The sequence below is a fragment of the Pelmatolapia mariae genome, linkage group LG16_19 (assembly GCF_036321145.2).
Source record: "Pelmatolapia mariae isolate MD_Pm_ZW linkage group LG16_19, Pm_UMD_F_2, whole genome shotgun sequence".
Lineage (NCBI taxonomy): Eukaryota > Metazoa > Chordata > Actinopteri > Cichliformes > Cichlidae > Pelmatolapia > Pelmatolapia mariae.
The window spans coordinates 30,348,628-30,492,806 of NC_086241.1; the positions used below are offsets into that span (position 1 = coordinate 30,348,628).

A 144,179-nucleotide genomic window follows, 5' to 3' on the forward strand; every position below is an offset into this window, starting at 1 on the left:
AAAGCATGGCGGCGGAAACTGGAGACGGAGGGAGTCAATGGACAGACTTGATTAGCATATGGGAAGACAATTCTATTCAATCTAAACTTGAAGGGTCCTATCGTATCCGGGCTGTGTTCAAGTGCATTGCTAAAGAAGTGGTTGAACGAGGGCACAGGCGAACGTGGCTACAGTGTCAGAGGAAAGTGAAGAGCCTCAGAGCCAAGTTTAAAGAAGCTAAAGATATAAACAAACAGGTGGTCGGGACGTAGTTGAGTCACCTGCCCGTTTTATGATGAGTTTGACCGTGTTTTGGGCGACAAACCCAGCTGTCAGCCAGCTGTCACCCAGCTGTGACATCTTCTTTTGCGCATGGGGGCTGCTTTGAGGGCCGTCAACCGTTAACACTAGAGCACGTTTGCTGTCACATTTTATTTGTAGTGTGAACAACCAGACAAGAAAAATCGGATTTGAGCAAAAAATCGGAATTGAGCATTAAGACCTGCAGTGTGAATGTAGCCATAGATACTTTTGAGTGCATCAAAATTGGCACCCCCTGACAGCCCTGCTAAACACCTCATGATATTAAGAACCTTTTTACTTTTCTCCACAATGTGCTCTACATGAGTGTTCCAAGTTAACTTCCTATCAAAAACTACTCCCAAAAAACAAAACTCTTCACCCTTTCTAACCCTTCCCTATACAAGAAAAACTGCTTATCTTCCCCCATTTTCCTATTTTTGAAAAACATCACTTTAGTTTACTTAATCAAAAATTTAAAACCCCTCTCCATTCCCCACTTTTCCACCTTATCTATCCCCTCTTGAAGTTTCTTAATGAGATTGTCAAAATTCCTCCCTCTTACCCATAGGTGGACTGGCCATCAGGGGGCCGATGGTGATTTTTCGTATTTATAGGCCGCTCTTTTTTTTTTTGTAACAGTGTAAACAATGAAAGGTGGTGGATTGGCCAGATGCTGGCAGATGTGTAAAAATAACTCAGTTGTTTGGTGGTGGCTATGGTGGAGCTTCAACAAAGGCCAGCAGGTAGATGAGGGAAAGGGGAGGCAGGAGGAGGAGAGACCCGAGGCGGCCGCCGGTCCGAGTGTCAGGTGAACTGAACTTCAGGTAAGAAGTTATGAACAGTCTATCTGTGTCAGATATAAACCAAGTTTACGTGTAGTTTATTTTTGTTATGCTAACTTTTTACAGTCAGTTACTATAACTCGTACTGTGTACTAGCTAACATGACAGAGTTTCTATACAGTTGGGTGGGTGCTATGTTACTGATAGTAACTTTATTTTATTCATAAGGTTAGTTAGTAGAGTTGCCAACCATCCCATAAAAAACGGAATCCTCTCGTATTCAGAAAAAATATTTTGCGTTTTGTATTGAGGTTAAAAGGAAGCGATTTGTCCCGTACTTCAGCTAGAATGAAAAAGACACAAAGCTGGAGTTATTCTGTGTCTTTGCTGCACAGCTTTGTCTTCTTCTCTCATTCTCTCCCCCTCCCTCTCCTGTTGCTACTTCAATCATGAAACTGATCAATGATCAGCTGATCGGCTTTTCTCTCTTGTTTGTTTATCACCCACTTTACGCCAGAAAGAGGAAAACAGCGGATATTGCGCTAAACAACAGCGGCACTTTTGAGCTTGATCAGCTGTTGTTAGAATGATTTAATATTACTTTCTAGTATCAGCTGATGTTTGCTGGAGCCACAGCTGTAAAAGCTGCTGGTCATGATATTGGTTTGTATATCTGGTGAGAGGGAAACATGAAGATGCAACCAGGAGATGTCCTTACTGAATCATCAGAGCTGAACAGGTGGTGGAGAAACAGGTTTACCTTTTAGGTGACATGAATGAGTTGAAGGGAAGTTATGAACTGGGCTGGTCTCTAGTCAAAATGCCGGGCTGATTTTTTCTCCCAGTCTCCCAGCCCTGCTCTTACCCATAACACTCCGTCATCAGCGAAAAGTGATTTACCATAACTATCAGATATCTCTTTAAAAATATCATTCATTATAACCGAAAACAATGTTGGACTTATTACACTTCCCTGTGGGGTTCCATTTTCTGTTTTGCATGGCTCTGACACATGTGTGCCTAACTTGAATGGTTCTGCTACATAAGAAATCCCATATCCAATTAAACATCCGTCCTCCTATTCCTAAACCATACAATTTAATCATTAAACCCTCTCTCCAGAGCATATCATATGCCTTTTCTACGTCAAAGAACACAGCCACTACCACTTCTTTATAAATCTGTGCCTTCCTAATTTCATCCTCCAGACATAAAAACGGATCCATAACCCCTCTTCCCTATGAAAGCCAATCTGCTACGATGCTAACATATTTTTTGACTCTAAGAAGTGAACCAACCCATCATTCACCATCTTTTCCATCACTTTACTCACATTAGAAGTCAGAGCAATGGGCCTATAGTTCCCAGGATAACTATGGTCCTTCCCAGATTTCTTTACTGGCATAATTATTGCTTCTTTCCAAATACTTTGGAGACGCCCTACTTGCCACACCTATTAAATAACATTAACACTTTATTTAGCGCTTCATCGCTTAACTGCTTCAACATGATATAACACACCTCGTCTTTCCCTGGAGCACTATTCCTTGCTCTACCCAGGGCCCTTTTCAGCTCTCCAATAGAAAAAGGACAGTCCATTATCTGTTCTGTACTCTCTTTCCTCCCTAGCGCCTCAAGATTCCTTCTTTTTGTCCTATTTCTTCCCCGTTTACCCTCATCTGTTGAATTTCTCCCACTGTGTATTTTTCCAAAAGTAGAGAAATACACAATAATTCCACCTTTTCCCAATCAGTTACCACTAGTTGATTCTTCATATTAAGTATCAGGTAATCCCGCTCTCTTCTTTCTCCCCCCATTTTCCTAATCATCCCCCACACGTCTCCCATTTGCGTACTACTACCGTTGTATTAAAGAAAGCCCTCCAGTATGTTCTCCAACTACCCCTTCCTTCCAGTTTTCCTATATGGTATGTCTCTTTGATCATCTTACTGTACTCCTCACTTTTGCCTGTGCTTTTTTATATTCAATTAAATGTTGAAAATTATGAGATCTTTTCACCAACTTAAATGCTCTATTCCTTTCTCTTACTGCCAGCTTACACTCATTTAGTTGAATTCCTGCGTATTAGTGATACTGACCTGTTAGCATACTTGGTACTTTGTTATGGTCCTATAATATTTAATTATATTTAATTTTTATAATATTTTTGTCTTATTTTCTGTCTTTTATGTGAAGCACTTTGGCATACCGCTGGTTTTTAAATGTGCTCTATAAATAAAGTTGTATTGTATTGTATCGTTCCACAACAGGACTGCTCTCTCCCTGACTTCCCCTGATGTCAGATAGTCTCCTCAGCAGCACTTAAAATACTTTTTCTTCCAGCTTACTTATTTCCAGCTTTTTACAAGGATTGTAGAAATTAATAATCACCTTCCTTCCCAACCATACCTCAACCCCAACGTACTCCAACTCCCCCTTCCTTCCAAATTTCCTATATGGTATGCCTTCCTTAATCAATGTCAGACACCCCCCTCCATTTCCCTCTTCCCTATCATATCTAACTACTATATATCCATACACCCTAAAGTCCAAACAAGGCTTTAACCATATTTCCTGAACACAGATGATGTCAGGCTTTTCCATTTGGTCATATACAAACTTCTTAAAATCTTGGCCATTCTCCAAAAGACTCCTTGCATTCCACAACAAGATTAAGATGGTTACAAGAAAAGTTAACCACCACACTATCCCCCCTGGCTCACCTGACCAGTAAGTTCCCCTCTAATATCCTCCCATCTGATATTCTTTATGTCCAAACTATGACATGCTGCTTAAACAATAATCCGAATCTTCCTTGACTTTGACTTTACATCTGATGTTGTATTTATTACCCCTGCAATGAATGTCACCATCTTCTTCTTCTCTTCCTCCATTTTCCTTTCTACCATCCCCATAACCTTTTCCAGCACATTCTTCTCCACCAGCCTGGGATTCCCAGTCTGCCTCTCTTTCTCAGCCATTTTACACGCTTCTGCATATGTCACTTTTTGCACGACCCTCGTCATTTGAACAATAGTCTGCTGTTTCATCCCTTCACACCCTCAAAAAGCAACACTATGTTCTCCACCATAACAACAACATTTTGGCTTAACTTCCATGCCACACTTTCCATGCTCATGGTCCTCAGAACATCGAGCACACCTTCTCTTCCCTTTGTACACCTTGGCAATATGTCCAAATTCCTGGCAATTAAAACATCTCAGTGGCTTGGGTACAAATTCCCTCACACTGAGCCTTAGAAACCCATACAAGTCTCAGACTCCACCACCACAGTTTCTCTTTCCACTTTCTCTGGACCTCTAGTCATTCTCCTTACCCTTTTAACCTCACCATTTCTTAACTTTAAGTTCTCCACCAGGTCCTTCATACTTACAGTTACCAGTACTTCCACAATGACTCCTTTACTTCCATTGACTCCCCTTTCCCCAACCCTTGCTGTATTTTTCACTTTAACTTTACACACACCCATCAGTTTCCTTGCTTTTTCCACTTGCACTTCTGTATTACAGCCAATCAGTAGATTACCATCTCTAAGTACCTTAGCATACTCAATTTCCCCCACTTGTGCTCTAAGCACTCTTGTCAACTTAAGTGTATCTATTCTTTTTACTCCCTCCTCCTCAAACCTCAAGATGACATTCATGGTTAGATTTGCTCCCTCCCCTTTACATTCACTATCAGATCTTTCTGAACTACCCTCACCTCTCTTTTTCCTTTTCCTTTCACTAGCCCTGCCCGCCACCCCTCTTCATTCTCTTCACACTGTCCGCCAACCTCCTCCTCTTCACGAATCATCCATACTACTCCACTCACTCCTTCTTCCCTCTATCATTACCTTGCCTCGGTCTATGAGAGGTGATCCGCAGGAGATTGTTACCGGGCCTGTCCAGGCCATCGGCCAACTCTGTGAGTGCTGGTCTTTAATGCCAGTGATTTAACTGCAGTCAGGTGTGAAGGTTATTTAGAGTCTCAGCTCAAAGGTGGGGCCCAGTGCTGTGGGAAAAACCCGCACTAACCCGGACCATGACACAGCATGTCTACCATCTGTTGGAGTAATAAAATATTGAGAGCTATGCAGTTATTAGTCATCTTTTATCAAACTACAGTCTCAAGGTCAGTGGATTAATCCCTGAGTCATACAGTCCACCTGATGAAGTATCCTTAGGCAAGATACTCCAGCCGAGTGTGAGTGTGTGTAAATGTTAGAAAGTGCTGAACAAATGTGCGTGCACGATTGCTTGAATGAGACTTGCAGAAGAAAGTTGATTAATAACTCAGCTAAGTAGAAAGATGCTAAGTACCAGTCTATTAAATTTCTATTGGGTCTAGGTATGAGTTGTCATATTTCTTTCCTTTTGTTGCCACACTCCAATATTAACTAAATGATGAATAAACTCTCTAGCACGCCTCTCCACTTTAGGCACCCCAGCACACCAGGCTGCCGTAGTGTTCCCTCTGCTCAAGCCATCAGTCTGCAGAACAAACAGGAGAGAGAAGTTAGGCGCTGGAAAGTAGCTGGGCAAATTAAAAGGAAGGGTGATGAATTATTACAAACCATACAAAGTGGGAAACGTGTTTTCCTTAGACTCTGTAGACAAGGGAATCTGCCAGTAAACCTTGGTCAAATCAAGTGTTATTAAAAAGCAAGCAGTGCCCAACCAGTCCAGGAAGTCGTTGACCTGTGGCGTGATTCACTGTGCAGGAGTCTGCACAGAACTGTATAAACCAATCTTTCTTCACCAAAAGCACTACTAGGCTACAACATGCACTGTCAGACTTTACTATTACTCATATCATCAGGATAGCAGCTAATTGCTTTTCAGCTATTTGCCTTTTGTGTTCAGGTAACCTATAAGGTTGACAGCACGTGCTGTGAGCACAAAGATGTGCTGTATGAGGGTGGTGGAACTAAGCAAGGGGAAAATGCATCTGCAAAACCAGCAAGTTCTGCTCTCTGGGCCGGCATGAGATGGTTATCACAATGGAGTGAGGTGGCAATGATTGAATTTTGCACCTCATGCCCCAGCTCATCTCTATCTTTCACCAACCTCACCACAGAAACCGAGCCTGCCTCTCCCCATGCTTCTAGAAGGTTGAGGTGATATATCTGTGTGGCTCCACCTGTCTCCACTGCATTATTTCATAATCAAAATCCCCCACTTGCCATGTGACCACAAGGGAGAAAATTCTGTGAACAGAGGGTCTAGCCAGCTGTAACAGGGATCCAACACACACAGTTATTGCCAACTTGCACAGGCAAAAATACATAGTCTGGTCAGAGCTGGTCACGGCAAACCTGGTCTCTCACCTCACTATAAAGGAAAAAGAGAGGTTCCCATCAGTATAATCGCCACCACCTGTGGCCTCATTTGCCTACTCGGCACAGCCCTCCTTGAGCTCACTGCACCATCCCTCCCCTGCAGCTGAGCCAGGGACGAAAGCTCCGCCACACCAGCAATACCAATTGCATTTATCCTCTTGAATGAATTTACAAATTAAGGACTTTAAGGTCTTATTCAGGCCCTGCACAAGCCAGCTGAATCTGGTTTTTATTTTCCAGTTCTTATGAAACAGAATAACAGTGGTAGATTATTATAAACAACAGATAAACATAAAGCACTTAAGTTAACATTCTTTCTCAAGAATTCTCAACTTCTCAAGAAACCAGAAATTAGAAAAAAAAATTGAATGAGCTATAGTCATCCCTTATAACACAGTAATACGGGCAGAAACAAAGTAGAAACACAACTACAAAACTCCCAAGAGTCCTGGCTGCTTTCAACTCAGATTTGTTTTTTTCAGTCAGTGAACGCTGAAGTGTGACAGCTGTAACATGAGAGCGCATGGCACGAGCCTCATATACAGAAGTATGATGACAGTAACTGGAACACAAAAAGATAAAAATAAGGTCAGCAGTTCCTGTAATATCATTGATGACAAATACACACTCTCCATAGTAGGAATTATACCTGGCTGTTTTAATTAGTAAGTCTTTTAGGGGAAGAGTGATGTAAAACATATAGTAAAACCAGCACAGACAAACACTGACTTTTACTTTCACCGAAGTCATTCTGGTAGGATAATGCAGAGGGTCCTAAATAGCCACATAGCGGTCAACTGATATTAGAACTATGTTCCCTATTGAAGAACAGGTAATGCTGCTAGTTAGATACCAATAAACAGAACACATATGCAGGATGGCGGTCCTCCCGTGGTCTGTGACGTTTCCTATTTCATGACTCCGCCCATGTGTATTTACATCCAGGGGTCCGGGCCTCTGTTAAAATCGTGAGCTCCAAGTTTGTTTGGCTGGGCCTTTGCAAGTCTGTTAGGGAATGGGCTGTGGCGTCCATTCCAGGCCAGCATGCAAAGGTCCATAAGCACTCTAAAGCACCTCTTCAGCCGTTTCTCATCTCTGACAAACGTTTTGATCACATGCACATTGATCTGATGCGTCCCCTACTGCAGTTACAAGGTTTCACATGCCTTTTGACTGTGGTTGATCACAGGATCTTGGCGCCTCTCCAGCCAAACTGGTCCTCGATCATCCTCTATATGTTCTTGTCGGAGATCCCCTCCCTGTGCTTCCGCTCACCTGTGTTGTCTCCTCACGCTCAAATGGACGCGTTTCACATTCTGGGTCAAGTGCACCATTCCCTGGCTGACACCTTAGTCCCAAAGACTTTAGAGACTTCTAAGTTTGGTTTTGTCTGGCACAATGCACATAAGACACTACTGCATCCACTGTATGACGGGCCGTTTAGGGTCCTCAAATCGGCCCAGAAGAACTTTGTTTTGAACTTCGACGGTCATAGAGAGACTGTATGTGTTGACAGACTTAAACCAGCTCATGCTCTTGTGGATGATCAAGTAGTGCCGGCCTAGGCCCCCCACCACGGCCGACCACCTTCCGCAGGCTTAATGGACTCTGGTTTTCCCTCTAGAAGCACCCCTCGACCGCCGGAGCTCAAGTTTTCTTCAGCCTTTCCTGGCCACCCACCCCAGCCTCATCCTAAGGCTAGGACTCCCTCTACAAGTTCTCTGCCTCCTAGGATTAGCCATTCTGGCCGTTTGCTTAAGTCCAGTGTACTGGACTAGTAAGACTGGGTGTTGGGAGGAGGGGGTAATGTTTTTGGGTTGTAGTAGTTGTGAGTTCAGTTGTGTGCAGCTAAGATTAAAGTTTGAGTAAAACGTGTTAAGCTCTTGTGTCATCCTTACATACTTCCACAGTTCATTTTGATGACCCCAGTTTGTGTTTTTGAGTTTCAGAAGAACAATTTGCATCATACATAAGTCTCAATACACACATGAACCCTTTTGTGAGATACTTCAATTAAATTAAATGTTATTTATGTCATAGCAATAGTTGACAATGTGCAAGCAAAAGGTGGTCTCAAAAGAAAGAGAAGGAACTGGGGGGCGGGAGGAGGGTGAGCAAAAGCTGATATAAAAGTTCTCTGAGTCAAAGCTCTCATCAGAGAGCTGCAGTATCTGCAGTTATGTGATAATGGAGATACAGAAAGGAGCAGAGCTTTGTTTTCAACAACTACTCAACAATTCCTGCAGGAAGCCGACACTTCACTGGTCCAAAGCTGTGCTTCTGTACATTGTGCTGTTCTGCATCTCTCTGATCACTGTTGCTCTGAACCTACTGGTCATCATCTCAGTCTCCCACTTCAGGCAGAGATTAACTTTTTAACTAAAGCTAGAGTTTCAACTTTTCAGTTGAAACTGCAGTTAAAATTTTAGAAATGTGAAAACTTAATTTTTCATCAATGAATGAAGCAAGAGACAAATATCTTTAATGGCTGTTGACTAAACTTAATCATGTTTTAACTAAGGAAACATTTTCACTAAAAACATTTTGGCATGATTAGTACATGACTCAACTGTCTTAATTTCTTTACAATCTCTCTCTACAAGCACAGATGAACTTTTGAGCTGAAATCACAGTTTACATTTTAGAAGGTTCAGTGCATGAATGAAATTAATTTGGTGCATTCTTCATGCATTTTAACCATTGTACTTTTTTATTATCTTAGATTGAATCAAGTCTTATTGATATAAACATTTTTACTAATAGAATTTTCACCAAAGATATTTTGATATTCTTAATTTGTATTATTGTTAGAGTGAATTGATAAACGTTTGTCATTTTTATGCTTGACCATCCATCTCTATATAGTTTAACTGTGGGATGAAAACAATTCCACTCTCCCCCTCCCCAGATTCTCGAGGTTCTGGGTGCGAGGTTGAAGTGTGTTATCACAGGTCTTTTGATGTAAGCTTCCTGCGGTTACGACCCTTTGGTCAGCAGGAGGACACACACACACACACACACACACACACACACACACACACACATTCCTACTTACATATAGAAATTCACACATGGCATACAAAGCTTTGTCTTAGAACTATGTGGGCGTTACTTCTTGTGTGTCTCAATAAAAGGCAGCAGGAGGAGGTCATCGTCGGGGGTCATTTTCGTGTGAGACACAAGACGATACTTCCCTTGCAAGTGAAAACGATCGATTGCTGTTGACTTGTATTTCTTTCACGGGAATAAGTCTCTAGAATTAGTGGGGTCTGAGTTAGACCCAACAATTATATTCTTTTCTCTCTTGTTGCAGGCAGCTGCACACACCCACTAACATCCTCCTCCTCTCTCTGGCTGTCTCAGACTTTCTTGTGGGTCTCCTGTTGATGCCTTTAGAAATCTTTAGAAACACGACCTGCTGGGTATTTGGTGATGTTATATGTTCTGTTTATTGGTATCTGACCGGCAACATTACCTGTGCTTCAACAGGAATCATAGTTCTAATATCAGTTGACCGCTATGTAGCTATTTGTGACCCTCTGCATTACCCCAGCAGAATTACTGTGGCGAGAGTGAAACTCAGTGTTTGTCTGTGTTGGTTTTATGTTATTTTTTACGTCACTCTTTACCTAAAAGACTTCCTGATTAAACCAGGCAGGTATAACTCCTGCTATGGAGAGTGTGTACTTGTCATCAATGATATTGCAGGAACTGCTGACCTTGTTTTATCTTTTTTTGTTCCCATCACTGTTATCATAGTTCTGTATATGAGAGTATTTGTAGTGGCTGTGTCTCAGGCTCGTGCACTGCACTCTTATGTTACAGCAGTTGGACTTCAGCGTTCACTGAATCAAACAAACAAATCTGAGTTGAAAGCAGCCAGGACTCTGGGGGTTCTAGTAGTTGTGTTTCTTGCAAGCTACTGTCCATTTTACTGTTACACCCTTGTTGAAGAAAATGTTGTCAATGATTCATCTGCATTTTTTGTGGTCATTGCCTTTTATTTTAACTCTTTTCTAAACCCAATGATCTATGCCTTGTTTTATCCCTGGTTTAGAAAGTCTGTTAAGCTTATCATCACTCTGCAGATCTTTAAGCTTCACAGCAGTGATACTAACATATTATAAACAACAAACAAAAAAAACCCCTTTTGATTATACGTGAGTGAATTCAAATTCATCTAGTAATCTGGAGAAAAGAAATTGCATTTAAATGTTTCAAGAAAGTAGATAGGGAAAAGATGTTTTATTTTACTAACAACAGCTTTACTCATACACTTGTATTTTGTATATAAATTGAATTCCTTTTGTGTAAAAATGTTAAAAATGCTAATTTGTTTAAGTGTGAGCACCTTTATCTATCACAGAAAAGAAATCATTAAAATGTACAGATATAATTTTTCTAATTTCTGATTACATTATTATCTAATGATACAATGAGACGTTAGAGGGTCACAGCAACAGTTCCTGCATTAATTTCCGTTGTACAACAACAACTGTCACCTCAAGGTGCTTTCTTTTAAACCGTAAATTCCATATAATAAAAGAGAAAAAACCCCAACAATCAGGAGACCCCTCTATTAGCACCAGTTGTTGAAAGTAGATATCAAAAACTCCTTTATACTCTCAGAAAAATTATGGTTCTTAAATGGTTCTTCAGATGTCTTCATGGTTCTTTAAAGAACCATCATACGTCAAAGAACCTTTCTATTTTGTAGATGGTTCTTTAGGTATTACAAATGGTTCTTTAAAGAACAAAAGGTTCTTCATCCTTAGCAATCTAAGTTTGATGGTGTAAAATGGCATAAATATTTGTTCACTATAATTAGAGTGTGAATTATACTGTGTGTTTTGTTTGTGTGCATGTGTGTGCAAAGGGGGAGGGCGGGTTACCTGGCAATTACCTTTTAAGAGCAGATCGTAGGAAACTGAATATTCAAATAAGAGTTAAAAATACTTGCTTAAAAATATATTGGTGGCAGGGGTGGGGGGCAAAGCCTAAAGACCCTACCCCCAACACCCCCAACCCCGCAAACCCATTGATCACAAATAATGTGGTAATAGAATATGGAATTTATTATTAAGACGTTTATGAATATGGTGAGTTAACAAACAGTAGACAAAATGCACACATCCAATAGTTTTAAATTTTAATAAAGTATTACTATTTTCTACTTCAAGGCATTACTTTTGAGATTATTATATATTTTTGAAAATATAGCATAATGATAATACTAGTTATTGTAAACTTTACAAACCACCCAGCAGTATGTAAAGTCAAATTATAAAATACATTTAAATAACAATTGCACAACAGAATGTCAATGTAATGAACACACTTATGTGTAGTGAACACACTTATGTGTTCATTACCGACACACTTACTTAGTTTTGACAAAACACACTGCTTAGGTAAATGATCTCAGTACTTGTTTATTATGGCGTTATTTTTGTGCCACTATTCTGAGCGCACGTAAAAAAAAATTTGAGCGCACGTAAAACAAAGTTTGCAGGTGCAAGTGTTGCATTTTCAGGAGAAATTTATTTTGAGCGAAGAAAAGCTGAATTTGAGTGAACAAAATTCATTTCTGCGTGCAAAAAGTGTATTTCCGTGTTTGCTATTATCCATACACACACACAATAGCAGCCCCTCTAGCTCAGTTTTTGCATTTGCGCTCGCTCACAATGCGTTGCTCGTGCTCTCAACATTTCTGCCCGTGCACGCTCAACTCTTTCTGTACACCGTTATATTTGTGCCACAAAACCAGCCAATCACAGACTTGGATGCAAAAAAATCTCATTGGCTTTTCTGGTCTCCAATCAGCTCGAAATGACGAAATGCAATATCCCAGAATCCATTTTGTCCAAAACTCAAACAAGGCAGTGGCGGAGGAACAGAGTGGCGGAGTTTGAAATAGTAGAACCAGGATTAGGGAGGGGCAGCTATCTGTTGCAATCAGTTAGAGATGAGGAGAAGAAGACAGGACTGTGGAAGAGTGCCAGATATTAACAACATCTAATAATTAAAGACAGAGTGGTGAGTAAATATGTAAACATGCAATTGATAAAAAAGAGAAGAGGATACAGAAGAGACTAAAGACTTTATGAAAAAGGTAGTTTTAAACCTAATCTTGAAAGTAGAGAGGGTATCTCTCATCCAAATCCAAAGTGGTCTCGCGGAAGAGAGGCCTGAATGCTAAAGGCTGTCCCTCCCACTTCTCAACATAGCAAAGTGCTCTGTTGAGCTGATTATGACATCTTTAAGATAAGATGAGGTCTGGCAATTCAAGAACTTGTATGAAGAGTTTAAATTTGATTTTTGATTTAACAGGAGACATGGGGGAAAATACTCTTTCTTTGTTGTTCCTGCGAGTACTCTGGTTGCAGCTTTTTGGATCAACCAAAATATTTTCAGGGAACTTTTTTTTCGATTCCTTGGCCAGATTTTTGGGAATACAATAACCTGAATTTTTTTTAATTCAGAATCAAGAAATTAGAGGTCCTCCATACCATTATGTCATAAGACATTCATCAGTTTAATTGGTGTGTAACTGGTAAAATAATTGGTGTGTCTTCTGGCTTCTGGTACAGATAAAGCCACATATTACCAGCTGCACAGCAATAAAAATGGATGATGTGCCTTCTAATAGTACTACCTAAGGGAAGCATGTGAAATTTAAAAAGAATTAGTCCTAGCATGGAGTCCTGTGAAACTCTATAGCCAACCTTAGTGTGTGAAGAAGACAAGACAGGAAGACAAGAAATAAGTTCAAGAGTATCCCAACAATAATCTATAGGTCACAAAAAAACCTAAAGAATGTGACGAGGTAAAGTACATAGCATTCCATAAAGGAGATAAGAGAAGCCCACAGAGTTATTGGAGCAGAAATAAAAAAGGCTAAGCTCAAATATTAAAACTGTCCCGAGGAAAAATTGATCACTAATAACCTTTAAAGAGCAAACTAATGGCTAAAACAGAAACAGAACACAGTGTCGTCCCTCTGCCGTTCCTGTTCCATTGACTCTCCTCAAGGATGTGTCCTGTTGCCTACTAAATAGTGATGAAACTCAGAATTTGGCAGTCTCATCAATGATACATATTGGTTTGATTTGTCACTGCAGAGAATACATGTCTACTGCTCTAGAGTCCAGCAGCAACATGCGCGATACCACTGCATCTGATCCGCTGCATTGCACTTGATGATGTAAAACTTAGAGGCAGCTGCTTGGCCCTGAAAAACCCATTCCAAGAAGCTCTCTAGACACTCTTCCTGAGGAAATCTGAAGGCCACATGAAGTTTGGTGGTCTGTAGCAAATAACTCTGCAGAAAGTTGGCCACTTCTGTATACTACGCACCTCAATATCCGCTGACCTTGATTTGTGATTCTACATGGCCTGCTTCTGTCATTCCCAACCACTAAATGTATTTTGCTTCCTCAGCGCAGAGCTGCCGGAGTTTGTGTTTCCCCTCAGACAGAAACACTGATCTGGGTTAAAGTTGACAAATGGGATTTAAAAGGATGTGAGATGAACACTGAGATAATTACAGAGCACTTTATAAGTGAACCCACTTTATCAGCAGCTATTATCCAGTCACCAGCACAAAGCTGAGTTTTAGTTCTCAGTAGAGTTTAAACACTGGATTTAATTCACTCAGGTTCTGTCTGTCGGGTGACGTTTACTGCACTGTTTTATTTGTTCCTGAGTAATCAGGCTGAAGACTCCAGCTTGTCCAGAAATTATTACATTATCTGTTTTTAATATTTATTCAACTGTATTCTAAACACCAGCTGTATATTAGAATTTGGAAATGGTTATTTGTCAGCTTGTGCAGCTAGTTTTTCAGCAGGGACCTGCTGGAATACGTTTTCATTTGAAAACACATCTTTTTCTCTCTGTTTTGGCCTTCTGCCCACAATGACAGCAGCATTTTGCTGAAAACAGATCTGCAAAACACTGTCGTAGTGCAGCAAGTTCTGCTCTCTGGGCTAGCATGAAATGGTTATCACGCATGCACAGTACTGACACGTAAGCATTTTCGGCCGTTTCAATGTGGACGCACAACTCTGTGAAAACGACTGAAAACTATAGTGTAGACCGAGCGTTTTTAGACAAAAACGCAGTTTTCAAATTTATCCGGGCTAGTGTAGACGTAGTCTCTCTTTTTCCTTTATAGTGAGGTAAGAGACCAGGGCAGCGGTGCCAAGACCAGCTCCGAGCCCAATGTGTGTTTTTGCCTGTGCAAGTTGGCAATTAAAGGAAAAACTGTAATTACAACCATTGTGTGTTGGATCCCTGTTACAGCTGGCTAGACCCTCTGTTCACCGAATTTTCTCCCTTGTAATGCAGTGGAGACAGGTGGAGCCACACAGATATATCACCTCAACTTCCTAGAAGCATGGGGAGAGGCAGGCTCGGTTTCTGTGGTGAGGTTGGTGAGAGATAGAGATGAGCTGGGGCATGAGGTGCAAAATTCATTCATTGCCACCTCACTCCATTGTGAAAACCATCTCATGTCGGCCCAGAGAGCAGAACTTGCTGCACTACAACAGCGTTTTGCAGATGTGTTTTCCACTTTGCCTAGTTCCACCACCCCCATACAGCACATCTTTGTGCTCACAGCACGTGCTGTCAACCCTATAGTTTACCTGAACACAAAAGGCAAATAGCTGAAAAGCAATTAGCTGCTATCCTGATGATATGAGTAATAGTAAAGTCTGACAGTGCATGTTGTAGCCTAGTAGTTTTTGTGGTGAAGAAAGATGGGTCTATGCAGTTCTGTGCAGACTCCTGCACAGTGAATCAGATGTCACAGTTTGATGCTTATCCCACGCTACAGGTCAATGACTTGAAAGTGATCAGAATGTGAGATGTGCTACTGCACCATAGAAGAGGACTGAATAGGTGTTTGGGGGGCAATTGACTCTCTCTGTTACTTATTGGGACATTCATACATCCTCTGCTCAAACCACACCCCACTACAGTAACTTCATCAGATGAAAGATGACAGAACCCAGTTCACTCGCTGGTTTCTATCCTTATAACAATTTTGGTTCAAGGTGATCCATAGGCTGGATCCACTCACCTTCAATATACTGAAGGTGAGTAGATTAAACCAGATGGCTCCATGGTCTAAGTCCAGCAATGGGGGTATGAGGTGGTAAGGTGTAGTTTGTGGCTTAGAGGAGGGGTGGTGCAGTTTGTTGAGGGGCAGTGCCAGAATAGGCTGGCTGGCACAGCTGCCAGCCATCGTCTAATTATTCCTTTTATATTTCAAGCATTAGCATGCCAGGACCGAGGTGCTGTAGCTGGAAGTCAGGAAGCAGTGAACTATGGCTGGGCAGCACTGGTGAAGCAAATAACTATGCAAAGTCTGTGTGACTAAAGAAATGTGTAGTAATTTCGGAACAGCCTGTTCTTTTGGGGTGCCTAAAATGGAAAGGCGTGCTAGAGAATATATTCATCATATTCATAGTTAATATTGGAGTGTGTCAAATAAAAAGGAAAGAAATATGACAACTCATATCTCAACCCAATAGAAATTTAATAGACTGGTACTCGTATACCACCTTTCTAATTAGTTGAGTTATCAATCAACTTTCTTCTGCAAGTCTCATTCAAGCAATCATGCAGGCACATTTGTTCAGCACTTTCTAACATTTACACACACTCACACTCGGCTGGAGTATCTTGCCTAAGGATACTTCATCAGGTGGACTGGACGACTCAGGGATTAATCCACTGACCTGGAGACTGTAGTTTGATAAAAGATGACTAATAATTGCACAGCTCTCAGTATTTTATTACCCCAAAAGATTGTATCAAGAAAAGAGACAGGCTCTTTTTCATTTCATTTTCAAAACAGTGAATGACCTTCTAGGTGCTTCTAACATGTATTGAATTTAAATATCCTTAATTTATATCACACTCTTACCATATGTGATTTAAACTCTCTACAACTAATCCCAAGTCATGAAATTTGGATTTCATGAAATTATCTTTCTCTTTCATGAGAATATCCTGGCTTTATTGCACAGTGCATAATTTACTATTCCGTATTCCCAATAGGCCGTGCATGTGTTGTGCGTGAAGGCATGCATATCCTCTGTATAAGGTCCCTTTGCTAGTTCATGAGGAAGGTGGCACTCAAAACAGGAGGTAAAGGGGGCCATTTCAGGATATAAAGCCACAGCCTTGCAAGGGTGTTAAATCTTGCCTTCAAAGGGATTTCAAGGTTCAAGGTTCTTTTTTCGCCGCATGCATAGTTATACAGGTATAACACACAAAAAACCCTTACTTTTTCATGTTTTTTGTATAATTATGTATGTGCAATTTATAGCACAGCATACTGATCCCATGGATGACTAATATATCTTTTCTTGCCATGAGCTGAAACCACTGCAGTAACATTAGGTGAATGTGCAGTAGTAGCATGTATGCAGCAAGCAGGTGAATTCTGTACATTAAGTGAATTAAATAAGAATAGACAATCTGACTATTTTACAGAATAGACAATATGAACATATTTAAAATTAAAGGAATTTGAAATGTAAATTGTGCCAGTGGGTTAAGAGTGTCTGGAAGAGAGTCCTGTCTCAGTCACTTATGGATGATGTGAGAGGGCGGGTGTCTGTGTGCATTTTTTATTTTATTTATTTATTTATTTTTTTTATTTTTTTTTTGGGGGGGGGGGGTTGATTTAGGGCCCGGATGGCTTGGGGGTAGAAGCTCCTCTTGAGTCTCTCTGTCCTTGCCAGGATGGGACGGGTCCTTCAGTATCTTCGCTGCTCTAGTCCGGCATCTCCTGGTGTAGATGTCCTGAAGCGGGGGGAGAGCAATCCTGCAGCAGCGTCCTGCTGTACGGATCACTCTCTGAAGAGCTTTTTGGTCCTTCACACAGCTGTTCCCAAACCAGGATGTGATGTTCTGTGTGAGGATGCTCTCCACAGCGCCTGTATAGAAAATCCTAAGGATCTCTGGAGAGACCCTGAACTTCCTCAGTTGTCGTAGGTGGTACAGGCGCTGCCTAGCCTTTTTGGATTAACAATGAGAGTTTCAGGTCCAAAAGATAATTTAAAAATAATCCATATCATGGGTCTCAAACAACTGCTAAATTATGAATCAACTCTGTGTGAGACAGTTAGTGTGAAACAGTAAAAGTAAAACATTGTTTAGAGAGAAAGAGGGACATCAGTCTGTAGAACAGGAAAGAGTTAAGGGGGTGGAGTGAAGGCAGAAAGAGATAAGTTGTTTCTGTGTGAGGTCTTGGTCAAAAAGCTGTGGGTAGTGCAGCTGTCTAATGATGGAGAAAGGAGCTGAGCTCTGCTTTCCACAACTCCTCAACAGTTCCTGCGGGAAGCCGACACTTCACTCGCTGTGCTTCTGTACATTGTGCTGTTCTGCATCTCTCTGATCACTGTTGCTCTGAACCTCTGGTTAAAATCTCAGTCTCCCACTTCAGGCAGAGATTAACCTTTTAACTAAAGCTACAATTTAAGTTGTAGATATTTGAAAGCTCAGATTCACATCTATGAATGAACAAATTGCAAGAGATGACTGCTGATTAAGCTTAATCATGTTTTCACTAAAGACATTTTGACATTATTAAAACAAGACATGTACTTTTGAGGTGAAATCACAGTTTGTAATGTTTTGTTTGCTTAGATTCCTATCTTATCAACATAAAAAATTTTACTAATAGAATTTTCACTAAAGATATTTTGACATTTTTGATTTGTAATATATTCTTTTCTCTCTTGGTGCAGGCAGCTTCACACACCCACTAACATCCTGCCTCTCTCTCTGGCTGTCTCAGACTTTCTTGTTGGTCTCCTGTTGATGCCATTAGAAGTCCTTAGAAGCACAGCCTGCTGGGTACTTGGTGATGTAATATGCTCTGTTTATTGGTATCTGAGTGGCAACATTATCTGTGCTTCAATAGGGAACATAGTTCTAATATCAGCTGACCGCTATGTAGCTATTTGTGACCCCCTTCATTATCCCACCAGAATGACTGTGGCAAGAGTCAAACTGAGAGTATGTATTTGTTGGTTTTTTTAAATTTTCTAAATCAGTCTCTATACAAAGGATATCCTAACTAAACCAGGCAGGTATAATTCCTGTTACGGAGAGTGTGTGTTTGTCATCAGTGATATTGCAGGGATTGTTGACATTGTTTTACTTTTTATTGTTCCAGTTTCTGTCATCATAGTTCTGTATATGAGAGTATTTGTGGTGGCTGTGTCTCAGGCTCGTGCCATGCGTTCTCTAGTTACAGCAATAACATTTGAGCGTTCATTGAATCAAGCAAACAAATCTGAGTTGAAAGCAGCCAGGACTCTGGGGGTTCTTGTAATTGTGTTTCTAGCATGCTACTGTCCATTTTTCTGTTACACCCTTGTTGAAGAAAAAGTGGTCAATGATTCATTTGTGTTTTTTCTGATCATTGTCGTTTATTTTAACTCTTTTCTAAACCCAGTGATCTATGCCTTCTTTTACCCCTGGTTTAGAAATGCTGTTAAGCTTATCATCACTCTGCAGATCTTTAAGCATCACAGCAGTGATGCTAACATATTATAAACAACAAAAACAACAAAAATCAAAGATTTTATAGCAGTAAATTCGTACATTTAGTCATTTGGAAAAGAGAAAAATAACTTTTGACTGTTTCAAGAAATGACAGTTAATTAAATTTTAACATGTGAGTGCTCATACAGTTCCATAATTTTTATGCTATTTATGGCAACAATTTTGTTGAAGTTAAAAATGCTGATTTGTTTTAGTGATAGATAAAATCTAAAAATGTTTCACTAAATTTAGAGAAATAATTTTTCAGATTTCTTTTTTTCTGTGTAAAAACCACAACAAATTTCTTTGTAGTAATTATGTTATGAAGGAAATTCCTTTCCTTCAGTTATTATTGTACACTATTGCTGTTTTTTCATATGTTAGCAAACATGTTATTTTAGCAGCCTATACAAAGAGATACAAAGAGATATTAGGACTGAACAGCACAGCAATTCATTTTTTTTTTTTTTTTTTTTAGCTCCAAATTACAATAGAAGTCACCTTAAGGCAGTTTCTTTAGTAAAGACCCTGCAGTAACAGACAGACATAGACCCACTCAACTCCTCTTAAAAAGGAGGGGTTTAGGGACCAGCAGGTAAATGCCATAACCAGTATAAACTGAGGCAAGAGAGACGGGACCCATTGTGGAAGAGAGCCAGAGATTATTAATTACCAATTATTAACCCTTTAAGACTTACCATAGAACCAAGTACGCCAGAGCTTATATTATATTTTTACATGCTGTAGTGACATTTTTGGGAGCATTTCAAGTTGCTATACATCAATACAACCATTATAGCCCAAATTTTAATAATATGTATGCATTAAGTGCATAGTAATTACATAAATTGCAAAAAAGTGCAATAAACTACAAAAAAATTCAAAATCGTTTTTGTTTTTTTAACATAGATTTCTAGTTAGAGAAATTTAAGAGGCTTATCCCTCAAAACTGCAAATACAAAACAGTTGCACAAAATAGTTTCCCACCACAGGAAATTTATTTTGAGTGTCTTCATAGTTTTATTTTTCAGATACACCAATTTTTATATACTGCAGGAAAAACGAAAATAAATATTATAGTGCAAATTTGCAAAAAAAACAGCATGTGCATCAAAATAAACTATTTCCAGCAGTGCAATATGAGTTCTAAGCATCCCAGAAACGGCACAGAAAGTCATAAAGTCAAAGATAACTTTTAAAAACACCAGTATAGGCTCATGAGGCCCTGATAGTAAAAAAACTACATTTCCGCGAAAATGACATCACTTCCGGTTTCGGGCAGGTAATGGCGGACATGCGATAGTTCGCGCTGACGTCTATTCTGACGTAGGAAGTGTTATGAACAGCTGATCGGATCGGCAAAGCGTGTTTCTGGAATATTATGTTTTTGTTGCTGCAAGCGCTTTTTATGCAGTTTTTGCAAAGCTATATGTGGAAGGAAACCATGACCTAGGACAAGCTGATGGAATAAGATGTAAGTACAACTCCTCCGGTTTCATATGCAAGAGAAATTATTGCTCTAGCTTACGTGGTTGCAGAGCTACCGGGATTTAAAAATAGTTACGCAAAACAGAGCGTGCCCGCTCCGACCGGTTTTAAAGGGTTAAAGGCAGAGTGGGGGATAAACACATAGTGAGTGAAAAACAAAGGTGAGTGAAGAAGAAACAGTGCCTCATGGGAAGCCCCTGGCAGCCTATGCCAATTACTGTTTAACTAGTTGAGGGTTCAGGATCACCTGATAGAGTCCTAACTATTTGCCTTGTCAAAAAGGAAGGTTTTAAGGCTAATCTTTAAAGTAAACATGGTGTCTGTTTCTGAACTGAAACTGAACTGGGAGTTGGCTCCACAGAAGATGGGTCTGAAAGCTGAAGGCTCTGGCTCACATCATACATTTCAATAAAGCAAAGTGCTCTATTAAGATGACTATGATGTCTTTAGGATAAGATGGGGGTGTCAGTATTCAAGACCTTGTATGTGAGGAAAATGCACAATTTCTCCCAGAATATTGTTACAATTACAAATGTTTTAGTATACACATGTTTATTTCTTTCATGTGCAGTGGATCAACACATAAAACTGAGGGGAGAAAGCCAAATCTGACAGCATTTCACACAGAACTCCAAAAAGTGGCTGGACAAAATTATTGTCACCTTTTCAAAATTGTTGGTAAATTGTTTTATGTCAAGCATTTGATGCTCGTTTGAATTCACTGTGGCAAGGAACAGGTGCTGGCAATATAGAAATCATACCTGAAGCCAGTGAAAATGGAGAAAAGTTCACTCAGCCTTTTTGTAGTGTGTTTGAGTGTGCCACACTTAGCATGGAGAACAGAAAGAAGAGCAGAGAATTGTCTGAGGACTTGAGTACAAGATTTGTAGAAAAATATCAACAATCTCAAGACTACATTTCGAGAGATCTTCATGTTCACAACAAGTTCGCAACACATGGCACTGTTGCTGATCTCATTAGATGTGGATGGAAAAGAAAAATTGATAAAAGACTGCCTGCAATGAAGGATAATCCACATAGTGGATAAACAGCCTCATCCAACTTCCAAACAAATATAAGCTGTTCTCCAGACTCAGCGTGCAAAAGTGTCAGTTCGAATTATCGATTGACATCTGAACCAAATAAAATGCTATGCCAGGAGAGTGAGGAGCACCCCACTGCTGACACAGAAGCAGTGAGGTGCTCTTGCCAAAATATACTTGAGGAAGCCAAAATCCTGGAAGAACATGTTGTGGACAGATGAGACCAAGGTAGAGATTTTTGGTAAAGCTCATCGTTTTACGGTTTAATGAAAATTGAATGAGGCCTATGCAGAAAAGAACACAGTACCTACAATCAAACATGGTAGAGGTTCTATGATGGTTTTGAGGTGTTTTGCTGCCTCTGCCACTAGATGCCTTGTCTGTGTGCAAGGCATCATAAAATCTGAAGACTACCAAAACATTTTGGGTTGCAATGTAGGGCCCAATATCAGAAAGCTGGGGCTGCATCAGAGATCATGGGTGTTCCCACAGGACAATGACCTCAAACATACCTCTAAAAGCACCCAGAAATTAATGAAGCCAAAGTGCTGGAGAGTGCTCATTACTTTCTGCCAGTAATGAGTCCAGATCTTAATTCGGCATCCTTCAAATCTGAAAGACCTTGAGCAGCTTGCAAGAAGAGTGGTCAAAAATTCCACTTGAGAGGTGTAACAAGCTTGTTAATGGTTATTGAAAGCAGAGAATGAATAATTGAATTGAATACAGTTATTTTTTCCAAAGGGCATGCAACCAAATATTAAGTTGAGGGTGCCAATAACTTTGTCCAGCCCAGTTTTTGAGTTTTGTGTGAAATGCTGTCAAATTTGGCTTTTTTTATTCTTTGTTTGTTTGTGTTGTTTTATTCTTTACCAAAGCATACTACACCTGGTGGATCACTACCACAGATTTATCATCAAGTTTTTCATAACAGCTTTTAAATTTCAGGAACTGTTTAGGGTCATAGATAGCAAAAGAATTGCCTATCTATGACTCCTGGGATTCTTCTTCGCCCACCTCTTCCACCGACAACTGCCGGCTGCTGTGAGAGCCAGCCTTGCCAAATCTCCTCTTCTGGCCGCAAAGGATTATCGCTCCCTGGCTGAGGAAGCAGACTGCATCCTCCTGGGATGGCTTTGCGGTGACACCACGGAAAAAGTCTTTGTTTCTACCACCAGCGTTTTGGAGCCAGAGTACGTCGCTGCCTGCCACGTTGCACTTTCACAGCCCAGGGAAGAGCACCGGCCTGCGCGTCGTAGGGCGCATTTTCCGCACAGCAAAACCTGCGTTTTCAAATATACCCATGTAGGTGTGTACGTAACGTAAAATAGTTAGTAGTTTATTTTTTTGCTACTTGTAATTTATTGTAGTTTACTTTTACTTGTTTAATTGTTTACTAAATGTTTAAGGTGTGAAATAAACTGCACAGGAGTTTCTTGATGCATTCTCAATCATCCAGGCAAGTAAATCTCCAAAAGTTTATTCTGTTCATCTGGACGTAGCGTTTTCATTAGGAGAAATGTTTCGTCACTCATCCAAGTGACTTCTTCAGTCTCAGCTGACTGCAGGTTTCCCCAATCTTATAAACAGTACATTTGCATAATGACTGAAACCAGCCCACTGAAGGAACAATGGGCTGGGAGGTCAGTTCTTTCATACTAATTATGCAAATTCTCATGACCGTTGATCAACAACCACTGATCAAGGCCCACTGATCAAAGACCACTGATTAATGGCCATGAGTACCATTCACAAAGAGTTGGGGAATGGCTGCAATCACAGCATTGTAAGATGGTGAAAGATGTACCCTTCCCACATAGCAAAATTGGTATGGCCCAGATCTGCCCACACAGTGTGCTAACCCATGGCCCACATATCGCAAAGAATGACGGCCCTTTGGTGGCCCAGATCTGGTTTGCCAGAGGTGGCCCACACATGGGCCAGCACAAGGCCAGTTGCAGACACACTGGTGGTCCTGTGCTGGCCCATGTGTGGACTACCTCTGGCAAACCTGATCTGGGCCACCAAAGGGCCGTCATTCTTTACGCTATGTGGGCCATGGGTAAGTTGTGTGCAGCCATGGGCCAGTTGCAGACACACTGCTGGCCCTGTGCTGGCCCAGAACAGTTTCAGTTCTGGCTCAGAACAGTTTCAGCTCTGGCCCCCGATGTCAGTCTAATGTGTACCTTAATTAACCCTATAAAGCCAGTCGGAGCGGGCACGCTCCGTTTTGCGTTACTATTTTTAAATCCCCGTAGAACCGGAACCACGTAAGCTAGCGCTATAATTTTCTTTACATATGAAACCGGAGGAATTGTACTTACATCTTATGCCATCAGCTTGTCCTAGGTCACGGTTTCCTTCCACATATAGCTTTGTGAAAATTGCATAAAAAGCGCTTGCAGCAACAAAAACATAATATTCCAGAAACACGCTTTGCCAATCCGATCAGCTGTTCATAACACTTCCTACATTGAAATAGACGTCAGCGCGAACGACCGCATGTCCGCCATTACCTGCCCGAAACCGGAAGTGACATATTTTTCGCAGAAAATGTAGTTTTTTACTTGTAGGCCTTATAAGCCTATACTGGTGTTTTTAAAAGTTATGTTTGACTTTATGCTTTTCTGAATAGTTTCTGGGATGCTTAGAACTCAAATTGCACTGCTTTAAATAGTTTATTTTCATGCACATGCTGTTTTCTTTGCAAATTTGAATTACAGGATTGTTTTTCGTTTTTCCTGCAGTATATAAAAATTGGTGTATCTCAAAAATAAAACTATGAAGACACTCAAAATAAATTTCCTGTTCTTGTAAACTATTTTTTGCAACTTTTTTGTATTTAAAGTTATTAGGGATAAACCTCTTAAATTTCTCCAAGTAGAAATATATTTAAAAAACAAAAACGATTTTCAATTTTTTTGTAGTTTATTGCACTTTTTTGCAATTTATGTAGTTACTATGGACTTAATCCATACATATTATTAAAATTTGGGCTATAAGGATTGTATTGATGTATAGCAACTTGAAATGCTCCCAAAAATAGCACTACAGCATGTAAAAATATAAAGCTCTGGCGGACTTGGTTCTATGGTAGGTCTTAAAGGGTTAAGCCATGTAATAACAACATGTGCATAATCGTGCAAAAGTAATATGACAAAACTCTGTTCAGACAGTGAATGGACTGATTCTTATATAACATTTTTCAACCCTCCCAGATTACTCAAAGTGCTCTATACAACATGCCACATTCACCCAACCACACACTTTCTCTTAACTGAGTGCTTCCTAACTACATTCATACACATTCACACTAGAGGAGCCAGGGATCGAACCACTAACCTTCAGATCAATAGGTGACCTGCTCTACCACTTGAGCTACAGCCACCCACTGGCAAAGACGAGTAAACCCTCACTAGGTTTTGGATAAAGTGTAAACTCACAAACCTGTCAAACCTGCATTTGAAACGTTGGCCACCATAGCAGTATAGTATTGCAACATGGCATTTGGGACTTCTAACTAAAATAGGAAAATAGGAACATAAATAGTGCATCATTGCCAGACCTGGCCCACATCTAGTTGACATACACCCTGCCATAACACTGGTCAGTCAGAAGTGCCAGCTTGATGCCGGATCCCGGCCAGATCTGTTTTCTGTGGGCCTGGGCCACATAAACCAAACCTTAATCGGGCCAGATATGGCATGCCATTGCATAGACAGTGGCGTCATTGCCAGACCTGGCGCACATCTGGTTGACATACACTCTGCCATGACACAGTCAGTCAGAATTGCCAGCTTGATGCCAGATCCGGGCCAGGCCTGTTTTCTATGAGACTGGGCCACATAAACCAAACCACAATCGAGCCAGATGTGGCATGCCATAACATAGACAGTGCCATCTATGCCAGGCCTGGCCCATATCTGGATGACATACGTCTTATCATGCCAGATGTCAGCCAGCAGTGCCGGCTTGATACCAGATCTGGGCCAGACCAGCTTGCTATGTGGGTTAGGCCCCCTCCTCGATTCAGAGATGGTCTTTCCCTTTTCACCTAAATGGCCTCCTTGACTCCGTGCTCAAACCAGCGTTCCTCCCTTTCCAGGATGTTATCCTCATCATTGAAAGAGTGTCCACTGGCCTGTAGGTGTAAATAGACTGCAGAGTCCTGGCCTGACAAGGTAGCTCTTCTGTGTTGTGCCATCCGCTTCGCCAGAGGTTGTTTGGTTTCCCCAATGTATAAATCCTGGCAATCCTCCTGGCACTTAACAGCGTACACTATGTTACTCTGTTTGTGTCGGGGGACCCAATCCGTGGGGTGGACCAATTTTTTGGCGCAGCGTTTTTTTGGGGTTTGAAAGCCACAGAGACACGGTGTTTCGAAAAAATGTGTCTCTGCTGTTCTGATACTCCTGACACATACGGGATCATTACAGGTTTTCGCTTAGGCAGCGGTTGTCCTTCTCTCCTGGATCGGCTGGAGCTTTCTTTTGGCACCTTCCCAGCTTTGACGAAGATTTTCTTGTTAAATTAAAGGGGGCCTAGCAAAAAAAAGTTTGGGAACAGGTGGTGTGCCTAGACGATATGTTGGCAGCCAGCTGCTCGGAAAGTCAGCACGCATCCTATCTGTGTTAGGGTTTTCAGCGCTTGGCGGCACATGGCCTGATATTCAACCCTTCCAACTGTCAGTTCAGGTTGCCGGTTCTGGATTACCTAGGGCACCGCATTTCTGCTGACAGTGTGGTTCTGTTCCCGGACAGGGTTCTTTTTTTCCTTTTTAAGGCGCCGCAGGAGTTCTTGGGGATGATGAATTTTTACAACCGCTTTTTCCTTAGAGCTGCTCACCTGCTGCAGCCACTGTACACACAGTTGAGGGGTAAAACTGCTAAAGACCCTGTCAACTGGTCCCCAGAATGCATCCAGACATTTTCCACGGCTGAGTCAGCGTTGGCTAATGCCATCCTGCTGGCCCACCCGTTTCTGTCAGTGAAGATCACATTTACCACTGACACATCAGATGTGGCAGTGGGTGCCGTGTTGGAACAGAAGGTCTCCGGTGGCAACCGCTTGCCTTTTTTAGTTGTACGCTTAGGGACTGCGAGTGCAAATACAGTGTTTTTGACAGGGGGTTGTTGGCCCTACACCTGGCGATGCAACATTTTAGTTTTTTCCTCGAGGGTTGTAGCTCTGCTGTGTACGTCGATCACAAGCCCTTGACATTTGCAATGTCTAAGGTCTCAGACCCTTGGAGCACACGCCAGCATTGCCAGTTGACGGCCATTTCTGAGTTTATGACAGACATTCAGCATGTGGCCGGTAAGACCAATTCACGTGGCTGACTGTCTGTCATGTATGCTAGTTTCTCCCATTTATGGCCCGATGTCCTGGCTCTTCAGTCCGGGTAAACAGACCTCGTGCTGGTAGACAGGTCTGTGTGGGATGACGTCCCTCGCCTGCTTTGCGATGTTTCCACCGGCTTACCACATCCGGTGGTTCCCCTTTTGTGCCATTGTCGCATTTTCGACTCTGTGCATGCCCACTCTCCTCTCATGTCCCCCCGCTGACATCACCTCAGACAGGGGCCCCCAGTTTGTTTCAGAGCTTTGGTCGGCCACGGCTGACAGCCTGGGGATCAAGGTCCACCACTGCGTACCACCCACAGGCCAACGGGATGTGAAAGGGGTTTCACAGGTCACTTAAGGCCGCTCTCCAGGCTTTGCTTACAGCTGGCAACTGGGTCGACCGCCTTCCGTGGGTTTTACTAGGATTGATTAAAGAAGACCTCGGGGTTTCTCCTGCTGAACTGGTCCTCGGCCAGCCCTCCAGGCTGGGGGGCCTGGAAAGGCTGGCTCGTTTTCAGGTCATGGCCCGTACTCGTTTTCTGGTCAATGGTCAAACTAAGAACCAAATCAAGACTATCAAATAAATAGGAATTTAATTTCCAACGCTCAAAACTCTGGTTCCAAGATCAAATACTGTGATCTTAGTAGAATGGGAGGGAGAGCCTTCAGTTTTCAGGCCCCTCTTCTGTGGAACAAGCTTCCAGCTTGGATTTGGGAGACAGACACTATCTCTACTTTTAACATTAGGCTTAAAACTTTCCTTTTTGGTAAAGCATATAGTTAGGGCTGGACCAGGTGACCCTGAATCCTCCCTGAGTTATGCTGCAATAGACGTAGGCTGCCGGGAGATTCCCATGATGCATTGAGTTTTTCCTTTCTCACTCACTATGTGTTAATAAAATATTAATCTCTGTCTCTCTTCCACAGCATGTCTTTTATCCTGTCTTCCTTCTCTCACCCCAACCGGTCGCAGCAGATGGCTGCCGCCCCTCCCTGAGCCCGTTTCTGCTGGAGGTTTCTTCCTGTTAAAGGGGAGTTTTTCCTTCCCACTGTCGCCAAAGTGCTTGCTCATAGGGGGGTCATATGATTGTTGGGTTCTTCTCTGTATCTACTGTACAATATAAAGCGCCTTGAGGTGACTGCTGTTGTGATTTGGCGCTATATAAATAAAATTGAATTGATAATAATCTAGCAATAACTAGCATCATGAAACCCAGATTAATAGCAAGCTAATAACCAAAGTACCAGAGTACTTTGTTTATCCCAGAGGAAACTGTGTTGTAAGAAAAAGAGAGGAGGGTCATTATGTTTTTGACTGAAAGAGAATAGTGGGAGGGGAGAGATAAATCAGCTTTATGAGAAAAAGTTCTGATCACAGAGCTGCAGCTGCGTGATGATGGAGATACAGATAGGAGCCGAGCTCTGCTTTCCACAACTCCTCAACAGTTCCTGCAGGAAGCCGTCACTTCTCTGGTCCTTCTCTGGAGCTGTGCTCCTGAACATTGTGCTCCAGGGCTGGACTGGGACAAAAAAATCGGCCCGGGGATTTTGACTAGAGACCGGCCCACCAGGATAGAGATTGAAAATGTGACGTCATTCAGGGGTAAAACCGCAAAGGATTCTGGGAACTTGAGGCAAGAGGTACTAGCGCACGCAGGCTTTCAATTGAACTCAGTTACACAGCGATAAAAAGAAACAAAAAATGGCAAGAAGCTGTTGTATTATTAACTGCAATAGCCGGTCGCATGACAGCCACGGGAAGCCGACGGGTAAAGAGATCGTTTTTTTTTATCGGATTACGTCGTTGAAGAGAAATTTTTTAAGCCATGTTTCCGAAGTAAGAGCCGACGGATGGTCTGGATATACCAAATATAACGTCTCAGAACACTCCAGCTCACATGTTAGTCTGCTCCAAGCATTCCCACAAAGGTCAGTGTTTTGTAGTAGTTAATACGTCATTTTTCTTAACATAATTGGTGATATAGGTTACAAGCAAGTCTGGCGCTGAACAGAAATTGTCGCGCTATGCTCCTTTGTTTATTGTGCATAAATAGTGAATTGTCCTGACACAATATTGCGTTTCGCTTCTGTTATTACCATGGTACATTGACAAAAACATATACTTTTATTCACAGGATAAAACAGTTGTTTTGTATCACTAATTGTCCAGTGCGATTACAACATACAATATTATTGCCACTGCTACATTTCTGTAATGCCTACCAGAAATTATTTCCACTACTAATTAATTACCGTTGAGCTCAAAGGTTATATTAAAAAACGGTTAACGAATGTGTATTTATGACCACGATTTGTGAGACTGGTAAACTTACCTTTGTTTGTACGATGGTCTTTCGTTCTACACGGTGCATTTCAATGTCCTGTACCCATCCGTCGGTAAACTGTACTTGGGCTTGTTGCAGTGACCTGAAGTTACTAAACTTCATGAGTGTATGCACTCACTCCAAGAACCATATAATTATAAATCTGAGCGTGGTGAAAGTTGGGCAGCACGCAAACATCTTTTGTCCACTCTGTGTGCTCGTAAGGGTCTGACCCTTTCACTCCTTTGATTTTTTCCTCGTATCTTTTCTTTGCCTTTTCGTCAAGTCTGTCTTTGTACGGTCCGGCATTGTTCTCCTTAGTTTTGTACATTCCTTTTTTGTGCGGCAAAGAAAAACCAAGAAGATATTGGAACCGGAGAATAAACGTTTTGCGGTGCCGCAAATGCTTGCATTTGATGCGGTACTTGGATTGTTTTGTCTCGAGTTCCCGGCATGCAATGCGCGAAAGTCACGTGATCTGTCAATCGCTATAGGAAAAACCTTAACTTAAGACCAAGAACACTAGAGGTGAGACATGATCATTAATTAATATTAAAATTAATAAATGACAGATTTAGTGATATTTTCATAAACACCTCCTTTCCTTTTTTTGTTCTCCATTTTCTTTAGTTCGTCTATAAGATTGCTAAACAAGGGGGAGGGTGCATCCGGCCTCCTCGGCTGTAATTGGTCCAGCCCAGAGTCGATCATGACCAATTGGCCAATCCAACACCTTTCATTATATATACCCTTTCTAAAAAATAAAAAAAAATCCATCGGCCCATAAAAACAAAAAATCGCCAGCGGCCCACCGGGCAAATGCCCGGTATGCCCGATGGCCAGTCCAGCTATGTTGTGCTCTCATGTATTTCTCTGATCACTGCTGCTCTAAACCTTCTCGTCATCGTCTCAGTCTCTTACTTCAGGCAGCAATAAATTTTTTAATTATAAATACAGTTTAACTTTTAGACATGTGAAAACTTAGATTTACATGTTATGAATTAGCATATTCACTAGGGGTGCAACGATACACAAAATTCACGGTTCGGTTCGGTTCGATACTTTGGTGTCACGGTTCGATATTTTTTCAATACAAAAAAATGTTTATGCCTTTTTAATTTGTCATTTATTAAAATTATAAATATATATTTTAACACAAAAGTACAGTTTTTAAATTTAATGTTGCTGAAACAAGAAAGTAATAAAAAAATAAATCTATCTGATCGAGAAATCACTCATCTTTGGAAAAGAGAGTTTATTACAGAGAAATGACTCTTTCCAAAATAAAAGCTATACTATACGCTTTTTCTGGGGTATATTCTCAGCAGGATATCAAACATATCACGTCCCCATAAGGAGAATCATGTGCTAACGGCTGTCTAAATGATGCGGGTAAAGTTTGTAGCATGCGTGCTTGTTGTTTTTGTCTGCTTCCACTTGTCTTTGCACTAGGATGATGTCGGCGTAAATGTGCAGTCATATTCGTTGTGTTCCCACTAGTGCTGTCAGCGTTAATCTCGTTAAAATGACATTAACGCCATAACGTGGCAAGTCTCCGTTAACGAGCTACCGCGGATCGCCCCGTGTGTGGGGCTAGACGGCGTCAACACGTTAACAAGCTAACTGCGCTAACGCACTAGTTCCCACCAATTGAGCATTGCGTGGCACATCGGACATACTGTTTTACTTTTGTTCATGACGCGCTTACCTTCAGGATCATACTTCACATGAAAACCAAGATAGTTCCAAAGGCCAGATCTGAATGAGGGTGGGGGAGGTTCAATTTTGGGTAGCGTTGAGGCAGTGGCCATGTTGCAACGAGCTTAGCTTCTGTCTTGCTAGCTTGCGCTGCGCCCAGTGGATCTGCACTCAACAGTGCAGCCTAGGCGGAGTAGTCGAACGCAGATTTACTGAGCGCTCAACACAGACAGCATTGTCAGAAGAAAAGTTGATAAAATAAATAAAAAAATTTGTATTGTTCGATACATATGCGTACCAAACTGAAAGCACTGTATCGAACGGTTCAATATCGATACGAGTATTGTTGCATCCCTAATATTCACATATTCACTGAAGACATTTTAACATTATTAATGTGCATTATATTCTTTTCTGTCTCCCTAAAGGCTGCTGCACACACCCAGTAATATCCTCCTCCTCTCTTTGGTTGTCTCAGACTTTCTTGTGGGTCTCCTGTTGATGCCTTTAGAAATCCTTAGAAACACGACATGCTGGGTACTTGGTGATCTTATGTGTTCTGTTTATTGGTATCTGACTTGCAACATTACCTGTGCTTCAATAGGGAATATAGTTCTAATATCAGTTGACCGCTATGTGGCTATTTGTGACCCTCTGCATTATCCCACCAGAATGACTGTGGCAAGAGTCAAACAGAGTGTTTGTCTTTGTTGGGTTTTTTCAATTATCTACGACAGTCTCTATACAAAGGATATCCTAACTAAACCAGGCAGGTATAATTCCTGCTATGGAGAGTGTGTGTTTGTCATCAATGATATTGCAGGGATTGTTGACATCGTTTTACTTTTTATTGTTCCAGTTTCTGTCATCATAGTTCTGTATATGAGAGTATTTGTGGTGGCTGTGTCTCAGGCTCACGCCATGCGCTCTCATGTCACAGCTGTCACACTTCAGAGGTCACTGACTCAAACAAACAAATCAGAGTTGAAAGCAGCCAGGACTCTTGGAGTTCTTGTAGTTGTGTTTCTCGCATGCTACTGTCCATTTTACTGTTACTCCCTTGTGGAAGAAAACATTGTAAATAATTCATCTGTTTCTACTGTGGTCATTATCTTTTACTTTAACTCTTGTCTAAACCCTTTGATATATGCCTTGTTTTACCCCTGGTTTAGAAACGCTGTCAAGCTTCTTGTCACATTTCAGATCTTCAAGTATGACACAAATGAAGTCAAGATATTATAAAAAGGCTTTAAACTTGCTCTGTTAAAATATAAAAGCAATTGTCCCAAAGCCTTCTTGCCTCACAGCAAGGTTTGACTGCAGCCTGCAACCTTTCTTTGTGTGGAATTTGCATGTTTTCCTGTTCTCTCTGTGGCTACTCTGGCTTCCTCTCACAGTCTAAAGACTTAGATAAGGTTAGGTTAAGTGATTTCAAGTCGACTGTTGGTGTAATGGTTGTCTGTCTCTATTTGTTGGCCTTTAAAAGGCTGGACACCTGTCCAGGGTGTATCCTGCCTCTGCAGTCAAGTCAAGGAGACTTTCACTGTATTAATAACACTGACTTTGAATTATGGATGTATATAATGATAGATAAAATATACGAGCTGTCACTGTAGCTTATATATTAGAGACGAAGGCTCTTAGGGTCCTGTTGATCTTCGAGATTATATATCTATATCTATATATATATATATATATATATATATATATATATATATATATATATATATATATATATATATATATATATATGGATAGCGTAGTTCGATTCCCGCCTGGGGCATCTGTATCCAGTAAGGGTCCTAAGGCTAGCCCCCCTATGCTAAGCGAGCCTACCGCAGATAAATATGAAGGCATGCTGAGGAACCAGGGCACCCTGACGACAAGTGGGCTACTGGAACAAGAAGGCATCGGTGGGCAAGAGACGAAAACAGGGCGTTGTTGGAATGCTACTATGCAAGTAACCCTGGCGGAAGGGGTTACATGAATAGGATGAGGGACTTATGGATTCTTCGATACCCAACATCCACAACGAAACAACTAGTACCTCAGTGTTCCAACATTCGAAAGAAGGGACTGCTCTCACAGCTAGAGATTGACGAGGTACAACATAAATGCTACGGCAAGGAGGAGTCAGGACGCCAGGTCAGGGGGGAGATATCATCACCCCCACCCGAGATTGGGTACATAGCCCCAAGTGCGATAAGAGAAGGATTGTTGAGTGCGAGAGGAACTGACCTGAAAGATAGGATCATGGCCAAGCTTGAAACCTCGATCCCCCGTAGCCGGTTACCAAGATTACGTGAAGTACCCTCAGAAGGTCTGCTAGATGATGTTAATGCAGCACTACGGATGATACCTACAACCACGATTACCGACACTAACAAGCTGATCTACAATACGGCAGCAGTGATCAGTGAGATGCTTGGCTACAAGTTGAACAGCCACAAGGGGCAGTACCCTCCATGGAGAAGGAGGCTAGAGGGCAAGATCAAAGTAGCACGAAGGGAGGTTAGCCAACTAACGGAGTTGCAGAAAGGCGCGACAAAGAAGGTGCATAAGAAATACAGTAAGCTGTCCATACCTGAGGCCTTGGAAACTGCCAAACAAAGACTTGAGAAGGTACACCAGAGAGATAGAAGGCAGGAGACCTGACGGGTAAGACGGAAGTGACGGGTAAGGTAAGCGACCCATGTTGTAGGTGACGTCAGACGCCGGAGATTTGGCGGAAAAAAAGCGAATGGTAGCGTAGAATTTAACAAAGTTTCTTTATCTTCACTATTACCAAATATACTAATCGAATTGTCATATAACTAACTACATCTGTCATATCACCTCTAACACCCTGGAGGACAACGGGGAGAGTTTAGACGCTCTCCAGGATTAGATCGACCGCTGTTTCCAAGATATAGTAATGAAGAAGGCCCAGAGTGCATCTTCCCCGGCCAAAATTGAGACGCCGTCATCGAAGAGATGTCGCCCGGCAGACTCCCCCGGAACAACATCGCCTGCCGGCAAAGACATTGCAGACATCCTGGAGTCAATCGACAGGCGATTGTCCAGTTTCGATCTGAGGCTGTCTCTGGTGGAGATTTTACACCGGGAATTTAAATCTCTGAGAGAATCCCTGGAATTCAGTCAGCAGCAGGTGGAAACGCTTGCCGCTGAAAATGCCACGCTACGGGAGTCGGTCAAATCTCTCACCAATAACGTGACCCAGCTAAACATAGAAAATAAAAAAATAAAAGAGTCCGTTATCGATCTACAAGCCCGTAGCATGAGAGATAATCTTGTGTTTTCTGGTATTCCAGAATCTCCCGGAGAGGACGCGGAGGCAACGGTGAAAAGCTTCATTAAAATCCACCTGAAGCTGCCGGAGGACACCGTAAAGAACATCGCCTTCGATAGAGTGCATCGCTTGGGGGGCGTGAGGTCGCTGGCCGGGAGACCACGTCCTATTGTGGCCAAATTCGGCCAATTCAAACAGAAGGAGCAGGTGAAGAGTCGCGGCAGGGAGCTGAAAGGAACGGACTTCAGCGTGAACGACCAGTTCCCCAAAGAAATCCTGGAACGACGCAAGGTCCTGTTTCCAGTTCGACGTAACTTCATCCAGAGAGGCTCCCGTGCTGTCATCGCCGTGGACCGGCTCTACGTGGACGGACAGCTCTACCGCGATCCCGGCACCACTCCGTGGTTATATTGACTGCACTCCAGATAAGAACCCGCTACACTCTTTTCTTATTCACTCACACTCTCTTCTTTAACATGTGTTTAACCTAGTAATATCAGTATGATGTCATAGCAGATATAACACCGTCACCCTCCGTCATTGCTTTAATTGGAATGTTTCCTTTTCTTTTCTTTTTTTTGTTGTCGCTCACAGTTCACGTGGTTTCTTTCTTTCTCTTTTCTTTCACTGCTGTGATCACCTACTTCCCCACTCACCTACAAACAACACCCTCTATTTCTGCATATTCACACACCACGATCACGCAAACACATGCGCTCAACGGCAGCACATTTACAACAGCCTCACAGCGCGCACAGACTTACAGGACACATAAGCAAGCCACGCCTGTTCATATTAGTGAATATTCACACACATAGTCAGACTTATGGAGCCTCTCACCACACTTTTTTTCTCTTTCTATTTACAAACAAGTGATGTTTCCACATTCTCTTCACCCGTCTAAAGGAAACACCCAGCGCACATCATTAGACATACACACACAATTATGGGCACGCTGAGGTTTATCACATGGAATGTAAATGGAGCTGGCACCAGAGGAAAGAGGTTAAAGATATTTAACCAGCTTAAAAAACTACAGGCAGATGTTGTTTTATTACAAGAAACTCACAGACCTGTCACAGGTTTAAATGAACTTAAAACACCTGAGTTTCCTACTGTGTTTGCAGCCTGTTATAATTCTAGACAAAGGGGAGTAGCAATTTTAATACATAAAAATGTTAATTTTACAGTACTCGATACAGTTATAGATCCAGAGGGTAGAATCCTAATTATTAAATTATCAATATTGAACAAAAAGCTATGTATTGTAAGTATATACGGTCCAAATGTTGATGATCCCTCATTCTTCCACGGTTTTTTTAGTGCACTCTCTGAACATCTTGATTGCACACTTATTCTTGGAGGCGACCTCAACCTTGGACTAAATGAAGAAATGGATAGGCTCAATACAGCAGGAACTCAGCGTAATTGGCAGTCCACAAATATAATCAAACAGTATATGAGCGACTATGGCCTTTGCGATGCATGGCGCTCCCTCCACCCCAACAGTAAGGAATATTCTTTCTTCTCACATGTTCATCACTCCTACTCTCGTCTGGATTATTTTTTGGTCAGCAGCTCACTGCTGAGTGACATTTCAGACACTGAGATTCACCCTATAGCGGTCAGCGATCATGCTCCTGTATCTTTAACACTAATGCACAAGAATAATACTACGCCAAGTAAAAACTGGAGATTTAACACATCACTGCTCAAAGATGAAGAGTTTATCAAATACTTTAAAAAAGAGTGGACTTCATATTTAGACTTTAATGACACTCCCGGAACATCAGCTTCTGTTCTATGGGAAGCAGGGAAAGCTGTGATGAGAGGTAAAATAATTTCTTTCTCATCACATAAAAAGAAAGAAGAAAACAAAAATATTCAGGAATTAGAAAAAACCATCAAATCCTTAGAAGAAGCCTACGCGTCCGACCAAGATCAAGAAATAATGAACAAAATATGCAAAACAAAACTAGCATTAAATGAAATTATTAATAAAAAAACAGAATTCCTAGTATAAAGACTTCGCTTGCAGAATTTTGAACACAGTAACAAATCCGGTCGACTTCTAGCTAACCAGTTAAAAATAAATAAAGAAAAAACAACTATATGTGCTGTTAAAGATCTATCGGGGAACACAATATATGACCCTGGAAGAATAAACAACATTTTTAGGGATTTCTATGAAACTTTATACTCACCACAAATAAACCCGTCTAAAAATGAAATTGATCAGTTTCTTGACAACGTAACTCTTCCAAAATTACTAGACAGTCAAGCAATGGCACTGGATTCGCCACTGATGCCAGGTGAACTCCAGGAAGCCCTGACAAGTATGCCCAATAATAAGGCTCCAGGTCCAGACGGCTTTCCTGCAGAATTCTACAAAGAATTCTGGACAATTTTGGCACCAGTATTCCACAGAATGTTGCAGGAAATCAAGGAAAATGGCAGACTACCACCAAATATGAATTCTGCCAACATTAGTCTCCTACTAAAACCAGGCAAGGACCCTTTATTTCCCTCAAGCTATCGTCCAATATCTCTTATAAATGTAGACCTCAAAATAATCTGCAAAGCTCTCTCAAAAAGATTACAGAAAATAACCCCCCTCTTAATTCATCCTGACCAAACTGGTTTCATAAAAGGTAGGCACTCATCAACAAACACTCGTAGATTACTTAATTTAATAGACTACTCATGCAGTAAAAACATTGAAACCATAAAATTATCTCTAGATGCAGAAAAAGCATTTGACAGAGTTAACTGGAAATTTTTATTTGCAACTTTACACAAATTTGGTTTTGGAAACTCTTTCATAAACTGGATAAGAATATTATACAATTCCCCAACAGCTTGTATCAGGACAAATGACCAGACATCCTCCAGCTTCTGTCTCCTGAGGGGCACCAGACAGGGATGCCCACTCTCCCCTTCACTTTTTGCAATTTTTATCGAACCACTAGCGGCAGCATTTAGACAGGCTACAACAATTAAGGGCATAAAATGTAAGAACATAGAACATAAAATCAGTCTCTATGCGGATGATGTGTTGCTTTTTCTGCAAAACTCACAAACCAACCTTTCTGAGGTAATTACTCTAATAAACTGGTTTTCAAGAGTTTCAGATTATTCAATTAACTGGCCAAAATCTACAGTTCTTCCCATTAACTGCTCCTTCCATAATTCTTCTTCTGCCCCACTACAATCTGGAAATATTAAATATTTAGGTATTAATGTTTCTCCTAAGCTTTCAGACTTAACTAAATTAAACCACATCCCACTTCTAAAGAAAGTAGAAGGCGATCTGACTAGATGGAAATCTTTACCCATATCACTCATGGGAAGGGTCGCCACTATAAAAATGATGATCTTGCCAAAAATAAATTACTTATTTTTAATGATCCCTAACAAACCATCACAAGATTGGTTCAGATCTCTGGATTCATATATTTCTAAATTCCTTTGGAAAGATAAACCCCCGCGTATCAGCTTAAAAACGCTACAAAGAACCAAGGATAGAGGAGGATTAGATCTGCCTAATTTTCAACAATACTTCTTAGCCAACAGGCTTCAGTTCATTTCAGAATGGTTAAAACATACCTTCTTAGATGAACCTTGGCTAGATGTTGAACAGGCACTATGCAATGATCTAGAGATTTCAGACCTACCATTTATCAGCTCAAACATCAAAAGACATGAATGCTTTAAAAGCATCAACATCAGCTCTTCTCTGACAGCATGGTGGGAGTTTCTAAAAATAACGGAGTCTTCATTAATCCCATGCAAACGTACACCTATCTGGAATAACCCTGACATATTACAAAACAATAATATGATTAATTTTCCAGAATGGAGTTGTAAAGGAATTAAATACTTAGAACATATATTAGAGGGAACAGAATTTATTCCATTTGACAGACTAGTTACACAATATGGGATCAACAAGAAAAGATTTTTAGAATATCAACAAATTAAATCCATAGTAAAAAAGAAATTTTACCTCAGTCAAGCTGAATTACAAACACCACCAAGTGCGGTACACTTTCTTACTCTTAAATCCCCTAAATTATTATCTAAAATATACAGAACACTTTCTAAAATAGATGAATCAATATCCCTTCCTATTGCAAAGTGGGAAGCAGATTTATCAGTAAGCTTAGACCAAAACTTCTGGTCTCAGGTATGCTTAAAAACCTTTAAATTGATTAAAAATCCCAGTCTGCAATTAATACAATACAAAATACTACATAGAGTGCACTATACTGGTTATCAGATGTTCAAGATGGGCTTTACATCTTCCAACAACTGCTCACACTGTCAAGGCAATACACCAGACAATTACATCCACGCTCTTTGGTTCTGTCCACCAGTGCAGAAGTTTTGGCGTGAGATATGTGAAGACTTATCAAAGTGTCTGAAATGTAACATTCCAGCCTCCCCTTTAGTATGCTTGTTGGGAAAATTGGATGATGTCACTACAGAAACTAATACAGTCCACATGGTTTTTACTGCCCTATGCATTGCCAAGAAAACGGTCCTCATGAACTGGAAAAATAAAAATAATCTTAATCCTAATCAATATAAAAACCATCTAATAGATCACATTAGTCTCGATACAACCTCTGCCACCACATTAGATCAATCCCTCTGGGCTCCTTTGATCGGTTCCATCACCTAGCGGGGGTGGGGGGTCGTGGTTTGGTCCCGCCTTAGCTATTGTGGTTGATGTGGAGGTTGGGACGGGCTTAGGGCGCCTGGAGAACCCCTAGAGACGTTATCCCTGGAGGGCTCAACCCGGGGGGTTGTGGTCATAACCTGGTTAGTGGCTCTGGTTGCTCTTAGAGGGTGTTCTCCTCGTGGCTGCGTGCAGCGGGGCTGGGGGATGGTCTGTACTGGCGGACGTAGGTTACTGGCCTGGTAGCCTGGCTGCCCCTGAGTGGATCCGGGGCAGGCGGGGGGGCTTGGGGTTCGGGGGTGCTTTGTCTCCGTGATGGGGCTCTGGCTGGGCCTTGGGGGCTTCGGTCCTCATCGGTGTGTCGCCGAGGTTGTGGGCGGGTGGGCGCACAGGGGCTCAGCCCTGGCGCAGGGGGCCTCTGGTGCATCGGCCTAACTGGGGGGCTCTTCAACTGGCAGGGAGGTTGTTCCATCCTTGCAGAAGTCCACTCTGCAGGTGGGGGAGAGACATAGGAGAGGTGGAGAATAAACCTAACCTGGGTGTCTGTTGTCTTGTGTAGTCTGGGAGATGATTGAATGTTGGGGTGGGTACAGTTTCCTCTGCGGTGGGGTAGGGTGGGCTTCCCTGGGTCCTGTGGGGCTTGGCGGTGCTGCTACCGTAGGCCCCGGTCTGGATGGGCCTGGGCTCCCTTGCCTTGGTGGGTACCAGAGGACGGGGGTGCCTACTGGGGTCAGCGGGGGAGCTGGCCCTAGGGAGGGGCATCTTGCCCCTCCCTTCTTTTCCTCCGCATCCCCGGCTACCTCCCTCTTCCCGCTCCACCACACCCACCCACACAGGTAGGGCCTTGGGGTGCGGGTGTGTCACCAGGGTGCAGGGGAGGCATTCCCCCCCCCCTCTGTCCCCTTCTGGCCACCTGTGCCTCAATTTTATTCCACAACTTAGACATCCACATTCCTCACACTCTCATAACACACACATATATATAGGGCCTTGAGGGTGACCACGTTAACGGCGTCCAGTGGACGGTCTGTGTATTCAACCTTACCTCTGGCACCGGTGCCCACCTCTCAATTTTAAATCCATGTAGACATTGAGGGTTCTCGGGAGGGGCCGTGCTAACACCTGCTGCTCTCTGGCAGCAGCACCATGCCCTCCCTTGTTTTAAATGCACTTTAGAACAACACGCAGCAACACTACACATGAGCGGGAGGAGGGAGGCATGGGGTCTTCACACACCCCCGTTCTCTACTAGCCATCGGGGCAGGGGGCTGGGAGGAGGTGTTGGCTGTTCGATGGGCCTCCCTGCTGCCGCAGAGCCTGGGGCGGTCTGCTTGCCTCCACCCCGGGGGAAAGGGTCACATCTCTTGGGTCTGGGTGCCGTTTCCCCCTCTGGGGGTGAGGGTACCTGGACCCGGGGTATAGAGTATGTTTGGGGAGTGTGATTGTGTGTACATGTCCATGTATGTCTATTACTACGTTGGGTGAGTGCTGAGTGTTTGTATATGTGTGCATGAGGGTGAGAATGCATGTTTGTGTCTGTGTGTGCCTGTTTGTCTGTGTCTATATGTCAGGTCGGGTCTTAGACTCCACCTCTCTGGGAACACCCAGGCCCTCCAAAGTGTGGAGGTCTATCTCCCCTCACCACACTCCCTGCCAGTGACTGATGCCCTCAGGGGTTGGTGCATTGGTGGTTCTTGGTGTTCGGGGCTGGGCGCTCAGGTATGCACCAGCTCACTCCCGGTGGCTACTTGGCGGGGCCTGGTGCCTGTTGCTCGGTCAGGCCTCTTCCGGGGCAAAGGGGACCCCCCGGGCCTCCGGCCTCGGGGTCTGCGGCTCGGTTCACTCTGGCACAGCCAGTGCAGCCCCCTCTGGCTTCTGCTCCGTGGCTACTGGGTGACCCCTCGTCTGGGGATCTCCTCAGCCCTTCCCAGGAGGGTGGCACGGATGCCCCTCCGGTGGTCCACCTTGGGCTCTCGCACTCTGGGGCCTCTGGATGTCTGAAGCCTGGATCTTCTCCATGCCTGCTTCATGCCCTGGGGGACGGGGCTATGGCCCCCCACACCCTCTAGATGACCGTTACATGGAGAAACCTTTTGTATACAAGCGCGCTGAGCCACACAGGTATGCACACGGGTGTTCACTGTTCGTAGACATAAACTACACCTTTCTTAGCTGCTACTTCAAAGCACATTGTGCGCTGTCTGTCCTGTGTGCTGCACAACAACATTCAATATTTAGTATTTACTGCTGTTCACACTTAGCTAGATTAACGGGATGGTGTTGTGTTTAGTATGTTGCTTTGTTTTTTTTTGCTTGTTTTCTCTTCTTTTTCTCTCAACAGGTGATCCAGGAGATTTTTTTTTTTCTTTTTCTCTTTGTCTTTGTAAGTGCCCTTTCTCACTGTCCCTCTTCCCTTCTGTTTTTCTTTTCCTTCCTCTCTTTCCTATCCCCCAGTCATGTCTGTCCCATCTGTAACAACTGAAAATAAAATAAATAATAACAACAAAGGTTGATCAAATGGACCAATACGGCAATGCCATGATGATCCATTTGGCAAAATAAATCCATTTGTTATCCTTGTTGGTCTTCAGACAACAATTCTGACGGCTAAAGAACCAAATGGGACAGACAAAAAAAAAAAAAAAAAAAAAAAAAAGAAGGCAGGAGAATAAACCAGCTGTTCTCCACAGAACCAGCAAAGGTGTACTCTCAGTGGCAAGGGAACAATAAGAGAACAGCACCACCAAGGCTGGAGACGGAGCAATACTGGAAGAGCATATGGGAGAAGGACGCAACCCATAACGGCAATGCTCAGTGGCTAGTGGATCTGAGGGCAGACCATAGCAACCTCCCTGAACAGGGTCCAGTAACCATCACAGTGGCAGATATCCAAGAAAGTGTCTCCAGTATGAAGGGTTGGACAGCACCAGGGCCCGACATGGTTCACGCCTACTGGCTGAAGAAGCTGACTGCACTCCACGAGCGTCTGGCAGCACAAATGAACCAGCTGCTAGTTAACGAGAGACACCCAGAATGGCTAACCGAAGGTCGGACGGTCCTGATCCCCAAGGACCCCAAGAAGGGACCGGTCCCATCCAACTACCGACCAATAACAGTCAGCCGAGACTGCAAGACCAGACTGACCAACCTGTGCACAGCCTGGATTGATTACAAGAAGGCCTATGACTCAATGCCCCACAGCTGGATACTGGAATGCCTAGAATTGTACAAGATCAACAGGACCCTAAGAGCCTTCATCAGGAACTCAATGGGGATGTGGCGTACAACACTAGAGGCCAACTCCAAGCCCATAGCACAAGTCACCATCAAGTGCGGGATCTACCAAGGAGATGCTCTGTCCCCACTGCTGTTCTGCATAGGCCTGAACCCCCTCAGTGAGATCATTAACAAGACTGGCTACGGATACCGACTACGAAACGGAGCGGTTGTCAGCCACCTCCTGTACATGGATGACATCAAGCTGTATGCCAAGAGTGAATGAGACATCGATTCCACACTACCAGGCTATACAGCAATGACATTGGAATGTCGTTCGGACTGGAGAAGTGTAGTCGGATGGTAACAAAGAGAGGGAAGGTAGTCAGAACTGAGGGGATTGAACTACCAGAAGGCAACATTGCAGACATAGAGGACAGTTACAAGTAGCTGGGGATCCCGCAGGCAAATGGGAACCATGAAGAGGCTGCTAGGAAAGCTGCAACCACCAAGTACCTGCAGAGGGTCAGGCAAGTCCTGAGGAGTCAGCTGAACGGTAAGAACAAGATCCGGGCCATCAACACCTAAGCCCTGCCCGTGATCAGGTACCCTGCTGGGGTAATAGGCTGGCCAAAGGAGGAGATAGAAGCCACTGACATAAAGACAAGAAAGCTCCTGACCAATCATGCAGGGTTTCACCCCAAGTCCAGCACCCTGAGGCTGTACGCTAAGCGGAAGGAAGGAGGCCGGGGACTGGTGAGTGTCAGCACCACAGTCCAGGATGAGACAAGAAACATCCACGAATACATCACGAAGATGGCCCCAACTGACAGCGTGCTCAGTGAATACCTCAGGCAGCAGAAACCCAAGAAAGAGGAGGAAGGCGAGGAACCATCATGGAAGGACAGGCCCCTGCACGGTATGTACCACCGGCAGATAGAGGAGGTGGCTGATATCCAGAAATCCTACCAGTGGCTGGACAAAGCTGGACTGAAAGACAGCACAGAGGCACTAATCATGGCAGCACAAGAACAAGCTCTGAGTACAAGATCCATGGAGGCTGGGGTCTATCACACCAGGCAAGACCCCAGGTGCAGGCTGTGTAAAGATGCCCCAGAGACAATCCAGCACATAACAGCAGGGTGCAAGATGCTAGCAGGCAAGGCATACATGGAACGCCATAACCAAGTGGCCGGCATAGTGTACAGGAACATCTGTGCCGAGTATAACCTGGAAGTCCCGAGGTCAAAATGGGAGATGCTCCCAAGGGTGATGGAGAATGACCGAGCTAAGATCCTGTGGGACTTCCAGATACAGACGGACAAAATGGTGGTGGCTAACCAACCGGACATAGTGGTGGTAGACAAACAGAAGAAGACGGCTGTAGTGATCGATGTAGCGGTTCCGAATGACAGCAATATCAGGAAGAAGGAACACGAGAAGCTGGAGAAATACCAAGGGCTCAGAGAAGAGCTCGAGAGGATGTGGAGGGTGAAGGTAACGGTGGTCCCCGTGGTAATCAGAGCATTAGGTGCGGTGACTCCCAAGCTAGGCGAGTGGCTCCAGCAGATCCTGGGAACAACATCGGAGATCTCTGTCGAGAAGAGCGCAGTCCTGGGAACAGCTAAGATACTGCGCAGGACCCACAAGCTCCCAGGCCTCTGGTAGAGGACCCGAGCTTGAAGGATAAACCGCCCGCAGGGGCGAGATGGGTGTTTATATATATATATATATATATATATATATATATATATATTTTAAAAATCCCCCTCTCGCCCCTGCTGGCAGTCTATCCTTCAAGGTCGGGTCTTAGGAGCTTGAGGGTCCTGTGCAGTATCTCAGCTGTTCCTAGAACTGCACTCTTCTAGACAGTGATCTCGGATGTTTTTCCTGAGATCTGTTGGAAAAACTTGCCTAACTTGGGAGACCCTCCACATCTTCTCAAGCTCTTCTCTGAGCCCTTGGTACTTCTCAAGGTTCTTGTGTTTCTTCCTTCTGATGTTGCTGTCATTCGATATCGCTACATCTATCACTACAGCCGTTTTCATCTGCTTGTCTACCACCACTATGATGACAACTGAAAAACTGTCTGGCCAGAGTCAGAAACAAGAAACTGTTAACTGTAAATAAAACTTTTCGCAAGCACACTGTGCCTCATGAGTAATGAAATGAGGTTTACAGCATCTTTGAGAAAAAATTATCTAAAAAGAACTTTTTTTATTTTAGTCTGACCCCAGTCCCATCTGAGAAGGAAGAATGTGTTGAAGCTGCAACCCTAAAAAACAAAAAAAATTAAATGGAAAATTTTCAGCTTTATTCTAATAGACAGCAGACCAAAGTACTGGAACACATTAATGAAATGTCGAAGGTGCTGTAGGAAAAGGATGTAGACATTCCAAATACCAGATGTCTCCTGCAAAGCACAATCAAGGCCCTGTCTCCATTCTGAAATGACTAGAACAAGTCAAGTATACAATTCTTGCAAACAGATGGGAAGCGCAGTGCAAATTCATTGAAATAATCAAGACACATGAAATGCCACTTTGATTAAATTTTTTGAGGATAAAAGGCTGAGTGATGGGGATAGCTATTTCCAGATCAAGCCTAGAGTGCGAGCCTAAACATCATCATCATCATCATAATCACTCAGCTCTCACAAAGGTTCATTTTAAAGTATGAAATTAATCTGATCTATATTATACACTCAGATGTGAATGTCATACATGTGTTTTACACTCTGATGTTCTTTACCAAACCATGCTACACCTGGTGGACCAATACCACAGAGATTTATCACCAAGTTTTTCAAAAAAGCTTTTACATTTCAGGAACTGTTTCGGGTCATAGATAGCAAAAGAATTCCCTGTGAAAGATCTTGTCAGTATGCTCATTGTCAACAACAGCTGAATGTGCAAGTGCAGAACATTAATTTTCTACACGTTTATTGACAAAGACTCAGTGGAGTCGCAATAGAGAACAACAGAGCCAGAATTTTGAATTGAAAAATATTTACCACTCATATGTTGAAAATAATATCATGTGTGTGAGATATATGTAGAATCTCATCTTTTGGAATTTTTTGTTGAATAAAATTTCATAAAGGAGTGTTCTTGTTTGGTATTCACTTTGTGATGGTGTGTGGCTAATGGGCTTATTTCATTTGTTCAGTGTTTATATGTATTGCATTTGTCTTTATGTTACTTTAGCAACACTAAATCTGTTTTGGGCTTGTCGTAGCCTAGTTAAAGAATGTGTGAGTTTATCACTTTGCTGAAGAAATGCTGGAATTATGGTATTAATATCACAGATTAATTCCAAAAGGGTCATAGTGTGTGAGAGAGAAAATGTGATATTGCATGTTTGCTTGGGAATTTCATAGTGTTAAAACAAATACAAAGCAAACATAGGCACTGCGGCATGTGAAAGAATTGTTAAGCCTGCAACATACAAAAAACTTACCTTGGATGAAGGTCAAAAGAAGAGGGTGAGAAAATAAAAAAGAAGGCTTCAGACAAGGAAGCGGAAATGCACATGTTAGGAAAACAGACGCTCAGACAAAGAATAAAGACAAGGGCAGGGCTACTCAGAGACACAATGAGGCCTGATGTGGCCATGAGACACAGCTGGAGAGATAAGGCACATGTGAAACTAATCAAAACAAGGAGTACAAGCAAACACAAGATACAATAGACAATTATCAAAATAAAACAGAAATATTACATAAATAAAAAATGAAATATAATAAATTATTATTAACAAAAACTAGAGCTAATAACTCCATTAATTTTCTTCAACTTATCCAATTCAGACTCAGGGGAAAGGGCTGGAGCCTATCCCAGTTGATAAGGTGAGTGGCAGTCTACACCCTGGACAGGTCACAAGACTGTCACAGAGCAAAAAAAGAGACAGCCCACTCAGTCATACATTAAAAATATGACAGAAAAAAACATGCAGATAATAATTTAACCCACCCCCTCCCCCCGCCCCACTGTGACCACCACCACCAAAACAATGAATAAATAAAATAAACAAAGAACCAAATCAAGAATATTAAATAAAGAGGAATTTCATTTCCAACACTCAAATCTCTGGTTCCAAGATCCAATACTGTGATAATAATCTAGCAATAACTAGCATCATGAAACCCAGATTAATAGCAAACTATTAACCAAATGTGTTTGAGATAGTGAGTGTGAAAAATACCAGGTATTATGATGAATTTGGAATCAAAACCAGAGTACTTTGTTTATCCCAGAGGAAACTGTGCTGTAAGAAAAAGAGAGGAGGGTCATTATGTTTTTCACTGAAAGAGAATAGTGGGAGGGGAGAGATAAATCAGCTTCATGAGAAAAAGTTCTGATCGCAGAGCTGCCTGATGATGGAGATACAGAAAGGAGCCGAGCTCTGCTTTCCACAACTCCTCAACAATTCCTGCAGGAAGCCGTCACTTCTCTGGTCCAAAGCTGTCCTCCTGAACATTGTGCTCTCATGTATCTCTGTGATCACTGCTGCTCTAAACCTTCTCGTCATCGTCTCAGTCTCTTACTTCAGGCAGCAATAAATTTTTTAATTATAAATACAGTTTAACTTTTAGCCATATGACAACTTCAATTTACAAATTATGAATTAGTGATGAAAGAGTTAAATTAATTTTGCTCAGTTTATTTTAACCATGACTGTAATGTTTTATTTACTTAGACTTAATCATGCTTTTCCAACACAGCATATTCACTGAAGACATTTTAACATTATTAATGTGAATTATATTTTTTTCTGTTCCTCTGCAGGCAACTTCACACACCCAGTAATATCCTCCTCCTCTCTCTGGCTGTCTCAGACTTTCTTGTGGGTCTCCTGTTGATGCCTTTAGAAATCTTTAGAAACACGACATGCTGGGTACTTGGTGATCTTATGTGTTCTGTTTATTGGTATCTGACTGGCAACATTACCTGTGCTTCAATAGGGAATATAGTTCTAATATCAGTTGACCGCTATGTGGCTATTTGTGACCCTCTGCATTACCCCTCTAGAATGACTGTGGCAAGAGTCAAACAGAGTGTTTGTCTTTGTTGGGTTTTTTCAATTTTTTACATCACTCTTTACACAAAGGATATCCTAATTGAACCAGGCAGGTATAATTCCTGTTATGGAGAGTGTATGTTTGTCAACAGTGATATTGTAGGGTTTGTTGACCTTGTTTTATGCTTCATTGTTCCAGTTTCTGTCATCATAGTTCTGTATATGAGAGTATTTGTGGTGGCTGTGTCTCAGGCTCGTACCATGCGCTCTCATGTCACAGCTGTCACACTTCAGAGGTCACTGACTCAAACAAACAAATCAGAGTTGAAAGCAGCCAGGACTCTTGGAGTTCTTGTAGTTGTGTTTCTCGCATGCTACTGTCCATTTTACTGTTACACTCTTGTGGAAGAAAACACTGTAAATAATCCATCTGTATCTACTGTGGTCATTATCTTTTACTTTAACTCTTGTCTAAACCCTTTGATATATGCCTTGTTTTACCCCTGGTTTAGAAACGCTGTCAAGCTTCTTGTCACATTTCAGATCTTTAGGTATGACATAAATGAAGTCAACATATTATAAAAAGACTTTAAACCTGCTCTGTTAAGATATAAAATCAGTGGTCCATTGGTTCTTGCTGTTGCCTCATAACAAGAAGGCTCTGAGTTTGACTGCAGCCTGCAACCTTTTGCAAGTTGCAGTTGAAAATTACTGGTAAAATTTACAGAAGTACTTTTGATAATTTTTAAATACAAATTATGACAAATTCCTATGTGGAAATTGTTATCAAGTAAATCTTTTTTTTTCAGTGTGTTCAGCTTTTGTTTCAAAGTAATGAACTAACATTAACTTCAGTGGTTCATTTTTTCCCCTGGTTATTACATACTTTTATCTTTGTACGTTATATGCATCATAATATTATATAAACATAACATTTTTTTATGTCCATCTCATGTTTATGCCGATATTACATAATGACACAATAACAAGTTAGAGGCCCACGCTTCTAAATACATTTCTTAAAACAGGAACTGTGTGAAAGCAATGTCATGTGGTGATTTTACCACATTGTTAGGACCACATACCTTAACAAAAAAAATGTTAGTAATTTTAGAAAAAGCAACCCTATACCTTGATTAATAATAACAACAAATAAATAATAATCACAATAATCACAAAAGCCCCCTCTCAGCTGAATTAAAAGACTTGAGCAATTTCTGTCAGCATTTCAAAATGAAGTTATATAAGTTAAATAAGAACTTTATTAATTGTGAGGGAAATTATTTTGTCTTTTGGAGTTGATACGGGTTAATCTTAATCTTACTGATATTCAGCTGTAAATGGTTTAGATCACACCACTCCATAAAACTATCCACCACCATTCTGAGTTCATCCTCCTCATCATCAATAATATAGCTAATAATAGCAGTTATCCGAAAGCCTCTGTAGGTGGTACGATTCTGATCTATTCCCCAAGTTTGTCAGGTGGTTTGTAATCCAGGTTATAAACGGAGCATCAACCTGCATGTTTCTTGTTTTATTAAACAAGGGAAGCGAAGGAGTCTCCATCATCAAGGTTTTCCTGGCTAAAGAAACATAGTTAGCCAGTGGTAGTCATTAAAGGTATTCTATTATCACACATGTTAGGGTGGTTAATAAGAAGAAACTTATCTGTTAAGATAATAAACTACAGAAAGCTTGCTTAGCTTTTAGTTTTAGCTCACTTTCCACAAAAGCATAGATTATAATGGATTTCATAGCAATAAAAACAGAGCCAATGGCAGTTTAGCACATTAGCCCGCAGTTTATTGTCAAAGACCACACATTATTTACAACACACAGTGCGATAAAGCCTTCTTCCATAGACATTAACAAACTACAGCCACAAAGATGTTTGTAATTTAAAAGACGCGTCTAACGGGAACAAGAGAAGAATGTTATGGAACAGAACACTAAGATGCAACAAACTGTTTACGTTGGTTTTAGTGATGTCTACTTTTAGATTTCAGGTTGCCCTAATGGAATGAATCCATGAAATATACGTATACAGGGTGTGTGTGTACAGTTTCTAACTATCTTGGTGGGGATCAAAATCTGAAATCGCAAATGCGACCAAATTTTTCAATGGTGCAACTAAAAAAAATCTTTGGTCGCACTGTTCGGGTAACAAAAAAAAAATCTCTGCAACTCTCTGTGTGGTCAACAACAGACACACATTATGCCCCTATCATGGACTAAACCAATCAGAGATAGTCAGGGGCAGTGCCTCTCTGATTGGCCGTGGTCCAGTTGAAAGTGCAGGTGGATAGAGAGGTGAGTAGCTTGAATAAAGCAATATCCTGAATCGACTTTTAAATATAAATGTATTTTGCCAGAAACGCCAGATTCTCAGATTAAAGCTCACAAAACTATTTCAATAACCACCAAACAGCAAACGAGAGCAGCTAAACTGACTCCTCACAAAGACGTAAATACAGAGCGGACCCGACACATCAGAATCAGCTTTGTCTTTCTTGGCTTTCTCACCCGATGGCACGTAGACGGACACGCCGTCGGAGCTCACCGATTCTGATGCGTCGGGTCCACTCTGTGTTTACGTCTTTTTGCGCTGATTCTAAGCTGCAGGTTTTGTCTCTCTCCAACCAAAATTCACCGAGCCAGCAGCAAAAGAAGCAGCAAACTACGCTTCATATTTGATAAATGTCGTCATTAATTCCCTCTGACTTTTGCTGTTTTGCTTTCACCACGATAAAAATCACACTTCATGCACAGCTCTCTCTCTCTCTCTCTGTACTTCAAGAACAGTTTCCCATCTCAAATCTCTGTTTTCTGCATTATTCATTCGCTTATTACCCACCACCAGTACCCACCATTTTTTACAGTTCTGTCGGCCGCTGTTTTTTTTTTTCTTCTTTTTTTTTTACTTAAATGACCTCGGACAAGAAAGCCTAATTTCTGCTGTTCAATACAGAAGAATTTTAAACTTTTTAAAATTATGCAAAATTGCAGAATATTGCAGAATATTTTTAAGGTTATCTGCTATAAAAAGCCAGACCAGAAAAATCTCCTTCATGTTTTTTCTGTGTTTTATTCTCAGTTACTTTCACACAAAGGCATCTGCTGTGATGTTCACAATTCTGATGAAGTCTCACACGTATCAGTACTGATAAATGATCAGAATTATAGTATTTCTGACTGTCTGAGGCTAAATTGAATAGAATCAGGACTTTAAGAACCGGAATTATTACCGGGAATATAGAAATCAGTGATGATACCCAGCCCTAGTGAGTAGCCTAGGCCCGACAGAAGTGGATGTAGCTGTGGGTAATGAGAAAAGATGAAAAGAACTATTGATAACTTTTTTGTTAAGTTAAGGCCTGATCCATCTGAAATTCATAGCCAGTGCTCTGACACGGAGCCATCAATCTTTGAATGCTGAAAAAGCACAGTGTATCCAGAATACAAATTATATGCTGCAATAAATGCACTGCCCAAGTGTCCCCTCTCCCCACTGCCTTTCAGCGACAGGCTACAGCAAACTGGTCGTCAGAGGAGGCCGAGATGATGATTACGTTTAACATTTTCTACAATATTGCCAAAGAGTGCCAAAGCACTTTAAGTACAAGATTGTTAGTTAATCATTTACAAATCAACATTGTCTCACATGTAAAACTGCGGTGTTAAACGATGTGGTTGAAAAATTTGAGTGCGCCTAACTTTTGTGCCTAATGCAAATTCACATGACCATTGATCAACAACCACTGACCAAAACCCACTGATCAAAGACCACTGATCAATGGTCATGAGTACCATTCACAGAGAGTTGGGGAATGGCTGCAATCACAGCATTGTAAGATGGCGAAAGATGTACCCTACATAATTTGCATAATTATGATTAAGTAACTGACCTCCCAGCCCATTGTTCCTTGAGTGGGCTGGTTTCAGTCATTATGCAAATGTACTATTTATAAGATTGGGGAAACCTGCAGTCAGCTGAGACTGAAGAAGTCACTTGGATGAGTGACGAAACGTTTCTCCCACAAAACGCTACGTCCAGATGAACAGAATCAATTTTTGGAGATTTCATTCATAATGTTGTCAGTCCAAACCCATTATGTATTAATTATTTTTCTTTGGGTTATGTGAAATCCCAGGGGAAAAAAACCTATAAAAACCAAATCTGTGCACTGAGGTGTAGGTCTATTAGTTTATGTTGTGGGGTTGGGTGTTGATACTGGAGTCCAAAAATACTGATGGAAGATGGACAAGAAAAGGTCAAAGCCATCAGGTCTTCAGAAATAAGCACAAGATACAGGTAAGCAGATGTGTCTTTGGATAATGGCAGGTGTTATATATGACATGTATCCTAAAACAAGATAGCATTCATTAGTAGGGACTGGGAAAACTTCTGTTTACCATTGTTAGCCACTTGGCTATGATAGCAAACAGTAGACAGACAGTAGACACTTATGTGGCTTATGAATCTTTTGGACCGTGTTCAGCACAATATTAATTAGCCATTAACTGGAAGAGCTGTATTGTTGATTTGTCTGCTATTCTTAATGTTAGCTATTTGCATACTGTCTCTCTCACTATATAAAGTATTTATCTGGTTAAATTGAGCATGGTTCAACAGTTTACACAATAAGATATGTTAATGTACAATGAAGACAACATTTTTATCATCACAGAGCATGCCGCGAGGAAAGCTCTGTTGTGCTGAACACCAGAAAAGCAGCAGGACCAATCCCTGGTCGGGTCCTGAGAGCCTGCGCTGCCCAGCTAACACCGGTGTTCACGGAGATCTCTAGCTCACGTAAAGTAAATAAAGTGATTATTGGCAGCATCAAGCAGTCTTTGAACAAAAAAATGTGACATCAGTAGAATGACCAAAACTTGATGTATGTTTTTAAAACACAGGCACAGAGCAACATTCAGGTTTCCTTTTTCCTTCACTTACTCCGATAGACAATGTTGCACAACATCCATCCATCCATTTTCCCCATTTTTCTCTCCATTTTTATCCGGGGCCGGGTCCCTGGGGCCGCAGCCCGAGCAGAGAAGCCCAGACCTCCCTTTCCCCAGCCACCTCCTCCAGCTTCTCCGGGGGAACACCTAGGCGTTCCCATGCCAGCCGAGAGATATAATCTCTTGAGCGTGTCCTGGGTCTGCCCCAGGGCCTCCTCCCAGTGGAACATGCTGGAACACCTCACCCAGGAGGTGAGGTGTGACCAGGAGGCATCCTTCTCACATGCCCGATCCACCTCAACTGTCTCCTTTCGATGTGGAGGAGCAGCGGCTCTACTCTGAGCCCCTCCCAAATATCTAAACTTCTCACCCTATCTCTAAAGGAGAGGCCAGCCACCCTTCGGAGGAAGCCCATCTGCACCGCTTGTAGCCACGATCTTGTTCTTTCGGTCAGTACCCACAGCTCGTGACCATAGGTGAGGGTAGGGACGTAGATCGACCTGTAAATTGAGAGCTTCACTTTTACACTCAGTTCTCTCTTCACCACAACAGACCGGTAGAGCGTCCAGATCACTGTGGCCGCCGCACCAATCCATCTGTTAATCTCCCACTCCTTTCTCCCGTCTCTCACTCGTGAACAAGAGCCCAAGGTACTCCTCGACTTGGGGCAGGAACTCATCCTTGACCCGGAGTGGGCACTCCACCCTTTTCCGGCTGAGGACCATGGCCGCAGATTTGGAGGTGCTGATTCTCATTCCCACCGCTTCACACTCAGCTGCAAACCTTTCCAAGGTGAGCTGGAGGCCATCACCCAATGAAGCCAACAGAAACACATCATCCGCAAAAAGCAGAGTTGACTGCCAAATGGCTACGCTTAGAAATTCTGTCCATAAAAATTATGAACAGAATGGGTGACAAAGGGCAGCCTTGGCAGAGCCCATCACCCACCAGGAACGAGTGCGACTTATTGCCGGCTATCCGGACCAAGTTCTTGCAACGGTTGTATACGCCTGGAGCACCCCCCACAGGACCCCCCAAGGGACACGGTCGAATGCCTTCTCCAAGTCCACAAAACACATGTAGACTGGTTGGGCAAACTCCCATGCACCCTGAAGTATCCTTGTGAGGATGAAGAGCTGATCCAGTGTTGCACAGCCAGGACGAAAACCGCATTGTTCCTCCTGTATCCGAGGTCCAACTAACACACTGACTCTCCTCTCCAGCACTCTCCAGCATAGACTTTCCCAGGGAGGCTGAGGAGTGTGATTCCCCTGTGGATGGAACACACCCTCTGGTCCCCTATCTTAAAGATGGGAACCACCATCCCGGTCTGCCAATCCGGGGTACTGGCCCCGATCTCCACGCAACATTGTAGAGGTGTGTCAACCAAGACAGCCCTACAACATCCAGACCCTTCAGGAACTCGGGTCGGACCTCATCCACCCCAGGGGCTCTGCCACCAAGGAGTTGTTTAACTGCCTCAGTGACCTCGCCCCCAGAGATTGGCGGGTCATCCCCTTCGTCCCCAGACTCTACTTCCTCCACGAAGACGTGCCAGTGGGTGTTGCACAACATTTGTGTCAAAATGCTGTTTTTAATGCGATTGTGTCAACAGTTTAGCATGATGTCCAAATGTTACAAAATATTAGGGTTAGTCAAAGCTGGGGATCAGCCTGCCAGGGGCTCTGCTCCTGGCTGCTGCCAAGCACACATTGCACCCAACCCCTATGGTACCTCCTGCTGGTGGTGGGCCTAGAGGAGGATGGACCCATGTTCCTATATCAGACTGTGCCCGGCCAGGCTCAATAGACTAAGGCCTGGCCACAAAAGCTCACCCTCAGTCACCCTCTCCAGAGCTGGCTCCAGGCCGGGGCCCCGCTAACCCTATCTCCGGCAGGGTGAACTGTATCCTTGGTCTTCTTCTCATTGGTGTCCTTTGAATCGATCTTTGTATGGTCCCTCACCCAGGACCATTTTGCCATGGGAGACCTACCAGGCGGCAGAAGCCCCTCAACAACGTAGATCCTGGGATCCCTGGGACACACAAACCCCTCCACCACGATAAGCTAGCAATTCATGTATAACCAAATACTTAAACATATATTTTAATTCCCAAATGTAAACATAAATGGTAATAATTGCAGTGTGCAATTAAAAAGTACCATTTATCATCATTACCTTTTTAAACTCCAAATGTAACTTAATTATAGTGCAAAAATGTCCAAAAATGTGGGATTTGCAAGTTCTACTCAGACTGAACCATTTTAATAAAAACTGAGAAAGTGCCTATATTTGAATACCCCCCTCTGTTGTGCTATAGCTTGGGGAGTTTGGCAAACTTCAACTACCAGCTAGCATCAGACAGCACTCCCATGCCCACCTACACACTAGTGGGATAGCAGATGTTGGCTCTGACACACCAGGTCAGGTTTCAGCAAAATTAACACCATGAGTTCATTTGCAGCCCACTCTATCTCCCGGATGTGGACTTTGGGGCCATAGTGGCCCCTTAAAATATATCCCAGGGCAACTATGGTGTATATCCAGAAATATTTAAATACTGTGTTGAAAATAACTGAGACACACGTTCAGTTTACTATGATTCAAAAGAGTAGGTGGTTTGAAGTTTGTTAATAATTATGACCTACGTGTTTTTAAGGAAATGTTTAACTTTCAGAATGCATAATCGACCAGTAACTGGTGTCATAAATAAAATATTTAGGTGACTACATGTGAGAGAGTGAGTGAAAGTGAAATCTCAAAAGGCTATGTTGAAAGAAACATGAGAGACAGAGGTGGGGGGCAAAACATATATAACAGCTCTGTGAGGAAAAGCTCTGATCAGAAGGCTGCAGGATCTGCAGCCAACTGAAAATGGAAATGCAGAAAGGAACTGAGCTTTGTTTTCCAGAATTCCTCAACACTTCCTGCAGGAAGCCAACACTTCACTGGTCCAAAGCTGTGCTGCTGAACATTGTGCTGTCCTGCATCTCTTTGATCACTTCTGCTCTAAACCTTCTTGTCATCATCTCAGTCTCCCACTTCAGGCACAGATCAACTTCTCAGCTGAAATTATAGTTTAAGTTTTCAAATCTTCAACACTATAATTATGTGATGAATGAATGACACATGATGAATGTGACAGATTCTTGATGTATTTTAACCATGATGCAATGTTTTACTTGCCTATATTGAATCATTCCTTACTAATGCAATTAGTGAACAATTGTGGCATTATTAATGTGTCTTATATTCTTTTTTCTTTCTCTCTGCAGGCAGCTTCACACACCCACTAACATCCTGCTCCTCTCTCTGGCTGTCTCAGACTTTCTTGTGGGTCTCCTGTTGATGCCATTAGAAATCTTTAGGAGCACAGCCTGCTGGGTACTTGGTGATCTTATGTGTTCTGTTTATTGGTATCTGACCGGCAACATTATCTGTGCTTCAATAGGGAACATAGTTCTGATATCACTTGACCGCTATGTGGCAATTTGTGATCCTCTGCATTACCCCACCAGAATTACTGTGGCAAGAGTCAAAGTCTGTGTTTGTCTGTGTTGGTTTTTTGCTATTTTCTACAGCAGTGTCTATACAACAGACTTCCTAATTGACCCAGGCAGGTATAATTCTTGCTATGGAGAATGTGTGTTTGTCATCAGTGTCATTGCAGGCATTATTGACCTCATTATATCTTTTTTTGTTTCAGTTACTGTTATCATAGTTCTATATATGAGAGTATTTGTGGTGGCTGTGTCTCAGGCTCGTGCTATGCGCTCTCATGTTACAAGTGTCACAGTTCAGCGTTCATTGAATCAAACAAACAAATCTGAGTTAAAAGCAGCCAGGACTCTTGGAATTCTTGTAGTTGTGTTTCTACTTTGTTTCTGCCCGTATTACTGTGTCTCTCTTGTAAGAGATGAAAATAGCTCAATTGCCTCCACAGTTATAAGTGTGTTTTTTTTAAACTCCTGTTTAAACCCTTTGATCTATGCTATGTTCTACCCTTGGTTTAGAAAAGCTGTGAAACTAACTGTCACTCTACAGATCCTCCAGACTGGCTCCTGTGAGGTCAGTATACTGTAGAAATACTGTTCTAAAAGAGTTTGAAATTTGAAAGATATGCAAGTAAATGCAGCCAGTCTTTTGGTCTCGGTAAATAGAGCTGACTGAGCTATTCATAGTACTGCTACAGTTTTTTTTACTGAAGACATGTTCAATAATCCATCTACATATTTAGTGGTCCTGCTCTTTTATTTTTACTCTTTTCTAAACCTGTTGATCTATGCCCTGTTTTACCCCTGATTTAGAAACGCTGTTAACCATATCATCAATCTGCAGATCGTCAAAAATGACACCAATAAAGCCAATGTACTATGAAGAAACCTGAAACCTGCTCCAGTAAGGTTTTAAATCAGCAAAATTGCACTTCCAGTAATCTGGAAATGTAAAATTGCATTTCAGAAATTTCTTTTCCCTGGATGCATTCTTGATATAGTCAGATGTTTTGCCTTCTTTAAAATATGACGGTTAATAGAATTTGACCATTGAAAGTAGTTATACAATTTTTTGGATTAAGTATAAATTTAATGCCGTTAACATCATTTCATTGAATAATTTAAAACTGATGATTTGTTTTCCTCTAGTTTCTTCAGAAATTAAAGACTCTTCATTTAAGTGCTATATGTTATTATATGCCGCTGTTAAATTTGTTTTATAAGAACTGTATTATAATGCTTGTTATGCTTGTGCAGCGCTAACGCATTAACAAGCTAACTGCGCTAACTTGCTAACAGAGATTTGTTGAGTTAATGCAGTTATGGCATTAATGTCATTTTGACAAGATTAATGCTGACAGCACTAAAAATAATACAAAGAAATCTTACAGGGCCACAGCAATAGTCCTTACATAACACTGCAACTGCTATGTTATGGTCCTCTAAGTGTCTTCCAAAAGTATATAAACATTAGCAGGAAAGTGATATTTTTTTTAACAATTTCAAAGATTAAAAAAAATGATAATGAGACAAAACTACAGACCAGATTAAGCTTTTAATTTTCATTGTATATAATTTATATACAAAAATAATTAATAATGTTAAAGTGAATCTATATATTGCTGGTGAACTTTCAAACTTCTTGACAAAGTGGGAAATTTTTCTTGTTCGGAACGAACAACAGAAAAAAATTGATTAAAAGCACAGTGCAGTACATGCCACTTCCTATGTGACGAGGTGAGGTGATACTTAAGAGACAGCTGGAGGAACAATTTGCAACTAATAGATTCATTGATAACAGTTCAGTAACAGTAAAGATTCACCAATCCGCAAAAACCATATCTACAAATTGTTTACAGTTGTCTACAATTTAAAAATAATGGTCATCAATGTAAAACTGTGAAGATTTTGAATATGGAGACACAACATAACACCACTGTATAGAAATCTATAGAGAATCATATTATCAAAGGATTCAGAGTCAAAGAGGTTAAAAATCAATATTGGACGCCCATGATCTCCGGGCTTTCAAGTGGTGCAGCATTAAAAACAGTCAAGATTCTGTCATGGAATCACTGCAACAAAACACAGATCATTGTGCTATCCACACATTAAAGCTTGATTATGCCAAGAAGAAGCCATATGTGAACATGATCCAGAAATGCTGCCATCTTCTGTTACGCAGACCAAATGGCAACTTTTTACAAATCACATATTGCTCCTCAAATCTGGTGTACGTGACGAGCCATCATTAAAGGTTGTTACTGGACACAAGCACTTATCTGATATAACTGCAGTTAAATCAGATTTGGTATTTGTAAGAGTGCCATCTGTTGGTCAGAAAGTTATATTGCAGGTAAGTGTCAAAATACGGGACATTTGCATGCAAACATCTGCACAGACAACATGCTAATGCTCAGAACTGAAGTTGTGTTAGCAGTATAATGTGGTTGTCTCTGTCCTGGATGCAATTTCCACTTTACCATCATGGTCTTGTCCTTTTGCAAAGTAATGTCCTTTTTGCAACTTCTCAAAAGCTTTATTGTTGTACAAATCAAATCAGGACGAAGAAACATGTTTTTTTTCTTCTTTTCTTTCTATCCACCTGACATGCAGATAAGTAAAGAACCTTTGTAACTGTAATGCAGTTATTGGATTTAGTACCGTAATGAGTTACTTTACTGCACTGCTGAAAAATGTAACGTGATTACAGTAACACATTACTTTGTTGTACATCACATCCAAAACTGTTTCTTAGTTAGTCTAGGGCTGTAGATGCTACCACTGCTTAGTAGGTGTATGCTGCTGGTTCCAAGATCCTGCTGTCTTCTTGAACTAGCACTCCACACTACTATATATGTGACTTTTTCTCCGTGGCAATATTCTAGCAGAATTAGAAGGTGGTACAACTATCCCTTTGAGGGTGGTGTGTGCACTTTTAGATTACATATTTGGTGTGGACACATTTGTCATCCCTCCTGGAACCATAGGTCTGGCCTCCCTCAAATCTCTATCATAAGTCCCCATTATAAAATATGAGGGATGTAAAGTAAAGCTTGTTATCTTACCTGTATTTCTTGTGATAGTGTTTTGTTTTCAGGTCTCTGATTGTTACTGTCACTAACCTCTAGGGGCTCTCCTCATGTGAGAGAGCTCTGCCTTATTGCCATAACTGAGATGTATTGCAGCTGGTCAGCCATTGCAAAATGCCAGGTCTTTTGCCCCCTGGCCCTGATTTGCAGCGATCTTGTCTGTGACTGTGTAATCCTGTGCAGCTTGGTGTGACTTCTTTGCAGGTAAATGTGTACATTTACAAAGGCAAGTGTACTGGTTAACAGTGAAAGCTGGTAGGGGTTCTCTGCCATTTTTTGTTCCACCCCTTTTTTCCTGTGTTGTGGTTAGACAAGGAGCTCAGCCATTGTACTTTTGTTTTCTTGTCGATAGAGCCATCTTTTATTTTATTTTTTTACCTGGAAGGGGATGTTTTGTTTGTTGTTTTGGCCTTGGAGACCTCGAAGCTTAAAGCTTTCCTGTGATTATTGGTTGGTTTGCCTTAATTGTAAAATAAATACTTGCTTTCTACTGATGTTAACTATCCGGTGGACAATAGTATGTTCCTACTTTGTATTAAACCTGGTGCCAGATAACATCTTTGCTGTTTAGGGGGTTGTAACACTGATAGATCTTTGATTATTATTGCAGTAGGAAATCAAATGGTGGCTGCTTTCCTTTGTCACTCTTATGGCTCATTACAGTGTGGCACTGCTATCACTTTAGCGCATGTAATTAGTCAATCAGTCACTTTTCTTTTTTTAGATTAAGGAAGGCAAAATCAGTCTGGCTTCCCTTAGACAAAAAATGATTCTTATTATGATTGACTTATTTACCACATGATATTTTGAGGGGCTCTGTTTCAGTCTGCATATTTGAAAGTGAATTGGGAGTTTTAACTGGCCTACCCAGAGCCACAATGTGTCATTAGTATGGGATGTGATTAGTGCCACTAATATGCATATTTACCCGGAGTTTCACAAGTCAGGGGCAAGCCTAGTGGCCCACAACTTTTAGGCTGTGGGATAACAGTGCCTACTGTGTGTATTGCTATGAATGCAGTTTAGCAGGGATCCAACCACAATGCATGAATTGTTTCATCTTGGACTGAGAGAGACCAGGATTTTTGTATTTTCTTCCAAACATTCAGCCTCTGTTATCAGGCTGTCGTGAAATCAGGCTTGGACTGACAGAGTGGAAGTGGAGTCTCCATCCCTTTATAGGAGAAAGTGCCCCAACCTATTGATTAAGTTTCGGCCCAGTCTACTGCACAATGGCTTAATTCTTCACCAGTAGGATTTTAGAGGTTTGATCTACAACACCATGTTAGATTTGGACAAAATTAACATTAGTTCAGTTTCAGAAGGCCAGGACCTCCCTCTAGGTTGAGTTTGTGCAGGTAAGGGAAACTTAAAAAAGAAAAAAAAATCCATGCCAGGGCTCTAGAGTGCAACCAATTTGGTCACTTATGCGACGTAATTTCTCAATGGTGCGACTAAAAAAAATTCTAGGTCGCACCGATGAGATCAGCCATTCAGCACAAGAAAAGTCTCTGCAACTCTGAAAGTCTCCGTGTGGTCAACAGCAGACACACATCATCCCCATATCGTGGTCTAAACCAATCAGAGATAGTCAGGGGCGGGACCTCTCTGATTGGCCGTGGTCCAGATATTCCTGTAGTCCTTTGCGTGTGTACGTTTGAAAGTGCAGGCGGGTAGAGAGAGTTGAGTTGCTTGAATGAAGCGATATCAATTCATTAAATCCTGAATCGACTTTTAAATATACATGTATTTTGCCAGAAACGCCAGAATCTCAGGTTAAAGCTCACAAAACTATTTCAACAACCACCAAACCGCTAAAACAGTAAATGAGAGCAGGTAAATGGATTCTGCACAAAGACGCAGAAAACACAGAGCGCGGTAACGACGCATCAGAATCAGTGAGATGTCGGCTTTCATCACGTACACAGACACGCAGTCGGTGCTGAAAGCCGACAGCTCACAGATTCTGATGCGCTCTGTGTTTACGTCTTTTTGCCATTAGATTCTGAGCTGCAGGTTTTGTCTCTCTCCAACCAAAATTGACTGAACCAGCAGCAAAAGAAGATCAAAACTACGCTTCACATTTGATAAACATCGTCATGAATTCACTCATACTTTTGCTATTTTGCTTCCACCACGATAAAATCACACTTGCTGCACAGCCCTTCTCTTGCTCAGTGTACTTCAAGAACAGTTTTCTATCTCAAATCTCTGTTTTTGGCATTATTCGTTCACTTATTACACACAAGTCATGTACAGTGCTGTCGGCTGCTGTTTATTTTTTTTCCCAAAAATGACCTCCGACAAGAAATCCTAATTTCTGCTGTTTAATAGCGAAGAAATTTAAACTTTTTAAAATGATACCAAATTGCAAAACATTTGGCTGTGTTTCTAATAAAACCTCTGTAACTTTACTTGATGCTGCTGAAGTGAAGCAGAGCAATGTTCATATGATGATTCAGGATTTTCTTCAGTTTTTGATTTACTGCAGAATACATTCAAGGTTATCTGCTATAAAAAGCCAGGCCAGGAAAATCTCCTTAATGTTTTTTGTGTTTTATCCTCAGTTACTCTGTTCCTGACACAAAGGCATCTGCTGTGATGCTTACACTTCTGATGAAGTCTCACAAGTGTCAGTAATGATAAATGATCAGAATTATAATATTTCTGACTGTCTGAGTCAAAACTGAATCAAATCGAATTGGGACCTTGTGAATCGGAATCAAATGGATTATAGAAATCAGTGACGATACCCAGGCCCTAGTGAGTAGCCCTAGTGAGTAGCCTACTCACTAGGGCTACTCACTAGGGCTGAAATTCATAGCCAGTGCTCTGACACGAAGACATCAACCTCTGAACGCTGAAAAAGCACAGTGTATCCAGAAAACACATTATATGCAGCAATAAATGCAATTCAATTCAATCTAGTTTTATTTATATAGTGCCAAATCACAACAACAGTTGCCTCAAGGTGCTTTATATTGTACAGTAGATCGTACAATAATAGATACAGAGAAAAATCCAACAATCGTATGACCCCCTATGAGCAAGCACTTTGGCGACAGTGGGAAGGAAAAACTCCCTTTTAACAAGAAGAAACCTCCAGCAGAACCAGGCTCAAGGAGGGGCGTCCATCTGCTGCGACCGGTTGGGGTGGGAGAAGGAAAACAGGATAAAGACATGCTGTGGAAGAGAGACAGAGATTAATAACAGGTATGATTCAATGCAGAGAGGTCTATTAACACATAGTGAGTGAGAAAGGTGACTGGAAAGGAAAACTCGATGCATCATGGGAATCCCCCGGCAGCCTACATCTATTGCAGCATAACTAAACGAGGATTCAGGGTCACCTGGTCCAGCACTAACTATATGCTTTACCAAAAGGGAAAGTTTTTAGCTTTATCTTAAAAGTAGAGATAGTGTCAGTCTCCCGAATCCAAACTGGAAGCTGGTTCCACAGAAGAGGGGTCTGAAAACTGAAGGCTCTCCCTCCCTCCCATTCTACTTTGAAATACTCTAGTAAGACTGCAGTGAAAGAGCGAAGTGCTCTCATGGAGTGATATGGTATTACAAGGTCATAAAGATAAGATGGGGCCTGATTATTTAAGACCTTGTATGTGAGGAGCAGGATTTTGAATTCAATTCTGGATTTGACAGGAAGCCAATGAAGGGAAGTCAAAACAGGAGAAATATGCTCTCTCTTTCTAGTCCCTGTCAGTACTCTTGCTGCAGCATTTTGGATTAATTGAAGGCTTCTTAGGGAGTTTTTAGGACATCCTGATAATAATGAATTACAGTAGTCCAGCCTGGAAGTAATAAATGCATGAACTAGTTTTTCAGCGTCACTCTGAGACAGGATATTTCTAATTTTAGAGATGTTGTGCAAATGGAAGAAAACAGTCTTACATATTTGTTTAATATGTGCATTGAAGGACATGTCTTGGTCAAAAATGACTCCAAGGTTCCTCACAGTGTTACTGGAGGCCAAGGTAATGCCATCCAGAGTAAGAATCTGGTTAGATACCATATTTCTAAGATTTTCAGGGCCAAGTACAATAACCTCAGTTTGATCTTAATTAAGAAGCAGAAAGTTAGCGGCCATCCAGGTCTTTTCTCTGCAGATGATCTGTTAGCTGTTTGACAACTACTCTTTCAAGGATTTTTGATATGAAAGGAAGGTTGCACTGCCCAAGTGTCCCCTCTCCCCAATGCCTTTCAGCGGCAGGCAGCAGCAAACAGGTCATCAGAGGAGGCCGAGATGATGGTTAATTTAACATTGTCTACAACACTGCCAAAGAGTGCCAAGGCACTTCTCTTTCTTTTAGAACTGTGCTCCAATTAAAGAACTTTGTGTTGACAAGATTGTTAGTTAATCATTTACAAATCAATATTGTCTGTATGGAAAGCAATTTTTTTTTTTTTTTTTTTTTAAAGTGAACATGTAAAACTGTAGTGTTTAGCGATGTGGTTGAAAAATTTGGGTGCACCTAACTTTTGTGCTGGTGCACCTAAGAAAAAAAGTTAGGCGCACCAGTGCGCTGTGGCAAAAGGTTAGTGTAGAACCCTGCATGCCAAATGTCTGTAAAAATTTAAATCAATAAATTGACAAATCCAATAATCTGAAAATTTAAAATTGTTTTTGACTGTGTCAACAATGTGGAAATGAGGGGGGAAATGCCATATTCAGGTCTTTATGTGTTTCTGCTGTTACTGTTATGCATGTAATTTTTATAATATGGACTATCAGAGTTTAAGCTATGCTTAGTGCACTTGAAAAAGCCTTTAGTTATATGTCATAATTTTGCCAGGTGGCTGTTCCTTGAGACCAATATACAATATACTCCTGTAACACCACAGTGTTTATGATGTTATCACAAACAGACTGGCTACATATGCCAGCAAAATTAAAGAGGAATAAATACAAATAAAATAACAAAATACAGACAGTAGCCAAAACCCTACAAAGAATCCCCAAACTACACTAAAACTACACAAAAAAACCTACATTAGCTAAAACTTAGATAAGCTTTATAAAATGTTTTATTTTATTACATCATGTAATGAAAAGAAATAAAATCAGTTTTAGGTTAATTTGAAACTACAGGCTGCATTCATTGCCCCCAGGTGACTGCAGAATCTGTTCTCGGGCAAATTATGTGTTAGAGTGAAAACTCTAATGCCAGGGCCCCAGCAGCCCTGATGTTTACAAGACCCAACCACCCTTTCTCCCTCAGGACAGATGATGTCCTAGGAGAACACTGGAGTGAGCCCATGGGTGGTTTCCATTTTCTTCCAGAGAAAGGTTAGGACACTTTGTCAGTGTAAGAAGCACCTTTCCTCAATTAAGGGAGTTTTTTTTAGTTAGCTATATTTTAACTTTAATAAACACAGTATAATCATATATAATGTCATGTTTACACACATATCATTTGATTAAAAATAGACTTTATGGGGTCACACCAAGAGTTACAAGCTGAGCTTTGACACAAAGGTAGAGGCTAATTATACCCTTATGCAAATACCTCATACAATTTATCAGCCAAGTAAATGTTACATTAAATTAAATTATTATCTGCCTATACAGACAATGGAACACCAGTCTGATGTGGATGAAACTAAGAAAAAACATCACATACTGCAAGACAAGCCCAAATCATGACCCTTTCATGACCATCCTTGACAGTTTGCATGAGGTGTTTGGCTTTTTTTCACATTTTGTGAAAACCAAATATTTCCATTTTGAAGACATCTCTCCAGAGGACACTGTTTCAAAAGTCTTGTGGTTTGTACAGGTGAAGCTCTGCATACTTAAGCTGTGCTAAAACAAGTCATATTCATTCAGTCTTTTCCTAATCAACTATAATATTGAACATGTTAACTGAGACCTGTAGACATTTTTCAGTTTCACTGAGGACTACATGGTCTGACCTTGTGGTAAACTGACAACTCCTGGAAAGGTTGGCTGCTGTTTTCCACTTTTGTAGAATGATAGAGGTTGAACTTCTGATCTGGTCTTTCCTTCTAGGCACTGTATTAACAGATAGCTCAGTGCTGACCAGAAAACTGCCAGAACTTCTATTCTTTTAGAGGTGGTCATACTTCCTGATGATCAATTAATTAAGAGCATCTAATTATCAAAACCTGGCTGTTCCTCTTGGTTCTATAGTTCATACATTGAACTACTGAACCAGACAAACTTTGCTCTCCAGTACCCTGCATAGACCTTCCCAGGTAGGCTGAGTATTATGAAGTTGGAACACAACCTCTGGTCCCTCTTCTTGAAGATGGGAACCGCCAGTCTGCAAATCCAAAGGTACCTCCCCAGGGCTCTATACAATGTTGGAGAGGAGTGTCAACTAAGACAGTCCTACACCTATACCCATGGCATTAAGTGACCTCAGTGACCTCAGCCCTACTGATGTGCAGATTGTCCCCTTTGTCCCCAGACTCTCCTTTTCTTCTATAGAAGACAAGTCAATAGAATTAAGGAGGTCCTTAAATTACTCCATCCTCTACCTGACTATATCCTTAGCTGAAGTCTGCACCACCCCACCTGAACTATACACTCTGTAGTAGTGCACCACTTTCTCTTCTTGAGTTCCCTGAATGTTTCATAGAATCACTTCAATCTGACTTTGACTCTGTCTTTTTTATGCCCTCACCAAACCCCTCCTACACCCGAGCTCTTCCTTCAGTAATTACAAGGATGGCATTCCGCTTGGCCTGGCAGAACCCATCAGCTGCCTCTGGAATCCCACAGGTTAACCCAAATTGATAAGACTTCTTTAGCTTGATGGCTCCCTCCATCTTCAGTGTCAACCATCTGGTTTGAGAATTACCACCCCAATAAGCGCCAATCACCTTGCAGCTACAGTTCTGAGCAGCCAAACAATGGAGGTGCAGAAGATGGTCCATTCAGCCTCAATATCCCCAGGCTCCCTCAGAATGCTGTTGAAGTTCAGCTGGAAGTTCTCTGCCAGCAAATCCTCACTATAATTTGGGTACGTCACACCTGTCTGGCATCAGAATTCACCACCAGATGGCGATCAGGTGGTAGCTCAGCTACTCTCTTCACCTAAGTGTCGCGAGCATATGGCCACAAATCTGCTAAAATTATTACAAAATTGACTGAGCTATCCTGGTGCCATATGCACGTAGGAACACCCTATGTTTGAACACAGTGTTTGAACATGGACAAACTGTGATTTGCGCATTAGTCCAATAATGTGCCCATCAGGTCTCAACATTATGTCTCACATCGAAGCATTGAATTTTCGCAGCAGGACAATGGAGTCACCAGGTGGAGCATCTTCCCAGACTGCATTAGCAACACAAACAAGGCTGGGTACTGTCATTTGGCATGTTAGCATAAACAACAGTCAAGACCTGTTCCATAACCTGACAGCACAGGGGCAAAAAAAAACCCTGTCATCCACCTTACACTAACACAGTCTTATACTAACACTGAAAATACTTGAAGGTGAAAGTATAACCAAGAAACAAATGAACTGACAAACAGAACAATAAATGAAGAAGCATTTAAAAGCCCAGAACTCTGGGTCTAAGACTCAGGACGATGACAAAAAATCAAATTAAAAAAAATTAGCAACATCTCCTAGATAAATGACAAACTGTTAACCAATTGTATCTGAGAGAGAGAGTGAACGTGTGGTTGAGCTGAGAGAAAGAGGTGGGTAATTATTTTTCTGACTGAAAGAGATTAGTGGGGTGGGGAGCATATATAACAGCTCTGTAAGCAAAAGATCTGTTCAGAGTGCTGATGGAGCTGCAGCTGCCTAGCAATGGAGATACAGAAAATAGCTGAGCTCTGCTTTCCACAACTTCTTAACAATTCCTGCATCAAGCCGACACTTCACTGGTCCAAAGCTGTGCTCCTGAACATTGTGCTGTCGTGCATCTCTCTGAACACTGCTGTTCTCAACCTTCTTGTCATCATCTCAGTTTCTCATTTCAGGCAGAGATTAACTTTTGAACTGAAACTATAGTTTAAGTTTTAGATATATGAAAACTTCCATTTACATCTTATAACTTAGTGATGAAAAAATAAAGTGAATCTGGCACATTGTTGGTGCACTTCAAACATTGTTAAGTTGATTTTTCTAGATGTGTAATATTTGCTGTTTCTATCTCTCTGCAGGCAGCTTCACACACCCAGTAACATCCTCCTCCTCTCTCTGGCTGTCTCAGACTTTTTTGTGGGTCTCCTGTTGATGCCATTAGAAATCTTTAGAAACACAACCTGCTGGGTACTTGGTGATCTTATGTGTTCTGTTTATATCCATTTAACTGTCATTCTTATCTGTGCTTCAGTAGGTAATATAGTACTTATATCAGTTGACCGCTATGTAGCTATTTGTGACCCTTTGCATTATCCCACAAAAATTACAGTGGGAAGAGTTAAGCTGAGTGTTTGTCTGTCTTGGCTTTTTTCTATTTTCTACAGCAGTCTTTATGCAAAGGATGTCCTGATTGAACCAGGAAAGTATAATTCTTGCTACGGAGAGTGTGTATTCCTTATTAATAATACTGTAGGTATGATTGACGTTGTTTTAACTTTTATTGTTCCAGTTTCTGTCATCATAATTTTGTATATGAGAGTATTTGTGGTGGCTGTGTCTCAGGCTCGTGCCATGCGCTCTCATGTTACAGCTGTCACACTGCAGTGTTCAGTGAATCAAACAAACAAATCTGAGTTGAAAGCAGCCAGGAGTCTTGGGGTTCTTGTAGTTGTGTTTCTGGCAAGCTACTGTCCATTTTTCTGCTACACTCTTGTTGAAGAAAATGCGGTCAAAGATCCATCTGCATCTTTTGTGGTCTTTGTATTTTACTGTAACTCTTGTCTTAACCCTTTGATCTATGCCCTGTTTTACCCCTGGTTTAGAAATGCTGTTAAAGTCATCATCACTTTTCAGATATTAAAGCATGACAGTAGTGAGGCCAATATACTGTAAAGAGACTAACCTGCTGCAGTAAGATTTTAAAGGCACAAATTGATCCAGAAGTTTGGAAATGGGGAAAAATGCTTTTGACTGTATCAAGAATGTGTAAAGAAAAACACATGGACTTTTCAAATGATGTGTAAATTATGACAATTCAACTAATGCAAACATCCAAAGCAATTTACTTATGCAATTTTCTGGTTAATAATATAATCAAATTGATTGTGTTACTGAAACATACTTTAAATTACAGCTATATTTACACTGTAAAAAAAAAAAACTGTCAAATTTACGGTAAAATACCGGCAGCTGTGGTTGCCAGGAATATACCGTGAAAAAAATGTGGAATCTGTAAAAGACAATACGGTATACTGGTTTTGTAACCCTAAATTTTAAGGTAGACAACGTATTATTTTACCAAAATCATGATAGAAAAAAACAAATATATTTGTCAATTATACAGCAATTTAATGTAAAAAATGCAACTTTCCATAGCTTTTTACGGATATTTGCAGTAAAAAAAAAAGTTATAATATAATAATATTTACAGTAATTTGTTGTTAATTTAACAGTAATAGGATAGACCCTGTTATTGTAAATAACTGTAAAAATAACAGAAATATGTTAAACCTTATTAAAACCTTTGACAGTAAAAAACACAGTGAAATTGTATAACAAATTACAGCATTTTATTTTGACCAGATACATTTTACGGTAAATTCCTGGCAACCACAGCTGCCGGTATTTTACCGCTAAAAATACAGTACAATATGAGGAACATAAATGGTTTACCGTACATTTTACATTTGCAACCGCTAAATATAGAAAAATCTAAAGATGCTCATATATAACCAAGGTAGTAGGGCTGGGCCATATCATACCGTTCACGGTAATACCGGTATAATGTTAGGCAACAATAAGAAAATGAAATATGGCGATAGAATATGGGTAAAACGCACATGCGCAGTGCCTTTGTTTTCATACACACATGGCGGAAAAAGCATGGCGGCGACGGAGAATAAGAAGGGCGAAAGCGGATCGTTGAATGAAACAGATGAACCAGAATTGGTTTGTAAAAATGCTGCAACTTCAGTGGTGTGGAACTGGTTTAGCTTTCGTCCGTCAGATACACAACAAAGCACTATTTTTGGTAGAGCGTGCTAGCGAGCCATCGTTATTACCGTGTTTTTTTGGAAAATACCGCACACTTAACAGTGTTTGATTTTTCTGAAAATCGACAGTGCCCCTTATAATCCCGTGTGCCTTATGTATGAATTCTGGTTGTGTTTATGACCTCGAAACGATTTTATGTGCTACACGGCGCTCGAAAATCTGTCAAATGTTTTCGTATGACTTTGCTAAGCTACGAAGCCGCACCGCTTGATGGATTGTCGGAGCATTACGGCTATCGTAGGCAGGAGCCTCGCGGAGTGATACGTACTGTGCTTCAACATAATATTACTGTATTGTGTGTGTATAACCTCTTTTTAAGTTTTGTGGATATTATACATGGTTATGCTGAGGATATGTCGGCCAGTTTCCACTGGAAATGCCTTTTGGTTAAACTTTCAGCGAGGAATTTGCATTTGCACTGTTAAATTTTTATATCACTTTAATGCACATAAAAAACAGCTGCTTGTTTAAGTGAGAATACATTGATGGGGTTTTTTTTTTTGCACTAATAAAGTTGTGGAGTTGTAAAGTATTTTGTCTAGTGTCAATTATATCGTCAGTTATATTGTTATCGCAAATTTTCAAATGTATCTTGTGATAAATATTTTTGGTCATATCACCCTGCTCTACAAGGTAGTGAATATTACTGATAAACAATGAGAAAATTTGACATACCATTTGAAAACAGACTAAACATATCATTTTCTCTATTCCTACAAAACAGCATAGATCTTGAGAATACAGCATGTGTCCATATATATGACTGGTAATCCATGGAGGAATGAATAAACATGAAACTAAATATTACCTGCCCCTGACCTATCAACAGTAATGAGTCACTGGGTCCTGCCTTGGTGAAGGAAAGGACTCAGTGGAGTTTCTAATGCGCATGGTGTCGAAGATACAAGCTCTGCAGCTCTTCAATGTCCATCAGGAGTTCACTTTGGACTGACAGGATCCCCTCTGCAGCAAAAAATGGACAAAGTTTGATCAGTGCTTGAGCAAAATGCACAGAAATGAACAAAACGTGCTGCCAAAAACAGATCTAATGATAAATGATTTCTTAAGTGTAAAATATACAGTTCTTAAAGGATAGCTATTGTCAAAATGCAACCTGGGCTGTTTTTTTTTTTTACTGTAAACGAGACAAACATATATCTAAAAGCATAATTACGACAAACGAGCCGTTTTTGAGATTGACCGTGATTTTGTTTTGTGGTCAATAGCCAGTGAATGGGAATACTAGGGGGCCGGGGCATAAATTTGAGCGCATCAAAATCGATACAGTAAAAAAAAACAGCCCAGGTTGCGTTTTGGCAATAGTTATCCTTTAAATCTACTTATGTAAAAGTGATACATAGACAACGCAGCCCTAATCACAATCATAATTTGTTGGAAAACGTATTTAAGTTTCCTATTGATTTATCATAGAACTTGAAGTTAATGGCTGAATGCATGGTGATGAGACCTATCATTCAATCTACATTTTATAGCGTATGAAACTGCTCACCTGGACATGAACCTGAGCTCGGCTGATTAAGATTAGTGTCTCCTGTCCATCTTTCTTTAGCAAAACTTGAATAATACCACTGCTTACCTCTTATTGAATCTTTGGGTGCAGACTTAATTGAAGAGCCTCGTATAAACAGGCAGGGTGTGATGTTTAGGGAAACCAAAGAATACAGGCGCCATCATTTCTGCCAGAAGACTCATGGGGTGCAACGAAGCTTTCATTGTGGACTGGCTAGATACCTTCTGCATTCAGAAAGAAAACAAGGAGGGCATACACCATAAAACAATAATAACTGACAAAAATAATGAGACAAGAAATTAAAGTAACAAAATAAGTGCAAATCAAGTTTCCCTGTGTTGCAGTGTAGCTGAATGTTTTTCAACAATTTGATTTACGGTAAAACACATACCAAATATTTCCAGCCAAGGTCTGTTTCAATCTTCAGCATGTTTTTCCTGCCATTGTCTTGAAACCGTTTCATCTGTCCCTCTCATTTGATGCTGTTTACAAAAACAAAACAGCAATATTGTAAAGGGAAAAAGGAAAATGAATTTAATGGAAAAAAAAGAAAAAAAGATTATGACCTGAAATCTCACCATTTCCTGAGAGTCACAGATCCTTTGAGTATCCTTACGGTTTCTGCTCAAATTCAGTGTCTGAAAAGGGCAGGAACAAAACAAACCTTTTTAATCATAATAAAGACAAAATAAGATTTAGAGACAGACAACAAAGAAATGTGTAAAATATCTTCTTGAATCTGTTTACTTTACTAACCTTGAAAGAGACTCTTGGGTCTTAGCTGTGCCACCACCCTTAAACCTTAAAACACATGCATCAGAAAACCACTGCAACAAAATTTCAGATGTCCTTCACTGACATTTTTATTGTCTTGAACATATTTTGACCTCCACACACTTGCTGCTAGTCAAATATATTGCTTTAAACAAATAAAGGCAAAACAAGCATCTAAAGCTTCTCCTGGCATTATGAAAAAAGAAAGCCAAAACTGCTTAAGCTCTACACTTAAAGTCAACTAACAAATGTATATTAACCATTTTCAGGAAAACATGAATTTGAACAAGCACATAAGCTTGTGACATCACTTTTGCAGAAACGTACAGCTACAAAATGCTATAATAACAGTTAAAGTCAAGTAATGTTTGTAACAGACAGTGCTGTTTAAATTTCAATGTTAACAGTTCAGTGCAACACTTAACTTGTTTGCTAATTAGGGCAATACAAAATTCAAATAGTTTAAACTCTGTTGTATAGAATATAGAACATCTCTGAAACATCAAAAGTACAGTTCTCAGTAACAATCCCTAGTTAGAGGGATTGTTTAAAGATATATGGTCAAAACCTCTGAAAAGCATGCCTGTGATAACAGAAATCAGGTAAGAGCACAGTACTCAATATCAGCTGGGATAACTGAAAACATAAACAACACAGTAGTTCCCAGTCAAGGTACAGTTAAGCTGACTGTACCGATCTGTTCAAAATGTCTTTAAACGGTCTCTCGCCACTCGTGATCAGAGAGATCGGCGATGAGGGTGAGTACTCTTGGGTTCACATGCAGTGTCTTCTTCTTAGTTTTTTCAACTTTTGTTCCCTTCTCTGGGTTAATGTTGAAGAAACACCTTGATAAACACAATAATCCATAATAAAACACTATACAATGAAAAAAAAAGAAAGGGAAAGGCAAGGGAAAAGTAAAAGAATTACCTCTGAAGAAATTCAAGTGTGGAGCCAAGTTCCAGGGGATAGTGGATGTTCAGGCAGTAGTAGCTACCAAGCATCAGACAGATTGCAGAGATGAAGTCAGTTATTTGGTCATTTACAACTTTGTGGTCAATGCTGAGCATGAACAGTCTCGATGCAAAGCAGGAGGATCCTTGGAACGAAATACAAGTGTAAAAGAATTAACTGTAAAACTCCCTTTACCATTCAAATGTGTCTTAAAATAGTGAAAGTGCAGACATTTAATATAGCGTATCCTTGCATTAGCTTAGGTTCTGTGCACTTCTGTGCACACTGTACTGATTTTCAACTCACCACAAACAATGATACATGGTGTCACAGGCAGGCTTTCCACTTGGACTTCTTTTGCCAGACGTGTTTCATCAACATAGTGGAAGAGGGTCTCCTCTTTTTCATCGAAATAGGAGAGGAGGAGGAGCATCATATCTTTCACGTCTTCTGAGCAGCCCTTCAGCTGTCCCCTCTGCATTCGAAGCTTTATGACAGCCTCCAAGACACGCTTGCTCTTGTCTGCACAAGTGGTTTTCAGAAAGTCCAGAAGCCGTTTTCCCTTCTTTTCCAGACTGGTGAGGAAAGTCTCTTTCAGCGGTACCCCAGTAAGTTCTTCAAAATGGACTGTCATTCCAATCGCCTGAAACAAAAAAGGCCACTCTTCTTTGAGGGTTTGCATGTCTGTTTATTGCTTTGCGCTGAGAATAGTAGGTGCATTTCATTAGAGTTTTTACTTCTTCATGACTGAAGCTTGTCTGTTCACTGAGAATCTTCATACGTTCCTTCTTCTCCTGCTGGGTTTCCAGTGTCTCACTGACTGGCAAAAACTTCATGTCCCACTTTATGCAGCCATATGTGTCTTGAACAGATGCTCACTTTTCAGGTGTCACTTTATCGGTGTCATCTGATCCTCCCTGTTTGCGCTTCTGTAACACTGGTGAAGTAGACCTCTTCACATTTTCAATTCGTGCCTGAATCTGTTTTACCAAAGAGTGGTACCCCTGTCCTACCACATCCCCCTCTATGACATCCTGCAGTGACTTGGGATACATCGCAACCAGTTTTTTTGCAATTTCAGTCGAGGCTCTTCTACTTGGAGAGGCACAGGCTTTCATCATCTCCTTCACAATGATGCGGATCATCTCCCTCCGCAATTGAGGCTTTGGTCTTTTCTCTCTCTGAAGACACTGGATCAAGTCTTCTGGAAAATCTTCACTTGGAATTCTAAAGTTATCTACCCAGTCTAGAGAATATATTGGACTGGGTGAGGGGGAGGCAGAAAATGAGGAGCAAGAAGATGGAGACGATATGCTGGCCTGGCTTGAAATTTCCATATTTGGTGCTGTAAAACAATATCACAAACAATAGATTAATTGTACTTTTTGGACCTTGGCCAAAGCATAATAGAAAAAACAGAAAGCCCTTCATGGCTATTGTGCAATGAAATCATAATTCTTACTGGTTTGTTTCCAGGCAGCCAGCAGTTTTCTTGCCTGAACTGGTCTCAGGACAGAGTTCAGATCAGTCTCACTGATGAACTGCAAGTCCTCAGATGTCTCCACTCCTAATGATTGTAGTGCCTCCAGTACAATTTCAAGGATTAAGGCACACAGGTCCGGCAGCACCTTAGTAATGGAACTCCTTATGCTGTCCCCCATTTCCGAGATGTCTGATAAAAGAATGTGAATAAAGGTCAATTTACACCAAGTGGTACCTTTGGTCTTAAAATATGAAGCTGATCTTGCTTGATACTACACTTTTATACAGTGTTTCGTAAGTACCAAACTAACAGCACCATTATTGTGACAGCACACTGTTTCAATGGAACCATTTGGTACCCATACTTCATGTAAGATGTTAATGGATAGAAATCAATTAAGTCAATGATGTTCACACACTGCATCTTTTCTTTTTCCTTTCTCACTGAGTGCAGATGATACTGAGAATGGTATTCTGTCACGTGCACCGACACCAGAAAATAAACACTGTCATTCTTAATCAAAATGAGAACTACTTCACCAAACTCAACAGAGTCAGAGCCCCCTGTGACAAGGAAGTGTCCTTTCTTGTACTGTGTTCCCTTGCACATCATTTCTACTATGACCTTTGTATTGGTTTCAGTAAAGTCAAACATTTGAACTGCTTCTTGAATGGCTTTACTGTACAGCACTGAGTAAAATGGAGAACCATCTTTGACTTTCAAGACAGATTGACACAATGACCCTGCTGCAAGATAGGCTTGAAACATCTGATGTCTTTCAGAGAGTGTATGGCAGAGGTTTTTGAAATTTTTCAGATTTCTGGCACACCTCTTGAAATAACTGTGCTTACTTTCAAAGCGCATTGTCCATAATCTTATCAGTGGGCCAAATTTCAGAATCAGTGCTGGGTAATGGCGTAGAAAATGGTGTTTTGGTCTCAGTTTGCATTCTGGGAACAGAGCTTTTCTTGACTCTAAATATTCTTGAATAAGAATATCAAGATATGCTACCTGAGCCACTGAAATTTTCTGAGCACATACCATGTCTACAATATCTTTCAGCTGCAGAGTTAAGTTCCACACATCATCTGTGGGGTCTGTCACTATGTCACCAACTATGAGAGGCAGCAATCGGAGGAAGTTCCAGTTCTGTATAGCCTGTCCTGAGAGTTTAGCTGCTTGAGGACTGACCTCAGATGGCTTTGTAGAAGCATCAGAGGCATGGTAACTAAACTGTTTGATGCGTCGGTTCAGAGTGGAGTAAGTGAACCATGCTTTTTTCTTTATGAAGTATTTCAGATACAGTGCCACATCATAAGCCAAAACTCCCTCAAAGATATCATGACCTAGACATGGTGGCAAGCCTGGCATACAAACGTTGAAGCATTTCAGTGAATTGAACACTGACCTGAACTTCACTCCTTCGACGTCTGGTGTATTGTCAATCTGGAGGCGATCAACAGCAGAGTTGTAGTTCTCGTTGGTACGTTCTGGTCCACACAGATTTGGGTCAGCACCCTGAAATTCAGATTTCGTTATCAGGCAGTACCTGCAGAAGTACTTTGAAGAACTAAAGTTTTCAGTGAAGCCACCAATACAGTGAGAACCCAGATTATCACCAGCAATGCAAAACAAAGTTCCTTTGACTCTAGTTTCATCTGATGCAACAATGCCACTGTCCTCCAATTCTTTCAAGTCTGCCAGTAATTCAGAGAACACATTAGCAGGACCAAACTCTTTAAAATCTTTCTCCCTGCACAGTAAGACAAGAGACATGTGATCTGTGTCTGAGCGTACATGAAGTGGCAAGTTTGCCACTGATGCATATACAGCTAATACCTTGTGTTTTGTCCTTGCAGAGCCTAAAGGGTTAACGACTTCAAAGGCATCCTGGTAGAGTACTAGCTTGAGACATGATGGGTTTTGACCAAAAAAATCATTTGATTTAAACAGCTTACTATCACTTATGTCACACAGAACATCAGCAGGAGGCTCAGTAGAGGGCTCTTCTGATTTCTGCCACAGATCAGACTCTAGCAGACATCTCAAAGTCTCTCTTAAAGGCACATAATAGGCAAACCTATCTTTTCTGTTTTCATCTCTCCCTAAAAATATTTTCTTTGGTTCCACATAGTTGAAGGCTTTTTTAAAGGTCTGAGCTCTGGAGTGCACTGTCCTCAATGGCCCGGTATGACATGCAGAAAAAAGATCATAGCTTTTGACAGACTCGCAGACTTTGTTGATGTCCTCCTCTGATAATGATGTGTCATCTTTTAACAGTGATGCAAGTTTACCCAAACTGTATGTCTGTCCCAACTCATGTATGTTCTGCATTTCCTCCACAATGTTCTGTATGGTTGAAGCAGGCAGTAGAAACTGACCCTGCAATTTTAAATAGAATAGTGAAACGTTTCTCAGAAAAAGATCACAGAATTCAGGGGGCATTTCCATGTTATCTTCATCTGTAATAGACTGTGCAGCAGGCTCGGAAACCAAGGGTACAAAGTCATCTGATGTGGTTGGAACAGATGATGATTGACATGCAGACTCTATATAAATCACCAATGCTGCTGTCTGAAAACTCTCTGTGCTTACGTGACATGTGAGCAGTAAAAGATGATTTAACTCTAAAGGTATTTGTGCATCCTCTTACTGGACAAGTGACCACGTGTCCTTCCACAATATGGCTCTTCAGATGAGCTATTAACTCTTTAGAGTTCTGACACTGACGTTCACACATCGCCATTGCACATGTAAACGAAGAAACCACCGCCACACCAGTGACATGGGTGGGGGCAGAGTGTCTTTGGTAAAAATGAGCCTTAAACGCGCCATACCTGGTGTATGTCTGGTTGCAGCCTGCTTCAATACACCGAAAGAAACAACGTGGCTCATTCTGATGCAGTTTACAATGAAGCACGTAGCCCCTTGATGACTGAACTACCTTACCACAGAAATTACAGGTTAACATAACTCCATGTACTTTGGTAATTCCTCCCTAGCGAATTAAGCACGCCAAACACAGAAACTAATCCAGAGCAATGCTTCCCTCGCGACAGTAATGCTAACTCAACTCACAAATGCTAACTAAATTCACAACCTCACTCATAAAAAACGAACTGCTAAAATTATCTATAAACGCTGGGCTGGTGGATTTTTATAACAGAGATAACTTGAAGTTGCATGTACTCACCTCACCTCAAACTAATTGTAAGCTGCCAGGATGTCTACAAATTCCGAAGATGCTGTGGTCCAAGCAGGAATAAATGGCGCTAATATACGAGTTCAAAACTGTGTCCGTTAGCGAAGCCAACTTGAGTCTCCTGCATGAAAAAAAGAGCGGTTGGCACACAGCTCAGCAGTGCGCCGCGCTATAGAGATTGAAAATGTGACGTCATTGAGGGGTAAAACCGCAAAGCATTGTGGGTATCCGTGGCAAGAGGTACTAGCGCAAGCAGGCTTTCAATTGAAATCAGTTACACAGCGATAAAAAGAAACAAAAAATGGCAAGAAGCTGTTGTATTATTAACTGCACAAGCCGGGCGAACGACAGCCGCGTGAAGCCGACGGGTAAAGCGATTGGTTTTTATCAGATTCCGGCGTGGAAGAGAAATTGTCCAAGCCATGTCTCCGAAGTCACGAAGAGGCGACGGATGGCCTGGACAGTAAATATTCAGCTTTGAATAAATAGTGAATTGTCCTGACAGAATATTGAGTTTCGCTTCTGTTATTACCATGGTACATTGACAAAAACATATACTTTTATTCACAGGATAAAACAGTTTTTTGTATCACTAATTGCCCAGTACGGTTACAGCATACAATATTATTGTCACTGCTACATTTCTGTAATGCGTACCAGAAATTATTTCCACTACTAATTAATTCTCGTTGAGCTCAAAGTTCCTATTAATAAACGGTTAACGAATGTGTATTTATGAAGACGATTTGTGAGACTGGTAAACTTACCTTTGTTCGTACGATGGTCTTGTGTTCTACACAGTGCATTTCAAGGTCCTGTACCCATCCGTCGGTAAACTGTACCTGGGCTTGCTGCAGTGACCTGAAGTTACTAAAAACTTCATGAGTGTATGCACTCACTCCAAGAACTGTATAATTATAAATATGAGCACGGTGAAAGTTGAGCAGCACGCTGACGTCTTTTGATCACTCTGTGTGCTCGTAAGGGTCTAACCCCTTCACTCCTTTGATTTTTTCCTCGTATCTTTTCTTTGCCTTTTCGTCGAGTCTGTCTTTGTACGGACCGGCATTGTTCTCCTTCGTTTTGTACATTCCTTTTTTGGGGAGCAAAGAAAAAGCAAGAAGGCATTGAAACCGGCAAATGAACGTTTTGCGGTGCTGCAAATGCGTGCATTTGATGCGGTACTTGGATTGTTTTGCCACCAGTTCCCGGCATGCAATGCGCGAAAGTCACGTGGTCTGTCAATCTCTATTGGTCATTTTCAGGTGACGTCATCCCACAGTGTAATGTCGCTCTTTGTTTCTTTAGGAGGAGGTTCGAATTTGATCAGAAGTCACGTCTGCAGACCGCTGCAGCCACGTCTTGCCTTGCTTCCCCTTTTTTTGGTGAAATGGTTCGCTCATACTGCACAATGTTGCTACCAGAATTTTTTGTTCTCTGCAATTCAAACGTAAAACGTCTGTACACAGTTTACCAGCAGTTTAGCTACCAATCAACAGCGATCACACAAACTCAAAATTTAAGGCGGACCCACTTAAGGTGGTCTGATAATATAGCGTGAAACACAACAACATAAAGTTGTTTTAAAATAATAATTAAAAAAGATTATTGAAATCAATTTTATTCACAACCATGAACTTTACTTTTAACATCTTCTTTTGCTGTTGATTTTTTTTTATCAGAAGGTTAACAATGATATACTGCAGGCCTAACTTTTAATCTGTATATCAGTATCTGAATTTTAAAATAAAAAAAAATACTATCAATTTTATTGTCTTTCACTGCTGGCATTTGCTTTTTTTTTTTTTTTTTTTAAATGGTATTTACTGGTTGTATTATTACGGTGGACCCTATTTTTTTAACATCTTGCTTCTGTAAAAATGAATGTTTTTGTTTGCTTAAAAATCTACAGCTTTATACTGTGAATTCCAATGTGCACAACCCCAAAAGATGTAGTTTTACTCAAATAATATCGTAAAATCTAAGTTTTCCAGACATTTTCAACATTACAATATTTAATTGTAAAATGTATGCATATTTATTTGTTTTCACAGACAATATTTATAATTTCAACATTTTATTGCAGTAAAAAACAAAGTTTTATCCAGTCTCACAATTAACGGTTATTCAGTCTATTTAATACAGTAAAAGGAAGTTTTTGGTTTTACGCTATTTAATGTTAAGCATGTTTCAAAATTATTATATGTGTGACAATTCAGTAACGTTACTAACTCACTTGTTAAACATTTGAGCATCAACATTTTTGTCACAAATTCAAGCAATGTCTGATCCTAAGAAAATATTTCAGTCCTTATGTCTGTACAAAAGTTCATGTATTAAAAAACAATAAATAAAATGTAAGACAGAATAAAGTAATGATGAACTGTAATGGTAAATATTTAATTAATGGACTGAGGATAACACAGTGCAACAGAAAGTAAAGCAATGATCAAATGGGTTTATTGAAATCCCAGTGTACATTCTCACTCCAATCACAGTCCACTGAACCACAATTTCATTGTGGACCCAGAATTTCATTGTATATGCAGAACATATGCCATTCAAGCCCCTGAAAACAGTGTAGGTAAAATGCGATGGCATTTCTTTCTTTAACAATGACTTTGCAGACTTGTCAGAGTATTTTATTGTTTCAGTCAGTTTTACACCGACTGAAACACTAATCTAATTGGTTTGCCAGTTGAAATCCAGTTGCTAAAAATGATCAGTGAGAGTTACCCAAGTCCTGTTGCTTGCTTTTAAGAGGACAACACCTAAAGCAGTAAACAGATGATGGCTGCATGTGACAATAGCTAGGAGGCAATGCAATGTCAGTCACGATGATTGTTTGGTTTGCTCAAGTACCAGTGATAGACATTTTCATGTGACATTTAATTTGGTCATATGTTTGAAATATATTTATTCTGCTAACTATTTTTATTTAAAGAAAATCATTCTATTAAATGACACAAGACCGAGACCAATCAGCTGCTGTTCTTTGCCTCTAATTGCAGAGAAATTATTAAATATTCTAATAATTTGTAAAAAAAAAAATATATATATATATCCTATATATATATATCTCCTGTAATTGCAGAACTTTCTCCGGCATCCATGCCTGGTCTTAGTGGTCTTAAAATGGTCTATGCCCCGACAACAAACAAAGACTGCCTCTCAGTATTTTATTACTGTACAAGATGGTATCAAAACCAGAGATAGGCTGTTTTTCATTTTATTTTCAAAACAGTTCTGTTAATGACCTTCTAGTTTTACTTCTAACATGTATTTATTTATTGCACACAGGTAACACTTAAAAAATAACTTAAACTCTATTAATAAAGAAAACATATATTTATTTTTAAAAAAAAGAGCAGAATAAATAAACACCGATTACTAAAAATATTGTAGCGGCTGTAGTGCAGAGCTAGTGATATATATATGTATATCTGACGTAAACTGTCCGATATTTTAGCACTTGAGTAGCCTGATGGCTTGAGGATAGAAACTGTCCCTGAATCTGTTGGTGTGGGTGTGAATGCTCCTGTACCTCCTGCCATAGGGCAGGAGTGTGAAGAGTGTATGGCTGGGGTGGCTGGGATCAGATAGGACCCTCCAGGCCATTTTCCTACAGTGCTTCCTGTAGAGCTCCTGGATGGCTGGCAGCTCAGACCTATTGATATGCTGGGCTGATTTGACCACCCTCCATATGCTTCGCACTCCAAAGCATTGAAACTGCCAGACAGTGTAGGGAGGGTTACTTTTAAAATGTATTCCCCTACAGATTACAGAATACATGGCCTAAAATGTAGTTTGTAACGTATTCCGTTAAGTTACTCAATGTGAGTAACGTATTCTGAGTACACAGCAAAATCGCCAGTGTCAAATTGACACTGTGAGTGTTAAATTTAACACTAGAAAAGTGTCTATATGTGTCCACTCTTTTGAGTGTTAAATTAACACTTTTCAAAGTGTTATATTTTTAACAATGACCTAGTGTTATTTTAACACTGTACAGAGTTAAAGATTAACACTGACCAACACTGGCCAGTGTCAACAATATTCTACACTGGTGTTAAGTGTTAAAAAATTAACACCAAATACTGTAGGTAGTACTTTACACTAGCCCTGTTGTTTAAAAATTTAACACTGAATAGTGTTGATTTTCTAACACTAACACTAGTGTCAGTCAAATCATCATTACTGCCAGATTACAATAAACTCCCATTAATCTCTGATATCTCTACTGCTACAATTAATTAGAATGTATTCACAGCTACAGACACTCTACCCATAAAAAAACAAAACAAAAACAAGACAGTGTTCAAAAATACTCTGTATTCAAACAGCAGATACACCACAAATAAACAGTGCATAAAGATATACAAAACTACAATATTGGACAATCTACATTTTGTCATTAGTGTCATTTGAAAATTGCCCATTGTAAGGGTCTATAACACACAACATTATCTACACGGATCAGTGCAACAGCATCCAGTTTATTCTCAATAACAAATGCATTTAAGTGACCATTGATCATTTCTTCAGTCTCTAAATTATTTAGATCATGCACAAGCGGCTTTAAATCCATCAAAACACACAAAAAAACATGCTCTACAGGTTCAACTATTTTCCATTTTTGCTCAAAATGTCTCATCCTTTAGATTCTGTTAAAATATGAGAATGGATTTTCAAGATGATCAAAACATTCAACTTTTTCCGAGGTTTCTCTTGATGCATCATTTGACAAACATTCAACAACAGATTGTTTTGCATGTGCTTGTATGTCATTAACCCTTTCCTCCAATGAACCAACTAAACACTACTTTCAGAACTCCTGAGGATTGTAGTTGAGAAATAACAGTCCTGTACATGTCTAGTATTTGCCTGTCTTGAGATTAGCTACATTTACAGGCTGTGAAACAGAGGTTCCATCATAAGGTGCAGGCTCAAAATAAAAATTACTGATGACCTCTGAGTCAACAAAGTCTCCATGAGCTTGGGAGAGGTGCTGCTTGTCAAAGAGATGAACATCTAGGTTCTCCACAGGTCAAACGTAAAAACGTCCCTGCGTACAAACCATGCTGGAACTTGACATGTCTAAATAGTACTGAGCAACTTGTGTGGTGTATCCTGCAAAAGTAACAGATGAACATTTCCGGTCCTTTTCGGTCATAGTCGATGTCTTTAGACTGTACTGTGAAGAATTCTTGCTCTGATTTCCCTGACCTGAGGACTCTCCTTCACGCTGCCAACATCAATGCCATACACGGTGGTCTGGATGAATGTGTAGAAGTTGTGCAATGCCTCGTCATAGGACACAGCAAATACAAAATGTGCCTTGAAAAGCTCATCAAAAGCTGCAACTCCTGTCTGCGTCACACAGGGAATGACCTTTTGATCTAGGACAATGTAGAAACTCTGGATGATGTTCTTTCTTTCTCCAACACACAGGAGGAATGGCTGAGTGGTGCCAGCCTTAAGAAAAGTCTCCATGCTACCTCCCACCTAAGGGAGTGAAAGAAACCAAATGATTCACATTAAACAAAATTGGTAATCTGATGTTGAGTGGCAGCATTGCTGCCTAAAATTAAGACAATATTAAAATGTTTTACTACGGGCGCACAATTATTTTTGTTCCAATTTGTACATTTAGTTTTAATGGAAACAATGACATGCCGGTGCTGCAACACCAAGCCTGTCTGGCATAGATACATCTGCTGCGCGGTGGAGCCCCTTGCCCCCTTAAAACATCTGATAATCTTCATCTGTTCTCATCAAAAGAGAAAGCTACTTTAACACATTTCTAAAAATCATACCTTCATGAATTTCATTAGGTGGTGAGCAGCATCTGATGTGCTAATCTTTGAAGACTTCCTTCCTTTAGATGTTGGAGGTAACAAGTGAAGCAGCAAAAGAATGGCAGCCAACTCGCAGTCCCATACTACAGAAAAAGAATTAAGATAATCACAATGACTGTCATTTAAAGGTCCACAGCAGTCATTTTTTCAATGTTATTCAATGCCATGATGACATTTTAGATAACTGATATTTTTTCAAATAAAGCAGTTTTCCATTGTCTTCAGTATGGTATGAAAATTCATTTCCAGAGATTTAAAATCTTTGGGCCACTAAGTGATGTAAATATTGAGTCATAACAATAGTAACATTATGTAACTTTTTTGTCACACTTTAAATGCCATTAAAGTTTCAGGTTTACCATGTTTGTAAATTCATTTTCACACCATACTGAAATGTGATTTATAAAATCAACAGCTGTTGTAAAGGTGCCAAAACATGTTTAGGTTTAATGGTATGGTCCACTAATATATTGTGCTGTGGGAATTGCGAAAATGCTGTAAAGGCATGTGAAATCTACCATCTCCAATTTACACTTACCACTTTCGTCAGAGTCACCATGTGAAGAAACGAGCAGCTCATCCAATTCTGTACTCTGAGACAGATTTTTGCAATCTTTGATGATTCTTGGCTTGAAGAATGTTGGCCACGTCGCAAGGAATTTACCAGACACTTCCTCCCCAAACAGCATTGTGAAGTCTTGGTCAATCTTAAACACAAAATGTAACAATAGAAAGAACGCATTAACAAGCAAACAAACAAAGGAACCACAAAGCTGTCAGTAAATCATTTTATGCCTTACCAAGCCAGGTGTATCCAGAAATCTTGGGAAAAGGTCCAGGACAGTAGAAGCTGTGGCTGGATCTTGAATCACTTTTTGCCTATGTTCAAATGTCACCCTCATTTTCTCTTTGACAAGTTTCATGTCAGTTGAGTGCCTCATCAGTGACATACCTTCCTTGCATTCATCACCTGACAACTGTCTTGCATTTGAACACAAGTTGCGAAGAGTCTTGGGGCTGTCTTGAAAAGCTGACTTTGATTTCTTCATCTCTTCAGTAGAGTTGCGCTGCACAGTTTTCAATCTCCATGCCAGGTAACCAGAACCACTCTGGTGATCATAGAAATGTTCCTGCCGAATTAAGAGCAAGAGAGATATTTGTTTAGTATTGATTATCTGTTACCCTACACTGTTTGTAGCAAGTTTTGGATACTGAAGAAAACTCGTTCCTGACTGTTGGGATTGTTCAGTGCTACATGTCAAAAAGCCAGATATGGCATCATGCATTAGAGGTCTATTTAAATCAATTGTTACACAATGACATATTTTTTACATTTATTTATTTTGGGTCCATTAGGGAATAACTGCCTGAATTACAGACTGACCTGAATTAGTCTCATAGTATGATTTCTTTAACCACTGTATCGGAGAAGCCAACAACAAAATACTTTCACAGAGCACTGACTTTCATATCTACAGGTGTAGGTGTTTATTAAATAAACCAGAATCAAAAAAGTCAAATTGCATAAACACTGGGTCACAGACCCGGGACTATGACACTGACAGCATGGATGCACCATAACATCATTACTTACATAACCATTCTTTGAATCTGGGTCCTTTAAGTTTGGGAACAATGTTGTAATCCCAAGTGCATGCATAATGCGGACACTTACTGGTGGGATCCTCCTAAAAGGCAGACACAGAGAACATGACAACTATCAATTATTTACCCCAACACAGATTCAAGTTCCATTACAAAATGTCTGCAACAAGAACAACATGTATCCAGGTGTATGATTCTAACTACCCGAACTATCTATTATCTGTAAAACATGACTGACCACACCATACACCTGACAGGTCTTTAAATTCATTTCGAGCCAAAGAGACTGTGGCATGTTTGTTCAACCATTATTGTTCATAATGTTTCTTAATAAAGAAGAATAATGAAAATGAAGACTTTGATTATGCTCCACAGGGACTATGACAATTTGATGCAGACATTTTACTAATGTTTTGCTGTTGTCAACCATTCCTGTTCAGAAGCACTATATTCAGAAACTACCATAATGACAATGAAAAATAAGATCACTCCATAATAAATTGTGACTTTCTTCTGAAACATTATCAATACGGGGTTAGCAACTGATGAAAACGATGATTGATTTTAGTTAACAACGACTTCATGATATACAGAAGAATCTATTTAAGTGGTGTAATAATGGTAAACAACTAAAATTATAGACATTTAAAAAAAAAAAAAAACACACACACACACACAAAGATTTTTCTTAATGTTTACATCACCTACCCATGGCTCTCTACCATGTCTGCCACAAGGATGTTTACCATCTTTCTTCTTGTAGTATCAGAGAGGCAGTTTGTTTTCTCATATTCCTTAAATACTTGATCACCATCTGGCTTTGAATACAAGGCTGCTCTGACGATCTGAAATAACAATTGCAAGATATTCATAGAAAGCGCCTACCAGGTAGGTATAAAACTTATCAGCATCAACTGCTATTAGCCTTTGCATTAATCACTACATCTCATTTAATCATGAGAGGGACCATTGTTTTGTTTTTGTAATTTTCAAATTTAAAGATATTGAGTATTGGTGCAAATGAACAGGTAATTGGTTACCTGAGGTTACCTAAAGTTACAACATATCATATCCTGAAGATTACTTACATTTCTTGCAGTGTTGCTGTCAGGAGGTCCTTCAATTAGCTGTCTTTTCCGAGCTTTGGTAGATTCCAGTATTATTGTTGTGTCTGAACCCGATGATGATCCTTCTGATGCAGGTGATGGTGACAACTCTAATGAAGATGGGGCCTCTGAAGAAGACCCTGCAACATTGTTGTCTAACAATACAGACAGCCTCATAGATTTAAAGAAGGTTACACCAACTATAAATTAGTGAATTTAACAATGCATTTTTAAAGGAAACATACGGTGTTAACTTCTTACCACTGCATTCTTCAGTGAAGACACTGAAAGACACCTGAGATGACTTCAAAAGTTCATCAAATATGTCCGAATCCACTTCCACTCCAGCAGAATCCATCAGGACCAAATTGGTAGAACCTGGCAAACTGAATTTCACCAGCACTAAAAAAGAAATAATCAATAAAGTTCTATATATATTTATAATTCATAAATCCATAATTCACAGTTTTACTTTGATAATATTTATAAATTCTTTATTCATTCAATTACTAAATGAACTAGTCATCTAAATTAGCAATCAATGTAGTGAAGTAAACTTACAGTATTTGCCCTTGGACTGCAGTGAAGTTGTTGAGTAAAGTACAAGTAAATCAAAACAACCCTTACATGAATAGTATATGAATAAATTGACTTAGTTACTTTTAATCACTACACTCAAATTACCTCCTTGCAAAAATTCGGAGTAATTGTAGGCATCGTCTGTCTTTGGTACCCTGACCCATTTGCTCACTCCCTTAAACTCGACAGGAACCAGCATATCGCCACCTTTCAAGAGTAGAAAGCTATATATAATAAGGTCAAGCATATAACATCATTTCTTTGCAAAATATCTAGCATGTTTAGTCCCTTTAGACTGAGCTAAAATTCATTTTGTTAAGAAAGAACACCCTTGGTCTGTAATTACTACAGACTGCGTAACTGTACTGCAATACAGTATTCTCTTGATTATCGCAGGGGTTAGTAGAAATCATATTTCTATTTTATTATTTTTATACAGTTTAAGCCATAAAAACTCCCCCTGCACTCTAACAAACCCTAATATAAACCTGTTGTTCATTTTTAGGCTGGAAAATGCTTATTTTACCATGGAAAAAAATTTAAATCTTAAAAAAAGAAAAATGCCTACTGGCCACAGAAATGCATAACATATGAAATTCCCATAATTTACAAGATGTAGGGGCATACTACAGTGTAAAAATCTTTCTATATATTTCTATACAAACTCTCAGGTTAGCGTTAAGCATCCTTATTCAACTAAGCCAGGGTCTCAAACTTAAATGAGCTGTGGGCCACTGCTGGCACTATCAGCTCATTGGAGGATCACTTTAGTGTTCAAGTAGTAAAAAAAACAAACAAACCCCACAAAGAAAACACCCACAAATATTTCCCAAAATGTAGTGCCTTGTTAGTTTTTAAAATTTCAAATATTGCATAACAAGACAAAACCGCAAACTTGAACGCATTTTTTCTCACTCCAAACTAACTGAAGCCTTTCATTGAACTACCAAATGAACACATTGGTCCTCTCTTTCTGGTCAGATACATGGCAGCACTTCTGCTATCATTTTGTTCATATTTAACAAAATAAAAATGCAGAAATAAGTGTACACATTAGTTTTTTACTTTTTCACTGAACTAACACCGCCAATCCTCCCACATGTTTGTTACCTCGGCCAGGTCCGCGGCTCTGAACCGTGGTAAAAAAAAAACTTGGGGCTAATACGTCGGGTCCCGTGTCGGGCTCGTGGCCGCTAACTAGCTTTGCTGTCAGTGACCACAGTGTACAGTCGAGTCTTAACAACCTTCTTACAACTGGGCTCGTCAGCCAGTCTTTTTGGCTGCAGTGGTTATTATATTTACATGCTTTCATCTTCCGTTTCTCGCGGGTAACAACTCGTACTTTCTTCCTCCCTCGCACTCAAACACACACAACAGGAGGGGGAGTCCCGCACGTTCTCCCTGCAGCACGGACTACGCTGCCCACGAGGGCCTGTAACACTCTGCTCACATTACATTCGAATTAAATCATTTTTGGCTAATGACAAAAAAAAGTCACTTCAAGTGCCAAATTGCATTAACAGTGTTGCCAACTTAGCGACTTTGTCGCTATATTTAGCGAGTTTTCAGACCCCCTTAGCGACTTTTTTTTCTAAAAAGCGACTAGCGACAAATCTGGCGACTTTTGCTGGTGTTATTGGAGACTTATGACGACTTTTTGACATGAAACCACGTATCGTTCTTACTGTCAACAAGCAGCCGGTGCTTCCGTGGGCACATCGCCCAAGTCAAAGCGCTCACAGGCGGTGGATAGTTCTCACGCAGCAGTCGCCCCCAGCAGCTGTCAGAGCAGATGTTGTTCACCCTTACGCGTACAAACTGCAAATGAATAGCGCATGAGCGAAGCCGCTGCTCCCGCCCTAGGGAGCAGCGGTAAATGTTCATTTTTCTTTGTCTAAAATAAATCAGTGCACTAAAACATCATTCCAACATAGTCACTTGCTCATTTCCTCCATCGTGTGTGTGCCTCTCTGTGACATAAGCTAAACATCTAGCTAGCTAGCTCTTCATGTCGCAGTCTAAACTGTACACTCAACTGTACACATGCCAAACAGAGTGATGTGAAAAAACACATGCTAACACAAAAACATACTCAAAACGCAAAGCATTATAACAGTTCCACCCAAATGAAACTGCCGTTTCTTACTAAAAAAACAGACTCTTCTAAAAAGGCCGAAGCCACCATGGCATTAGCTATCGCTGAACACTGTTCCATGCTGGCATGTGATCATATTGGAGAGGCATGTAGAGCTGCTTTCTCAGACTCCACTGCTGCCACCCATTTCAAAATGCACAGGACAAAGTGCACAGAAATGATTAATGGTGTTCTGGCACCATACTTTCTGAAAAAGTTGGTTGCAGATGTGGGTGATCAGCGTTTCAGCCTCCTCCTCGATGAGTCCACAGATATAAGTGTTTCTAAGTATCTGGGGGTTGTCATAAGGTACTTTAGCGACACCAAGCAGACAATTGTGTCCACTTTTCTAGGGCTTGTTGAGTTGGAGGGAGGAGATGCCAGATCTATAGCTCGTGTTGTTGTGGGTTTCCTTGAGAAGTGTTGTCTTAAAAAAGACAATCTCTTGGGGATAGGAACCGACAATGCATCTGTGATGACAGGGATTAACAATGGGGTCCATAAAGTGCTGAAGGAGGAGTATGGCCTCAGAGATCTTGTTCTTATTCGCTGTGTATGCCACTCTCTGCAGCTTGCTGTAAGTCATGCTTCCAATGACACCATACCCCGTAGTGTGGAGTACTTGGTACGAGAGACTTATAACTGGTTTTCAGTGTCTCCAAAGCACAGGGAGGCCTACAAGGCCATTTATGAGACTATCAACTGTGGGGAGAAAACTCTACAGATAACCAAGGTGTGTGCCACACGTTGGCTCTCCATTGAACCTGTGGTTCCCTTTCAGTCGATTCACTCGGTACAACACATAAGTATGGGATATCACGCCCTCGCGTGTCCTGGCTGAAGAAACCTTTATTCACGCCTTTAAGGCAGATGACGTGTGATGACACGCGCACGGCCCCGCCCGCACATATAGCCGCTGTCATCACAGTCATCCCTCAGTTCTTACGCTCTTCACCTCGCTGAGAACACCTCTGCTGAGTTGGGCTAGCTAGCTGCTGCTAGTTAGCTCCGTTGTCTGCCAACTTGAACTTAGCTTAACTGCCCCTGTTGGTGTTAGCCTCCACCGCCCAGTTGGTGCGTAGGCTGCCCGCGGAGCGCTATTTTCAAGTTTTTCTTGTGCAGCGTTTCGCTTTGCGTTTTGGAATGGACTCCAAACCGAAGCGAGCAAAGCAGAAATCTTCTGTTCGCCCCTGTCCTCAGGGATGCGGTTTCTCTTTGCACGACAGCGACCAGCACGATGCCTGCCCTGTCTGCCTGGGGATCGTCCACGCTAGGAGAGCGTTGACGGAGCCCGAAGCCTGTGCGTTTTGTCGCCAGCTCCGGCGCTCGACCCTGGAAAGACGGGTGACGTTTGTGGAAAGAGTGCTGGGACGCTCGGCTGTCGCACGGCATGACCCTCTCCTTTCCGAGTCTGGAGCCCCGGCTTCGTCCGAGTCCGAAGACGAGGATTTTCCGGTCGATGTCCCCGCGATTAGCTGGGCTGACCACATGGAATATGTTGACGGGTTAGCCGATGACAAGCCGGAACCATGCAGGAGCGCTGACGGGCTTCAGCCTGGGTTGAAGCCCGCCAGCGCTCCCCAGGAAGACGATGACGTGCTGGACATCGGCCTGGACATCCATGGTTTGTCGGAGGATGAGCAGGAGAGCTCATTGTCGGCCCAATGTGCCGCCGCTGCTGCGCCGGTCGGCCACGATGACACCTCTCTTTTCTCCCTGTTTCGCCGTGCTGCTGAGAAGCTGCAGGTGGACTGGCCCTCTCCTCCACCAGCTCGGAAGCCGTCGCGGTTCGCGGGTTTTTTCCTCCCACCGGAGCCCGCAACGGCCAAAAACTGCCTTCCCATGTTCCCAGACTTTCTCTGCGAGCTAACAGCGTCATGGGACAAACCTCTGTCTACCCGCGTCACTGTGCCCGGCTATGGACAGTACATGGAATTGGACGGCGCCGAGGGGGCTGGCTTAGCTAACCCACCCCCTATGGAGCCGTCTCTGGCTGCTTATCTGGCCCCGTCCCATAACCATGGTGTCGGTGGCCCCGCAACTCTGCCGTCCAAGCACTGCAGATTCTCTGCCTCGCAGCTGGAGAAGATTTATCGGGCTCAGGCCGGCACTGCTCGCGCCATGAGCTCCGTCACCATGCTCCAGACATACCAGGCAATGTGCCTGGCGGAGCTTGGATCGCTGGTTCCTGATGACAGCCCGCTGGCACCTCTTCTTAACGAGGTCAGAGTCACCACGGATTACATCCTCCGTGCGTCTCGCTGTGCAGCACTCTCCCTGGGCAGAGGGATGGCTTCGACAGTAGTGGCGCAGAGGCACCTGTGGCTGACCCTCTCCGACGTCCCGGATAGGGACAGAGCTGTGTATCTGGACGCACCAGTGTCTGCGGCTGGGTTATTCGGACATTCACTTGAAGCCATTCAGGCTAGATTCGATCTGAGGAAGAAGCAGACGGAAGCTCTGCGCGACATCATCCCCAGACGTCAGCTCCAGCCCAAGCCCGCAGCTAGCTCTCACAGGCCCGCCGCTCCTCTGACGACTGGCAAGAGACCGGCGCCCACTGCTGGAGTGGGTGTGCCGCCGGCGAGAGCACGTCCTCCGGCCCGAGCTCCACGCCAGTCGGCCTGGAGCAAAGGCCCACCCTCGGGCCCCCGACGGGACCCGACGCCAAGGAGGAAGAAGCCTCAGCCCTCCTAGCTGTGGTTTCGAGTCGAGAAGGGGTCCAGCAGCAGGGAGACGCTGTTTTTACCCCTCTGTTGCCGCACAAGAGGTGCCGCTTAAGTTCTGTTCAGGTTGTCAGCCCCAGAAGGCGCTGCACTTTCCTATCACCGTCTCCCAAGCACAAAACTCCTGCACACAAATTGCCTCAGGTAACTCCCTGTTCAGGTGTGTTAAATGTTCAAGTGACCACATCGAGTGTTCCCGCTATTTTTCATTGTTGTGCCCCAGAAAAGGTGCATCCAACAAAATGTATGAATGTACATGTTTCCATGTTACAATCAATAAAGAGTGTTGTTTATTCTCAAACAATCACAAATGCTCAGCCTGCAGGCAAAATGAGCCAGGTCAGGCAGGTGATGCAGTTCCCTGCAGACACACTGGGGGGCGACGACGCCCCGCCGACGGTGCTGCAGGTCAGCCGGCTGGCTGCTCACTTCCCTCAGTGGCGCGCTTGCGCCCCCTCTCCGTGGGTGCTGCAAACCGTTGCCATGGGTTACCGGTTGCAGTTCCGGGTCAAGCCGCCTCCAAAGAGTCGTAAACACGACTGTCAACACCGAGGCAGCCATGATACTCAGAGAGGAAATACAGGCGCTATTGCAGAAAAGAGCAATACGAGTGGTCCCCGCTTCGGAGACAGACAAAGGTTGGTACAGCCGTTATTTTGTCGTTCCGAAAAAAGGGGGAGGGCTTCGTCCCATCCTCGACCTGCGAGTCTTGAACACGTATCTACGAACGTACAGGTTCAAGATGCTAACACTCAGACAGCTCTTGAATGCAGTCGGCCCGAGAGATTGGTTTGCGACAATCGATCTAACAGATGCTTATTTTCATGTCGCTATACACCCGAAACACAGGCAGTTTCTGAGGTTTGCATTCGAGGGCGTAGCCTACGAATACCTAGTGCTGCCGTTCGGGCTGTCGCTCGCTCCCCGCACCTCTACGAAATGTGCCGAGGCAGCGCTAGCGCCCCTCAGAGAGAGAGGCATCCGCATCTTAGCCTACCTAGACGACTGGGCTCTCGTAGCTTGCTCCAGAGAGCAGGCGGAGACACAGCTGTCGCTGGTTCTGTCACACATTCAGACACTGGGGTTCTCTGTGAACTTTCAAAAGAGCTCGCTAATCCCGAGTCAACAGATTACTTTTCTCGGTCTGGAAATATGCTCTCTTTCCAGCCGCGCACGTTTGTCGGAGCACAGAGTGGCCGCGTTTCATCGCTGCCTCGCTCAGTTTCAGCTGGGACGCAGACTGCGTTTCCAGACGATATTGCGCTTGTTGGGCATGATGGCATCTATGATCGCCGTAGTGCCACTTGGACTGTTAAAAATGAGGGCGTTTCATCGCTGCCTCGCTCAGTTTCAGCTGGGACGCAGACTGCGTTTCCAGACGATATTGCGCTTGTTGGGCATGATGGCATCTATGATCGCCGTAGTGCCACTTGGACTGTTAAAAATGAGGGCGTTTCAACGCTGGACTCTCTCTCACCGTTTGTGTGCTTCGCGTCACCTCCGGAGGAGGCTGCCGGTAACCGCGTCTTGCATGCTAGCTCTCCGTCCTTGGAGGGAGCCCAGGCTGCTGCATCAGGGCTCTCGGATTGGGAGGGTGTTGTTTCGCAAGGTGGTGTCCACAGATGCTTCCCTAAGAGGGTGGGGAGCGCTGTGCGAGGGTGCGTCAGTGAGAGGGATCTGGTCCGCAGCTCAGCGCCAGCTGCACATCAACCACTTAGAGCTGTTAGCAGTGTTCTTAGCTCTAAAGCATTTCCGTCCAGTCCTGCAGGGCCAGCATGTCTTAGTCAGGACGGACAATTCAACAGTGGTGTCTTACATAAACAGGCAGGGAGGAACACGCTCTCTTCCCCTGTTGCAGCTGTCTCGCTCTCTGCTGTTATGGTGCAGTGTTCATTTTCTGACTCTAAGAGCCACCCATGTCCCGGGCCACCTGAACCTGGGGCCGGACCTTCTCTCCAGGGGGGGTCCTCTGGTGAGAGAATGGAGGTTACACCCTTCAATAGTGGCTCAGATTTGGGATCTATTTGGCGAGGCGCAAATAGATCTTTTTGCTTCCAGGGTAAATACTCACTGCCCCCTGTACTTCTCCATAATCGACCACGATGCACCCTTGGGCTTGGACGCGCTAGCGCACCAATGGCCAGACGTGCTCCTGTATGCATTTCCCCCAGTGGAAATGATATCTCCAGTTCTAGAGAGGGTGCGTCGGCATTCCCTCTCTCTGATCCTGGTGGCCCCTTGGTGGCCCGCGAGGTCGTGGTATGCAGAGATAATCAGCCTGCTAGCAGCGAGTCCTTGGCAGCTTCCTCTCCGCAGGGATCTCCTCTCTCAGGCGGGAGGAGAAGTGTTTCATCCGCGCCCGGATCTGTGGCGCCTTCATGCTTACCTGCTGAGAGGTTAAACTTGGTTGCTAAGGGTTTGCCACCTAGTGTGATAGCGACAATTCAGAGCGCTAGAGCCTCATCTACTAGAGGCTTGTACGCTTACAAATGGCGAGCCTTCGAGCAATGGTGCCAGGACCGCCATACTCTCCCATTTCAGTGCTCTATTGTGGATGTTTTGACATTCCTGCAGGAGCTGCTGGATAAAGGCCTTTCGTTTTCGACAATCAAGGTTTATTTAGCAGCTATATCTGCTTGTCATATTGGCTTTGACGGGGTGACACCAGGTGCTCATCCCCTCGCCATACGTTTTCTGAAAGGGGTTCGCCGGCTGAGGCCCGTGCTTAAGTCCAGTGTCCCTGCTTGGGACTTGTCTTTGGTGCTGGAGGCCCTTTGTAGCCCCCCGTTTGAACCCATTGAGTCTGTGGATATGAAATTTCTTTCATATAAGACCGCATTACTTCTCGCTTTGGCTTCAGCGAAGCGAGTGGGTGACCTTCATGCGCTGTCTGTGCATCCCGCCTGCACACAGTTTTCTCCTGATGGCCACAAGGTCGTATTGCGTCCAAATGCTGCCTATTTTCCCGAGATCATGCCTGCATCTTATAGCTCAATGGAGTTTGAGTTGCTGAGCTTTTGCTCCCCTCCTTTTGAATCTGAGGAGCAGAGGAGGATGCATTCTCTTTGTCCAGTGCGTGTGCTACGCACCTACATTGAGCGCACTCAGGATGTGCGTTTATGTGACCAGCTGTTTGTCTGCTTCGCTAATCCAAATAGAGGTAGAGCTCTGTCCAAACAGAGGCTGTCCCACTGGATTATAGAAGCTATCTCACTGGCATACGGCACCAGAGGTCTTGCGTTGCCCCACGGGGTGGGAGCTCATTCCACCAGGGGGATGGCGACCTCATGGGCTCTTTTTAGAGGGGTGCCTGTAGCTGATATTTGTGCAGCAGCTAGTTGGGCATCGCCGCACACTTTTGTGCGGTTTTATCGGTTGGACGTTACAGCCCCTTCGGTGGCTCATGCTGTCCTTTCTGCTGGGTCTACCACTCACTAAGGATGTGGTGGTCCCATTCCGGTTCGGTGGCTGCTCTGCGGGGCGTGTATATATGTCCCATACTTATGTGTTGTACCGAGTGAATCGACTGAAAGGGAACGAATAGTTATGTCTATAACTTCTGTTCCCTGAAGGAGAGGAACGAGGTACAACACAGGGTGGCCCCACTGAGCAGTTGGCTCGGTGAAGAGCGGCTATCGAACTGAGGGATGACTGTGATGACAGCGGCTATATGTGCGGGCGGGGCCGTGCGCGTGTCATCACACGTCATCTGCCTTAAAGGCGTGAATAAAGGTTTCTTCAGCCAGGACACGCGAGGGCGTGATATCCCATACTTATGTGTTGTACCTCGTTCCTCTCCTTCAGGGAACAGAAGTTATAGACATAACTATTCGTTTCACGCATTTTGGACCAGTGGAATGAGCTTAGGCTGCATTTTGCAGTCACCAAGTCCAGTGAACACTGCTACATGGCTGAAGTTTTATACTCCATGTACACTGACCCTCAAAATATCTTGTACATGACTTTTCTGAAGTCAGTGCTGGGAGAAGTACAGACCGCCATCAAGGCTTTTGAAGGAGAACAGGTAGATCCTCTTAAACTACTTTACAGCTTGGTTAGCCTGATCAAGTCTGTGAGCAGCAGGGTGCTGAATCCACTGGCAAATGTTGATGTACTCAAAGAGCCAATAGAGGGATACATCAGTTCCAAACCATACCTTGGTTACCTTTTTGAGTCGAAAGCAGCTGAGTTGCACCTTGCGCCTGAGGATGAAAAAAATGTCAGAAAGCGGTGTGTAGCCTTTACCATATCCCTTACTAATGAGTTGAGGGTGAGACTGCCGGACAATATTGAAGCATTGCAGTACATGTCAGTTTTCAATGTGGAGGAAACTCTAAAGCACAACAAGAGCCCTGGAGAAATAGAAAAAATTGCTAAACTCCTTGGCTTCTCCCCTGAAGCGATAGATAAGATTGTCCATCAATGGCGTACCATCCATCTTAGTAAATGGAATGAGACAAAAAACACAATGGACTTCTGGAGTGAGATTTGGAAGTACAGGGATGCAGCTGATATCAACCCATTTCAAGAACTCGCAATGGCTGCTGTGTCTGTGTTGTCCTTGCCACACTCAAATGCTGAAGTTGAGAGAGTATTCAGCCAGATGAGTGTGGTAAAAAGCAAACTTAGAAATCGGATGTCCTTGCAGAGCCTTAACTCCATCCTGTACATCCGATATGGACTGAAGCTGTCTGGTGAGGCTTGCTATGAGCACCAGCTGCCTGACAATGTTTTGCAGCTTTTTGGCACATCAGCTGCGTACTCATTTAAGTCAAGTGCTACAGTTGCTGAACCTGCAGTAGAGAATCTTGATAAAAATGAGGATGACCCACTCTTTCTGTGAGCCAGCACAGCCTGGATGTCTGGAAAAACAAACAAACAAACCCAATCAGCCTAAACTAGGACCAGACTAGTCCCCAGCATTTTTTCGCATTGCCACTGTTTATTTCTACTGTCTGTTTTTGGTCCATTTAGATTGCTAATGTAGTTTGTTAACAATATTATGGTTAAAAATGTTCTTCTTTTACCCTTATTCTTGTGTGGTTAAAAAGGAAAAAAAAAAGCCAAAAAAAAAAAAAAAGTAACTCCGCCAGAGTGCCTATTTTGGGTCACTTTTGCCGGTCCCAAGCCCGGATAAAGGAGGAGGGTGGGAATTATGATATTAAAACAATAATTGCTAAAAGAAATGTAACTTGTAGTTGTAAATATAAATGCCTAAATGCATTTAGGATGTTTTTTACTCACTTTATGTCTCGTCCATGGTGCTACTTCTCTCTCCTACAGCGTAGTTTACGAGCATGACCAATTATGCAAATTAGGCGATGACGTCATTTAGCGACTTCTAGCGACTTTTAGGACAGCCAATAGCGATTTTCCTTACTGAGGAGTTGGCAACACTGTGCATTAAATCTTTTCATGTAAATATACAGGCCGCAAGTAGGGGTGACGTGGGCCACGAGTTTGAGACCCCTGAACTAAGGATTTGGCAAGTTTAATTTAAAAATAAATAAAAGGCGTCTAATAAAAACAGTGACATATATTAACAAGTACTATTCATTACAGTCTGCCAACAGCCAGATTGTGCTAAATGAATATTAGGAAAGTAACTGGTACTTTGCAGAGTTCTAGCTAGCAGTAGCCCAGCTTAACAAAAACAGTTAAAATTCAAATATGACACTTAAAAATGATGTATTTTGATACAAACACTATTTTTCTTACTAGCTATCATGTTACTTGTTCTAATATCAATCTAAAACTTAATATTTAACTGAATAAAACTTACCGCTGCACCAAGAAAAGATGGCGACCGAAGATTCTGAAATGCGCTGCTCCACAGGAAATGAAGGTGTGGTCTAATTTAACACCCACAGTGTTAAAATGCAGTAACGACTAAAATAAACACTAACACTTTTCAGGAATCAACTCCCGATGTGTTATTTTAACTCGATTAAGTGTTGAACTAACTCGGAACTCTGTTGAATTCTACTAACACTGAAAAATCAACACTGGCATTTTTGCTGTGTACTTTAGATTACTTACTATATTGTCATTCTTTTTACAGTTACATGAATGTGCTATTTAGTGATGGGAATTCTGGCTCTTTTTAGAGAACCGACTCTTTCGGCTCGGCTCACCAAAAAGAGCCGGCTCTTTCGGCTCCCAACCGGCTCTTCAGGTTGTTTTGTTGCTTTAATTAATTTATTATCAACAACAATATAAAGTTATGCACAAAAGGAATTACTAATGTAAAAAAACATGGTTTTTAATATATGTTTATATATAAATATATATGGTGGTCCCTAGAGACAAAGCATGTACAAACTCCAAAACAAGTACAAACTCCAAAGCACGTACAAAGTCCAAAGCATGTACAAACTCCAAAACAAGTACAAACTCCAAAGCACGTACAAACTCTAAAAAGCATGTACAAACTCCAAAACAAGTACAAACTCCAAAGCACGTACAAAGTCCAAAGCACATACAAACTCTAAAAAGCATGTACAAACTCCAAATTTGTACGTGCTTTGGAATTTGTACGTGCTTCGGAATTTATACATGTGTTGGAATTTGCATGTGTTTTGGAGTTTGTACGTGCTTTGTCTCTAGGGGCCACCGTAAATATACTTTTATTTATTCACTCCACATAAAATGTAACAAATTAATTATATAATACAAAAAACAACTATTTACATTTAAACTTTTAACTATTTAAATTTTCAGCTTTTTCCTTTTAAACAAATTTAAAGTGAAACAACACAAAACACTGTAAACCACAACACAATAAAATATAAATTAAAATATGCAAAACAAAAAGAAGATGCACATTCTCTGTCATATAGGCCTTCATTAATAAACTTTCTGAATCCTTTATCATCTGCAACTGAAAATAGTTGTGGATGATCAGTATACCTTTCTAATGTGAAGTTGTTATCCCTGGCTCTCTTTCTCTCTCTCTCCCTCCCACTCTGTTCCTGTCCAACTGAGAGTGTAAGTACTGCCCCTCCCCCCTCTGCTCAGCGCAAGCACAAGGGTCGCGTGCGGAGTGAAGCGGAAAAAAAGTGCGAGAGAGAGGGTGAGAGAAAGAAAAAAAAAAAACGGCTCCCAATAAGGAACCAGCTTGCGTCGTTCACTTCAAAGATCCAGCTCTAAGAGCCGTTTCATTCACGACCGACACATCACTAGTGCTATTGCTGTGTGATTTATTATTATTAGGGAGGCTATGTGCCACCGAGCTAACATTGTTAGCTGGCGTTAGCTGAGGTTAGTTCCTAAACTGCTTTCAGAACTGCACATGATTATTTGCAGCTAGCAGGTTTTTAATGCTAACCATCAAGTCTAACAGTCTGCAGTCTATGAACTAACCTCAGCTAACGCCATCTAACAATGTTAGCTCGGTGGTGAGTAGCCTTCAGTAATAGTAATAAATCACACATCAATAGTACATCGAAGATACTGAAGTGGCACATAACCCAGGTAGCTACCACAACTAAAACGAGGTAGTTACAGTAAGCTAACATTAGCTTTTTAAAAAGAACTTGCTTCCAGATATTTCTTTACGTTGGAGTCTTTTGACGCTGAGAGCAGTTTGGTTGCTGACAAACAGAGTTTGCATTGAACGGTCAGATTTCGTCCATCCCTTTCTTCTTTAAATGTGAAGTGATGTCGGAATTTCCAAGAGCGAAATGCATTCCTGCCCATGCACTGTTGGCTCTGTTGTGCTGGCTCCGGGTCCACTGTGCAACTGACGCCACCAACACAGGACACTTATATTAGAACCTCTTATTTCAAGATGACCTAACATATAAAACAGGAATAGACCACCGTGTAATCCATTTATTTCAACAAAGTAACTGTATTCTAATTATCACCTTTTTAAATGGTAACTGTAGCAGAATACAGTTACTCATATTTTGTATTTTAAATACGTAATGTCGGTACATGTATTCCGTTACTCCCCAACACTGCTGCCAGATAGAATATGCTCAATGGTGCATTGACAGAAGTTGGTGAGTATTCTCTAGTCCATGCCAAACCTCCTCAGCCACCGCAGAAAGAAGAGCCTCTGTCTCACTGCTTTTTTGATCACATCAATATAATGTGAACAGCTCAGAGCCTCTTTGATGTTAATCCCCAGGAACCTGCAGCATGTGACTCTCTCCACCTCTGTTTCCTCAGTGTCAATGGGGGTGTTCCTGCTGCCCTGCAGTCTCTTATAGTCTTATAGTATATCAGAGCATTGGGCCGTATAGTGTGAGACCCTGCATCGTGACCTACGAACTTCTAACCTCTGCGAGTCAACCGTACAATTTGAGCAGGAGCTGAATCGCGCGACTGAAAAAATCGCACAGTGTCTGCCCAGCATTACACGGATGTCTACTTTCAGTTGCTTTACTCTCTAATCTAATTGCTGCTAATCAGGTGGTTTGCAAGTTAAGAATATTTATATTTTAATGGTCTTTAATGAGGTAATTACAGTATGAGGAATGGCCACATGGTTGCATGGATGTAATATTGTGTGTGGGGAATTGTGTCTATTTTTGTCTCTATTTTGCTGCTGTAATAAAAACAATAATAAAAAATAAGACATTTAGGTACGACAACATTTGCTCAAATATGCTTTATATTGTAATGTAAAGACCGTACAATAATACAAAGAACCTGTGAAAACCCCAACGTTCATATGACTCCCTCTGAACGAGCCCTTTGGCGGCTGTGGGAAGGAAAAACTCAGTTTTAAGAAATCTCCGGCAGAACCAGGATCAAGTAGGGGCGGCCATCTGCTGCGACTAGTTGGGGGTAATGGGGAGGAAGACAAAACATAGATATGGTGTGGAAAAGAGCCAGAGATTAATAATAACTAATAATTAATTGCAGAGAGGCATATAAACACAGTGAGTGAAAAAGGTAACTCTTTTTTTTTTTTTTTTTTTTTCTTTTTCTTTTAAACCTGTCCCGTTTGGTTCTTTTGCCATCAGAATTGTTGTCTAAAGGCGAAGAAAGATGCCCAACGGATTTACTTTACCAAATGGACCATCCCAGCCTTGCCGTAATGGTCCATTTGATTTACCTTTTATTGTTTATTTTATTTTATTATTTTATTTTTTTTACTTGCTAGATACGGGACAGGGGAAAAGAAAAGGGAGAAAGAAAGAGGGGGGAAAAAACAAAACAAAACAAACAAAAAAAAAAAAACAGCGGAGAAGAGGGACGGGGATAAAGGGCAAAAAACAAAAACCAACAAAATAAGCAGACAAAAAATACATATATCGATCACCTGGATCACCTGTTGAGAAAGAAAAAAGAAAACAAGCAGAAGAAAACGAGAGTAATAGAATAAACAACATCACAATGATATATGGGAATATAACACTAAATACTTAATATTAAACATTATTGTGCAGCACGTAAGATCGACAGCGCACAGTGTGCTTTGAGGTAGGAGCCAAAAAGGGTGTAGTTTGTGTGTGTGATCACCTGTGTGTACACCTGTGAGCATGAGCGCGCTTGTATTTAAAAGGTTCCTTAATGTAATGATCTGCTAGAGGGTGTGGGGGGCCACAGTCCCATCCTCCAGGGCATGAAGCAGGTATGGAGGAGATCAAAACTCCAGACATCCAGAGGCCCCCAGAACACAAGAGACCAAGGAAGACCAACAGAGGGGCAGCCGCGCCACTGTCCCAGAAAGAGCTGAGGAGAGTCCCAGATGAGGGATCACTCAGCAGCCGCGGAGCAGAAGCCAGGGGGGGTTGCAGTGACGTGCCCATGAGCTCCGCCGGCAGCCAGCTGTGCCTGAGTGACCGAGCCCCAGGCCGAGAGGCCGAGGGCACCCCACCCCCGAAGTGGCCCGAGCGAGCCCCAGGTTCCAGGCCCGGATAAGCAGCCACCAAGGAGTGAGCCGGTGTGTACCCGGACGCCCACCCCCGGACACAAAGAACCACCAACGCATCGATGTCTGAGGGCGTCTGCCACCGGCAGGGGAAGTGGTGGGGGGAGATAGGCCTCCAAACCTTGGAGGGCCTGAGATGTCCCCAGAGAGGTGGCGTCTGATACCCAACCTGACATATAGACACAGACATACAGGCACACTCAAATACAAACATCCATTCCCACCCTCATGCTCTCATAGGCAATTACTCCACACTCAACCAACGTGGAGACAGACATAAAGAGACGCTGTACACACAATCACACTCCCCAAGCGTACTCTAAGAACCGGGTCTAGGTACCCTTGCCCCTGGAGGGGGAAACTGCACCCAGACCCAGGTGGTGTTACCCTTTTCCCTGCAGTGGGGAGAAGCAGACTGCCCCGACTCCGCAGCAGCAGGGAGGCCCCACACACCAGACCCCAGTCGGACGGCCAACTCCTCCTCCTAGCCCCCCCGCTCTGGGGGGTGTGAGAAGACTCCAAACCTCCCTCTACCCGCTCATATGTAGTGTTGATGTATATGTGTTCTAAGGTGCAATTAAAACCCAGGAGGGCATGGAGCTACCTGCCAGAGAGCAGCAGGTAAGCGCATAGCCCCTGCTGATAGCCCTCAATGTCTACGTGTATTTAAAATTGAGAGGTGGGCAACGACGCCAGGGGTGCGGTGTACACCCTGATGGTAATTTGGAGTCCGTGTTGTGAGCCCACCCCCAAGATCCTATATGTATGTGTTATGAGAGTGTGAGTAATGTGAATGTCTAAGTTGTGAGATAAAATTGAGGCAGAGGCAGCCAGAAGGGGACAGAGGGGGGGGATGCCTCCTCTGCACCCTGGTGACACACCCCTACCCCAAGGCCCTGCATGTGTGGGTGATTGTGGTGGAGCGGGAAGAGGGAGGCAGCTGGAGATGGGGAGGGAAGAAAGGGAGGGGCAAGTGACCCCTCCCTGGGGCCAGCTCCCCCGCTGACCCCAGTAGGCACCCCCATGCTCTGCAACCCGCCAGGGAAAGGGGGCCCAGGCCCATCCGGACCAGGGCCCAGTGCAGCAGCGCCGCCCGGCCCCACAGAGCCCGGGACAGCCCACCCGACCCCACTACAGAGAAAACTGCACCCACCCCATCATCCACTCATCTTCCAGACTACACAAGACAATAGACGCCCAGGCTGAGATCCTCCACCTCTCCTATATCTCCCCCTCCTGCAGAGAGAATTCCTGAGGAGAGGAAAGCTCCTGCAAGATGTGACAACCTCCCCCACCAGTTGAAGAGTCCCCCAGGTGGCTCGATGCACCGGCGGCGCCCTGCGCCAGGACTGGGCCCCCATATACCCACCCGCCCACAACCCCAGCAACACACCAACCAGGACCCGAGCCCCCGAGGCCCGGCCAGGGCCCCAGCCCAGAGACGGAGCGCCCCCAGAACCTCACGCCTGTCCCGGACCCACCCAGGGGCAGCCAGGCTACCAGGTCAGTAACCCACGTCCGTCAGCACAGACCCTCCCTTAGCCCCGCTGCACGCAGCCACGAGGAAACCGCCACCTAAGAGCCAACAGAGCCCTTAATTGGCCATGACCGCTACCCCGGGTTGAGCCCCCCAAGGAAGATGCTCCTGGGGAACCCCCCGACGCCCTAAGCCTGTCCCTACCCCCACACCAATCACAACAGTGAAGGGTGGGACCAAACTATGACCCCCCACCCCCACTAGGTGATGGAGCTGATCAAAGGAGCCCAGAGCAATTGATCTGATGTGGTGGCAGAGGCTGTATCAAGACTAATGTAATCTAATAGATAATTTCTATACTGGTTAGAATTAAGATTATTTTTATTTTTCCAGTTCATGAGGACTGTTTTCTTGGCTATGCATAGGGCAGTGAAAACCATGTGGGCTATATTCTTTTCTGAAGTGACATTATCTAAGCTGCCCAACAAACACACTAAAGGGGAAGTTGGAATGTTACATTTCAGACACTTCGATAAGTCTTCACATATCTCACGCCAAAACTTCTGAACTGGTGGACAGAACCAAAGAGCGTGGATATAATTGTCCGGTGAATTGGTTTGGCAGTGTGAGCAGTTGTTGGTAGACGTAAAGCCCATCTTGAACATCCGATGACCTGTATAGTGCACTCTATGTAGTATTTTGTATTGAATTAATTGAAGACTGGGATTTCTAATTAGATGAAAGGTTTTTAAGCAAATCTGAGACCAAAAGTTTTGGTCTAAGTTAACTGATAAATCCGCTTCCCATTTTGCAATAGGAAGTGATATTGATTCATCTATTTTAGAAAGCATTCTGTATATTTTGGATAGTAATTTGGGGGTTTTAAGAGTAAGAAATTGAACCACACTTGGTGGTGTTTGTAGTTCAACTTGACCCGGTTTAAATTTCTTTTTTACTATGGATTTAATTTGTTGATATTCTAAAAATCTTTTCTTGTTGATCCCATATTGTGTAACTAGTCTGTCAAATGAAATAAATTCTGTTCCTTCTAGTATATGTTCTAAATATTTGATTCCTTTACCACTCCAATCTGAAAAGTTTATCATATTATTGTTTTGTAATATGTCAGGGTTGTTCCAGATAGGTGTACGTTTGCATGGGATTAATGAAGACTCTGTCAACTTCAGAAACTCCCACCATGCTGTCAGAGAGGAGCTAATGTTGACGCTTTTGAAGCATTCATGTCGTTGAATGTTTGAGCTGATAAATGGTAGATCTGAAATCTCTAGATTATTGCAAAGTGCTTGTTCTACATCTAGCCAAGGTTCATCTAAGAGGGTATGTTTTAGCCATCCTGAGATAAATTGGAGCCTGTTGGCTAAGAAGTAGTGCTGAAAGTTAGGTAGATCTAATCCTCCTTTATCCTTGGTCTTTTGTAGTGTTTTTAAGCTTATACGTGGGGGCTTATTTTTCCAAAGGAATTTGGACATATATGAATCTAGAGATCTGAACCAATCTTGTGGCGGTTTAGTTGGGATCATTGAGAATAAATAATTTATTTTTGGTAAGACCATCATTTTTATAGCGACAACCCTTCCCATGAGTGATATGGGTAGACATTTCCACCTAGCCAGATCGCCTTCTACTTTCTTTAAAAGTGGGATATAGTTTAATTTAGTTAGATCTGCAAGCTTGGGAGAAACATTAATACCTAAATATTTTATATTTCCCGATTGCAGTGGAGTAGAAGAGGAATTATGGAAGGAGCAATTAATCGGAAGGACTGTAGATTTTGACCAGTTAATTGAGTAATCTGATATTCTTGCAAAAGAGTTTATCAATTCAATCACCCCAGAGATATTGGTTTGTGAATTTTGGAGAAAGAGTAGCACATCATCCGCATAAAGGCTGATTTTATGTTCCACGTTCTTGCATTTTATGCCCTTAATTACTGAATTCTGTCTAATTGCTGCTGCTAGTGGTTCAATAAAAATTGCAAACAGTGAAGGGGAGAGTGGGCATCCCTGCCTGGTGCCCCTCAGGAGACAGAAGTTGGAGGATGTCTGGTCATTTGTTCTGACACAAGCTGTTGGGGAATTATATAATATTTTTAACCAGCTGATGAAAGAAGATCCAAAACCAAATTTGTGTAAAGTTGCAAATAGAAATTTCCAGTTAACTCTGTCCAACGCTTTTTCTGCATCTAAAGAAAATATTGTAGTTTCAAGGTTTTTACTGTATGAGTAGTCTATCAAATTAAGTAATCTACGTGTATTTGTTGATGAGTGCCTACCTTTTATGAAACCAGTTTGGTCAGGATGAATTAAGAGGGGGGTTATTTTCTCTAGTCTCTTCGAGAGAGCTTTGCAGATTATTTTAAGGTCTACATTTATAAGGGATATTGGACGATAGCTTGAGGGATATACAGGGTCTTTGCCTGGTTTTAGCAGGAGATTAATGTTTGCAGAATTCATATTTGATGGGAGTCTGCCATTTTCTTTGATTTCCAACAGCGTTCTGTAAAAAATTGGGGCTAAAATCGTCCAGAATTCTTTGTAGAATTCTGCAGGAAAGCCGTCTGGACCTGGAGCCTTATTATTGGGCATACTTATCAGGGCTTCCTGGAGTTCACCTGGTGTCAGTGGCGAATCCAATGCCATTGCTTGAGAGTCTAATAATTTTGGGAGAGTTATGTTGTCTAAAAACTGATCAATTTCCTTTTTAGATGGGTTTATTTGTGGTGAATACAACGTTTTATAGAAATCCCTGAAAATGTTGTTTATTTGTTTCGGTTCATATACTGTATTCCCAGATGAGTCTTGAACAGCACATAGAGTTGTTTTTTCTTTATTTATTTTTAGCTGGTTTGCTAGAAATTGACCGGATTTATTACCATGTTCATAATTTTGTAAGCGTAGTCTTTGTACTAAGAATTTTGTTTTTTTATCAATTATCTCATTTAATTCTAGTTTTGTTTTGCGTATTTTGTTCAATGTTTCCTGATCTTGGTCGGACGCATAGGCTTCTTCTAGTGATTTGATGGTTTTTTCTAATTCCTGGATATTTTTGTTTTCTTTTTTCTTTTTATGTGATGAGAAAGAAATTATTTTACCTCTCATCACAGCTTTCCCTGCTTCCCATAGAACAGAAGCTGATGTTCCGGGAGTGTCATTAAAGTCTAAATATGAAGTCCACTCTTTTTTAAAATATTTAATAAAGTCTTCATCTTTAAGCAGTGATGTATTAAATCTCCAGTTTTTACTTGGCGTAGTATTATTCTTGTGCATTAGTGTTAAAGATACAGGAGCATGATCGCTGACAGCTATAGGGTGAATCTCAGTGTCTGAAATGTCCCTCAGCAGTGAGCTGCTGACCAAAAAATAATCCAGACGAGAGTAGGAGTGATGGACATGTGAGAAAAAAGTATATTCCTTACTGGTGGGGTGAAGGGAGCGCCATGCATCGCAAAGACCAAAGTCGCTCATATACTGTTTGATTATATTTATGGACTGCCAATTACGCTGAGTTCCTGCTGTATTGAGCCTATCCATTTCTTCATTTAGTCCAAGGTTGAGGTCGCCTCCAAGAACAAGTGTGCCATCTAAGTGTTCAGAGAGTGCACTGAAAAAACCGTGAAAGAATGAGGGATCATCAACATTTGGACCATTTACACTTACAATACATAGCTTTTTATCAAGTATAGATAGTTTAATGATTAAGAATCTGCCCTCTGGATCTATAATTGTATCGAGTACTGTGAAATTAATTTTTTTATGGATTAAAATTGCTACTCCCCTTTGTCTAGAATTATAACAAGCTGAGAACACATTAGGAAACTCAGGTGTTTTAAGTTCATTCGAACCTCTAAGAGGTCTGTGGGTCTCTTGTAAAAGGACAACATCTGCCTGTAGTTTTTTGAGTTGGTTAAATATTTTTAACCTCTTTTCTCTGGAGCCAGCTCCATTTACATTCCATGTAACGAATCTTAGTGCACCCATAGATGTCTGTGTATAACTAGGGGTGTGCGCTGTGTGTGTCGCTTAGACAGGTGGAGAGAATACATCACTTGTTCGTAAATAAAAAGAGGGGGAGAGAGAAAAAATGTGTGGTGAGATGCTCCCTGAGTCTGACTATGTGTGTGCATATTTACTAATATGAGTACGCTTGGTTTAAGTGTGTGTATCCTATACGACTGTGTGCGCTGTCTGATGTAAATGTGCTGCCGTTGAGCGCATGGCTGTGCGTGATCGTGCTGTGCGTATGTGTCCAAATAAAAGATGTTGTTTGTGGATGAGTGTGGAAGCAGGTGATCGAAGCAGTGAAAGAAAGAAAAAAGAAAGAAAGAAACCAAGGACAAGGGTGAGCAGCATAAAAACAAGAGGGGGAAAAAAGAGAACAAAAAACGAGAAGAAAAAAAAAATCCAGAAACATTCCGATCAAACCATTGACGGAGAGTGACGGTGTTAATTCTGCTATGAAATCACACCTAAGATGTGATTTGATACTAGTAAGTTAAACAGATGTTAATGCAAGTTAGTGTGAGTGGGTGGGGAAAGGGTGTAGCGGATTCTTATCTGGTGTGAAGTTAATACAGCCACGGAGTGATGTCGGGGTCGCGGTGGAGCTGTCCGTCCACGTACAGCCGGTCCACAGCGATGACAGCGCGGGAGCCCTTCTGGATAAAGCTGCATCGGATTGGGAAGAGGACCCTGCGTCGTTCCAGGATCTCTTTGGGGAACTGGTCGTTCACGCTGAAGTCCGTTCCTTTTAATTCCCTGCCGCGGCTTTTCACCTGTTCCTTTTGTTTGTAGTGGCCGAATTTGGCCACGATAGGACGTGGTCTCCCGGCCGCAGCCCGAATGGGGCCGAGGCGATGCACCCTATCAAAGACGATGTTCTTCACCGTGTCCTCGGGCAGCTTCAGGTGGGTTTTGATGAAGCTTTTTACCGTGGTCTCCGCGTCCTCTCCAGCGGCTTCTGGAATACCAGAAAATACCAGATTATCACGCATGCTACGAGCTTGTAGATCTATAACTGTTTCTTTTATTTTTTTATTTTCTCTATTGAGCTGAGTAACATTGTCTGTGAGACATTTCACCGACTCCCTTAGCGTGGCATTTTCAGCAGCGAGCGTTTCCACCTGCTGCTGGCTGAACTCCAGGGACTCTCGCAAGGATTTAAATTCCCGGTGAAGAATCTCCACCAAGGACAGCCTTGCATCGAAACTGGACAGTCGTTGGTCGATTGACTCCAGTATGTCGACAATATCTTTGCCGGCTGGCGATGTTGTGCCGGGGGAATCTGCCGGGCGAAGTCTTTTCGACGACGGCGTCTCAGGTTTGGCCGGGGAAGCTGCACTCTGAGCCTTCTTCATCACGAGATCCTGGAAGTACTGATCAATGTAATCTTGGAGAGCCTCTAAACTCTCCCCGTTGTTCTCCAGGGTGTTGGAGATGATTTAGACAAATGTTGTTAGTTATAAGACAATTGATAAGTGTATTTGGTTATACTGAAGCTTAAAGGAATTTATTCAAATCTAAACTACCATTCGCTTTAATTTTCCGCCAAAATCTCCGGCGTCTGACGTCAGTTACAACATGAGTCACTTACCTTGTCCGTCACTTCCGTCACTTACCTCTCCACTTCTCGGCTTTTCTTAAGGTAACTTAAGAAAAAACACTGGGGAATCCCCCAGCAGCCTAGATCTATTTCAGCATAACTAAAGGAGGATTCAGGGTCATCTGATCCAGCGCTCACTATATGCTTTATGGGAAATGAAAGTCTTAAGCCTTATCCTAAAAGTAGACAGAGTGTCTGTCTTCCGAATCCAAGCCTTGAGCTGGTTCCACAAAAAAGGACCTGAAAGGGAACAAAACCTAACAACCGGGAACGTGGCAGATGAAAAACTCGGAATGACAAACAGGCTTGATACACAGAATGATAAGCAGACGTTCCGATGAGGAACAGAGGTAACCATGCAAATATTCACACAAAGTAACAAGGAAAAGGCACACAGGAAGGAGACACAGCTGAACCGGGTTAGACAACACAACAGGGAAGCAAAACCCAAACACTGAACATCGGATGTGGGACTCTCCAAAGTTAAACAGGAAATACAAGACAGAAAACCCCAATTCCCAGAATAAAACTTAAACACAAAACACTGGGTTGCAGACCCAGGACCATGACCCTGTCTGTACTCTTGCTGCAGCATTTTGGATCAACTGAAGGCTTTTCAGGCAGTTTTTAGGATATCCAGATAATAATGAATTACAGTAGTCTAGCCTATAAGTAAGAAATGCATGAATTAATTTTTCAGCTTCACTTTGAGACAGGATATTTCTAATTTTAGAGAGTTTGCGCAATTGGAAGAAAGCAGTCCTACATATTTGTTTAATATGCACATTGAAGGACATGTCTTGGTCAAATGCCTTTAAGACATAAAGACCTGGATGACCTCTAATTTCCTACTTCTAAACTCAGATAAAGCTCAGATTTGCTGAATGCTGAGTGGGCACATATGACTGTCATAGTTGCAGCTTCAAAGGGAAGGGGCATGTCTAGGGGTGTCTGGTCAAGCTTCTCATGGTACTCTACGTGGTCAAAAGTATTGGATCACCTTCACATTATGCCTACTGAAGCTTCTAGGCTATGGAAACCCATACCATGAAACCTTTGTGTATCTATGTTACACAAAGGTATAACCAGTGTTGGGATTAACGCGTTATTAAGTAACGTGTTACAGTAACTACGTTATAACGAGCACGGTAACTAGTTATTATGCCAAAACCAGGAACGCGTTACTCGTTACTGGGATTTAGATAGGCTCGTTATTCGTTACTTCGTGTGGTGGCTATCGCAGAGCTTCCACAGATTCAATAACATTAGCAAGTGGTGGAGGCCAGCAGGTGGATGAGGGAAAGGGGAGGCAAGAGGAGAGACCCGAAGCGGCCACCGGTCCGAGTGCCAGGTGAACTGAACTTCAGGTAAGAAGTTATGACCTGCAGTCTATCTGGGTCAGATATAAACCAAGTTTAGGTGGAGTTTATTTTCGTTATGCTGACTTTTTTGTACTGCGTACTAGCTAGCATGACAGAGTTTCTATACAACTGGGCGGGTGCTATGATGTTACTGATGTTGAACTTTATTTTGTTCATAAGGTTAATTATTAGAGTTGCCAACCATCCCCTAAAAAATGGAATCGTCTCGTATTCAGAGAAAATATTGCGTGTTTCGTATTGAGGTGAAAAGAAACACAGTTTGTCCCGGACTTCAGCTACAATGAAAAAGACACAAAGCTGGAGTTATTCTGTGTCTTTGCTGCACAGCTGCCTCTTCTCCTCTCATTCTCTCCCCCTCCCTCTCCTGTTGCTACTTCAATCATGAAACTGATCAATGATCAGCTGATCGGCTTTTCTCTCTTGTTTGTTTATCGCCCACTTTGCGTCAGAAAAAGGAAACCAGCGGATGTCGCGCTAAACAACAGCAGCATGTTTAAGCTTGGTCAGCTGTTGTTAGAATTTATTTAATATTATTTTCTAGTATCAGCTGATGTTTGCTGGAGCCACAGCTGTAAAGCTGATGGTCATGATGTCGGTTTGGTTATCTGGTGAGAGGGAAACATGAAGATGAAACCAGGAGATGTCCTTACTGAATCATCAGAGCTGAACAGGTGATGGAGAAACAGGTTTACCTTTTAGGTGACATGAATGAGTTGAAGGGAAGTTATGAACTGTTTCTGAGAGACAAATAACACCAGGATTCTTTTCTATGTAGCTGACAGCTGGTAACTGTGCAGAATTATGGCGGCGGTCAACAACGGTCCAGGCGTGGGATTTCTCTCGTGGAAATATGCACATTATCTTTTCCTTTCTATTGGTAGGTGGCACAGTGCACTTGTGGGAAGTAAGCAAGCTAGAAGACTGGCAATCTTGCCTGGTATCCAGTTTATAACCAAAGTAAAACCAAAGTTACTTTCCCTAGTAACTAGTTACTTTGAAAGTAACAAGTAACTTGAAGTAACTGAGTTACTTTTGATAGAAGTAACTAGTAATGTAACTAAGTTACTAATTTAAAGTAACTTACCCAACACTGGGTATAAAGCAGATAGTTTCAAGTGTAAAACATAATAATACATATCATGAGTCCCAAACAACTGTAAAAATATGAATCAACTGTCTATGACACAGCAAGTGTGAAACAGCTGAAGTGTGGCAGATTGTGTAGAGAGAAAGCGGGACGTCATTTAATAGAAAAGAAAGAGGTAATGAGGAGGGGGGAAAGCAGAAAGAGATAAATTAGTTCTATGAGAAGTCTTGGTCAAAGAGCGGTGGGAGGCGTAGCTGCCTGGTGATGGAGAAAGGAGCTGAGCTCTGCTTTCCACAACTTCTTAACAATTCCTGCATCAAGCCGACACTTCACTGGTCCAAAGCTGTGCTCCTGAACATTGTGCTGTCGTGCATCTCTCTGAACACTGCTGTTCTCAACCTTCTTGTCATCATCTCAGTTTCTCATTTCAGGCAGAGATTAACTTTTGAACTGAAACTATAGTTTAAGTTTTAGATATATGAAAACTTCCATTTACATCTTATAACTTAGTGATGAAAAAATAAAGTGAATCTGGCACATTGTTGGTGCACTTCAAACATTGTTAAGTTGATTTTTCTAGATGTGTAATATTTGCTGTTTCTATCTCTCTGCAGGCAGCTTCACACACCCAGTAACATCCTCCTCCTCTCTCTGGCTGTCTCAGACTTTTTGTGGGTCTCCTGTTGATGCCATTAGAAATCTTTAGAAACACAACCTGCTGGGTACTTGGTGATCTTATGTGTTCTGTTTATATCCATTTAACTGTCATTCTTATCTGTGCTTCAGTAGGTAATATAGTACTCATATCAGTTGACCGCTATGTAGCTATTTGTGACCCTTTGCATTATCCCACAAAAATTACAATGGGAAGAGTTAAGCTGAGTGTTTGTCTGTCTTGGCTTTTTTCTATTTTCTACAGCAGTCTTTATGCAAAGGATGTCCTGATTGAACCAGGAAAGTATAATTCTTGCTACGGAGAGTGTGTATTCCTTATTAATAATACTGTAGGTATGATTGACGTTGTTTTAACTTTTATTGTTCCAGTTTCTGTCATCATAATTTTGTATATGAGAGTATTTGTGGTGGCTGTGTCTCAGGCTCGTGCCATGCGCTCTCATGTTACAGCTGTCACACTTCAGCGTTTAGTGAATCAAACAAACAAATCTGAGTTGAAAGCAGCCAAGACTCTTGGGGTTCTTGTAGTTGTGTTTCTGTCAAGCTACTGTCCATTTTACTGCTACACTCTTGTTGAAGAAAATGCAGTCAAGGATCCATCTGCATCTTTTGTGGTCTTTGTATTTTACTGTAACTCTTGTCTTAACCCTTTGATCTATGCCCTGTTTTACCCCTGGTTTAGAAATGCTGTTAAAGTCATCATCACTTTTCAGATATTCAAGCATGACAGTAGTGAGGCCAATATACTGTAAAGAGACTAACCTGCTGCAGTAAGATTTTAAAGGCACAAATTGATCCAGAAGTTTGGAAATGGGGAAAAATGCTTTTGACTGTATCAAGAATGTGTAAAGAAAAACACATGGACTTTTCAAATGATGTGTAAATTATGACAATTCAACTAATACAAACATCCAAAGCAATTTACTTATGCAATTTTCTGGTTAATATAATAATCAAATTGATTGTGTTACTGAAAAATACTTTAAATTACAGCTATATTTAGACATCCGTTATGATAGATGAATTTGTTGATTGTACTATTTAATGTTAAGCGTGTTTCAAAATTATTATATGTGTGACAATTCAGTAACGTTACTAACTCACTTGTTAAACATTTGAGCATCAACATTTTTGTCACAAATTCAAGCAATGTCTGATCCTAAGAAAATATTTCAGTCCTTATGTCTGTACAAAAGTTCATGTATTAAAAAACAATAAATAAAATGTAAGACAGAATAAAGTAATGATGAACTGTAATGGTAAATATTTATTTAATGGACTGAGGATAACACAGTGCAACAGAAAGTAAAGCAATGATCAAATGGGTTTATTGAAATCCCAGTGTACATTTTCACTCCAATCACAGTCCACTGAACCACAATTTCATTGTGGACCCAGAATTTCATTGTACATGCAGAACATATGCCATTCAAGCCCCTGAAAACAGTGTAGGTAAAATGCAATGGCATTTCTTTCTTTAATAATGACTTTGCAGACTTGTCAGAGTATTTTATTGATTCAGTCAGTTTTACACCGACTGAAACACTAATCTAATTGGTCTGCCAGTTGAAATGCAGTTGCTAAAAAATGATCAGTGACAATTACCCAAGCCCTGTTGCTTGCTTTTAAGAGGACAACACATAAAGCAGTAAACAGATGATGGCTGCATGTGACAATAGCTAGGAGGCAATGCAATGTCAGTCACGATGATTGTTTGGTTTGCTCAAGTACCAGTGATAGACATTTTCATGTGACATTTAATTTGGTCATATGTTTGGAATACATTTATTCTGCTAACTATTTTCATTTAAAGAAAATTATTCTATTAAATGACACGAGACCGAGACCAATCAGCTGCTGTTCTTTGCCTCTAATTGCAGAGAAATTATTGAATATTCTAATAATTTGTAAAAAAAAAAAAAAAGAAAAAAAGAAAAAAAAAAAAGAGTAAAAATATCCTGTAATTGCAGAGCTTTCTCAGGTATCCATGCCTGGTCTTAGTGGTCTTAAAATGGTCTATGCCCAGACAACAACCAAAGACTGCCTCTCAGTATTTTATTACTGTACAATATGGTATCAAAACCAGAGATAGGCTGTTTTTCATTTTATTTTCAAAACAGTTCTGTTAATGACCTTCTAGTTTTACTTCTAACATGTATTTATTTATTGCACACAGGTAACACTTAAAAAATAACTTAAACTCTATTAATAAAGAAAACATATATTTATTTAAAAAAAAAGAGCAGAATAAATAAACATAGATTACTAAAAATACTGTAGCGGCTGTAGTGCAGAGCTAGTGATACATACATGTATAGTGTGTACAGTGCAAAGTAAACTGTCCAATATTTTAGCACTTGAGTAGGCTGATGGCTTGAGGATAGAAACTGTCCCTGAATCTGTTGGTTAGGGTGTGAATGCTCCTGTACCCCCTGCCATAGTGCAGGAGTGTGAAGAGTGTATGGCTGGGGTGGCTGGGATCAGAGAGGACCCTCCAGGCCATTCTCCTACAGTGCTTCCTGTAGAGCTCCTGGATGGTGAGAAGAGATATTTTTCTGTTATTTTATCTTCGCACCAGAATCAGAATCAGAATCATTTATTGAAGCTATTGACATAACCTTAAAGTTTGTATTACAGTGATTGTTATAGCCTCATGTTAATCTTCTATTCACAGGTGCGGGTATAATCATATAATCTTTCATTGCAGGTGTAAACATGATCATTTTTATACATATTGCAGTTTGGTGCTTATTATAGAGTTGTGCTCAAGTCAGTAAGGTTTAAAAGCTACAGTCAGCGGGATGTCTGGCTGATCTATTGAGTGAAGTGACGTAGAGCATAGAAGGCTGCACACGCTTACAAAACACTTATATCATGTTATTCTTTATGATCTTTTATTCAGTTATATCTTTTGTTAAACTTTAAGTAGTGTGCAGTTGCAATAATTAATCATTATTTCATTTAATCAGCATCATTAATCGTTATTTCAGTAAAGTATTTCTTTAGGCTGTCGGCCTTATGTTACAACTTGTATTACCGGTATTGTCATAATCCCATAGTAACATTTTCTATTACAGGTGCAGGGATAATCATTTTTATATACATGCATTGTATTTTTGTGCTTGCTAAAGAGGGGGCTCGGTCAACAAGTGGAGGGTCGGAAGCTTTGTTCGGCGCGAGGTCCGAACAATCTATTGTGTTAAGGATCTTGAGCTATGGAAGGAACACGCTTACAAAACACATATACCCTGTTATTCATCATTGTCCTTTATTCATTTATATTCTTTTTATTAAGCTTTGAGTAGTGGCATTTGATTAGGACATTTATTCAACATATCACATATATGGTTTCAGTTAGGTTATTGCACACATGAAGAGTTGGCCTCTGTCCTTACAGACAGAGTGGATGCTGAGGTCGAAACACACACGCACACACAAACAGTAGTTAGACTCATGTTTAGGTGAGAGTTCAAATATTTAAATAATAGTTTGCAAAGCCTTGTAGCTGTAAGATTATGTTTGCAGGAGAGACGGTTTTTTCCAGGGGATAAGCAGAGTGGAAGATTACCGGGGAGGATCTGGCCTCGGGAAGAAGAAGATGTTCTTTTAATGTGTCAAAAGTTGTCAACATTGATTGTATTGTACTGATTTTACGTATGAGGGGGCGTTCTAATACCCTGATTTCATAAAACTATTGTTGTGTGGTTTCCGGAGAGAGATCTTATGCTGTCTGCGTACAGTGTGCATCTCCCACACGTGTGTTCATTAAAATCATCGTTTGACTCAACCCGGCCGGACCAGTGTTGTTATTTTGGTTTTCCTCTTGTATCCATCTCCAATACTTTGAACTCGTAACAATGGCTGGCAGTTGATACCTATTGATACGCTGGGCTGATCTGACCACCCTCCATATGCTTTGCAGTCCAAAGCATTGAAACTGCCAGACAGTGTTGGGAAGGTTACTTTTAAAATGTATTCTACTACAAATTAGAGAATACATGGCCTAAAATGTAGTTTGTAACGTTTTCCGTTAAGTTACTCAATGTGAGTAACGTATTCTAAATACTTACTTATTATATTGTCATTCTTTTTACAGTTACATGAATGTGCTATTGCTGTGTGATTTATTATTATTAGGGAGGCTATGTGCCACCGAGCTAACATTGTTAGCTGAGGTTAGTTCCTAGACTGCTTTCAGAACTGCACATGATTATTTGCAGCTAGCAGGTTTTTAATGCTAACCATCAAGTCTAACAGCCCTCAGTCTATGAACTAACCTCAGCTAACACCATCTAACAATGTTAGCTCGGTGGTGAGTAGCCTTCAGTAATAGTAATAAATCACACATCAATAGTACATCGAAGATACTGAAGTGGCACATAACCCAGGTAGCTACCACAACTAAAACAAGGTAGTTGCAGTAGGCTAACATTAGCTTTTTAAAAAGAACTTACTTCCAGATATTTCTTTACGTTGGAGTCTTTTGACGCTGAGAGCAGTTTGGTTGCTGACAAACAGAGTTTGCATTGAACGGTCAGATTTCACCCATTCCTTTCTTCTTTAAATGTGAAGACATGTCGGAATTTCCAAGAGCGAAATGCATTCCTGCCCATGCACTGTTGGCTCTGTTGTGCTGGCTCCGGGTCCACTGTGCAACTGACGCCACCAACACAGGACACTTATATTAGAACCTCTTATTTGAGGATGACCTAACATATAAAACAGGAATAGACCGCCGTGTAATCCATTTATTTCAACAAAGTAACTGTATTCTAATTATCACCTTTTTAAATGGTAACTGTAGCAGAATACAGTTACTCATATTTTGTATTTTAAATACGTAATGTCGGTACATGTATTCCGTTACTCCCCAACACTGCTGCCAGATAGAATATGCTCAATGGTGCATTGACAGAAGTTGGTGAGTATTCTCTAGTCCATGCCAAACCTCCTCAGCCACCGCAGAAAGAAGAGCCTCTGTCTCACTGATTTTTTGATCACATCAATATGATGTGACCAGCTCAGATCCTCATTGATGTTAATCCCCAGGAACCTGCAGCATGTGACTCTCTCCACCTCTGTTTCCTCAATGTCAGTGGGGGTGTTCCTGCTGCCCTGCAGTCTCTTATAGTCCACAATGAGCTCCTTTGTCTTGCTGACGTTGAGCAGCAGGTTGTTATCTGGACACCATGATGTCAGGGCTTTCATCTGTGCTCTGTAAGCATCTAAAACAGCGGTCCCCAACATTTTTGCGCCACGGACCAGCCTTTAAGGTGTCACGGATAAATACAACAAAATAAAATGATAATACACATAGACAAAAAGTGTAGTATTTTGTAAATATAATAATAAACGCAAATTTACTGTGTAATTGTGTAACTTTATTAGCAGCGTCCCCCTGAAATGCGCCAACAACATTGAGAGTAACATCCTCCTTTCTGCCCCTTAATGCTCTCTGGTCTCTATAGTAACACGTAAATATTTCTTTCAAAATGAGACACACAACTACAACACGGGAAAAGACCCAGGGAAACTGAGTTAACAATAAAAACCCTGAAAACAATTTCACACCCGAGCCTCAACTCTCGCGGCCCGGTACCAAATGACTCATAGACCAGTACCAGTCTGTGGCCCGGGGGTTGGAGACCGCTGATCTAAAATACAGCTGATGCTGATGGTGTTGTTTGCAAATGATGGTGTTGGAGCTGTGTGGAGCCACACAGTCATGGGTGAGCAGTATTTTATGATCCTAGGCACACTCTTACCGTCTGTGATTCAAACTCTCTAAAACCAAACCCAAGTCATAAATTTGGAACACTTAGTCTAACTAATTTATCTTTCATGACAATGTTCTGGCTCTATTGCTTAGTACAAAATTTGCCATCTCTATTCAGCATCAGTATTTGCAAAAGCATGATGAAATTGTGGATTTGTCTTAGGTGCAGTCTAACCCCTGAATGAATCAGCACATCTACAACTGCAGCTTACTACCACCTTACACGGATGTCTACTTTCAGTTGCTTTACTCTCTAATCTAATTGCTGCTAATCAGGTGGTTTGCAAGTTAAGAATATTTATCTTTTAATGGTCTTTAATGAGGTAATTACGTATGAGGAATGGCTACATGGTTGCATGGATGTAATATTGTGTGTGGGGAATTTTGTCTATTTTTGTCTCTATTTTGCTGCTGTAATAAAAACAATAATAAAAAAGGTACGACAACATTTGCTCAAATATGCTTTATATTGTAATGTAAAGACTGTACAATAATACAAAGAACCTGTGAAAACCCCAACATTCATATGACTCCCTCTGAACGAGACCTTTGGCAGCAGTGGGAAGGAAAAACTCAGTTTTAAGAAATCTCCGGCAGAACCAGGATCAAGTAGGGGCGGCCATCTGCTGCGACTAGTTGGGGGTAATGGGGAGGAAGACAAAACATAGATATGGTGTGGAAAAGAGCCAGAGATTAATAATAACTAACAATTAATTGCAGAGAGGTATATAAACACAGTGAGTGAAAAAGGTAACTTAAGAAGAAACACTGGGGAATCCCCCAGCAGCCTAGATCTATTTCAGCATAACTAAAGGAGGATTCAGGGTCATCTGATCCAGCGCTCACTATATGCTTTATGGGAAATGAAAGTCTTAAGCCTTATCCTAAAAGTAGACTGAGTGTCTGTCTTCCGAATCCAAGCCTTGAGCTGGTTCCACAAAAAAGGACCTGAAAGGGAACAAAACCTAACAACTGGGAACGTGGCAGATGAAAAACTCGGAATGACAAACAGGCTTGATACACAGAATGATAAGCAGACGTTCCGATGAGGAACAGAGGTAACCATGCAAATATTCACACAAAGTAACAAGGAAAAGGCACACAGGAAGGAGACAAAGCTGAACCGGGTTAGACAACACAACAGGGAAGCAAAACCCAAACACTGAACATCGGATGTGGGACTCTCCAAAGTTAAACAGGAAATACAAGACAGAAAACCCCAATTCCCAGAATAAAACTTAAACACAAAACACTGGGTTGCAGACCCAGGACCGTGACCCTGTCTGTACTCTTGCTGCAGCATTTTGGATCAACTGAAGGCTTTTCAGGCAGTTTTTAGGATATCCAGATAATAATGAATTACAGTAGTCTAGCCTATAAGTAAGAAATGCATGAATTAATTTTTCAGCTTCACTTTGAGACAGGATATTTCTAATTTTAGAGAGTTTGCGCAATTGGAAGAAAGCAGTCCTACATATTTGTTTAATATGCACATTGAAGGATATATCTTGGTCAAATGCCTTTAAGACATAAAGACCTAGATCAGCGGTCCCCAACCCCCGGGCCTCGGGCCGGTACCGGTCCGTGAGTCGTTTGGTACCGGGCCGCGAGAGTTCAGGCTCAGGTGTGAAATGTATGGTTTTCAGGGTTTTTATCGGTTTTCAGCGTTATTTTGTTATCGTTTTTATCGTTAACTCGGTTTTCCTGGGTGAATGAATAAATCTTTTTTTTTCGGTACCGGTACTAGTTTTATTTTGTTGTATTTATCCGCGACGCCTTAAAGGCCGGTCCGTGAAAATATTGTCGGGCATAAACCGGTCCGTGGCACAAAAAAGATTGGGGACCGCTGACCTAGATGACCTCTAATTTCCTACTTCTAAACTCAGATAAAGCTCAGGTTTGCTGAATGCTGAGTTGGCACATATGACTGTCATAGTTGCAGCTTCAAAGGGAAGGGGCATGTCTAGGGGGGGTGTGGTCAAGCTTCTCATGGTACTCTACGTGGTCAAAAGTATTGGATCAGCTTCACATTATGCCTACTGAAGCTTCTAGGCTATGGAAACCCATGCCATGAAACCTTTGTGTATCTATGTTACACAAAGGTATAACGCAGATAGTTTCAAGTGTAAAACATAATAATACATATCATGAGTCCCGAACAACTGTAAAAATATGAATCAACTGTCTATGACACAGCAAGTGTGAAACAGCTGAAGTGTGGCAGATTGTGTAGAGAGAAAGAGGGACGTCATTTAATAGAAAAGGAAAGAGGTAATGAGGAGGGGGGTAAGCAGAAAGAGATAAATTAGTTCTATAAGAAGTCTTGGTCAAAGAGCGGTGGGAGGCGTAGCTGCCTGGTGATGGAGAAAGGAGCTGAGCTCTGCTTTCCACAGCTCCTCAACAATTCCTGCATCAAGCCGACACTTCACTGGTCCAAAGCTGTGCTCCTGAACATTGTGCTGTCGTGCATCTCTTTCATCACTGCTGGTCTCAATCTTCTTGTCATCATCTCAGTCTCCCATTTCAGGCAGAGATTAATTTAAACTACAGCTTAAATTTTATAAACTTTGAGAGTATGATTTATGTCATGATTTGTTGATGGACGAATGAAGTGAATCTGACATATTCTTCATGTATTTTAACCAAACTGTATTGTGTCATTCATTATCAATGAATCGTTTTCTTACTTAAGACACTTTGAAAAGATTAATGTCTATTATTTTCTCTTCTGTATCCCTGCAGGCAGCTCCACACGCCCAGTAACGTCCTCCTCCTCTCTCTGGCTGTGTCAGACTTTCTTGTTGGTTTCCTGTTAATTCCAGCTGAGATTTTTAGAATCACAGTCTGCTGGGTATTTGGTGAATCCATGTGTTCACTTTATACATATCTAGGCTACATTGTTGTAACATCTTCAATAAGTAACATAGTTCTCATATCAGTTGATCGCTATGTGGCAATTTGTGATCCTCTGCATTACCCCAGCAGAATTACTGTGGCAAAAATCAAACTTAGTGTTTGTCTGTGTTGGTTTTATTCGGCTTTCTACAGCACTCTTTGTACAAAGAATATCCTGATTAAACCAGGCAGGTATAATTCCTGTTATGGAGAGTGTGTGTTTATCACCAGTGATATTGCTGGCATAATTGACCTTGTTTTATCTTTTATTGTACCAGTTTCCATCATCATAGTTCTCTATATGAGAGTATTTGTGGTGGCTGTGTCTCAGGCTCGCGCCATGCACTCTCATGTTACAGCTGTCACACTTCAGCGTTTAGTGAATCAAACAAACAAATCTGAGTTGAAAGCAGCCAGGACTCTGGGGGTTCTTGTAGTTGTGTTTCTGGCCAGTTTCTGTCCATTTTATTGTTACTTTCTTGTTGTAGAAGACATAGTCAGTGATTCATCTGCCTCTATTGTGGTCATTGTCTATTATTTTAACTCTTGTCTAAACCCACTAATCTATGCCCTGTTTTACCCTTGGTTTAGAAATGCTGTTAAAGTCATCATCACTTTTCAGATATTCAAGCATGACAGCAGTGAGGTCAACATACTATAGAAATATGGTGAAACCTGTTCCAGTAAGATGTTAAACCAGTCAATTGATACATCCAATAGTCTGGAAATATACATTTTTATCACCCTGTTTAAATAAAAATTATATTATTGAATTATGACAGTTAAATAAATGTAAACTTCAAGAGTGCAAATTTCAGTTTAAAGAAATAATTAGATTCACTTCCACTATGTTGCTGAAACTGACTTTGAATTATGGCTGTCTTTAGAAACAGCAGCAGATCAAACCTCTTTTCCAGTCCTTAAAAATCTTTCCTTCCTTTTAGAATCTCTTAAACTGGGAGAAAAGTGTCGTTATGACATAATTGAGTGGCGTTATTTAACTAGTAACACTTAATGCATATGTTGAATGTGGCCTGCTATGTAAAGTGCATAGAGAGATTAATATGATTAGACTGACGACTCTAAATGTATTAGATTAATTATAAATTCGATCCTATTTATTTCACAACACCGTTTTATTGAATATAATGATTATAATCATTTAGATTAGTAATAGATCAATTGTATTAATTATGATTGCAGTATACGACTGAGGAAGAAAATAAAATTTAAAATAAATGTAAAATTTACTGAAGTAGTTTGATAATTCCATAGCTTTTTAATAAAAACTAGAAAACTGAAGACATTCTACGTGGTAATTGAAAAACAAATGAGTAAGATTCACTAGGCAAGAGTGAATTCAGCTTTTCATTCAAAGTATTTAATCCTTCCCTCTTGAATGCCTTCTAAGCGTAAACCTTGTTTCTCTTTTTAGAACTGAGCTTTTTCAATCATATTTCAGGCTTTGTTACACGAAAAAAAAAGGTCTGGGCATGAATCAAGTTTGTGACAGTGCCATCTACCTAGAAAACTAATTGTGACTACCCTTGGAAAAGCTCATAATTTTTTTTAATCACAAATAATCTTTAGTGATATAAATATGTCAAAAACTGTTAGTAAGGGTTAAGGGTATGTCATCAAATATTATCTTTATGGGGAAAGAGTTAAAGAATGTTAGCTTTGAAAGGCAGGTAGCAGAATAATTTTAACTGCAATGTAAACTGAATTTACTATAGTAACAAGTTACGATACTGCGTTACTGAAAACTGTAAAGCAGTGGTTCTTAACCTGGGTTCGATCGAACCCTAGGGGTTCGGTGAGTTGGTCTCAGGGGTTCGGCAGAGCTTCCGCCGTGACATGCACGGCTCATTTTGTGCACCAGTAAAAAACATATCTATGTCTTGAATTTGAAAAAAATCATATTTTATTTTTCACTAAAGAGGGGTTCAGTGACTGCGCATATGAAACTGGTGGGGTTCGGTACCTCCAACAAGGTTAAGAACCACTGCTGTAAAGCATCACACCCAACAGTGGTAGCGACCAAATGGTCCCACACGGACATTAAGGCTAATACATATTCACTATGATATACAAATGAGTAATAGCCACACCATTGAAGTAGTATCTAATATACTTACATTATACATCGATCACAAATCAGATTGAAAGGTTATATTACACCGTGGGCCAAGGTTTCACCTCTAACTGCACACTTGTTCGTAAATAGCTGGGCATAACAAGTTTCCCTACTGTGACTACAAGGGGGCGCCAAACCATACAAAACAAAAGAACATTAACACATTCAAATTATACCAACAGACATGCAACACAGGTGCTCTAACTTGATGTTGGATCTCTCTGCCATATAGTACCACTTTCAGTTCCTGTTACAATCCAGATCGTGGTGGGGGGCGGCATCACGGGCATCGGCAAAAAAAAAAAAAAATGCTCGTACTCATGCTGCCCCGACATCATGCCAGCGCATACTGGGAATGGCATAGGCACCGATCGGTTTTCTATCGCCCATTTGCTGGGAGTAAGGGCGCCCTCCGTTTGCGAGGTGCGCCTGCTGCTTGCGGCACAGGGAGGAGAGGGCGGGGCGGCGGGGGATTCTCTGGGTGGCTGGAGCAGCGTCTAATAACCAACTTGCAAAATAAAACAAAATAAAAACAAACCAACAACACGAAAACAGCAGACATCATGATACAGACTTATAATTTGCACCGATGTTTTTTCGAAATTCTATACACGAAAAGTGAGCGCGAGAGCCCTCGGTGCGCCTGCTCGCTGCTGAAGTCAAAGTAAACTTTATTGTCATCTCCGCTACATACAGTCCAGTATATAGAGAGACGAGACGACGAGGCTCCAGTTACAGCAGTGCAAGTAAACAAACAATAAATATAAGAAGAGTAAGAAAATAAATATACACTTTAGGACCAGGGGTAAAGGGATCAATAACAATTTAAAATGTATATTTTATATTTTGTTGATTTAAAGTCTCACACACAACCCGTTTTTAAAGTTAAAAAAAAAGAGAAAAGAAGAGGAGGAGTGTGGCGACTTCCACAGTCGCTAGAGGCCGGGGATTGAGCCTGCCTATTTGCCTGACGCGCTGTCAACTGTACGCAATAATGCGAGAGGATGAATTGCTTGCTTGTTTATTAAAGTGCTTGAAAAGTTTACAGAGCAATGTGATCGGCTCGCGATTCAAACTCTTAAAACATCACAGGCTCTAATGCAACAAGGGGAAACTCGTTGTGCTGCGGTCAACAAAAACTACGGCTACCCAGCCCTCCTCTCTGTCAAAATCAAACCAGTGAAAGACAGACTGACAACGCCCTCTTAATGGCACCGCTAGCACCCACGTGACTCCCGTTACACATCACCATAGCAACCAAACAAATGAAAACCCAGTGATCATTAAAATTCAATACATTTAATTATGGCTCCTACAAGGACAAACGAGCAAAAGATACAGGTAAGCAGATGTGTCATTGGATAATGACAGGTCATGTATCCTAAAACATTAAGAATCAGAATACTTTCTTAATCCCTAAGGAAATTATGTGGGTTACAGTTCCTCCAAGAAGAAATGGTAAAAATAGTAACAGTAACAGACTAAACTCCAAACAATATATACAATAATATAATGTTAATTAGTCAGTGTCAATTGTTGATTTGTCCTGTTCCCATTGTATGACGAATTATGATGTCTGTTTGGTAGCCGTTTGCATACTATGCATACTCTCTCTCTCTTCATATATAGGGTCATATATGTGTGTGTGTGTGTGGGGGGGGGGCGCCAGAGGGCGTGTTCGCCCGGGGCGCCAAACAGGCTAGGACCGCCACTGCCGAGGCATAATCTGTTTTTACAGTTTTTATTTACAGTATTCATTCGTGGTTTCTTTAGGGATTCACTAGCTTAGCTTCGGCCTCTTCGCCTGTCCCTCCTTTCCTGTTCAGTGTGTAAAATTTCTAACTACTCCTCAGCTTCCTTTAGTAATAATGATACCTGTAATGGAACCTGTTTATACCTCTGGAGACCAGGCTCACTGAACTGGAGACCCCAGTCTACATCCTTGAAAATCCTGTAGCTGGCCAGACCCCTGTTTTCACTGTGGGGGAAGGTAGTTTACCCCTGTTAGCCCTCCCCCCTAGTGGCGGATTTTGGTATGGGAAACACTGGCTATTCCCCAGGGTGGCATCGTGGTGGGGGCGGCATCATGGCAACGGCAAAAAAAAGTTGCTCTCAGCCATGCTGGCCAGACAACATGTCAGCGCATTTTGGGGATTGCATGGGCACCGAACAGTTTTCTATTGCCTATTTGCAAGGAGTAAGGATGCCCTCCATACAAGCTGCACAGGGAGGAGAGGGGCAGGACGGCAGGGTATTCGCTGGCTGGCTGGAGCAACAGCTAATAACCAGCTCGCAAAATAAAACTAAATAAAAACAAACCAACAAACTAGGGCTGTCAGTGTTAACCCGTTAACCAGATTAAAATTTTTAATGCAATTAATCCATGTGGCGCAGAATGACTCAAAATCCCCAAAATGTCTCTGTCAACCCATTTTGGTCTCTATCAACCCATTTCAGGCAGTTTGTCCAAAGTTTGTCCATTCCGGGCTCCAGATGGGTTATTGCGTTAAAAATTTTAATCGCGGTAATTGTTATGAAGGCATTAAGACGGTAACATTGACAGCCCTACAACAAACACAAAAACAGAAGACAATATGATATAGACTTATAATTTGCACAGATGTCTTTTCTAAATTCCATCACACACTTACACGTGAAAAGTGAGCGTGAGGGCCCTCGGTGCGCCTGCTTGCTGCTGCTGCTCACACACAACCGGTCGAAAGGGGAGGGGGGCATGCTGCTTCCAAATAGTGCACATTTCATTCATAATGGTTGTTCATTTCATTCATAATGGTGTAGGATGTTGATACTGGAGTCCAAAAATACTGATGGAAGATAGACAAGAAAGGTCACAGCCATCAGGTCCACAGTTTAGAAAAAAGGGGAAAAAAAAGGGGGGGGGGGTATGAATAAGGAGAAAAGAACGCTTGGACACTGCTAGCATAATGGACACAAAACAAAAGATGAAGCATCGCCAAATATGTTTCCAAATGAAAGAATAGAAAATATGATGAAGCATATCTTGCCTGCACAACCGTGGTGCCAAGGTAGGTTTCCCCAGTAGAATTTGTTTCTCCTGTGTCGGGAGCACACGCTGGACTGTTCAAATCACGGACAAACAGTATCCAACAGTCTTGATTTTTAGTTCACAAACACTTCTTATAATGACTAACTACTCCTGAAATTTTGGAGATGTTAGCTCTTTATACACTAAAGTTACAGTGGGATACAAATAATATCAGATTGATCCTGCCAGTTTGTTCCTCCTGTCCAAATAACACAGTTCTTTATGTTTTTAAATCCATTTTGCACAGAGAAGCATTTTTTTTGAAAAATGTTTCTCTTGTATATTCTTACACAGTAAAAAAAAAAAATTACATGTAAAATAATTACACCATAAAGTCTGTTTGTTTTCCTAAAATAAATGATATGGAACATGAATAAAACTATAAACCCAGCAGTCTACAATTTCTTTAAATGCAATAATGGCCCAATGTTCAAGCTCTTTCCTCAAATTTATATAGACATACATCCTTACTGAAGCTGTTTTGACAAAATAAAGAAATAAATAAAATTTAAAAACTTGAGAGAAATCCTTTGTGTGTCAATAGCTAAAAGACCTACTTATTTCAACACTCTGTGCTCTCTTACCAGCCCTGGATTACTGGATTACACTCCCCGCCTCTATGATTCACCTGCCATCTGCTTACTGCTGCTGAGGCTATCCAGCTCCTCTCCATAGCTGCAACCATTTGCAGCTGTCTTCCTGTTCTTCCCGTCAGCCACAAACAACAAAAAAGAAACATGGCTCTCAGTAGTAACATATGATGAACTGGTTTAATGTTGATACTCTTGGTATTATTAGTGCCTACGGACTCTGAGCCACCCAAGATAATAGTGATGCTATAATCTGCTTCCTCTGTAACTGTGGTTCTGCCAGACACCGCAGAGGCTATTATCCTAGAGTCTGAGGCCATAAACCATAAGTTAGAGTCCCAAAGCCAACTCTGGATGTTAGCTTTGTGGTTTTGTTTCTTGAACCTGTGCAAGCTGCTCAAGAGACTAAAAATTTGTTTCCTCTTGCTGAGCTAGCCAACCTTGAGTGTGTTTGTCCTGTGCCTGAGTCAGCTGATCCCAAGTATCTAGACTATAGAGTATCCTGTCCCTCTGCTTTGCCTTGTCCCCAGATCAACCTCCAGAGACCTCTCCTCTTCTTAATAGGCTGAACTGCTGAACTGTTCCTGAATCCTGCGCTTTCCACTTAAACCTTTTTTTTCAGCCCTTGAGCCCCAGTTTATGTTTGAGTACACTGTATGAAGGTACATAAAATTGGAATGAATGAATTACAAATCTCACACTTTTGCATCCCCTTTTCTTAAAAAAAATAGATAAACATCTGGGAACCAGTTGCTGGATCATGGGAGAAGGATTTATTCTATCCTTGTCTGATAGCTGTCCATCAAAGTCCCAGAACATGACTATTGTATTTTTCATCATGCTCCAAATGATTTAAATTCGTGAACGGTCTGTACTGTAGTCAAGTCACTTCAGCACTTGGACTGTTCAACTACCAAGCTATGCTGTTGTAATGGATGCAGTACATGGTTTAGTAATGTCTCAATGAAATATACAAGTCCTGTCCTGAAAAACATGCCATTTGGAAGAGAGCATATGTTGCTCTAAAACCTTTACATACCTGTCAGCACTAATGGTGTGTTTCCACATGTGCAAGCTGCCAATTCCATGGGCACTAATGCTGGAGAACAACAGTCAGTGTAAGATGGAGAAGAGAGTTCACTGGACAGAAAATAATTAAAGTCACGTTGCTGTGTTACATCAGTGTCCATTGAGAACACATAAGAAAGGGGGAGGGGAGAAATGAAGGTCCAGAAACAGATAATTTCATCAGATTTGAAAGCTTAAACAGACTGTGTCTGCTGCTACTCTTGTCCTCATGTAGATGATGGAGAACAAGGACATTGTATGCTTTCCAGAACTCTTCAACTCTTCCTGCAGGAGACCAGCACTTCACTGGTCTGAAGCTGTGCCCCTGAATATTCTGCTGTGCTCCATCTCCGTGATCACTATAGCTCTGAACCTCCTTGTCATCATCTCAGTCTCCTACTTCAGGCAGATTCCATTTTCTATTAGATTTAGTTTGGGAAGTTTTCGAAATATGATCGTGCAAAACCTGATGTACAGAAAACCACCACTACACTTTTCTCCAAAACAAGTTATTTTAATTGTTTTACAAAGTTTAATTTAACATAATGTTATGGCAAGTTATGTGGCACTAACATAAAGTTTGTAATTTTAAGGGAAGATTTTTTTGATAATGGTGCTTTTTTGACTTATTCCAGGCAGCTCCACACACCCACTAACATCCTCCTCCTCTCTTTGGCTGTGTCAGACTTTCTTGTGGGGCTCCTGTTGCTGCCTGGAGAAATCTTCCTAGGAATAGCCTGCTGGGCTTTCGGTAACCTTTTGTGTTCTCTCTTTAATTATGTGTCTTTCATCATTACCTCGGCTTCAGTGGGAAACATGGTTCTCATATCAGTTGACCGCTATGTGGCGATCTGTTATCCTCTGCATTACTCTACCAGAATTACTGTGACAAGAGTTAAATGCTCTGTTTGTTTGTGTTGGCTCTGTTGTGTTTTGTACAGTAGTGTCCTTTTAAAAGATGAGCTGATTCAACCAGGAGGGCATAATTCCTGCTATGGAGAATGTGTTTTTGTCATCAACTTTATTGCAGGAACTGTTGATCTTTTGTTAACCTTTATTGTTCCTATTTCTGTTATCGTAGTTCTGTATATGAGAGCATTTGTAGTGGCTGTTTCTCAGGCCCGTGCCATGCGCTCTCATGTTACAGCTGTCACACTGCAGCTTTCAGTGAATCTGACAACAAAGAAATCTGAGTTGAAAGCAGGAAGGACTCTTGGTGTTCTAATAGTTGTGTTTCTAATGTGTTTCTGTCCGTACTATTGCATCTCTCTTGCAGGGGAAGACTCACTCATTGAGTTATCCACATCCATTGTCCGTTATCTCTTCTATTTTAACTCCTGTTTGAACCCTCTGATCTATGCACTATTTTACCCCTGGTTTAGAAAAGCTATTAAACACATTGTCATGCTTCAGATGTTTCACACTGGCTCCCGTGAGGCCAACATACTATAGAGAGGACCTAAATGAGTGAATGAGTGAAATCTGCTGAACATATATTTTAATCCTTAACCCGTATAATGTTACGCAAGCTGCCTGGAATCATTTTGTTGTTTTAGCTCCAAAACTGTCATAAAATCTGCTGTGAGTATGTTCTTTGATCCCTTTTCAACATCTGGTATGTAGTTGTTTGGCTTTACTGTACACTACCAGTGTGTTATCAACGATTAAAAACAGAAAAACACAAAAAACAAAATTAAAATTTTTAAGTTTTTCCTGAATAAGGCACTCAGAATGTACATAAATATGTAAAAAAAATATATCATTTTCAATTTCAACTCTAAGCTGTAAAATACTGAATAATATCAAGTATGTGACCTTTGGCCATGTGGTTTGTTTTTGGGAATCTTTTTCTAAATTAGTCACTGTGTTTTTGGCCCCTTGAATAGCTCCGAATGAAGCTCCTCTCAAGCTATAGGCAAACGCCTACATTGCACTGCTGGCACTTTTTGCTTGCTTTTATACAACATTTTCCTGAGTCCATGTTACATCCCGGTCTAGGGGTACACGAGTGCAACATAAAGGCTAAAAATAGCCAATATACTGTTAAAGGTGAGGTATATTGCCACCAGTAACACCTAAACTGAAAGCATTAACTCCAGGGTTACCAAGGGTCAAAATAATAAACAAAAGAAGCTATTTCAAAAAGGTGCTACCTAAACCCTGCAGGAAATAAAACTAACTAGTGCTCCACTGCACTTTGCTAAATTAACCAACTGAATTCAACCTTTCTACTACTGTTATTATTCCCTATATAAAAGTATTTGTGGTTTTGTTATGTTATTTGTGGTTAGTGGCTAGTGGCTTTGATTCATTGTAAAACAAAGATGGTAAGGAAGGAGCTGGACAACAAACGTTCTGTGACATTCAGTCCTGTGACTTTATAGTGGAAGGTGTTAATTTAACAGGATAATATTATTAATTGTGTCTACAGACTTTCATTTTCCTGTTAAGGAAGGAGAAACATTTACAATCAATTAGACAGAAAAAAGACAGCCTACCATACTAAGTTTATCTGAACAGCAACAAAAATGTGGACCCATATGACCAAAGGTACAGTACTTCCTCAGAAAACCTAAAATATTGTTGTCTGTTTTTTACAAATAGAAACCTAAAGTATTTGTCTTATGATTATGTTAATATATAGTTTTGTAATACTTTAAGCAACTTAAACGCTCCTAAGAGGCATTCCTAAGCCAGCTGAGAGATGTAATCTCAAGCATTTCCTGTGCCTGCTCCAGGGTCTCCCCCAAGTGTGTCATGCCCAAGCAATCTAAACTGGCTCCTTTCAATGTGAAAGACTACACTGTAAAATCTAATTAGTTCACAGAACTCAAAAAACTATGCAAACTCGTTGCATAGTTGACGACAAAAGTTAGGGCTTATTCACTTTGAGTACAGAGTATAAAACCTATTTAGTTTCCAGAACTCAAAAAAGCTATGCAAAACTAAGTAAAGCTTACTTAAGATGACTGTTAGGATGACTTATTCATTGCAAGTATGCAGTATTAAGAATAACTTGATATTTCTGACTGTGCAATACTAATTGTTTACCTACTGACAAACATTTCAAGTTCAACTAAATTAAAAACCAATTTGTGGTAACCTGAATATGATTAAAAAATAATTAACAACACTTTTTGTAATGATGTTAAAATCAGCCCAACTTTTATTTTCAAATGCAAAAAAGTATAATAGCCAACATACTGGACACTGTTCTGCTGAACAACAAACAATTATACTGCCATCATTGTTATAATCTCACAATGAAACAAAGTCTCAGATTTAATTATTCTGAAACTAAGTTTAGGCTTTCCACAGCTTTGTTTTTGTACTTACATTACTTATATAATCAAAATAAAATGTATTTATTGTTCAGTCACAAGTGCAGTCTCTGGTTTAAATAACACATTTTTTAATTCAAACACAGGAGCTGGAATGTTGTAATATTTTAAGGATGGCTTGTTTCCAGTCCAAGCATTACTGCCTGAATGACTGTCATGGATCGAGGTGATCCAAATGTAAGTGCAAAAGAAAGTCTTTAACGATCCCTTCTGGCATCGTTGTATTTTTACTCAGTTGTATATAGCATTTGTATTCTATTTTTATCTTATTGTATATTTTATTCTATTTTATTCTAGTGTATATAGTATTCTATTTTATTCTATTCTGTACAGTTGTGTACTGTATTTATTCTTATTTTATTTTATTCTAATTTTTGCTTCATAACTTTTGCACTGTCCACTTCCTGCTGTGACAAAACAAATTTCCCACATGTGGGACTAATAAAGGTTATCTTATCTTATCTTATCTTATCTTAAGTACAGTGGTAGTGGATGTGGGTTGGAGATGCAATGAGCTTGAACCTGCAGGTGACCATCTTCACTGACCACACCATCTGTGACGGAGGACTCATCTCTCCTGGTGTCCTGCAAGCATACGATCATATTTTTTGGAACACCAACTTATTTGCTTTCTTAAAACATTTTTTTCTGCACTTCGTATAGATCAGACTCCAATTTAGACAATCTCAGGCCCCTTCCCCACCGGAGAGGTGACATTCAATGTCCCACTTGTCAGTCTGGATAGCCCTGACCACCACCCGACACACAATATGTCATGTATATTTTAAAAAAGGGCTATGCAAACATGGCCAATAACTTTCATTCTAATGATGATTTGGGCACAAAACAAATTTCACTGTTGAAAAACTTCACTATATACAGGGTAGACAGTGTAGACCCTCTAAACTAAGTTTGGGGGATGTGATCTTTCAAGAAATGCAGACCAAACTGTTGTTGTTTGTTTACTTACATAGCATGTCTTGTAGAATTAACTGGAGTCGTCAGCAACAGCATAGTGCAGTCATATCTCAAGTCTAATAAGAGAAGACAGGAAAAGATCAGTAAAGAAACAACTTCCCCAAACCAAAGCACAAATGAGGGGCTAAGAATATACAGTTCATATGTTATAAAGGTTTATATGAGCTGTGTCCAATATTCAGGGACCGCATCCTCCTGAGGCCACATTTGTAGGCCGATTATGTCACAGCGACCGACGAAGGCTGTCCAAATTCGAAGACTCCGGCCAAAGACTCAATTCTCAAGTACGCAAATCTGTACTGGCGTTCTCGGTAAGTCTGGACTTTGTAAGTTCGCACGGGAGTCCGGACTTGCCTAGAACACAGCACAATCATTCTCCAATTGTAATGGCAGTGTACTTGCTGACATCACAGCTGCGGAGTTCTTAATTTAACTGTGATTAGTATATTATGAAGCTTAACTTTAATCTTAGCCAAACCGATTTACTCACGAACAAATAACACACTAAAATAAATCAAGCATCAAGATTTAGAAGTTGTCTAAGTGACTTATATATCATGTTTAACCTAAGTAGCGAAAGACCGCAGGGGGTTTTCAAACAATGCGCCGGGAATTCACTTTTCTCGCCAGCTCTACTGACCCTCGACCTCCCGGTCAGCTATCGAGCTGGTGAGTAACGGACGTCTCCGAAAACGTCTGAGCATTTTTGCAAATATGTGACGTCTTGATAAATCAAGCAGATATTTGAACTTTACACAGCTACATTCTCGCCTGAAAATATATTAAAAGTTTATTTTGTGACCCAGAAAAAGGTAATATTTAAAAGGTTTTTTTAAGCCCCTCTCTGATGGCCAAGCTCCTCACCCAATCTCTAACGGTGTGTTCACACCGAACGCGATAGAGGTGTCCAGAGCGTCAGGTTCACATGTAAAGTCAATGGAAAGAGCGTGATGACACGCGATTGTGGGTCCCGCGAAAATTCTGAAGCAGATTTGCTTCGCGAAAACGCGTGAAACGCGAGGCAGTGTACCGCGTCGGGCGCGTGTGACTTGCAAAGAAAACCACGCGTGTAAGCTTTTGTGTTGCATTTTGTGCATACGCGCATATCGCGTCAACCGCTCGAGTTGGAAAATCTGAACTCCAGCGTCAAATCGCGCCGCGACAACCAATCAGGAGCCTGGTGATGTGGCTCTGACCTAGGTACTGACGCGTACTGTCCCGCTATTTTCCCACTGATGTACAAATACCTTTCCGCTAACAAGATAATGTGTTTATTCAGAGGACATCTGCAGGAGAAAGTGGAAGAGCCTCAGGGACACATATAATAAGGAGAAGAGGACAGAGAAGGGGAGTGGGTCTGCAGCAGGATCGGGGAAGAGATGGAAGTTCTTCGCGGTCATGGGGTTTCTGGACCCCTTCCTCACCCCGCGGGAGACTAGCGGCAATATGGTGCGGACCGTGGAGAACTTCCCCTCCGAGGACCAGGGACAGCCCGGAGAGGCAGCAGGGGAGTGTCAGTCAGAAGGTGTGTTTACAATGAATTAATGTAGGCAGTTAATTTATGCGTGTTGTCATATAGGAATATATTTTGTTTATTAATAAAACAGTATACAGTGGTCCCGCTGTTCATCCGTCACTGCCTCGCCTTTTCGCTGATTTTTTTTATTGCACCATACAGCTTTCAACAATGCACATTGCATTCTGCAGCCTGATTGACAAATCTCCTCCGTGTCGTGTCTCCTGCGCTTGCCAAACTTATCATGTTTGGTTTTGATAACCATCACGTCCAATAGAAAAAACAGCACAAAAACACTCATAACTATGACCCTCATTCGGAGATACACACCTGCACCGCGAGGGAAAAAGGCGCACGAAAGTGGCGCGCAGACGGAGAAAAAGCGCGGCATAATAAAACTTCCTCCCACATTTTCGGTTCACGCGCGTCAAAATATGCAATTTTGAGGCGCGATGGATTTTTCTTGGACACGCGTTGAGGTGCGAATGTGCACGCGTCAAATTAGGGGCGTTTGGGGCGTTTTCGCTCGCGTCTATCGCGTTCGGTGTGAACACACCGTAAGAGAGAGGAAGCTTATTTCCAGCGCTTTTATCTGTGATCTTGTTCTTTCAGTCACTGCCCAAAGCTCATGACCATCAGTGAATGTAGGGATGTAGATCAACCGGTAAAATTGAGAGCTTCGCTTTTACTCTCAGCTCTCTCTTTACCACGACGGACTGGTACAGCGTCCCCATCACTGCAGCTGCCGCACCAATCCTTCTGTCAATCTCCGGCTCCCTTCTCCCATCACTTGTGAACAAGACCCTGAGACACTTAAACTCCTCCACTTGGGACAGGAACTCGTCTCTGACCTGGAGAGGGCACTCCACCCTTTTCCAGCTGAGGACCATGGCCTCAGATTTCGATGTGCTGATTCTCATTCCCACCACTTCACACTTGGCTGCTAACCATTCCTGTACGAGCTAGAGGCCATCACCTGGTGAAGCCATGTCATCTCAAAAAGCAGAGATGACATTCTGAGACTGCCCAAGTGGAAGCCTTCCGCCACTTGGCTACACCTAGAAATTCTGTCCATGAAAATTATGAACAGAATCAGTGACAAAGGGCAGCCCTGGTGAAGTCCATCACCCACCGGAAACAAGTCCAATGTATTGACGGCTATGTGGACCAAGCTTTTGCAACGAATTGAATTGCCCGTAGCAATGGCCAGACACACACCATACTCCCGGAGCACCTCCCTACCGGACACTCCGAGGGACACGGTCAAATGCCTTTTCCAAATCCACAAAAAACATGTCGACTGGTGGGGCAAACTCCATGCATCCTCCAGTATCCTCAAGAGAATAAAGAGATGGCCCAATGTTCCACAACCAGGAAAAGGGTGGGGTGCTCACTCTGGGTTAGGAATGAGTTCCTGCTCCAAGTGGAGCGCATTGTTCCTCCTGTATCTTTCCCAGGGAGCCTGAGGAGTGTGATCCCCCTATATCAGAATCAGAATCAGCATACTTTATTAAACCCTAAGGAAATTATGTGGGTTATAGTTGCTCCAGAACAGTAACAGTAACAGAAACAGACTAGGCTATTTAACAATACAATATGTCACAGATTTACACATTTAAAAAATAGCACAATATATACAAATCACTCAATAATAAATATCAAGGATTGACATAGGTGATTGTAAATAAATATCACGAATATTGACAGCAACATTACTGAGTAGAAAAGAGCGTGTGCAAAACTATTGCAGTGTTTACAGTGTACAAGATGGAGGAGTTGTTCAGGGAGATGGCCACTAGCAGAATAATTTCCTGCGTCGTTCAGTGGTGCTTTTTGGTAATCTCAGTTTCTCACTGAACGTGCTCCTGTGGCTAGCAAGCATGTCATGGAGTGGGTGGGAGGTATTATCCAACATTGTCTTTAAATTGGACAACATCCGCCTCTCCGACATCACCTAAAGGGAATCCAGCTCCATCCCCGTAACATTACTTGTGGATCAATTTATTGAGTCTGTTGGCATCTGCGAATCTTAACCTGCTCCCCCAGCATGCAACAGCATAGAGGATAGCACTGGCCACAACAGACTCACAGAAAATCCTGAACATTGTCTGACAGATGTTGAAGAACCTCAGCCGCCTCAGAAAATATGATGACTCTAGCCTTTCCTGTAAAGTGCAGTGGTGTTTTTAACCCAGTCCAGTTTATTGTCTACGTATACTCCAAGTTATTTATAGTCCTCCACAATGTCCACATTGATCCCCTGGATTGAAACAGGGGTGAAGTCCACCATCAATTCCTTGGTCTTTGCCACGTTGAGCTGCAGATGTTTCTGCTTGCACCATGTAACAAAGGAGTCAACCACAGCCCGGTACTCTGACTAATCACCCCTGCTGATGCATCCAACCACCGGAGAGTCATCAGAAAACTTCTGAAGATGGCAGGTCTTTGTGCAGTGGCTGTAGTCTGTGGTGTAGAGGGTGAAGAGGAAGGGGGAGAGGACGGTCCCTTGTGGTGCCCCTGGTGGTCACCACCTCAAAGCCCCCAAAGCACTCCATTGAGCTCCCTCCCTATGATTACCTTGTCAGACACACAATGTGGAAGACACACATATTGTGGTCTTCGCTGTTAGCATTGATGTTAGCTGATCACACAGGAGGGTTGGCCTGATGGTGTTGAATGCACTGGAAAAGTCAAAAAACATGACCCTCAGTGCTCGCCGGCTGGTCCAGATGGGTGTAGACACGATTGAGCAGGTAGATGATGGCGTCCTCAGGGCGGGGCTGGTAAGCAAACTGAAGGGGATCCTGATGTGGTCTGACTATGGGTCGGAGCTGGTCCAGGATAAGTCTTTACAGAGTTTTCATGAATGTGGGAGGTCAGTGCCACAGGCCTGTAATGCTGGGGGCCACTGCGTCTTTGGTACAGGGATGAGGCATGATGTCTTCCACAGCACTAGGACCCTCTGTAGACTCAGACTCAACATGAACAGTTTATGAAAGACTCCACAAAGCTGGGAGGCGCAGGCCTTAAGGACACGGGGACTCAGCCCGTTTGGTCCAGCAGACTTGCCTGAGTGGAGTCTCCTCATTTGCCTCTGAACCTGTTCGTCAGTGACAGTAATATGTGGGGGTGGAGTGTCAGGACTTTCACCAGAGGCAACTATGTGGAGAGAGAGGGAGACAGTGGTGTGGCCCTGGATTTCAGGCTGACTGCTGGTCAGGGTTGTAGGGATGTGAGCATTCACTGCAGTGTCAAATCTGTTGATAAACAAATTTAACTTGACTCCAGCTTCCTCCGTCCTTAGCCTCTCTGATTTTGTCCTTCAGTAACACCTGAACCCTTCTCACCTCCTCTATATTGCCCCCTTCTGAAAGCCCTCTTCTTGTCATTGAGGAGAGCTTTGATGTCCTTAGTCACCCACAGCTTGTTATTTGAGTAACAATGGACAGTCTGAGCTGGAACGATGGAGTCGGTGCAGAAAGTTATGTAGTCAGTGATACACTCAGTAAACCCATTGATGTTTTCGGCATGAGGCTCACAGAGTGTCTCCCAGTCAGTCACCTCAAAACAGCCCTCTAGTTCCACTAATGCCTCCTCTGACCACCTCCTAATGCTTCTCGTGGTCACAGGTTCCCTCCTCACGATTGGCACATAGCGGGTGATGAGGTGAATCAGGTTGTAATCTGACCTACCCAGTGGTGGGAGGGAGGAGGAGCTGTATGCGTCCTTGACATTAGATCTAAAATTCTCTCCCCCCAATATGTGGACAGACCACATATTGTGTGAATGTTGGTAATGTATTATCCAAGGTGACATGGTTGAAGTCCCTCCGAGATCGCAATGAAGGCACTCGGGTGCTGAGTCTGTAACCGGGCTATGGCAGAGTGGATAATGTCACATGCAGCTGTGGGGTTATCAGAGGGAAGAATGTAAACAGCCACTGAGATTTCATACGTAAATTCCCTGGGCAAATAATACAGCCTGAGTCCAACAGTGAACAGTTCAATGTCCGGGCAGCAAATCTTTTCTTTGATTGTTATGTGGGCAGGGTTACACCAACGGTTGTCAACAAGAACAGCAAGCCCCCGTCCTTTCACCTTACCGCTTGTGGCGCTGTCCCTGTCTGCCCGAACAGTGTGGAAGCCTTCAACGAATGGGTTGTGGTCGGGAATATCCTGGTGCATCCATGATTCAGTGAAACACATCAAGCTACACTCCCGATATTTCCTCTGACTCCATGCTAGCGCTGTTAGCGCGTCGATTTTATTTGCTAACAACTGAACATTTCCCATTATGATAGATGGCAGGAACCCGTTCTCACTCCCGAGGCGTAACATCCCGACGTTTTGTCACGTCCTGCGGCGTTCCTGAGGAACGCGAAAGGTGACCTTCCACGTTGTTATGGTACGCGGCGGTTTCCAGCCCTGTACTGCAGCCCTAAACTTAACCTTATCACTAAGCCTAACCATAACCTTATGCCTAACCTTAACCATAACCTTATGCCTAACCATAACCTTATTCCTAACCTTAACCATAACCGTATCCCTACGCCTAAACCTAACCTTATCCCTAAACCTAACCATAACCTTATGCCTAAACCTAACCATAACCGTATACCTAAGCCTAAACCTAACCTTATCGCTAAACCTAACCATAACCTTATTCCTAACCTTAACCAGCACTTTAATGAGGTGAAATAGTGTTTTCTAAAGCGATTTTAAGGGAAAAAGCGAAGATGTGTAGATTGAGTCCAAACAGTTCTCATGTGTCCGCAGTTTTCCGATGTCGTGACGTAGGAACGCCTTGGGTGCCCGAAAACGTAATATGTTGACGATTTGTCACCTAGCGTAAAATGTTACGATTTGGGAGTGAGAACGGGTTGATGGCAGACACGGTTTGTACCTCCTCCTCACTTCTAGCCTCCGCTGTCTCACCGTCTCCTTCCTTGTCCTCTTCTGTCCTCCACCTCTGCATCCTCGGTGTATTTTCCTCCAGATTTCAGGTGGTACATCTGTGGTTCTGACCGATGAGCCAGCCGGCATCAGGGCGATCAGCTGATCTCTCGAGTAAGCAGCCTGTGTAGTATGTAATAGTTGTGTTGTGGTCACAACTGATTTCGCGGCAAGATATGTTTGGAAAAAGCAGAAACAAAGGACTGTAGAGAATTTAAACATATTTTTGGATATTCTGGTGGTCGTCATAGAATTCATCTTTTTACCTTCAAACAAGACACAACACATTCTGTTAAATTGTTTATTCTCAATTGATAATTTGTGTTTAACTAGCTCAGATTGCCCCAGGCTAAACCTCTTGATCCATCCAACATTGCAATAAACAAAGTAAAACAAAATGCTATGGGTGAAATTAATTTTTATCTTTTATATTTTCTCTAGATACTGCAATAATATTGTGAACATAAAATTATTTTGGCGAACACAATGAAAAAAAAATTTGATAATGTAACAGCTGTACGTTCAAACAGAGTATTATTTGGCCACATCAACACAGTCTTGACTTATGAGGTTCTGGATCGTTTTTGAATTTTATTAGCTCTCAAACTCTGAAAGTGCTGCTGCTGCTGATCTCAGTAAAAAGACTTTACTCACTTCCTGTACAGAGATTTAGAGATGGGTAAAAGAGGAGTATAGATACTACAGATGATATGCCATAAAAAGCAGAAATAGTCCACCATCAAAGCAGCCTGTTTTCCGAGTTTGATATGTATGTTTTTTTTACTGAGAACATTTTTGCTTTTGAAATTCAACATTATTACATTGTAAGTCAAATGGCACAGCTGGCAAACAAGTGCCAACTTGAAGTAGGATTTAACTCTGGCACAAATTGCACCCTGGTCTTGGCAAACAAAAATTTGTAATGTAAGTGGAAGGGCTCCTCAGCAGGCATTAGAGACACACAAATGTAAGAAGTCACTTGGTCTGAAAATATAGGCATCAGACAGGACATTCTTATTTGAAGAAAAAGAAGTCATAAATGGTGAAGAAGGCTGAGTATACCAGTTAGAAAGATCAGAGAGAGACACACTGCTAAGGGTACTGCAGAAAAGAAATTGAAATCCACAGTGAGGGATGGAGCACATAGATATCCAACTGACATTGAGAAAAAGATGAGGGGTGGAGTGACAAGGGGTGAGTTATATAACTAATTCTGTTTAGAATGTTACAGAGAGCTACAGGCCTGTGAAAATGGATACACAGGATGTGGCAGAGCTCTGTTTTCCACAACTCTTCAACACCTCCTGCAAGAAACCTCCTCTGTCAGAATTTGTGTTCCTTCATGTTGTGTTGTCCTCCATCTCGCTGCTAACTGTGACTCTCAACCTGCTCGTTATCATCTCAGTCTCCCACTACAGGCAGAGTTTTTGTTATTTTTTTAATAGCTGTGTGTAGCTCATACATTCTGTGAGCTAATTAACTTAAGATTTTTTTGTGACCTCAGTGGTGTATACAATTAAACCATCTGATATGGAAGTGGTCGATTAGAAATGATCAAAACTGTTTTTCTCTTATCAAGAGCTAATGTTTTATTGTTTGTTGGGTTGCTTTAATTTAGCGATTGGAGGACTGTTAATTTAATAATTTTTGTGTCTTCTTGCAGGCAGCTTCACACACCCACTAACATCCTCCTCTTCTCTCTGGCTGTCTCAGACTTTCTTGTTGGTCTCCTGTTGATGCCTGGAGAAATCCTCCGAAATACAGCCTGCTGGTTTCTCGGTGACTTCACCTGTTCTATGTACAATTATATGTCTTTCATTGTTACCTCTACCTCAGTGGGAGACATGGTGCTAATATCAATTGACCGCTATGTGGCTATTTGTGACCCTCTGCATTACCCCACCAGAATCACAGACAGAAGAATGAAACTCTCTATCTGTCTGTGTTGGCTCTCTTCTGTTTTCTATAGCAGCCTGTTTGTAAGAGATGATCTAACTCAACCAGGGAAGCATAATTCCTGCTATGGAAAATGTACAATTGTTGTTGACTTAATTACAGGAACTACTGACCTTCTTTTAACCTTTTTTGTTCCAGTTACTGTCATTGTAGTTCTGTATCTGAGAGTATTTGTGGTGGCTGTATCTCAGGCTCGTGCCATGCGCTCTCATGTTACAGCTGCTGCTCTGCAGCTTTCAGTGACTCTAACAACAAAGAAATCAGAGTTAAAAGCAGCCAGGACTCTGGGTGTTCTTGTAGTTGTGTTTCTACTGTGTTTCTGCCCTTATTATTGTGTTACTCTTGCCAGGGACGATCTACTCAATAGTTCATCTGTATCCTTTGTGCTCTATCTGTTCTATTTTAACTCCTGTCTAAACCCTTTTATCTATGCACTGTTCTACCCCTGGTTTAGAAAAGCTGTGAAACTCATAATCTCTTTACACATACTGCAGCCTGGCTCCTGTGAGATTAGCATTTTGTAAAAAAAATAATTAAATAAAAGAAACACTGAACAATTGTTGAGTTATTTTGTTGCCCTACTGGTTGGCTACTTTTGGGCTTCCATTTGGGTTATTCTGTGGCACTGGAAGTGATGCTGTGTCAGTATCACTTTGTCATCAATGACAGTAACTTGTTGGAAAAGAAGGATGGAAAATATTTTTCATGTTTGCACTATTAAATGCTGCTACCTGTAATCTCAACTCACCCATTGTTAATTAGCATTTTGTTAGGGTTAGGGTTAGGGTCTCTTATCTCTGTGGTCCAGAGAGACAAGAGACTCTAGCTGCTCTCTCTGTTATCAGAGATGAACTCTGTACTGTTTTGAAGCACTGTTATTGTGATTTGGCAATATATAAATAAAATTGATTTCAACTGAATTGAACTCTGAAAATAAGACTGTCCATGGATTGAAAAAAAATTCCAAAATAAGTCACAAAATATACATAAGTGACTGTGAACACTCTTTGGTGGCCTGTCCAAGTGTGGGAAAACACACATAAATATCAAACATTTTATTAGTCTTGACACAGTAAACATTAAATAACATGCTTGATGATTGTGTGGAGCATGCACCTGTGTGGGGAGCCTGCCATTAATATTTAAATATGAGTTAAGGAGAGGGTCACTTGCTGTGGGGGATAGTACTGTTCACCTACAGGATAACTGCTTACAACAACACAGCTATGGATCGTGGTTCAAGGGGTTGGGACGCTCATCTGTAACCGGAATGTTGCCGGTTCGATCACCCAGCTCTCTTTGTCCTGGTTGCTGTGTCCTTGGGCAAGACACTTTACCCTACTGGTGTTGGCCAGAAGGGCCGATGGCGCGATATGGAAGCCTCGCTTCTGTCAGTCTGCCCCAGGGCAGCTGTGGCTACAACTGTGGTTTACCTGCACCAGTGTGTGTGAAGGAATTGTAAAGCGCTATATAAATGCAATCCATTATTATTTAGGGGGAGAACATAAATGTAAATAGAAACTGTGTAAATAACCTGTTTAATCATCTCAGTTTATTATTGGTGAGTACTTGTTCATCCAGAGGCTTGCATTCTGTTTAGTGAGGCTCTAAAATGTGCTCATGTGTGAATAAAGTGCTTGTTTTGTTTTTATTTAAAGCTGCATACAGTGCATACAGTTTTGAATGGCCCTCAGCTCATTCCCATATTTCCATACACGACTGTTAATCTGGTGCCCAGTGCAGGTCACCAGAGCAGTAGCATGTTTTTGCTCAGGTAGAAGGACATGTTGTACTTTTTTTAAAAACATATTTCTTTACAAGATAAATAATAAATCCTCCAGAGAGGAAGACCTTGATAGATTACAAGGAAGAAGCCGTCTGCCACAGTTTGAGTTTCAGGCAAAATACACTGCATGTTAGTTTTGTAACCACAAACTTCAAGATATTTGACATCAGTCCACCTTCAATGGCATTTACCATCACTGTTTTTAACTAATGGTTAGCTGGAAAACAAGCAAGGCAGTAGCTTTCAAGAACCAGGGTTGGGCAACACTGGGTAAAGTAAAGGTCTTACAAATAAAAAAACAAATTTTGCTTTGGAGTCATTTTTAAAAACACATTTGATTCAAAATTAATTTGTATGCCAGATAAATGAAGTAAGGTTCTGATTGGAAATGTAATTGTCAACAAAAAAATAATTGGTCATTGGTTTTTGTTGTTTCTAAATTAGAAAATAACAAAAGAATCAGACACTGGATCTACTCAAAACTGTTACAGAGCCTTAATATTGCAAATCAAACAGTAAGACTGTAACAGACTTTAAGTAGAAAGTACATTTTTAAACTAATGTGAAGTTATTAAAGGCTTATTTTTTTCTGAGCTTGAAGTAACCTGTTTTGTTTTTTCATACTGCAGGAACACAACTCAGATTCTGACAGCAATGTAATGGCAGTTACCGGAGAAGAACCGCCTCCTGTGCTGGAAGATCCTGAGGTTCCCCCGCTAATGAGAACAGACAGCATCTATGCAAGTTTGCTTTATGACACCTATACAACACCAGGATTATCTTTACTTTTCTTAGATATAATGCATGAAATACGGTTAATGCTAAATTGGTACTTGAACATCCTTGTTTTTGTTATGCTTTAAAGTTTAACATTTAGAATACAAGGTCAAATAATTGTTGGTCTCAGTTTGAGTTGAAAACTAACTTAGTTTGAACATGTCTTACATTTGAGTCATCTCTATGGACTTCTACAAATGCTACTGTTTAAAATTAAGTTGTGAAAAAAGACATGTTTAATTTGATTTTGATTTTCAAAGATTTTTTTTAAAATTACCACTGTTGCACAAGCATGAGCCTTGGTCCTGTTAATTGTTTGTACCTAAACTACTGCAAAAAATTGGAACAATGTGGGGTTTTTTATTGTATATTTTCCAGCTGCCACAAGACTACCTTGACCAGCTATCCAAGGTGTCGGATTAATCTGAGATCCTTTCAAGCTGCATCGAATTGACTGAGGATGAATTTGTCCCACCACAGAAGCTGATGGAGGAAAGCAGTTCTGAAGGATCTGTTGATGTTCCTGCTCAGGCCCCAATGAAAAGAAAGAAAAGAAAACCCTCCTAGGACTTCCAAAAGAGCCAAACAGACAGTTACTTGCTCAGACAAAGATCCCAGGAGCACGGAGAATGAGGAGGAAACTAACGCAGGCAAGGTGTCTGTCATGAAGCTGCAGAAAAAGGAGGATGGTGGAAGAATTTACAGTAAGAAGCATTATTGTCTTTATTGTCCCCTTAGTTGCAAGGCACTTGTTGTGGAAACACAGTTCTGAAACAGCGGTTTCAAAAGCAATAAGCTACCCTTTGAAATCAAGACAAAGAAAACTACATTTTGACCTCATCAGAAATGAAGGAGATTATGCTCATAATAATGAGGTCCTTTAATAAGGAAGTGATACCCTGATCACAAGTGAGCAGGCATCCAAACCAGAGAATGCATCTGACTACATGCACTGTATTAACTGTGAGGCATTGCTCAAAAGAAAAGCATTATGGAGACACATGTTACGATGCAGACTCTCACAAAAGTGCAGTAAACAGAAGTCAGGCAGAAGTCGAATTCAGTCTGTGCCTTCGCACAGCCTGCACCAGAAGGTGTGAGCCATAAAATTTGGGAACTACTAAATGTGATGGATCAGGATGAGATCTCACAAGTTATAAAAGAGGAGAAAACAATCACAGAGCTTGGAGAGCAGCTGTAAGCTAAGCATGGCCACGAAAGTCCAAACATGAATACATTAGACAGAAATTGAGAGATATGGGAAGACTGGTTTGAGTTTCAAGAAAAGGGGGTAAAATTCAAAGAATGGAGGAGTTTTTTTTTAAACACTCCAACTTCAATGTGGTTGTGGAAATGGTAAAAACTAGGTCATAGCTTGAAAAAGATTGCTGATATTCTGGAGTGTGAGACACAGATGTCAGAGCATGTTGATGACCAGTTTCTTGAAAACATAAAGAGGACGAGAAGTCTACTGGAAAAGAAGTGGGATGTGTGCATTTCATCACGTGCCCTGCAAACTCTGAGTAAAGGGAAATGGAACACACCACAGCTTCTTCCTTTCACAGAAGATGTAAAAAAGAGTCGGGCCCCTTGGACCCTCCAGCAGAGGCAGGAGACTGCTGGACGGGCTCCTCGGACCCTCCATCGGAGACAGGAGATGGCTGGACGGCCCCTCAGACTGATTGTCTCAGTCGAGCTTCCAGCAGGAGCTGATGCAGGGCCAGAAGGTATTGAGACCCCTGGCTGAATATGTAGCCATGGCAGACTACATGGGCGACAGAGCTACTGGGGACTGAACTAAGGGCGACAAGGAGACTGAACTAATGAATGAGCTAATGGCAACGCAGGAAACTGAGCTAGGAACTAAACAGGTAGGTGAGCGATGGACTGAATAGGCAAATGAGCGATGGATTGCACAGGCAGCCGAACTAAAGGTTGAGCTGCACACTGATTAGCAGACTGGGCTAATGGCAACACAGGAGGCTGAATAGCAGGTTGAGTTAGTGGCTGAAGTGATGGTTGAGGTGAAAATGAAGCTACTGGCGGAGTTGATTGCTGAGCAGGAGACACTGGAGACTGAGCTAGGGGCAGCTGAGCTGCGGGAGACGCAGGTGACTGAACTGAGGTTAGCTGGGCAGCTGGCTGAACTGACAACTGAGCAGGAGCCTGAGCTACTGATTGTAGTGACGGTTGTGGTGAAAGTGGAGTTGGTGGTTGAGTAAATGACTGCGCTAGAGACTGAGCTGCTGGTAGCAGAGCTAATGGCTGGGCTGCTAAGGGCGATTGAACAGAAGGCTTGGCAGCTAACTGGGTTACAGGCCAGCGAATTTTCGAAGCTCATGATTGAGCAAACCAAGCTGTGAGGGTTTTTAGAAGGGTGGCTGAGTCCTCCTTGCCTGGGCCACCCATGCCAAACAGTTCAAAACAGCATTAAACTTCACCAAGAGGCACACAAGGAAACACACAGCATGAGGGAGGACGCAACACTGACGCAGAGAAACACAGG

The 144,179-nt window shown here is 41.6% G+C and overlaps 9 protein-coding genes and 1 pseudogene across 9 annotated transcripts in view; 9 read left to right on the forward strand and 1 right to left on the reverse strand.

The window, feature by feature from the left end:
- LOC134644547 (trace amine-associated receptor 13c-like) overlaps positions 1-4,045 on the reverse strand; it is a 10,817-nt gene extending 6,772 nt beyond the window's left edge. The window contains exon 1 of the mRNA XM_063497636.1: positions 3,917-4,045. Coding sequence (XP_063353706.1) covers positions 3,917-4,045 — 129 coding nt within the window. The remainder of the gene's footprint in view (positions 1-3,916) is intronic.
- Positions 4,046-8,592: 4,547 nt separating this feature from the next.
- LOC134646128 (trace amine-associated receptor 13c-like) lies at positions 8,593-10,532 on the forward strand. The gene is made up of 2 exons (XM_063499844.1): positions 8,593-8,765; positions 9,719-10,532. The coding sequence occupies exons 1-2, from the start codon at positions 8,593-8,595 to the stop codon at positions 10,530-10,532; spliced, it is 987 nt and encodes a 328-aa protein (XP_063355914.1).
- Positions 10,533-31,287: 20,755 nt separating this feature from the next.
- Positions 31,288-32,106, forward strand: LOC134646425 (trace amine-associated receptor 5-like; the record flags this gene model as incomplete). The annotated part of the gene is given in 1 exon segment (XM_063500314.1): positions 31,288-32,106. A coding segment is annotated over 1 exon segment (819 nt), but the record flags the coding sequence as incomplete, so codon positions are not given.
- A 14,322-nt stretch (positions 32,107-46,428) lies between these two features.
- On the forward strand, positions 46,429-47,651 carry LOC134646217 (trace amine-associated receptor 5-like). The gene is made up of 2 exons (XM_063500014.1): positions 46,429-46,601; positions 46,838-47,651. Exons 1-2 carry the CDS (start codon positions 46,429-46,431, stop codon positions 47,649-47,651), a joined length of 987 nt encoding a protein of 328 aa, XP_063356084.1.
- Positions 47,652-54,911: 7,260 nt separating this feature from the next.
- Positions 54,912-56,120, forward strand: LOC134645635 (trace amine-associated receptor 13c-like). The gene is made up of 2 exons (XM_063499160.1): positions 54,912-55,084; positions 55,313-56,120. The coding sequence occupies exons 1-2, from the start codon at positions 54,912-54,914 to the stop codon at positions 56,118-56,120; spliced, it is 981 nt and encodes a 326-aa protein (XP_063355230.1).
- A 10,305-nt stretch (positions 56,121-66,425) lies between these two features.
- Positions 66,426-67,595, forward strand: LOC134646232 (trace amine-associated receptor 13c-like). The gene is made up of 2 exons (XM_063500036.1): positions 66,426-66,598; positions 66,782-67,595. Exons 1-2 carry the CDS (start codon positions 66,426-66,428, stop codon positions 67,593-67,595), a joined length of 987 nt encoding a protein of 328 aa, XP_063356106.1.
- Positions 67,596-109,922: 42,327 nt separating this feature from the next.
- On the forward strand, positions 109,923-111,586 carry LOC134644548 (trace amine-associated receptor 1-like; annotated as a pseudogene).
- A 4,941-nt stretch (positions 111,587-116,527) lies between these two features.
- Positions 116,528-120,166, forward strand: LOC134644549 (trace amine-associated receptor 13c-like). Its single transcript, XM_063497638.1, has 3 exons — positions 116,528-116,563; positions 118,944-119,137; positions 119,353-120,166. The coding sequence occupies exons 1-3, from the start codon at positions 116,528-116,530 to the stop codon at positions 120,164-120,166; spliced, it is 1,044 nt and encodes a 347-aa protein (XP_063353708.1).
- A 6,415-nt stretch (positions 120,167-126,581) lies between these two features.
- LOC134645644 (trace amine-associated receptor 13c-like) lies at positions 126,582-127,819 on the forward strand. The gene is made up of 2 exons (XM_063499174.1): positions 126,582-126,772; positions 127,003-127,819. The coding sequence occupies exons 1-2, from the start codon at positions 126,603-126,605 to the stop codon at positions 127,817-127,819; spliced, it is 987 nt and encodes a 328-aa protein (XP_063355244.1). The 5' UTR covers positions 126,582-126,602.
- Positions 127,820-138,405: 10,586 nt separating this feature from the next.
- LOC134645756 (trace amine-associated receptor 13c-like) lies at positions 138,406-139,634 on the forward strand. The gene is made up of 2 exons (XM_063499328.1): positions 138,406-138,572; positions 138,818-139,634. The coding sequence occupies exons 1-2, from the start codon at positions 138,406-138,408 to the stop codon at positions 139,632-139,634; spliced, it is 984 nt and encodes a 327-aa protein (XP_063355398.1).
- The last annotated feature ends 4,545 nt before the right edge of the window (positions 139,635-144,179 follow it).

What these genes read in the sequence shown, in the direction of transcription:
- LOC134646128 (XM_063499844.1), top strand. Translation starts at nt 8,593, where the DNA reads ATGGAGATACAGAAAGGAGCAGAGCTTTGTTTTCAACAACTACTCAAC. An exon ending in ATCTCAGTCTCCCACTTCAG is followed by an intron (nt 8,766 to 9,718) that starts GCAGAGATTAAC and finishes CTCTTGTTGCAG; the next exon opens with GCAGCTGCACACACCCACTA.
- LOC134646217 (XM_063500014.1), top strand. Translation starts at nt 46,429, where the DNA reads ATGGAGATACAGAAAGGAGCCGAGCTCTGCTTTCCACAACTCCTCAAC. An exon ending in GTCTCAGTCTCTTACTTCAG is followed by an intron (nt 46,602 to 46,837) that starts GCAGCAATAAAT and finishes GTTCCTCTGCAG; the next exon opens with GCAACTTCACACACCCAGTA.
- LOC134645635 (XM_063499160.1), top strand. Translation starts at nt 54,912, where the DNA reads ATGGAAATGCAGAAAGGAACTGAGCTTTGTTTTCCAGAATTCCTCAAC. An exon ending in ATCTCAGTCTCCCACTTCAG is followed by an intron (nt 55,085 to 55,312) that starts GCACAGATCAAC and finishes TTCTCTCTGCAG; the next exon opens with GCAGCTTCACACACCCACTA.
- LOC134646232 (XM_063500036.1), top strand. Translation starts at nt 66,426, where the DNA reads ATGGAGATACAGAAAATAGCTGAGCTCTGCTTTCCACAACTTCTTAAC. An exon ending in ATCTCAGTTTCTCATTTCAG is followed by an intron (nt 66,599 to 66,781) that starts GCAGAGATTAAC and finishes ATCTCTCTGCAG; the next exon opens with GCAGCTTCACACACCCAGTA.
- LOC134644549 (XM_063497638.1), top strand. Translation starts at nt 116,528, where the DNA reads ATGGTGTTGGAGCTGTGTGGAGCCACACAGTCATGG. An exon ending in GTGGAGCCACACAGTCATGG is followed by an intron (nt 116,564 to 118,943) that starts GTGAGCAGTATT and finishes TCTTGGTCAAAG; the next exon opens with AGCGGTGGGAGGCGTAGCTG. An exon ending in ATCTCAGTCTCCCATTTCAG is followed by an intron (nt 119,138 to 119,352) that starts GCAGAGATTAAT and finishes GTATCCCTGCAG; the next exon opens with GCAGCTCCACACGCCCAGTA.
- LOC134645644 (XM_063499174.1), top strand. Translation starts at nt 126,603, where the DNA reads ATGATGGAGAACAAGGACATTGTATGCTTTCCAGAACTCTTCAACTCT. An exon ending in ATCTCAGTCTCCTACTTCAG is followed by an intron (nt 126,773 to 127,002) that starts GCAGATTCCATT and finishes GACTTATTCCAG; the next exon opens with GCAGCTCCACACACCCACTA.
- LOC134645756 (XM_063499328.1), top strand. Translation starts at nt 138,406, where the DNA reads ATGGATACACAGGATGTGGCAGAGCTCTGTTTTCCACAACTCTTCAAC. An exon ending in ATCTCAGTCTCCCACTACAG is followed by an intron (nt 138,573 to 138,817) that starts GCAGAGTTTTTG and finishes GTCTTCTTGCAG; the next exon opens with GCAGCTTCACACACCCACTA.